Genomic DNA, 128,245 nt, shown 5'->3' with positions numbered 1-128,245 from the left:
TACAATTATTTAATGCTGATATTTTCACTTTTCAATAACTAGTTTTTACTGTACAAAATCAGTACAAGTAACAGTTGAAGATCATTCACTGCTGACAAATCTAACAAAACAGAGATTAAAAACTTCAGATTTAAAATAATTCTTACCAAGGCTGCATTCACTTGATCAAAAACACAGTATAACCTTTGGAAGTATTATTTGAAATATATTATAATCAGCATATTATCATCAAATGACACTGACGACTATAGTGATGATGCTGGAAATTCAGCTTTGCATCACAAGAATAAATTATATTTTACAAAAATATTCAAGTAGAAACAGTTATTTTAAACTGTAATAATATTTCACAATATTATTGTTTTTATGCATTTTTTAACAAAATAAATACAGCCTTGGTGAGCATAAGAGATTTCATTCAACTATTTTTACTTAATTATTCTAAACTTTTGACCATTAGTGTGTATTTTTTACATTTCCTTTAAGACTAAACCAAAGCCTCTAAACAAGGTCTTAAAAACATCAGCCTCAACTTAAAATAAAGAAATAAATAAAAGTGGTTGTTATTTTTTTTTAAATTGAATATTTCTACCAATCAGTATTTTATAGCTATTTTATTTTTTATTTAATATTATTGTATATTGAAAGAAGTGGGCACTATAAAATGTCCTTCATATGCAAAAGAGCTGTGTAAAGTTTAGTGAAAGGTTTGGAAAGACACGAGGGAGAGTAACTAATGACACACTCTCAGAAAAAAAAGGTAAAAAAGTTGTCACTGGGGCGGTATACCTTTTCAAAAAGCACACCTTTGTAACTAAAGAGTCCATACTGGTAACTTAAAAGAACATATCATTACCTAAAGTGTACATTTTATTACCTAAAAGGTACAAAAGTGTACCTTTTGAAAAGGTACCGCCCCAGTGACGGGGTTTGTACCTTTCTTTTCTGAAAGTGCAGATTTGTTATTTCCTTTAATCTCCATGTAAGCTCCACTACATATCATCCGTACTGTTGCAAACAGAGCCTGTCATTTTCCCAGCATTACTAACTGTGCCCTCACGCAGCTCCCCCGTGGAGCCCTCTCTGTCCCAGCGCTCACACAGCGAGGTTCCCTAATCAAGAGACCGAGGGGCCCCCCCGCCGCACTCCACACTGTCCTCTCCACTGGACAGGCCCTTTTCACCGACCCGAAGGAGAAAACTACATAGTTATGGAGGAGAGCAGGGTTATGAGAGGAGGAGGGGACTGTGGCGAATATGCCTTTCCCTCTTGCTTTTCCTCTCTCCTCTCCACCAGGCTGCCCGAGCCTCCTGCTTTTTTCCCCCTTCCTCATAAAAGAAACGTTCCCATTCACTCTGAATGAGCCAGCTAATAAGGCTGTTAAAGAAAGCGGTGAATGGGGCCTTCTATCACGGCTTTTCTTTCTTTAGCCCAGATTCTCTCGCTCACTCATACACAGTGAAGCCATCACACACTGCGATAAAAGCGGACAGTTTGGATTGCAATGAGAGGGAAGCTGGAAAAGGAGGGGACAGGCCACAGGTTTGGGGTGTGAAATAAAAGGTGAACTATACAGTCTTTCACCCGCTTCCCCATCGTCTGTCCCGGCCAGATTTCCATCGTTTTTATGGCTGTCTTACAGGCCTGCCACATTTAGCAAACACATTAGGGCAGCTAGCAAGAGTCAGAGAGAAATCCAGTTTGTTTAAATCACAAACAATATCTGATGAACTTAAATCTTTGTACTAACTCTGTAATATTTGTACTGATCATCTGCAAAATGAGAAAACATAGAAACAGTAAAGACAATTATAGAGTAAGACCACAGTTCAGTTCAGAATGGAATGCTATTTTAATGCATAATGCAACATGTTGTCACAAATCACCACATCATGCTGCATGCAAGTCCCTGTCATAAAATGTATATTTGCATACTATATACAGCATGACAGTTTGCCGCACATGCTTTTTCAGCTATTAGCCACAACCCTTGAACCAGGGTTATTGTAATTAACTGAAAGAAAAATGAAGACCATAAAAAAAGCATTTTAATTACTTTAATTAATTATTTAAAAAATACTTGATTTCAGCTAACATTTCTCATGTTTCTTTAGTTTAACTTGATGTGCTAAAATAAAAATAAAACTGAAATAGAAAAATAATAAAAAATAATAATAATAAAAATGACAAAAACACAAATATGTTCAATGTTTGAAACCTGTTCAGCTATTAACTTTCAGAAATGTTTGAGTATGGAGAGATTTTATAATATTTATACTTAAAACTGTAATATTTATACTAATAAAAAACATAATTGCACATTCTTGGCTCACAATTCTGACTTTTTTCCAGCAGTTCTGAATTAATATCTCACAATTAAATAAAAAAAAAAAAAAAATCTTCAGAATTTTCTTAATTGCAACATATTACCTCATAATTGTTTGAAGGTTATATCTAGCTATTTGGACTTTTTTTTTTTTTTTTTTTTTTTTTACAGAATTGTGCAGTTATATCTCATGCATTAATAATTCTGATTCTTCATGTGAGAAATAAAATCATAATTGTGAGAGAAAAAAAATGTGTGAGGGAAATGTTGCAATTACCTTTTAATATTATTATTATTATTCTGTGGCAGAAACAGGCTTCCATACAATTCTGACTACATGAGTAGAACGAATTTCAATATGAACCAGTCTTAAAACCCTATAATCTCAACTGTCCAACTGAAACAACTATTTACGCACAAAAAAAAATGTTTAACAAACAAATTACACAGATTAATTTGGACAACGGACAACATTTTCAAAAGTATGCAGCCTACTTCAATGCTAATGTGAAAGCATTTTAGCATTTAGCATAAGTATGTGATTTGGAAAGCAGCTCATGACATAGCAGTATAAATAAGAAAAACACACAATCACAAGCATGTCTTGAGAAAGACTTGTCATTTATTTATGTCTACAGAGTAACACAGTTAATGGACTTGAGCATGAGAACACCCATCTAATGGATGCGTAACGTTATGTTATGTTAATGTTGAGTGATTTCGGTGATGTTATTTTACCTTCAAAGGCAGTCACATGACCGGCCTGCTGTGTTCTACCCTTCTGTCTACTGACAGCAAGTTATGATTTATGCCAGACAATTGTTTGGTCAGCTTTTGGTTTCAAAACAATCTTACCAAATTGCAGAGTTTGTTTTACTCACAGAGGAGAGGAAAAGAAAAACTATTCACATGGAGAACAAACTTACTCCCCGCGTCACTATGAGGGCAAGAATTCTTAGAAAAACATGATGTCATGTATCACCTCCCTGGCAAACCTGCATGAGAATTAATATTCATTATGATCAATAATAAAAAATAAAAAAACACTTTAAACAGCATTTGGTGCACTTTGACTTCAGGTGTGCCAAATACTTCAACACCAAGATAATTGTAGGTTAATGTCTGTGTAGGTGTTCTTTGCCATGTATTAACATGTTTAGTGCAATAATCCACTAGTAATGGCACAAAGAAAAGTCAACCATGCACAAATCCTATAGTTAATCCTGATCCTACTTACCACAGAGAACCACAATAAAAACAAAACAGCTTCTTAAGGTAATGTGAGTGATTCATACCAATGCAGCCATAATGCTGTTTGCTATGGGGTTGTTTACTGGCCCAAATGTTGCCCTGCATCTAGGTCTTCACGTCTTTAATGTCTTGATAGCACCATTAGCTGAACGACTTGGTAACAAACCTACAAGTAATTTTTGGAACAATATCAAATATTGTATTATTAAGACAGGGTGAAAAAAATTATAAAATTATTTCAAATTATTATCATGGATTTTTTTTCTCAATAAAAGAAATAATAAAATAAATAAAAATTATTTCAATGAAATCAAAGCATTTGCAATGTATAGAAAACAACTGAATACCAAATTATTAAGACAATGATTGTTACAAAACAAAACATATAAAATAAAATAAAATAAAATAAAATAAAATAAAATAAAATTAAATTAAATTAAATTAAATTGCAGAGCTACAAGTCATTTTTGGAGCATGTAAATACAAAGAAAAGAAAAGAAAAGAAAAGAATACCAAACAGTTTATGAATAAGACTGTAAGAATGTAATGTAAAAATAATTTAAGATTAATACCTTCAGGAATCTTTCTCACAAAAAAAAAATAATAATAATAATAAAAAAAAAAACCGGTATTAAATTCTTACAAAACTCACAGCCATGCTGCTATCTGATGTGGCCCTTCATCCAAGCCTTTAATGTCTTGATAGCAGCATTAGCCGAATGACTTGGGATCAAACCTACAAGGAGAAACTATGTATTTAAAATGGTCCTGGTCCTGGTTCACCAGTGGCTCTTACTGTAAGTAAGTAAGTAACTGGTCTTTCTAATAGCACTCTTTTATATGCATATGAATGACAAAGCCAGTTAAGGAGCTTGTGGTGTTCCTGACTGTGAGATTGGCACTTCTGGACAGTAAGTGTTAGCAGTAAATGGCCCTGCTGTGCTGCTTTAGTGATGCCATTAGTGGTTGTGGTGACGATCTCAAACTGCAGTCCATTAAGCATTACATGCCACTTCCTTGTGGATTCAGCAGGAAGAACAAAACCTCTCTTAGGGTTTAACCACTGGTGAGGAACTAAAAAAACACAGACATTAAAGAAGTACAATAAACTTGAGCGTAAAGATTAAAAAGATCACACAGGTTCTCCACAGGTAAAAATAAATAAATAAATAGACAAACAAACAATGCTTTTGTTATTTTTATAAAAAAAAAAAGAAAGAAAAAGAGTAAGTATAAATTTGATCAGCTGTCATATCTTAAATATAAATATGAATGGAACCTAAAGGTTGCAAGAACTGCTTGCCTGAGAGCATTTGAAATGTGGAGAATAACTAAATCAGTATTATCATGTTTTAAAACTTCAAACATTATCTCTAGGGATGTTTTTCACATGATGTGTTTTATTATTATTATAAAATTAAATTAAATAATTATAAAAAATTAATAATTATAATATAATAAAATAAATAAATAAAAATATATAAAAAACATTGCTTTGTTCATAAATCTAAGAACTAAACTAGACTCATGTGATCTTTGCATTTCAGTTTTTTATTTTTCAATTATCAGCTTTTCACTAGTTAGTTTTAGAAACATATCGTTTTTGCCTAAGCTTGTTTCTTGAAGGTGCTTAAAATACATTAGCTCCTAATATTAAATGCAGAATTTACAGATTGATCAAGGACCAAGAGAGAAATCGAACACTCACACTCTCTGCAGAAGTCTGGTGACAGGCATGCAAGTTATTCCAGGCTCTCGCAGCAGCCCAGACATCTGAAGTATCTGGACCCTCCACCAGCACACACACACACACACACACACACACACACACACACACACACACACACACACACACACACACACACACAAAGACTGCAGGGAAGAGACACACTATAGGCAGAAGGACGGATGAGGGACTGTTAATGCACGGAGGTGACAGTAAAAGGCCAGAGGTTAAGAACCTTCATCGCTATAAATCACTAAAGACTGACATTTATGAGCCATTTAAGACAAAGACTTAATTAAGGAGACTCATTATCATGCTATTCATATTTCATGTGCACTGTACCACACTTTTCTAATTATAGGTGTATGCTACCACAAAAAGATTTCTTTAATCTGTGTGATGAAAGCATTAGCCATGTTTTATAAATGATTCTGCTCATTTATTGCACTCAAATCATGACATGGCTTCAGACAATCTCTTAATTATGGTTGCCGAAGCTGCAAAAAGGTTTCAAAGTTTGATCCAACAGGAGAACCACAAAAACCTAAAAGTGTTTGTTTACTCTCTGTCATGTCTGTCCAAACCCTTATGCTTTTGTTTTTATCGGTGGAACACAAAAAGACAAGTTATTTTCCATGTGACAAAACAAACAAAACACATCATAAAAGAAGGCCATATGACTATATTTCAAGTCTTCCGCAGTCTTAAATTAGCTTGTTTGAGAAACAGAAATTTGGGTCATCAATCTTGAATATCATCCTACCGAAGCTCTGAAATGTAATTTGCATCCTGTGGTGGACGAAGTACACAAATCAAGTACTTGAGTAAAAGTACAGATACGTATAATAAAATGATACTCCAGTAAAAATAAAAGTACTCCTTTTTCAATTTTACTCAAGTGAAAGTACAAAAGTACTAAATTTTTTATGTACTAAAGTAAAAAAGTACTGAAAGATAGATGTTTGCAATTTTATATAGGCTCATTTTATTTTATATTAGCACATTTTTTTTATTTTTTTTTATAATCCTGCTGCTCAAAATACCTGGGATTTTTTCCAAAATAACCACTATATGGAGTCAAGATATATTTTTGTTGTTGATATGGACTACGCTGACGAGAGTGATGTTAACTGTGAAGCTTACACTGTGATGTACCTGAGAGAAAACAGAGATGACCATCTGATTTTCACCAGTAAGAACAAAGTATTTTAAAGTTTGTTGTTTTACAGAACATCACAGTTATATAAGACATGATAATAAGGCCTGAAGATTTTAAGGAAAATATAATTATATTTTCATACTGATTTTTTCCTTCTCAAACCTTGTCTGGGGTGTAAAAACACCACTGGCCAAACGGGGTGCATCTCTTCCCCTCTTTGATAATTACTAGTTACCATGTTCTGAACATCACAACCTTTCTTTTCTCCCCAGATGTAATCTATATATATATATATATATATATATATATATATATATATATATATATATATATATATATATATATATATATATGTATAGGTGGTTGAATAAAAATATTTGGACATTATTTATAAAAATTACCTCAAGTTAGCACCAGCAAGTTTGTTAGCTAGACAGTTAGCATCAGCTAACAATATTTACTTATTTTCAGTATGGTTATGAATAACGTCCTTAATAGCAATGGATGAAAAGTTTAGAGCTCTACTGATGATTAAGTCTAGAGTGTGTCCACCTTTGTGTGTGGGTCCATGTACATGCTGAATCGACAAGTAAAAAAAAGCCTCAAGTCCAAATATTCATTTATCACCAATTAACTGTTTGACAAACACTTCCTGCTTCTATGTCCAGATCTGAATTTAAAAAAATCTCAAACATGCTCTGATGTCCCGATCTGAATCAACCGAGTCGCGAACAGTTTCCGAAGTGCCGATCTGAATCAACCAAGTCGCGAACAGGCTCCGAAGTGCCGATCTGAATCAACCGAGTCGCGAACAGGCTCCGAAGTGCCGATCTGAATCAACCGAGTCGCGAACAGGCTCCGAAGTGCCGATCTGAATCAACCGAGTCGCGAACAGGCTCCGAAGTGCTGATCTGAATCAACCGAGTCGCGAACAGGCTCCGAAGTGCCGATCTGAATCAACCGAGTCGCGAACAGGCTCCGAAGTGCCGATCTGAATCAACCGAGTCGCGAACAGGCTCCGAAGTGCCGATCTGAATCAACCGAGTCGCGAACAGTTTCCGAAGTGCCGATCTGAATCAACCAAGTCGCGAACAGGCTCCGAAGTGCCGATCTGAATCAACCGAGTCGCGAACAGGCTCCGAAGTGCCGATCTGAATCAACCGAGTCGCGAACAGGCTCCGAAGTGCCGATCTGAATCAACCGAGTCGCGAACAGGCTCCGAAGTGCCGATCTGAATCAACCGAGTCGCGAACAGGCTCCGAAGTGCCGATCTGAATCAACCGAGTCGCGAACAGGCTCCGAAGTGCCGATCTGAATCAACCGAGTCACGAACAGGCTCCGAAGTGTCGATCTGAATCAACCGAGTCGCGAACAGGCTCCGAAGTCCCGATCTGAATCAACCGAGTCGCGAACAGGCTGTGAAGTGCCATTCTGAATCAACCGAGTCGCGAACAGGCTCCGAAGTGCCGATCTGAATCAACGGAGTCGCGAACAGGCTCCGAAGTGCCGATCTGAATCAATCGAGTCGCGAACAGGCTCCGAAGTGTCGATCTGAATCAACCGAGTCGCGAACAGGCTCCGAAGTCCCGATCTGAATCAATAGAGTCGCGAACAGGCTGTGAAGTGCCATTCTGAATCAACCGAGTCGCGAACAGGCTCCGAAGTGCCGATCTGAATCAACGGAGTCGCGAACAGGCTCCGAAGTGCCGATCTGAATCAATAGAGTCGCGAACAGGCTCCGAATTGCCGATCTGAAAACTTCGACCAAAGAATGTAAAAAAAAATAACTCAATTTCTCTTACTCTATACTCTAATAACTCTACAAATCTATGAAAGACTCAGATCACGTGTCTAAAAATAAATCGCTATAGTAAAAGAGAAATAATAAGAGGAGTGAAGTTTCCTACCGTTCTGCTGTGTTTGGTCCTCACGCGCGTCTGACGCTCCGCGGCACGTCTCCGCCCCTCACACGCGCGTTTACAGCGCTAAATTAACCATCTTTGCTAATTATTATACATTTACTTCATTGTCAGCTCCAGGTACTTCATTTATTATTGTTCATTGAACTGTTTGAAACAAAAAAAGGTTGTATTTCAGTAATAATTCTAAATTTTCAAAATATATAAAATAATGGTTTGTATTTTAATATCCTTTAAAATATAATCTATTTCTGTAATGTGCAGCTGTATTTTCAGCATCATTCCTCCAGTCTTCAGTGTCACATGATCTTTAGAAATCATGAAAATATGATGATTTATTATTAGAACTATTAATAGTTGTGCTACCAAATATTATTTTGGAATCTGTGATCTGTGAAAGTGTTTTAAAGTTTGTGGTTTTACAGAACATCACAGTTATATATGACATGATAATAAGGCCTGAAGTTAGGAAGAACATTTTAAGGAAAATATAATTATATTTTCATAATGATTTTTTCCTTCTCAAACCTTGTCTGTGGTGTAAAAACACCCCTGGCCAAACGGGGTGCATCTCTTCCCCTCTTTGATAATTACTAGTTACCATGTTCTGAACATCACATCCTTTCTTTTGTCCCTAGATGTAATCTATATACATATATATATATATATATATATATATATATATATATATATATATATATATATATATATATATATATATAGGTGGTTGAATAAAAAAATTTGGACATTATTTATAAAAATTACCTCAAGTTAGCACCAGCAAGCTTGTTAGCTAGACATTTAGCATCAGCTACAATATTTACTTATTTTCAGTACTGTTATGAATAAACATTCATGTCTGTCTAACGTTACTCGTCTAGTTAATCCAAACAATATACATATGTATAACGTTACTGTTAATACACAATATAAAAACAGATGTCATGGTAGCATTTTAATAAAACTGTTAATATTACGGTAGCGGGGAATTTGGACATGCATGAGTTATTTTATTTAATCTGTGTTAGTTTAAGGTTATTTAATTTATTTTTTTAACCTAAAACACAGAGACGCTGATTGATGTGTCTGCGTTTGCACTGGAGCATTTCAGTGGGCTTAAACAGATCACTCTTTACAGCGGATTTAGTTCCCAAACAACTGACAATTTTGACCTAAATATGATTTTCAGTTACAATAATTAATCCTAAATTTCGACATTAATAACTTACTTTTAGCAACATCAGACGCACGCGCGCTCACAAGATCTGCCGGTTCTTACTTCTGTAGACTCGCACTTAACGGCATGGCCGCGGGAAGTGGGGGTGCTGGGGGTGCTGCAGCACCCCCTAGTGACGAGAGGGAGATAAAAAAAAAATGTAGGCCTATTAAAATATTTTGCACAATTTATAAATTCCTTATGAATATTTTAGAAAATGATTTTGACACACGCAGTCTATTACGTATATTTTGGATTTTAATTTCATATTTTGAGGCCTAATCAACACAGGTTCGGAAGTTACGTTGTCAACGTCAGGCAGGCAGGTTTGGTCGCCGAGTAACGAGGTTTCCCGCTCGTTCCATGCAGAATACATTCATCTTTATATAATACAGCGCACCTCGACATTTGGACACCTGTAACCAGGGCACCCTGCCTGCATGTAGCTCAGGTAAGAGCATTGTGCTACCGCGCTTGTAACATTTATTTTTTGGCAACAAGTGTGGGATCAGCTTTGACTAGCCAAGCAATTGTAAGTAGTATAGGCTACTATAGTATTTCTGGAAGGTGGTGGGGATGGAGAGTATTATTTCGTTCGTGTGTTCTTTGCGTAATGGTTGTGGAGAACTGTTAAATAACGTTTAAATAGTTGGAGATTATTTCCTTGTGGTTTGTGTAAAATGGTTGGAGATGGAGACAGAAAGCTTTATACTGTGCGTGTGTTTTTTGCGTAATGGATGTGGAGAACTGTTCAATAAACAAATTGCTTAAATAGTCAGAGATTATTTCCTTGTGGTGTGCGTAAAAAGATTTTGGAGTTAATAGAGTTGCGTGTGACATAAACGTGCAGTGACTTAAGCCAGCTGCCCAAATCGATTGCATTGTTTTAGCATTATTGTGAAGTTTGATTAATATTATATTTTGTTGTAATATTATTTGTTGTATCTAAATAAGTTGCATGTATGTATAGGCTATCTGAAATTGTAATGAAATTAATTATTTCGTTTTCTTTCGATTATTAAACTATTATTTCTGATTTTGCTTCTGCTTCAGATTAATAAGGCATTGCGCATATCTGAGAACTGATGTCTGTGCACTGAAGTGTATATGACAATAAAGTAGTAAATCTCAATGTATTTATTTTTTTTTATGTATTTTAAATAGGCCTATAGGCTCATAGGTTTTTTGTCAAAAAAAAAAAAAAAATTCACAGCACCCCCTGTTCAAAATTACTTCCCGCGGCCCTGCTTAACGGTTCATTTGAATCAGTGAGTGGTCGACTCCAGAACAGCTGCAATCGGATCATTCTAATTCGTAAACGAATCGTTTGGTGCGATTCGCGATCCGATTAAAGTTTATTTTGAAAAGACTTTGAAAAGTAAAAGTTACTAAAAATAAAACTACTCCAGTAAAGTACAGATACTTGAAAAATTTACTTAAGTACAGTAACGAAGTAAAGCTACTCCGTTACTGTCCACCACTGTTTGCATCTGAATTTGGGCTTGTGACTTAAGTCTCTTCTCCTCGCTGCATTCGTGTGATCAAAAGTAGAGTAAAAACAGTAATATTGTGAAATATTTTCAGAATTTTAAATAACTGTTTTCTATTTGAATATATTGTAAAATGTAATATAGTCCTGTGATGCGCAGCTGAATTTTCAGCATCATAATTCCAGTCATCAGTGTCACATGATGATTTGCTGCTCAAGAGACACTGTTGAAAACAGTTCATATTTTTGTGAAAACATTTTTAAAGTATTGTTTGATGAATAGAAAGTTAAAAAGAAAAGCATTTATTAACATTATAAATGTCTTTATTTTTTAATGCATCCTTGTTGAATAAAAGTATTACCTTCTTTCTGACTCCGAAACTATGAATGGTATTTTATATATATAACCAAAAACCAGAAACCAGAACACTAATCTAAAGAACCTAAAGAACTTCAGAAAGCTCTTGGTGAATCTCCAAAGAAGCATGAAGATTTTTTTTTAATCAGAGTTGTTTAAGAGTGACACCTGTGGAGAACATGATCCAACAAGATTCAGACTGAGAATGAATCTGGAAAAGATCACAGTGGCTGTTCCTCGAGTATATCACTGCATCCTCTCTTCATATAGACCTACATGTTTCCACAGTCACTTTATATGGTTCATATTAAGGCCTGGGGCGTATGTGCATGCACACACACATCTTTTCATGTTTGCTTCACATTCCAGTCAGGATATGAGTCATCTACCTCTGATCTTTTAATTATAACATGATAAAAATACATATCAAAAAACAAAAGAAAGAAAGAAAGAAAATCCCTCCGGACTTTTAGGAAGTCTGGGGCCTAGAAAGTGCTGAAATGATGACTATTAAACTCAGAGGCTGATAAAGCTGTACTATCAAGGTGTTGAAGTGCATTTTAACAATCTAGTCGTACCAAAATCTTCACATGTGGAAGAAGTAGTGCCCAAGACGAGCTTATTGCTAAAACAACAACAATGAAGAAAGTGACTGGACATTTGTAAAGCTGCTTTTATTCCAAATTAAGCTTTTGAAAGGAAGAGTTCACACAAACATGAAAGTTTTCTGACAATTTACTCATTCTCAGGCCATCCTAGATTTAGATGTGTTTGTTTCTTCATCAGATTTAGAGAAATGTAGCATTGCATCACTTGCTCATGCTCTGCAGTGAATGGGTGCCATCAGAATGAGAGTCCAAACAGTTGATAAAAACACCACAATAATCCACAAGTAATCCAGACTACCCCAGGCCTTCGACTGATGTCCTGTGAAGTGTCCGTTTTAAGTAAAAAATGTCACAGCTTTTCACTTCACAAGACATAAACTGGTACACTGAAGTGGTGTGGATTATTGTGATGTTTTTATTAATTGTTTGAGCTCTCATTCTAACGGCACCCATTCACTGCAGAGGATCCATTAATGAGTAAGTGATGCAATGCTACATTTCTCCAAATCTGATGAAGAAGCAAACTCATCTAAATCTTCGATGGCCTGAGAATGAGTTTTCAGTTAATTTACATTTTTAGATAAACTCTTCCTGAGATGTGACATCATAGTTTTTGTATAATCGACTACAGGTTAAGCATTTGTGCTGACCGAGCGAATCCATGAACTAATTCCGTCTGGACAAGCAGGAAACATGGTTAAACTTTAGCACTAAAACTGTCACAAACAGGCCCCATGAAGCCCAAACATTCCCCGTGTGTCATTAGCAGGATAATTACTCAACAGAGACACACAGACGCAAACTGTTTTATAGCATTCATCTAGTTACACTGTGACAATCCCAAACAAAGTCAAACACATTTACTGTTCCTCAGTGACAAAAAAACAACAATGAATCCTGACAGTGGAATATATCAAAGGGCTTTGTTCGTGTAAGCTAAACATGCAGTCCTCAATCTCAAATTAAGTCTCTTACAGTCCTGTTCAAAAGCTTGGTTTGGAAAAATTTTAACGTTTTGGAAAGACGTTGTCAATGCTCCACAAAAGGGTGGATTTTTTTTTATACAGTAAAATTGTGAAATATTATAATTATTTTAAGTAACTGTTTTCTATTTGATTATATTGTAAAATCAAATGTATTTATGTGATGTGCATCATTACTCCAGTCTTCAGTGTCACATGATCCTTCAGAAATCATTATAATATGCTGATTCTAATTTTCTGCTCAAGAAACATTCACTATTATTAACAAAACAAAAAACAAAACAAAAAGTGCTATTTCAAATGTTTTGTGGAAACTGTGATAGTTTAGTCACATTATTTTAAGGATCCAAACTACAAGTATTAAATACGACTTTTGCGTTAATAAAAACATGGTCATGCAGAATAAAACGTTAATATGTGTTTTACAAGTAATACTAATAAACTAATAAACAACCAGTATGCTAGAAATATGCAAACTAGTTAATAATGAGAATTGGTACTTCAAATAAAGTGTTACTGAAACTTTAAAAGAAAAGCATTTATTTAAAAAAATAACATTTTGTAACATTCTAAATGTCTTTACTGTTACTTTTGATCAATTAATGCATCCATGCTGCTTAAAAATCGAATCAGTTATGTTAGCACATTATTCCTATCATATACTCTTGTGTCTAAATGCAGCCCTCTTCAGTCGTCTTTCATCGGGAGATGCAAAAGGCTTTGAGAAGTCTCGGCGAGACTCTAGAGAATGTGAAGTAGTGAGGAGAGGTCGGAGGGAAGACTAAAGAAACAGGTTTATGATGAACCTCTCTTCAGTCGTGGATTGTATTGTGGCTTCACCTCGGTGAGGACGGACAAACGGCTAGACATGAGATACTGCTGCTGTGACCTCATTAAAACACAGGGAGAGATTCCCAGAACAGGGAACATGGATTGGTTCATGTACAGACACGATCCTTCAAAGGCTCACTTACACTGAACTGAGGATAAAAATGACATCCGTCAAGCAACAACAATATCATGCTCGTGATGTTTCTTCTGTTTAAGGGCGAGGAATTTCAGTCAGTGTTTGCTACTGTATCTGACAGTCTGTCTTCACCCTGTGAATAAAGCTCAGCTTGGGTTTGAGTCAGACATCAGGTCACGGCATGTAAGTCTGCAGGTGAACGAATGACAGATTTACATTGTCGTCTTCCCCTCTGCTCTACTTTTGGCCTAATGACTCACTTACGCAACACTGGCTTCACCTGCGGCGAGTGGAAGCGTGTTGAAACTTCTGCTCATAATGATCCCCCCTCAGGTTCTCACTGAATTTATGCCCACTTGTTTGAAAACACTGCAGGCAAAGTTATATTTAATGACTTTATCAGCAAGTAACAAAAGTTAATGGAGGATCTGCGTGTTAAATACTGAAGTCCCTCAGGAAAGAAACACTATAAATTGACATGAAAGTGCGGATGAGGAGGAAAGTGGCAAACACAAAGTACAAATGAATCCTACACACTCAGACAACAGCATACATTAACATGAACATTACTGATAACAGACCTTTATTTTGTGGAAATATAAAATATATCTACAGTACTGTTCAAAACTTTGGGGTCAGTAAGATTAAGATTATTATTATTATTATTATTATTGTTATATATATATATATATATATATATATATATATATATATATATATATAAATGCTTTTATTTATAGCAAGGTGCACTAAATTACTAAAAGTGACAGTAAAGACTTTTATAATGTTACAAAAGTATACATTTCTAATAAATGCTTTTATATTTAAAATCATAAAAAAATACATTATATTCATCAAAGAATCCTGAAAAATAAATTATCACAATTTTCACAAAAATATATTTTTTCAGCATTGATAATAATGAGAAATGTTTCTTTAGCAGTGAATCAGCATATCAGAATGATTTCTGAAGATCATGTGAAGACTGGAGTAATGATGCTGAAAATGCAGCTTTGACTCACAGGAATAAATGACTCTATAAATAAATGATAACCAAAATCAATTAAAGTTTAAAATATATTCATAGTGAAACAGGTCAATTAAGTTGTAATAACATTTCAGAATTTTACTGTTTTTACTGTACTGAACAAATAAATGCAGCTTTGACGAGTATAAGAGACTTCTTTAAAAAAACATTTAAAAATCTTACTGATCCCAAACTTTTGAATGGTAGTGTATATATTTATATATTTAAATAAATTCATGAAATAATGCCTAATTTTTAAATTAAAACTCACTTTAATTTATAAGAATACATCACATCAATTTATGATGGAAGAATCAAGATCTAATTGTGCTCGAGCTAAAGAAACAAACTCCTGCAGAGTCCAGATGGATTGCTGGAAATGGATGTCCTGTGAAGAAGGCCAGAATCAAACCCAATATTGTCACAACTCTCTCTCACACACACACACACACACACACACACCCTCTCCATTCATCCCACCCACTGAGAGCCATCACTCCTCCAGTGTGTCAGAGTAATTTACTGTGACAACACACAACTGGCCACAGCAGTGGGCCACCATGAGCACATTATACAGAGACGGTGAGGGCGAGAAGTGAAAACACACCGACAGAGAGATGGGGAACGCATTTAAGAGAGATTTTGTTAAATTCCTGTTGAATGGTTTATTTGTGGAATCAGGTAGGCCCTGTCGATATATACCATGGTCTATTAAAACACACAAGTTTCCTTCAGAATAAAGTTAATATGTGGGACATTATTTTAATACTGGTGTAAATGGCTTTTATAAATGTAAAACCTTTTCAAAAATTTTCAGCTTTATTATATCTGTTCGTACTTTCCTGCCTGCTGAGAGAAGTCTTGTAAATCAGTTAATTCCAGGTTTGACTTTATGTTTATGCCTATAAACAGCGAAGAGAAGATTCAATATTAGTGTCTATATCAAAGCCCCATGGTTCTGCTATCTGATCCCATCCCTGTACCATGGTATCACTGCTGTACTGTTTGTAAAGGTGTGAGGAAAAGATGGAGGTTAACAGCAGAATGACATAAACATGTGACTGAAACTCAGAATGTAAACAGCAATCAATCAAAGCCTCTGCTTCTACAAATGGAGATTGTAAACTAAAGACTCTGATATTCCAGAGCCGAATGATCAGTTGTTTGTTTTCCATTACTCCTCAGATTTAAAGTCATAAAAGCGTTAAGGTTTTCTCACCTCAGGAGCTGGAGGAGAGCTGAAACTTCACAGATGGATGCTTGGGAAAGTCACCCTGTTATTTTCTCAATCAACCCCCACAGCCTCAAAAAAAAAAAAAAAAGTTAAAACAGATTCTCACAGCAAAATGTCAGCTTAGCAAATATCAGGGAACTTTTTTCTTTTTTTCATATATTTATGACAAAACTTCAAGTAGAAACTGACATTTTAAATAAAATAATATAAAGATTTCAAATGTATTAACACACGTTTCACAATAAATGTGAAAAAACAAAAGTATAAACAAAGACTATATATATATTAATATATTAACTTTTTTTTTTTGCCTTTGGAGTAAACTAAGCTTAACCCAGTTTATCATTTTAATAGCACAGACAACTGGTAGAAAACAATGTATAGCTTTTTTTCTTTTTAACTGTTCACTCACCATTGAGTCTAAATCATGTTTACATCTAACTCCTTATTTCCCGAACATTCTGGCACCATCCAATCAGATCTGGAACTGCTCTCTAAAAATAAAAAAATACTGATTACAAAACCATCATAATCAGCCTAGCCGACATTGTAAATAAGAGAATAGATTAGGATGAACTCCATCAGCCTGCAGTCAGACTCACATTGCCTTTTACTCGTTGCTGTTGCTAAATCACAAGACTTTTATTGACTTATAAACTCTGTGTCCCTTTGAGAGTTGCAAAAACATTTGACCCCCAAATTTTCAGCAAAATTTCCCAACTCTGCACCTGGACAGAGTAGTGGGAATGTCTCAGCAAGTGTCTTTACGAGAAGAAAACTCAAAAGGCTTTATGTTGACAGAGACATATAATGCAGTTGTTAATTCCCAGAAAATGAATGTGTAATGGAACAATGTGGTCATACAATTTGGGATTGCACTTTATTTAATGACTCTATTCTTATCTTTGTTTTTTTCTGCTTTAGCACATCGATTTCACAATAGCACCGGGCATGACCCCATCACGATAATGTGGGATTGTGTTTTTGTGTGTATTTGGGTGAGCTGTCCATCTGTGTGCCAGCTTGTCTGGTCTGCGGGTGATGTGTTCCCGCAGTGACAGTTTCTGCTGGGATTGTCGGACCATGTGGTTTGGTGTAAAAAAAAAAAAGAGTCCAGGGTCTTGGTGGGACCACCAAGCCGTGAACATCAGGACTGTCACACCAGTCTATCCAAAGGACATCCATACAGACAACAAATACATAAAAGAATAGATTACTCCAGACATCAGTGTCACATGATCCTTAGAAATCATTCTAATATGCTGATTTGCTGCTCAATTATTAATAGTGGTTCTTATTATTATCATCAGTTTTGAAAACAGTTAATACAACTGCTTAATATTTTTGCTATTTCTTTTAGGATCCTTTGATGAATAGAATGTTCAAAATAACAGCATTTATTTGAAACAGAAATCACAACATTATCAATATTTTCAAGGGTATAGGTTTGATTTTGGCATTGGTGGGGACATAAAGGTAGACAACAGACATTACATTTTTTGATCAAAAAAGTACAATTTAGTAGTCACTGGATATTGATAGGGACATTTCATAGCATCCCTGCTAAATTCTGCACCCTTGAAAATCATATTAATCTTGTCTGACTTTGTAAACTATAATTTCTTTATACAAAAATTGATCTAGACAAGTGTATAGAAACTAGCCATATTTCTGTTAATCATAAAACTGTGAAAACCACGTTCTCATCTTATGTGTCCTCTTATGGTGAAAAAAAAAACATGGTTACTATAGTTAAATCACAAATTAGTTATGTTTGTATATTCTATCTTTCTTTCTTTCATTTTTATAACTGTAATTAATGGTTTGATGTTTTGTACTGTTTAATAAAAATAAAAATAAATCAGAAAAAAAGATTTGCAATACATGCTCTGACATACCGATCAGACCCAAATGATTCACAAACCTCCCCCGAAAATTGGGGAAAAAAATCTCTAGAGGAGACACCTGTGAAATTATTGTAGTCTCTCTCCCAGAAAAACACTTATGAAGCACAAAACTTTATTGAAAGTCTCATTTTGCTGTCCATTTAACCCCTCTAGGAGAAACAAATGAGACCATATTTGTGGCTTTTCCTTTATGTTAATTTTGCCACCATTGTGATTTGTATATAACAAAAACTCATATTTCATGCCAGGACACATGTAGCACCTCACTGTTTAAAAAGCCCATATGGATCTCAATAAGAAAGTGTTCACTTACTCTCAGGCTCACATCAGGCTCAGGGGAAATGAAATCCGGATCTCTCTGGCTGCTGTTTGAGGGTAGTTAAGCCGGGGCGGATTAGAGACCAAGGGGCATCTGAGGGGCAACAATGGGGCAAAGATTTGGGAGTCAGTGGGTAAACACACTAACAGCCTGCCTGATTCACAGCTTCAAAGACTGGGCCTCTTAATCAGAGACAGAGGAAAAAGAAAAAGACAGAGGAAGGGGGCTGAGACGATACAGTTTTTGGTCTGAACTAACCCCCCCCACCCCCCCCCCCCCAAAAGAAAAACCCTTTACTATGTCATTGTGATATATGAAAAGGGAAAAGAAATATGGACACAAAGATGAAAATAAGTCAATTTTCAGAATTTGTCACTCTTGTGTTGTCCTCTGTCTATACATTATATGCTTTCTAACTGAAGATTCATGAGATGAACCTATTTCAGAGAAATGGTTTATGATTGGTTTATCATCTACATTATCTTCATTAGTAAAGATTCACTTGCACAATTCATGCCAAATTGACAAAAAGTCTAATAATAATGTGCAAAAAAAAAATGTGCTTGGCATTTTATGACAGCAAGATGACTTATACGATGAACTAGAGACTAGATGTTTTGAGGGGTAAGACTATACACAGAAAACTATATAATACATTTTGAGCAACATGACATTAGCAACTGATAATGAAGGAAACCGCAGATAAATGTGCATAATCAATTGCATGAATGTACAAAAGCAATTTGTTCAAAAGAATGAGAAACTGGTTTTGTGATGTGTACAAATGACTAGATGATGTGGAGGTTGTACAAGTAGTTTTGAGAATTTCATTTCTGTTTTGAGAAATGCACCAAAGTGACTGAGAAAAACTGTAAGAACGAAGGCTTGAAATTATAATTTTATACTTATAATTTTTTTAAAATATAATAATCTTAAATCAAGTCCTATGATGGGCTCTGCAAATCAAAATAGCTTTTTTACTTTCTTAATGCATGTACCTGGTCTTACTGTGAATGATTTAACACATATATTGTTATAAATAGTGTTATAGTGTTAGTGTATGTGTTTAGTTTATAATGTATAGTGTTATATGTTCAAATATGCTTACAGCTTACAACAAATGGTAATTTTTCTCTGCCTCTAAATGCCTTTCCTTTTCAAATGACAAGGCCCTTTTTTATACCACTCCCCTCACTTTTCATTGTTCAATCAGTTCTCAATAGATAAAATCAAGCCCCATTTAGTTTCTAAGGTATAATTTCGCTTATTCATAAAATAAACAAAACTAAATCAGCTTAAAAAAATGAATTATATATATATATAAAATTAAGCTTTAGTTCATATTAATTATTAGTTGTATATATATATATATATATATATATATATATATATATATATATATATATATATATATATATATATATATATATATATACACAAACAATAAAATCACACCAAGCCTCCATCCAAACATGCCACATTTCCAGCTGGCAGCCAACTACACACTGCTCCCCTATTCCAAAGCTTCCACACATATTTGACCCGTAGGCCAGGGAATGTCGTGTAGAGACAGGGCAGACTAGCCAGTGGAGGTGAGGCGGGGGTCCTGTGCTAACTGTGGTGTGAATGTCAGCAGCTCTCTGTGTGCACTGTCTGCACGCCTAATCTGCTAATGTATTCCTGAGGTCAGGAGGTCCTCCGCCAAATCAATGGCAGGGACTTAAACAGCTTTCCCCTGGAATGTGCCTGATCTGCACTCCTCTCCACAGGGTGGGGGGAGGGGGAGGGTTAGCGGCATCCAATTTTCCGTGGAATTTAACCACTGAAAAGTGAACGGGGGAGGAGGAGGCCAATGACAGCCCCCGCTGACATAAAGCTTCTCACTGAATAATATTAATAGACATAAAGGGTGAAAACTTTTTTTCACACTGCTTCAAATGTGCCTGATGTGAGAGTCTGGGAGTGAAGTGCACTTTAAAGATGTCTGAAAAGAAGAATGTGGACTCAAACAAAAGTGCAACTCTTTTTAAAAATACCCATACTAGCTCTGAACCATTACTATTACCAATAAACTATTAGTTAGAAATTAGACAGACAGACAGACAGAAGTAAAACAGACAGACTGACAGAAAAACAGAATGAAAGAAAGACAGACAGACAGAAGGACCAGTGGTGGACGAAGTACACAAATCAAGTACTTGAGTAAAAGTACAGATACGTATAATAGAATATTACTCCAGTAAAAGTAAAAGTACTCCTTTTTCAATTTTACTCAAGTGAAAGTATAAAAGTACTAAATTTTTTATGTACTTAAGTAAAAAAGTACTGAAAGATAGATGTTTGCAATTTTATATAGGCTCATTTTATTTTATATTAGCACATTTTTTTTTTTTTTTTTTTTTTATAATTCTACTGTTCAAAATACCTGGGATTTTTTCCAAAATAACCACTATATGGAGTCAAGATATATTTTTGTTGTTGATATGGACTACACTGATGAGAGTAATGTTAACTGTGAAGCTTACACTGTGATGTACCTGAGAGAAAACAGAGATGACCATCTGATTTTCTCCAGTAAGAACAAAGTTTTAAAGTTTGTTGTTTTACAGAACATCACAGTTATATATGACATGATAATAAGGCCTGAAGATTTTAAGGAAAATATAATTATATTTTCATAATGATTTTTTCCTTCTCAAACCTTGTCTGGGGTGTAAAAACACCACTGGCCAAACGGGGTGCATCTCTTCCCCTCTTTGATAATTACTGTAGTTACCATGTTCTGAACATCACATCCTTTCTTTTCTCCCCAGATGTAATCTATATATATATATATATATATATATATATATATATATATATATATATATATACATATAAAACAATATTTACTTATTTTCAGTACGATTATGAATAACGTCCTTAATAACAATGGATGAAAAGTTTAGAGCTCTACTGATGATTAAGTCTAGAGTGTGTCCAAATATTATAAAAATATTAATTTATCACCAATTAACTGTTTGACAAACACTTCCTGCTTCGATGTCCAGATCTGAATTTAAAAAAATCTCAAACATGCCCCGATGTCCCGATCTGAATCAACCGAGTCGCGAACATGCTCCGAAGTGCCGATCTGAATCAACCGAGTCGCGAACAGACTCCGAAGTGCCGATCTGAATCAACCGAGTCGCGAACAGGCTCCGAAGTGCCGATCTGAATCAACCGAGTCGCGAACAGGTTCCGAAGTGCCGATCTGAATCAACCGAGTCGCGAACAGGCTCCGAAGTGCCGATCTGAATCACCCGAGTCGCGAACAGGCTCCGAAGTGCCGATCTGAATCAACCGAGTCGCGAAAAGGCTCCGAAGTCCCGGTCTGAATCAACCGAGTCGCGAACAGGCTCCGAAGTGCCGATCTGAATCAATAGAGTCGCGAACAGGCTCCGAATTGCCGATCTGAAAACTTCGACCAAAGAATGTAAAAAAAATAAATAACTCAATTTCTCTAACTCTATACTCTAATAACTCTACAAATCTATGAAAGACTCAGATCACGTGTCTAAAAATAAATCGCTATAGTAAAAGAGAAATAATAAGAGGAGTGAAGTTTCCTACCGTTCTGCTGTGTTTGGTCCTCACGCGCGTCTGACGCTCCGCGGCGCGTCTCCGCCCCTCACACGCGCGTTTACAGCGCTAAATTAACCATCTTTGCTAATTATTATACATTTACTTCATTGTCAGCTCCAGGTACTTCATTTATTATTGTTCACTGAACTGTTTGAAACAAAAAAAGGTTGTATTTCAGTAATAATTCTAAATTATCAAAATAAAATATATAAAATAATGGTTTCTATTTTAATATCCTTTAAAATATAATCTATTTCTGTGATGTGCAGCTGTATTTTCAGCATCATTCCTCCAGTCTTCAGTGTCACATGATCTTTAGAAATCATGAAAATATGATGATTTATTATTAGAACTATTAATAGTTGTGCTACCAAATATTATTTTGGAATCTGTGATCTGTGAAAATGTTTTAAAGTTTGTGGTTTTACAGAACATCACAGTTATATATGACATGATAATAAGGCCTGAAGTTAGGAAGAACATTTTAAGGAAAATATAATTATATTTTCATAATGATTTTTTCCTTCTCAAACCTTGTCTGTGGTGTAAAAACACCCCTGGCCAAACGGGGTGCATCTCTTCCCCTCTTTGATAATTACTAGTTACCATGTTCTGAACATCACATCCTTTCTTTTGTCCCTAGATGTAATCTATATACATATATATATATATAGGTGGTTGAATAAAAATATTTGGACATTATTTATAAAAATTACTTCAAGTTAGCACCAGCAAGCTTGTTAGCTAGACATTTAGCATCAGCTACAATATTTACTTATTTTCAGTACTGTTATGAATAAACATTCATGTCTGTCTAACGTTACTCTTCTAGTTAATCCAAACAATATACATATGTATAACGTTACTGTTAATACACAATATAAAAACAGATGTCATGGTAGAATTTTAATAAAACTGTTAATATTACGGGAGCGGGGAATTTGGACATGCATGAGTTATTTTATTTAATCTGTGTTAGTTTAAGGTTATTTAATTTAATTTTTTAACCTAAAACACAGAGACGCTGATTGATGTGTCTGGGTTTGCACTGGAGCATTTCAGTGGGCTTAAACAGATCACTCTTTACAGCGGATTTAGTTCCCAAACAACTGACAATTTTGACCTAAATATGATTTTCAGTTACAATAATTAATCCTAAATTTCGACATTAATAACTTACTTTTAGCAACATCAGACGCACGCGCGCTCACAAGATCTGCCGGTTCTTACTTCTGTAGACTCGCACTTAACGGTTCATTTGAATCAGTGAGTGGTCGACTCCAGAACAGCTGCAATCGGATCATTCTAATTCGTAAACGAATCGTTTGGTGCGATTCGCGATCCGATTAAAGTTTATTTTGAAAAGACTCAGTTCGTTCATGATGAATCAGACACCGCTTCTGCGTGTCGGAGCACGTGATATATTATAGGGAGTAACGATATGTTTTATGAAATGTAGTGAAGTTAAAAGTACGATCTTATGCTTTGGAATGTAGTCAAGTAAAAGTAAAAGTTACTAAAAATAAAACTACTCCAGTAAAGTACAGATATTTGAAAAATATACTTAAGTACAGTAACGAAGTAAAGCTCCCAGCAAGCAATAGCCGTCATTTCAACGTCTGGGTTAAATATAGACCCGATATAGTCCGGCTATGTGTAACCCACTTTTAGCCCAAATAACATTTAATCTGGATAAATGCATTTTTTTTTGCAAAATAACTTGTGAGATGTATGATATTCCATCATGTACGCAGAGTCTACCGTGATTATAAGTTGTTTGGTTTACTTTATTTTACATGTTATATGTGTAGGCTGTGCGTAGCCACGATTTAGCTCGTATTCAGACCTGGCTATTGTAGCCCACTTTTAGTCAAAACTGATTAATTGTATTCAGGCAGTGCATGAAATGGTTAATAATCAATCATGTTCGCATTGGTATGATATCAAGGTTCAATATGTCATTTCACGGCATGGTCGATCTGTAGTCACGATTCAGCTCCGAATTGGACGGGCTATGTCTGCTTTAGCCCACCTGGTGAAATCAAGGCAATCTGGTCTACGTACGGCTTGGCTATAGCCCAGATTCAGACCAGCGACCTAGAATATTAGTCTTTGAAATGTTTTCGCTTACACAGCTTAATATATATTTTCTGTCAAACATTCATACACAATCTACGATAAAAAAAATAAATAAAAAATCAAATCAAATGCAATTGCATTTCCTCCCCGCCAGATGGCACAATCGAAACACTACTGAAGACATGTCTACTGGGATTAATGCCATTGCGTGACTAGATCACTTTAGACAAATCTCGCGATAAACATTTCCGCCATTTTATTTTACACGAGGCAGCTGTCGGAGAGCAACGGGTGAGCGAAAACCTTCACATTTCTACTTCGATCTTGTAAGTATGCGTGTTATTTTTTATATGTTCATTGTTTAAATTAGTTAGCTGTTATAATGTGTAGAAACCGTGACATTTTAACATTAACATTGCAGAGTAATACTTTTCTCCAAAAAAAGTTAACGTTACCTGCACGTGTTATTGCAAATGTAACTAAATTCAATGAATGTGGTAAGCATGAAACTATGAAACTTATCATTACTATTTTTTTATTATTATAAAGATACCAGTATATATTTGTATTTAAATTAGAGTTGATTTAAAGCAAATTTTGTAAGTACTTTACATAAAATTTAACAGCAGCATAGTGCAACATGAAAAGAAATAATAAAAAAAAAAATTCTCCATTTAATAAAAGGTAGTGGCAAACATAAAGTCTTTAAACTTGTTTGTAAATAGTTAAAATATGCAGCATACATTCAGTTTTCAGTGAATTTGTTTAAGATATAAATTTGAATGCTGCTTCTCCATGTTTTGTTTTGACTTTGGAGATCTAAAAGTAACTGGGTACTGTCCCAGATGTCCTGAGAGGTCTGCTCTGGATGGTTCATAGTGCATCAGAAGATTAGAAATTTAATTTTTGCCTTAAAATGTTAATTTAATAACCAACTGTATTTTTTGGATATGAATTTTTTGACAGACAGATAGCCACTGTAAAAACCTCAAAACTGGAGAGATGTAATCCACTATATTTGATTTAAAGACACTGTTTATTGCAAATTATCCTGCAATCAGTCAAAAAAGAACAGCAATTGAATATACAGAACACTTGTCAGTGACTACCATTAAATGTCTTGTTACCAACATTCATCAAAATATATTTTTTTTTGTGTGTGTTAAACAGAAGAAAGCCATACAGGTTTGGAACCAAGTGAAAGTGAGTAAATTATTAATTTTTTTTTTTTTTTTTTTTTTTTTTTTTAAGTGAACTACGCCTATAAGTATCTTTTTATGTTTATTAGAGTTATATGAGTAAGTGATAAAGAATGATTTATAATGATAGTTAAATTTTGATATGTTTTAGCTTACCTTATGGGCATCCAAGATGTAGGTGTCTTTGTTTCCGCAGTAGTTTCAATTTTTATATTTTTAGGTCAAACTGTTCTTGTCTGTCAGTCATATAATGCAGGTCTATATGGTCACCACCTGAAAGAGCATGCACAGAGAAGTCCAAATTAAACAATTTCCCACCATACACACTGATAGCCTAAGACACGAAACGAGCGGTTTGTGTGAGAAAAAAAAAAGTATTTATATCGTTTTACCTCTTATAACACAGCCACGTCGAAGTGATCTGAGGGCGCGCGTGCTTCGGTGTGTGCGCATTCTGGGCTGGCTTAGTCTAAGTGCGGCGCTTGCGCAAATTAAGCCAGAACGCGGACGCATCACACACCTGGAAGCATGCGAGCCCTCATATCACTTGGACGTGGCTGTGTACAAGAGGTAAAAACGATATAAGTAATGTTCATTTTCTCACACAGACTGCTCATTTCGTGTCTTAGGCCATCAATGTGTACTTACGATGGGGAATTGTTTAATTTGGACTTCTCTGTGCATGGCCTTTTTAGGTGGTGACCATATACACCTGCATTATATGACTGACAGACAAGTATAGTTTGACCTAAAAAATCAAAGTTGAAACTACTGCGGAAACAAAGACACCTACATCTTGAACGTCCTTTAAGGTAAGCTAAAACAAACCAAAATTTAATTTCAAAGTGAACTATCCCTTTAAACTTGAGGGAAGAACTAAAGTAGAAATGAAAATAAAATCTGTTTTCACCTTCATTAGAATGATAATTTAAAAAATACTGTATTTCAGTTTAAAAACACATTATTATAGTAGTCAGACATGTCTTTGGATAACAGTGTTACATAATCAATTATAATGTCAATTTTATTTCCATATTCAGCAGTTAATGGATCCCAAATATCTAAAAGAATGGCGTCGCATGAGAGATCGAGTTAATGCTCTCGCTGCATCAAGTAGCAGCTTGGATGAATATCTAGATTTGGATGTTCAAGGACATTTGTCTGTGGAGGGTACATCAGTGTTAGATGTGTCTGGGGAGGGTACATCAGTGCTAGGAGATGTGTCTGGAGAGGGTACATCCACACAAGGACATTTGTTTGAGGGGGGTCCTTCTTTGATTGTAGATGCTGAAGAGGATCCATCAAATTTGGATTATGGATACAAGGAAACTGCTGATTCCAGTGACTGTAGTACAGAGTTTGATTATTCTGATTGCGATGACACACCATCATTACACAATGATTTGGCTGAATGGGCAACAACAACAAGTCAGACACATGCTGCGTTAAATAAGCTGCTAGGAATTTTGAGAACACATGGACATACACTTCCAAAAGATAGCAGAACACTGCTACAAACCCCTTCTGGATTTGAAATTAAAAACATATGTGGTGGCCAGTACACATACCATGGCTTAGAGCCGGGTATTCTCCAGCTCCTTTCACAAAACACATGGTTTACAGGTCCTGTAGACCTTACTATCAATATAGATGGTCTGCCAATATTCAAGTCCAGTAAAACTCATTTTTGGCCTATTCTAGCTAAATTTGCTACTTTTGATCCATTTCTGGTTGCTCTTTATTATGGCAACAGCAAGCCCGACCCTGTTCATGACTATCTTCGTGATTTAATAGCAGAATTGCAGGTGCTTATGGAAAATGGTGTCCCACACAAAACCACAGTGCACAAAGTAACTCTGCGAGCATTCATATGTGATGCTCCAGCAAGAGCATTTCTGAAGTGCATCAAAGGGCATAATGCTTTGCATGGATGTGAGCGTTGTTTGTCAGTGGCCACATCAGTTGAGGGAAGGGTTGTCCACTTGAATAAAGTGTCTTGTGAGAAACTCACTGATGATAAATTTCAGGCAGTTGCAGTATCCAAACCATCAGAAGGAACCTACACCTCTAGCCCAACTTGGAATTAAATGTGTCTCACAATTTCCTCTAGACCACATGCACCTAATTTTTCTAGGAGCTGTGAAAAGATTACTTACGTTTTTGTTGCGCGGCCCAGTTATTTGCAGGTTGAAAAAAGAACAGAGTGAAAAAATCAACAATCAGTTGGTACAACTGAAAGGTGCAATGCCTGCAGAGTTTGCCAGGCAGCCAAGATCTCTGACCGAACTAGATCGCTGGAAAGCAACTGAACTACGGCAATTTCTGCTGTACACAGGACCACTTGTGTTGCAGGATGTTTTGTCTCAGGACCATTATCATCACTTCCTGTCATTAACAATTGGTATGTCTATTCTCTTGGATGATGATGATGCCAGAAGAGAACATTACCTAGGATATGCCCAAAACCTGCTGGAACACTTTGTGGATAACTGTTCTGAACTGTATGGGGAAACTTTCCCAACATACAACATACATTCCATCAAACACATTGCTGATGACGTTTTGAACTTCAAATGCTCCTTGAATGAGTTGTCCTGCTTTCCATTTGAGAACCACCTGCAGTCCATTAAAAAAATGGTCAGAAATAGCAAAAATCCAGTCGCCCAGGTCACTAAAAGATTGGCCGAAAAAGCAAATACAAAGCAACACATGAAGCAATGGAGGTGCAAACCGTACTCTATATCAAACCAAGGCACCAAATCACTGCTTCCTGTTGGAGACTGAACAAATTGTGTTTGTGAGGGAAAAGCGTCAAGATGGGATGTTGGTTGTGGATGTTATCGACCCAAAGGTAACAAAGCAGCTGTTTGATCTTCCTTGTGAGTCAAAGCTGATTAACATCATATATGTGATGGACAATGACCTTAGCAGAGCAAAGAGGAAGCTTTTAAAGGCAAAGTATCTGCAAAGGAAGGCTGTGTGTTTAACACATGCACAGGGATTTGCCATATTCCCTCTTCTTCATGTCTCTAAGATTAACTGAAACTTGGTCCGGTCTCGTCAGTTAACTTTTATGGGTGAGAATATTGCCGACGTCAGTTAAAATACTGACTCGTATGCCAGATGAATCTAAAAAAAATCATGACTCATCATTCTTGTATTTGATTACCGTTATTAATAAGTCTTTACATTTGTCCAATCCACAGGCCATTATGTCTCAAGGACTGAGGCGTGCACCAAAAAAGAAAAATTATGCAGACTACATCCAAGGTAAGTGCCATTTTCACCTTTCAGTTTCTTTTACAACTTTGTTGATGCAGGTCAAAATCGCAGAATAAATTTTATACCATGGCCATATTACAATTGTTTTTAGATATCAGCTCATCAGACTACTTGATCCCATCACCACCACCACCACAGAACTACCGAGGTAGTTGTGCTGTTTTTTTTTTTTCTTTAAATACATTAATGCTGATTGCATATTATATAATATAACAAATCAGTATACATTTAAATTTGTAAATAGGCCATTTTAATCACCTTATTTGTTATATTAAAGATCATCAGGTGGCATGTGAATATTTCACGAGCAATAACAGTCCTTTTTCTGTGCTGTCAGTCAGAATTCTGTGGCTGTTCCATTAAATGCTTTTGCATAATATATAATTGTTTTAAGAAATAATATAAAAAAAAAACATAAGTGTTTACATCTCATTTACATTATTGTAATATATTCCTTTCATGTTATAGTTTGTACTTTCCCTGAGCCACCCAAAAAATATGATACGGCCTCCAAACCTAGCACTGCCTCAGGTACACAAAACACATTATAGTATATTTATTATTTTGGCAACGTGCACAGAAGTTTAATTTCAATTCACTTGTTTTGCTTATATATATATATATATATATATATATATATATATATAATATAAAAAAATACTTATTTTATTTTTTAATTAATTATTGATGCTTATACTATTCTTTTTAGTACCAAAAAATAAGAAGGGAAATAAGCCGATGAAGAGGGTCCATTCAAAAATGGGTAAGGTCATTAATCGTACTTGTAAAATAAGTGGTTATGGTATGGATATTGGCCATTTCATTCAAATGTGTTTGCCCTAAGAAATGCTCATGGATCATTGCTGCTTCAATCATTTGCCTTATAATAGTGAATAGTGTATGTACTAGAGCAAAAAAAAAAAAAAAAGCTTAAATGCTCTTATTTTGAATGGGTGAATTTTAGGCATTCTGTGTAAAGCATTTTACTATAAAAAACAATATTATATTTCTTATTTATTTTGCTAGATCCAGCAGAAATCTTTTCTGAGGACCTTTTTTCAACTCCACCTACTACAAATCCTTGTAAGTAGACTTTTTGAAAATATAAATTATTAATTTTTTCACATTTTCTTGTCAAGAAAATTGTTTTAAAGTTTATACTTGCTTGCATAATATTCAAAGTGTAACCATAGTGTAGTATTGAGAACAATTATTTATTGAAATCTTTCACTAGGTGCTATGAGTCCATTGGATGACCACGAAATGTCTACACAATCAAGTAGGATATATAATGTAGACAGACCTAACTGTAAACTCAGTTTATTTTTTAATGTTGTGCAGTATTAACAGGGTGCAGTTAGCTTTATATGCTACACTCAGCTACCTTCTACTCATTTCTCAATTTATCAAATATGGAGTATGATTTAAATTTCAATAGAAGCATTGACCACTTACAAATGACTTCTGACTGTGTTTCTTGCAATAAACACAAGAAATACATGTACTGAAAATTATTAGCAATATTGTTTTTAAATTAACCGTGGATGGATATATTTAACACTCGATTGGATGAATGGAGAAATTAATGAAAGGTGACAGAGCACTGTATATAGAGTTAAATGTTCACTGTTAGGAGTTCAACAAAGCTCTCAGGCCATATAATTGTTTTTTTTTTTTTTAGGTTGTCAACAAACTCCACAACGCCTCTCTCCAATTATTGAACTAAGTAAAGAAAAATATTCAAATTAAATAATGAGTAGCCCTAAGTAGCATACTGGTATTTCATCCATAGCTGTTTTAAAATAATACATTATGCTTTCTGTGACTATAAAGGCACTCCACACTCCATGGACTCAACTAGAATTGATACGCCAAAAAGTAAGATGTGCTTTGATTATTGTTGTTTGTTGACTATAAAAGTCCTGTCGAGATAAATTGCATTCACTTGAGAAATTAACAAACTCATTATTTCAGAAAAATAGAGCTCTGTATTTCGAAATCAATGACTTCTCTTTAATTCACAAAAACAGAGCAGCTTTATTTTTTATTAGATGAATGCAAGACAATCTTGATGTGTACTGTATCTCTAATTCCAATGTTTTTTTTCAGGGACTAAGCAGGCATTCAGGGGTCGTTTTTCGGATTTACCAATATGCACCTCAACCCCAGGTTAATGGAAAAAACAAAACTGATATGTCAGGACAAAGCATAACATATTTTTTATTTATTTTTTTGGGTGGTGAAATAGTACACTAGCAAATTTTTTAAATGTCATTACTCATTACAGCTTTCAGGACAGAGCGCCAATCCAGGACTCCTCAAAGCAGAATTTCCCATGGTTAGTATGGACATGTTTTGCCAGAGTAGTCAGATTCTGATCTGAATAGTCCAAATAATCATATATTGGTACTTAATTGCAGCTTCCAGGACTGAGCGCCAATCCAGAAGTCCTCAAGTCAGAAACCCACAAGGTTAGTATGGACATGTTTTGCTAGAGTAGTCAGATTCTGATCTGAATAGTCCAAATAATCATATATTGGTACTTAATTGCAGCTTCCAGGACTGAGCGCCAATCCAGGACTCCTCAAAGCAGAATTTCCCAAGGTTAGTATGGACATGTTTTGCTAGAGTAGTCAGATTCTGATCTGAAAAGTCCAAATAATAGTATATTGGTACTTAATTGCAGCTTCCAGGACTGAGCGCCAATCCAGAAGTCCTCAAGTCAGAAACCCACAAGGTTAGTATGGACATGTTTTGCCAGAGTAGTCAGATTCTGATCTGAATAGTCCAAATAATAGTATATTGGTACTTAATTGCAGCTTCCAGGACTGAGCGCCAATCCAGAAGTCCTCAAGTCAGAAACCCACAAGGTTAGTATGGACATGTTTTGCTAGAGTAGTCAGATTCTGATCTGAATAGTCCAAATAATCATATATTGGTACTTAATTGCAGCTTCCAGGACTGAGCGCCAATCCATGACTCCTCAAAGCAGAATTTCCCAAGGTTAGTATGGACATGTTTTGCTAGAGTAGTCAGATACTGATCTGAATAGTCCAAATAATAGTATATTGGTACTTAATTGCAGCTTCCAGGACTGAGCGCCAATCCAGAAGTCCTCAAGTCAGAAACCCACAAGGTTAGTATGGACATGTTTTGCCAGAGTAGTCAGATTCTGATCTGAATAGTCCAAATAATAGTATATTGGTACTTAATTGCAGCTTCCAGGACTGAGCGCCAATCCAGGACTCCTCAAAGCAGAATTTCCCAAGGTTAGTATGGACATGTTTTGCCAGAGTAGTCAGATTCTGATCTGAATAGTCCAAATAATCATATATTGGTACTTAATTGCAGCTTCCAGGACTGAGCGCCAATCCAGGACTCCTCAAAGCAGAATTTCCCAAGGTTAGTATGGACATGTTTTGCCAGAGTAGTCAGATTCTGATCTGAATAGTCCAAATAATAGTATATTGGTACTTAATTGCAGCTTCCAGGACTGAGCGCCAATCCAGAAGTCCTCAAGTCATAAACCCACAAGGTTAGTATGGACATGTTTTGCTAGAGTAGTCAGATTCTGATCTGAATAGTCCAAATAATCATATATTGGTACTTAATTGCAGCTTCCAGGACTGAGCGCCAATCCATGACTCCTCAAAGCAGAATTTCCCAAGGTTAGTATGGACATGTTTTGCTAGAGTAGTCAGATACTGATCTGAATAGTCCAAATAATAGTATATTGGTACTTAATTGCAGCTTCCAGGACTGAGCGCCAATCCAGAAGTCCTCAAGTCAGAAACCCACAAGGTTAGTATGGACATGTTTTGCCAGAGTAGTCAGATTCTGATCTGAATAGTCCAAATAATAGTATATTGGTACTTAATTGCAGCTTCCAGGACTGAGCGCCAATCCAGAAGTCCTCAAGTCAGAAACCCACAAGGTTAGTATGGACATGTTTTGCTAGAGTAGTCAGATTCTGATCTGAATAGTCCAAATAATCATATATTGGTACTTAATTGCAGCTTCCAGGACTGAGCGCCAATCCAGAAGTCCTCAAGTCAGAAACCCACAAGGTTAGTATGGACATGTTTTGCCAGAGTAGTCAGATTCTGATCTGAATAGTCCAAATAATAGTATATTGGTACTTAATTGCAGCTTCCAGGACTGAGCGCCAATCCAGAAGTCCTCAAGTCAGAAACCCACAAGGTTAGTATGGACATGTTTTGCCAGAGTAGTCAGATTCTGATCTGAATAGTCCAAATAATCATATATTGGTACTTAATTGCAGCTTCCAGGACTGAGCGCCAATCCAGGACTCCTCAAAGCAGAATTTCCCAAGGTTAGTATGGACATGTTTTGCCAGAGTAGTCAGATTCTGATCTGAATAGTCCAAATAATCATATATTGGTACTTAATTGCAGCTTCCAGGACTGAGCGCCAATCCAGGACTCCTCAAAGCAGAATTTCCCAAGGTTAGTATGGACATGTTTTGCTAGAGTAGTCAGATTCTGATCTGAAAAGTCCAAATAATAGTATATTGGTACTTAATTGCAGCTTCCAGGACTGAGCGCCAATCCAGAAGTCCTCAAGTCAGAAACCCACAAGGTTAGTATGGACATGTTTTGCCAGAGTAGTCAGATTCTGATCTGAATAGTCCAAATAATAGTATATTGGTACTTAAATGCAGCTTCCAGGACTGAGCGCCAATCCAGGACTCCTCAAAGCAGAATTTCCCAAGGTTAGTATGGACATGTTTTGCTAGAGTAGTCAGATACTGATCTGAATAGTCCAAATAATAGTATATTGGTACTTAATTGCAGCTTCCAGGACTGAGCGCCAATCCAGAAGTCCTCAAGTCAGAAACCCACAAGGTTAGTATGGACATGTTTTGCCAGAGTAGTCAGATTCTGATCTGAATAGTCCAAATAATAGTATATTGGTACTTAATTGCAGCTTCCAGGACTGAGCGCCAATCCAGAAGTCCTCAAGTCAGAAACCCACAAGGTTAGTATGGACATGTTTTGCCAGAGTAGTCAGATTCTGATCTGAATAGTCCAAATAATAGTATATTGGTACTTAAATGCAGCTTCCAGGACTGAGCGCCAATCCAGGACTCCTCAAAGCAAAATTTCCCAAGGTTAGTATGGACATGTTTTGCCAGAGTAGTCAGATACTGATCTGAATAGTCCAAATAATAGTATATTGGTCCTTAATTGCAGCTTCCAGGACTGAGCGCCAATCCAGAAGTCCTCAAGTCAGAAACCCACAAGGTTAGTATGGACATGTTTTGCCAGAGTAGTCAGATACTGATCTGAATAGTCCAAATAATAGTATATTGGTACTTAATTGCAGCTTCCAGGACTGAGCGCCAATCCAGAAGTCCTCAAGTCAGAAACCCACAAGGTTAGTATGGACATGTTTTGCCAGAGTAGTCAGATTCTGATCTGAATAGTCCAAATAATCATATATTGGTACTTAATTGCAGCTTCCAGGACTGAGCGCCAATCAAGGACTCCTCAAAGCAGAATTTCCCAAGGTTAGTATGGACATGTTTTGCTAGAGTAGTCAGATACTGATCTGAATAGTCCAAATAATAGTATATTGGTACTTAATTGCAGCTTCCAGGACTGAGCGCCAATCTGGAAGTCCTCAAGTCAGAAACCCACAAGGTTAGTATGGACATACTTATGAGATTAGCTTTTTGCCATGTCTGTTACATGTTTTTGCTTCCTTTTTCTTTCTTTTTTTTTACAGAAAAGAAAGACAGGTTTCCAATGACAGACAAAAGTAAGTATCAATACATTGTTACTATAATATTTTTTGAAATTTTCCTGAATCATGACCGTGGGAGTAATTAAAGATTATTCACTTTATCTTTTATCTTCTGGTTGATAGCTGGCCACAGTTCTTTTCCTTGATGTCCAATATAGATGAGAAGGCAGTGATTTGTTAAAATTCTCATTCAAAATTTTTGTTATTGATGTTTAGGAGTTGTCATACCTCAGTATTGTGATGCATTATTGTACTTTAAATTAACACAATGCCTTTGTTGCATTTAGGATTTCAAAAAAAGGTTTTGACACAACTTTTAGAAATAAAAGATGAACTGCGAAGAATAGGGAAAATTGTGGAACCAGAAACTGGGTTCCACATGTCAACCTTGGGCACTGAAGATGAGTTCGAGTACTTAGAGAGGCAGCTTGAAAGTGGGAATACACGGGCAGCAATGGTAAAAAACTAACAAACTAAAAAACACTCCAAAGCAACTTTTCCACACTAAAATGCTCATCTTTGACAGTCTAAAATTAATTTGAAATATAATATGCAATGTATGACTGAACCATGGCTTGTTGCATACTATCAGACTATTGAGACAAAAAAAAAAACACAATATCATTGTACATTAAGATTGAGTTGAAACAATTCGTTTTAAATGGGCAATAATTATAAAATAATAATTGATTTAAATTGAAAAATCATAAAAAGTATCCAGCAGTATAAAAATTTTGATCTGCTGAAATAAGAGTTTTATAGGGTCAGTGATGGAAAACTTGCAGGTCAATGGGCATCAACCTTTAAGGTTGGTAAATACTTTGAAAATGAAGCATATACTGTAATACTAACTGCCAATTACTGACATTGGCTTGTGTTGTTCAGGTGACACAGTTGTGTAAAATTGGAGGAAAAAACTTCAAAGACAGTACAAGAAGAATGCTGGACAGGTAAAGCCTACAAATTATGCAACATTTATCAAACAATCTGGTGTCGATACTGAATAAGATTTTTATGTGGTCAATACGCAAATTAGAGATTTAAAAAAGACTTCCTTTAACGTTACTTTTGAAATGTCAGTTTTTAGCCGCAATAGTTAACCACTTTATTTTGTATTATACTGTAGTGTTTTCAAAAATTCCCTGATGTCTACATTCAACATGAAAGGAGGAGGTCCACTACAGAAGAAGTCCTTTCAATCAACTGCCTTATTCTCAGTCATCAGAGGTATGCATGTCTGTTTAGGCTAATTAACAGTGAAATTCTCTCTCTGTCTCTCTCACTGTGTGTGTGTGTGTGTGTGTGTGTGTGTGTGTGTGTGTGTGTGTGTGTGTGTGTGTGTGTGTACAGTGTTGGTCAAGTTACTTAAAAAAAAGTGATTAGTTATAGTTACTAGTTACTTCTCACAAAAAGTAACTGTATATGTGTGTGTATGTATGTGTATATATATGTATGTGTGTATATCTTGTACAGAATTGTTCAATACGCGTATCGTTACACGCCGTATTGCATCACCATTACACGAGCAAAAATGTTCAATTATTGATATTAATTATAATATTGATAAAAATTATTGTCTATATTGATATAAATTATATAGTCTCAATCTATATTCTGTTAACTCTATCAAATCATCCTAGCAAAAGTGATTGACTAATTAGTTAAAAAGGATTGTCAACAATGTTTTTCTTGAGCAATAATTCTTTCCTTTTTCTCATTTGGCAGACGCAGTGATGACTAGCTTTCCATCAGCTACGGAATTGGAAATAAAAACTGCAATTTCAAATCATTTCAAACAAGCACCAGGGAGGGCAGGGGGTGGGGGTTATGGGTCTAAAGTCAACAGTTAATTCTTAAAAATGAATTGTTTTACATATTTTTCCAGTGTTTTATTTGTTCATTTTTATGTTTGAATGTTGTCCAAGTTGTTGTTGTCTATATAATTGTTCAAAATAAATCCCTTTATATTCAATTAGTTTGGATGGATTTTCATTTTTGAGAACCTGTTATATTTGAGTGAAAAGAATCCTTATACCTCATTTTGTTGTCTATTACATGTATATGTAGTGTAATGGATGACTAGTCTATTCTTGGGCTATGTTTAGACGTCTATTGGACGTATAAATATAGTCGTTCAATAGCTGTCTGGTTGTCTATTCTTGGGCTATGGTTAGACGTCTATTAGACGTATATATGTAGTCATTCAATAGCTGTCTATTCTTGGGCTATGTTTAGACGTCTATTGGACGTATAAATATAGTCGTTCAATAGCTGTCTGGTTGTCTATTCTTGGGCTATGGTTAGACGTCTATTAGACGTATATATGTAGTCATTCAATAGCTGTCTATTCTTGGGGTATGTTTAGACGTCTATTAGATTTTCACTGACAGCCCAAAATTAGCCTCGATTTAGCCTAGACGTCTGGGCTGTGTTTAGACGGCTATTAGACGTCTATTAGACGCAAAATTGCTTGCTGGGCTACTCCGTTACTGTCCACCACTGATACAGACAGACAGAAGTATAGACAGACAGACAGACAGAAAGACACACATACAGATAAAAGTATAGACAGACATACAGACAGACAGAAAGACACACAGACATACAGAAGTATAGACAGAGAGACAGACAGACATAAAAACAGAAAGAAAGACAGACATACAGAAGGACAGACACACAGAAAGATAGACAGACAAACAGACAGAAAAACAGAAAGACAGACAGACATACAGAAAAACAGACAGACAGACAGACAGAAAAACAAACAGAAAGACAGACAGACAGAAGGACAGACAGACAGACATACAGAAAAACAGACAGAAAGACTGCAAGACAAAGGGTTTCCATTTAGGAATTTCCCTACAGAAATTGAAGTAACACTGCAAGTGACTACAAAATACTGCCAACACAAACACAACACGTTAAATAGATCACTGGCATTTATAATCACCGTAAAGCCACCTGGGGAAAGCTGATGACCTAAGTGAATTTCTTATCTCTTCGTAATGCAGGTTCTAATTTCCACCACATCATAAAACCAGGTGAGAGAAAGAAAGACAACCATCAAACCTGTCAAACACTTGGTCAAACCTCAGGTGACCTTCTCCATCAGTGGATGCTGCTGTCTCCAACAGGCTGCTTGACTTCACTGCTCAGCCAGTCCTGGTTGGAGAGATCCATCAGTTTTGTTGCTAATTAGTGATGCTCTTTTAAGAAGGGACTTCAGAAAAAATCTGACATGAGAGCACAATGTGAGCTATAACTGAGATACACAAGAGAGACAAAATTATTATTGAAGTCTTTTTCTAAAGAGAAACATCGAAGAAGCGGAGGACAAAAGTCTACGAGAAACAATTGAGATATTAACAGCATCTCATTTGTGATTTTTCTACCCTATTGGAGAAGCACAGACAAATCTGTCAGAAGGATGGAAAAGGAATTGCATAGATTAGATTTCATCACACTAACCAGCCCCTCCTCTTTTTCCTCTTAGCATCTATTGCCATGATCTCTCCATTCATCTGTCAATGTGCTTCCTGTCCGGGACGCCACAGGGTCAGTGGAGTGACAAACATATAAATCTAGCCCATTTCACTATATGCCCCATCCCATCCTGGGACTGTCAAACTAAATGGCCCCCTGCCCTGTGGTTCCCACAGAATGGGTGTCTGTCAGTCATGTAGAGTGACAGGCCTATTATACATCCCTGCAGTCCCTTGTTTCCAAACTGCCATGAGATGATGAGCTGTCTGTCAGTCATACAGCACTAAAGCCAAGCACTAATGGGTCAGAAGGCCAACAAATAATGAACCCAATATATCGCATGTAGGCTCATATGCATAACATGTGAAGCTATAGCCTCCATATCACCCATATTATTTATAAAGAAATTAAAGAAAATAAAAAATCTGAAATCTTGCATCACTGTCACTACTGCACATGATTAGTGTTAGTGATTGGAAAAAAAAACAGTACAGGAAATATGAAACTTGTTCAACGAGTTCACGCTTACATATAATTAGCTGAGGTATGGTATGCGTATTTATTGGCGTGCTGTCTGGGGAAGCGCTCCGAACTCTCGAACTGACTCAAATGATTCGCGAACCCGCTACGAATTCCCGAAATGACTCAAATGATTCGCGAACCCTCTCCGAACTCTCGAACTGACTCAAATGATTCGCGAACCCGCTCCGAACTCTCGAACTGATTCAAATGATCCGCGAAGCCACACCGAACTCCCGAACTGACTCAAATGATTCGCGAACCCGCTCCGAACTCTCGAACTGATTCAAATGATCCGCGAAGCCACACCGAACTCCCGAACTGACTCAAATGATTCGCGAACCCGCTACGAACTCCCGAACTGACTCAAATGATTCGCGAACCCGCTACGAACTCCCGAACTGACTCAAATGATTTGCGATCCTGCACCGAGCTCCCAAATTGACTCAAATGATTTGCGATCCCCAGACTGACTCAAATGATTCGCGAACCACAAACTGACCCGCATGATTCTCAAACCTTCTCCAAACTTCCAAACTAACTCAAATGATTCGCGAACCCGCTCCGAACTCTCAAGCTGACTCAAATGATTCGCCAACCTGCTCCAAACTTCCGCGAACCAGCTACGAACTCCTGAACTGACTCAAATGATTCACGCTCCGAACTCCCAAACTGATTCAAATGATTCGCGATCCCCAAACTGACTCAAATGATTCGCGAACCCGCTCCGAACTCCCGAACTGATTCAAATGATTCGCGATCCCCAAACTGACTCAAATGATTCGCGATCCCGCTCCGAACACACGAGAACTCTTTGACCACAGCTGCTGTGCTTCAAAAGCTCTTGCAGCAGCTCAACACTGGTTTTCTCTGAGGTGGTTGGATCACATCAGATTGCTGTTAATATTGCAGATCATGACTTATATCTACTCTTCCTCTCACTGCAGTTTGGTAATATAAGGATTTCCTCCTTTGAACTCCCACCTCTTCTGTGGGTTTTATTGTTCTGGGTCTGAATTTGGGCTCCTGGTGTCTGAAAAAAGAAACATTTTCAATCAAACGTTATGACAACACCAGTGTTGTGCTAGTTACTAAGAAATATGCATTACTGTTAAAAGTAACTTTTTAGTTACTTTTTTAAAGAACTTTCTTTAATGTTCCCATTAATGCGCTTTTATGCGTTATGGTCTATACAAACACAAAGTAAAACAGAAAGTATTTCTGTTTCAGTCAGACCAACACAAACTGAATATTGTATATCACAAGGATTTCTGAAATAAATAACAAAACACCTGAATAATATATTCAGAATTAAAAACTAAAGTGGCTTCTGGATCATAAAAGCTGTTGTGTTGAGCCCTTAAAAATGTTCCTTTCACAGCTTAAGTATGAAAACTATCAACAATGGACAACATAACACAAAACATTTTGAAATAAACAACTGAAAATTATTCAGAATCAATTTCGAGAAACATACATATATATTATATACGGATTGCGAAAGTGTGCGCGCAGATTATGAATTTGCGGGTACAGATTAAAAAACCGAGGGTACGTTTACAAAATCTGAGCGCACGGATTGGACATTTGTGTGCTAGGATAGGACATTCGAACCAGAAAGACACAGCTTACATTACATAAAACATAAAAGGTTTTTGTCTTTATGCTCAACTAAAGTGAAATAATGAGTATATTTCCACTTTGAGAAACTCGTGTTGCTCTCGCCATGACTGCCGCACATACTAAAATAAATGTAAACATGCCCACAGTGCGTGTTCATGTTTACAGTGGTTGGCATCCACCAATCCTACCAAGCGTCACTGCTGCAAACAGGTTAGGCTGTACTTCAGTCAAAATTAATTATAAAAAAAAAAAAGTAACGGACATTGCACAATATGGAGAGTTAATTTATTTTAAAAAAGTAATGCGTTACAGTATTAGTTACTGTCAAATGGAACTGCGTTGTAATAACCCAAAAGAACCTAGCAACCTAATAGCAATATACTTCGAAAAAAAGCCCAGAGCAATCTAGTAACACTTAAGCAAAATACTGAATAATACTTTAAAAATAGCCCAAAACTAACAACCTACTAACCTCTTAGTGACATACTTACAAAATAGCAACCCTGGCCCTTGAAGTCTACTTTCCTGCAGAGTTTAACTCCAACTCTTATCAAACACACCTGAACAAGCCAAACAAGATAACAAAAAAATAGCACAGGACACCCTAGCAACCACAAATGAACATATTAACATTAAAAAACAACAACCCTGCAAGCCCATATTAATGCACTGAGAACAACTTAGCAATGGCATAGCAAGGCCCTGACAACCACCCACAACTGAAACAGAAAGAAATCTAGTCTATGTATGTAACCCCTCTCAGCGTTCAGTTCAGAATGATGAAAGCATGTTTGTTTTACAGCAGCAGATGTGAAAGTGCAGAGTTAAATAATCATACTCATTTAAACTCCTGCTCTACCCACTATAACTCATCCCAGTCAGAGCGCCTGTTCTCCTAACCTCCTGTGTGCCAGAGCCTGAACAAAACCAGAAGCACATCACACTGTCTGCCTGAATAGAAGGAATGTAGCTTGAGAAATGCTCTTTCTCCAGCAGACGGACAGCTGAATGGAGCCGAGCTGGTGCTGCAGTCTCTTGGCACACGGAGGCAGATGTCCCTAGATCAGTCCAGTGTTAGAAAGTGATTCATCCTGGGAGCATGAACAACAGTTACTGTCCTTACATTCTTATGCAGAAAGGTATTTGATGGGGTAAGAGTTGGCATGACTCTAACCTTAAACAAACCCACAATCCATCCTGCTGTGATTAATACTGTCTCTTCACTGTCTGATGTAGAATGTCACAATATATTAAGGTTTTGTGGCCTGCACTCTGTGAGAAAGATTTAGCCACTATGTAAACTATAAGCGCTCAAATTTTTAGGTGAGTGCATCTTATCACGATCTGAAGACTTAATGTGGTCAGACAAAGGAGGAAGATGTGGGTGTTGTCCAGATGCTCTTGATCATCTCGTCTGTGGATAGTCCTGGGCTCACCTTCTTTCCAAATGAATTGAACTGTCACACCACACATCCTCACTAAGTGATCGCCTGGCGCACGAGAGGCTGAGAGAAGATGAGCTAATCTCATCTAACTCACACAGAAAACTTCAAGAGGGGTTAGTATGACTCCTCACTCAGTTATTATGGATAACGTTCATTTGGATTCGGTTCGAAGAAAGGTTCAGAGTTCTTAAGAGTGTGAGTTTCAACATTGGGCAACAGATGAGAACAAACGTTCCATACATAATAAAGACTGAATGATCAATTTACTATAAATAAACCATCAGTTCTGAACTACCACAAACCAAACTTCAAGCTTTCATTTTGAAGAGAATGACAACAACAGTTGAGGAAATGTTCAGTGATTATCATTCTGCAAAGCTTATTATTCTATGTTATATTCAAGACATTTCTGAAATTATTTGCTTGAGGTCCCCGGGAAAGAAAATACGGAATATGTAAATTAGATTTAATAAAATATTCATATGCACTAAATATCAAATGCAAAGCCTTTTAATCCTTAGTCGAACCCAACAGAACCGTCATATGACCACTTTAACATTTTACCAAATTATCTGCTTCTAAGATGTTTCTCCTGAGATAAAGGCCCCAAATAATCACACACATCTCTTCTAAAGTTTCAAAAGAGATCTCATGTCTCATTTTATCATTTGATCTTTGAAAGATCACCCACTTTCAATGTATAACTCTTTACTTTAACTCTACTCTATGATAGAGAACCATACCATAGAAGTGAGTCAAAAGTTTCATTGGAGAATATCAATATTTTGCAAACAAATGCAACAGTTCTAAGTGGAACGCTAAAGTTTTTCCAATCAATACAAAGTTTCTGAGAGGAACACAAAAGTTCTGCAAATGAATGCAATGTTTCTTTGAGGAGAACAAAGGTTTGTTTGCAAAACTTTTGTGTTCCCCAAACAAAACTTGTTTACCTAAGTAACTTAGCATTCACTTGCATAATTGTGCATTCTCATGAGAAACTTTGCATTTGTTTGCAAAACTTTTACATTCCACCAAGACGCATTGCATTTGTTTGCACAAAGTTTGCGTTCCCCAAGAAATGTTTCATTCATTTGCAAACTTTCATTCTACCATGAAATTTTGTATTCACTTGCAAAACTTTTGCATTCCATAAAAAAGCTTGGCATTTGCAAAACATTTGCCCAATAAACTTTTCATTCAGTTGCATTTTTTTTTTCTGATAAACTTTGCATTAATTAGCAAAAATGTTGCATTTACCCACAAGAAGCACAAAAGTGGTGATGAAAATAAACTATATTTCAATGCTTTAACAGCAACAAAACACACACACACACACATAGTGGGGGAGGGGGTTTCTCAGTGGAATGACAAAAGCAAATTGCAAGAACGAAAAAAATAAAAATAAATACTTTTCCATTAGAATGTGCCTTTATGGGCTCCGTAGTATATCAGCTACTGAATAATTAGTTTTGGCAAAGTTAATATGAGACATGACTAACAGTTCCAGTTACTGTACGTTGATGTAACGGAGGCCAGCTAGTTAGAGCTCTGCAGGTAAAACCTCAGTCCCTTTGCCTTAAGAGGCATGATTTCATCTTTAGCATCCTTGTTATCATGCTGGTCTGAATCCCACTCAAAGAGGTGCGACTAGAAAGGGAAGGGTTACATTAACAAAGAAAGTACGAAAAAGCGCCATGGTAAGAGGCCTGATTTATTTCATACCCTCTAACATCTCTGGCCCTTCATCAATACAGTTCTATGCATTTTGATTGTATCACTGGTGTTTTTCTGCTCAACTGATCTTTTCTTCTTGTTTACCAGTGAGTACCACAAAGAGGAAGTCAGGCCTTCATCACCCTTCAGCTCCAGGCGTTCCCATAAACCAGCCTGGAATATACACTGTACAAACACGATCATCATAGTTACACAACCACAACTAAACACTTCCTCTCCTCCTTTCTAGAGTATCAAATTCTTGATATCATTCATCTTCAGGCTTGATTTTGGTTTCCATTATTTAACCCCAAATTTTTTCTTGGTTTCTTGTGGTCTGAACATGGTTGGTGCCACAGATCCCCTGAAATGGTCCCCCTGGCCGCACATCACAATTCTTTGGGGTTTTGTAAGTAAATTCTAATTCTCTTTTAGCTTCGGATATGAAGGAGGCAAAGGAGAAAGAGAGGCGTCAAGGATTTCAGTCTCCTCAGCTCAGAATTCCTGGATAATAACTGGGCTGTAACGTTACAGCGCCGCTCACAGCCAAGTGAAACAATGATTTCTGCCAGTTTCTCTCTATTTATTTCTCTTCATTTTTCAGCCTTCTATTTTTTTGTCTTATTACACACATACTCAAAAAAAAAATGCAGCCCACCGTTCAGTTTTTTCATATTATTTATTTGTTTATTTATTTTTGGTATTTGGATTTGTGGCTTCTCGTTCCACAGTCAGAGTGGGGAATATTTTCTGAGAAAATGCTTTCTGTGCTGTGATATAAACACAGACCTTCTTAAATTAGTTTGAAGTTTACAGACAATAAGAATTAATTTCAATTTCAATTGTTTTAACGTTATTAAAGAAACAACATATTTTAATTAATTGTTCTTTTTTAAAATTATATAATTGATTTATTTGCTTTTCTGTAATAAGAATTAATTGGGTAATTTGATTATTTTCAAACAATTTTGATAATTCGATTTTTGCGTGAAATGTGCTTAATTGTCAAGATTATAATGTCAAACAAATAATACTAAAAAAAATGGATTTTTAGGTGAAATATAAACCAGACAGGTTTTGTCCGATGCCCTTGTTTTTATCTACCCTACACTACATCCACAACATCCATCATTAAAAATCTTACAAATTAAACCATATTTGTATTATTATTATGATATGTATAAACATAGACCAGTAGTATCCAGCTTCATATTAGCGTAGTACCTGTGTGAGCATAAAATCAGTCATGTTACACTCTGAGAGTGTTTGTACAGTGCCTGAACAACAAAACAGACTACATAGGTTTTATTTTTCTAAAGTGGCTGTCAAAATTGGCTTTAATTTATGCGGATTCAAAAATTATTATTTTTTTATTTATTGCATTGAGAATATTATGAAAATCACATTTAAGAAAAAAACATCAACAGTAAAATATTCAAATGTATTGATTGTGAAATGTATAGAAATGTTGTGTTTAATTGTCATTAAAATTATAACAGAATAATAATATAAAAAAAAGGTTTTAAGTTTGATCTGGACATTGCAGTAGAAATGCAAGAATACATGTAAAGCAGCCAAAATTAATGTATATCACTGAGAGAAAACAGCTCTGTGAAACACAATGGAGGGAGGGCGAGCGTCCAGACGTGACGTCTGTTGTGTTTGGCAAGGCAGGTGTGAGGCTTTGCTCTGGAACACAGTGTGTGAGCAACTGATCTGCTGCAAGACTCCTTAAGACGACTCACTCACGCACCCAGACGGGAGGCAGAGAAACGTCTCCGGATAATCTGCCTCTCAAAGCCACTGGATTGGTCTTGTCCAAAAGACACAGCAGCTAAGAGTATTTGTGCCCTGCAGACAAATCCACAGCATTATCTGCAGCTCACCTTGGCCAGTGGACTCCATATATGCTTGGATTTAAGGTTCATCACAGCTCTCAGATTCGGTTCTGTATCACAGAAGCTTGGAGAAGTCCGGCAGCGTTGAAACTCAATTCTCAACTCAACAATTTTTCCATCAGACTCCGGGCCCTTTACATGGAAAAAACAGAGCATTTCTTTCAACAAATGTTAGAAAACAATAACTTGACATTACATAAATCAGCATTAAAGGAACAAACCAGCCAAACCCGGATAATTCTGTCATTTGTCCACCCTTGTATCATTCCAAACCTGCATGCAAGGCTTTCTTTCTCAGCAAGAGATTTTTTGCAGTATATATGGACTCCTCTTTTACATAAAATGAAATTTGATTATTATGCGCACTATCAAGCTGCAAAAAAGGACAAATATGCACCCTAAAATGCACTGAAATTAGCAGTTAGGATATTCTGTGTTGTGGTTCACATACTGTCAATATTAGTATGTAATAGGTGCTAAATGTTGATAACTTCACTTCTATATTTGAGAAATACATACATTTGAGTCCATCACAATAAACTCCATTGCACCTCAGAATAACAATGTGTTTTACAAGCAGAAAATTCTTCAGAAAGCTGTATGAGAACTTTAAGAGATCATGAAGCAACTGACGACTGCTCTTGGCATGTGATAAGAAACTAAAGAGTCCAGTATGCTTCAAGCCAAGGCTGCACAAAAAAATAAATAAAAATAAAAAAGAACACAATTGAATCTTAATCTCATTGATGTAGTTGTGTTCTCAAAGCAGACTTGTTTATTAAAATGATAAAGTGACTGAACTGTATGCCATCATCTGTGATACAGCGATGCCCGAGTCGTTCTGGACTCTCACAGTAGCAGAGTGATTGGAAAAGTAGTTTATAATTTTATGACGCAGCTGAAACCACATGAACGTGCGGAAGCAGGTTTAGGACGGGTCTGATCTGCTGGCTTCCCTCGGGCCTGAGGTGGTGGGATTTAATGTTTAACGAAGCGTGTCTCCTCTCTGCATTAATTAAGACCACTATAATCCCCATTCCAGCTCAGTTAGACCACCTCAGCCAAGATACTAAGTGAGAAATAGTGTCTCAAACATTAGACCCGAGCCAGGTTACAAATGATTTTTATCTTATATATACAAACCTCAGACCTGTGACTGAGATATCTGCAGACTTAGATAGAGGTCATCTGACTTACATGTAACTGGACCAACCACAGATTTCTAAGTAGAATTTACATACAACAGCTGATATCTAAAAAAAAAATAACAAGGTATAGAAAAAATTTATTTCATAACATTTCGTTCAGAGTAAGAACCAACCAACATATATATATATATATAGGAGTAGCAGAAGTAACAGAACTAAAACGTGTTTTTGTATTTAATATTTTATTGATGATGAAAAATTAAATAGTAAGCTTGAGATGTTTCAGAAAACAAAATAACTGGCTCTTATTTGGCACTTAAAGATTATTGAAATTACTGCAAATAATAATTATTAAACCAAACATTATCTGGAAAGGGAACAGAACACTTTTTTTTAAAATAAAATAATACATGCAGATTTGATTTTTACTGTTTATTATTATTATTATTATTATGCATTGTATTACCATATTGCATTGGTCATGGCTGTATATGAATCTCATCTTAAAAGTGTCTATCATGGATTGCTTACATCAGTCGGATTTGATTGTTTTGGAGGGAAACCCAGTAATACTTCTGCACGTTTCTGCAAATCAGCAGTTCTCCCATCCAAGGGTGCTGATGAGTCTGTGGTCAAGCAGTCCGGTTACAGCCAGAGTTTTGGACAAGAAAATGGAAAAAGGCAAAAAGTTACTCCACCCATCCTCTGGAAGATACAACCGAACAGAGTTACAGACAGTCTAGACTTCAGAACGGTCCTGAAATCTGTGCCACATCACAACCAGTCACCGTTTCATCAAGTGTTTAGTAAATCAGCACATCTGATTGTTTCATGTGTCAAATAAATGCAGCACAAATTTACAGTAGGAGGATGTATTTCTGACATTACTGAACTGTGTGTTAAATCAGGAAGGGCAGTAAATGTCTCAGTCTTTATATGATTTACACACAATGAGGACACAGCAAACACGCTGTCGGCCGACCACAAGCATTCATGATCTGAATACTGCAGAGAGATGTTATGTCACCGCTCCACCTCCCGCCATCGTGTTAATATTAAATGGCAAACATGTTTTGCTGTTGCTGATGATTGATGGACAGCTCTTCACCCAAAAATGAAAATGCTGTCATCACTTATTCACTCTTATGTCCAAAAACCTGTTTCAGACATGTATGGCTTCTTTCTTCAGTGGAGTTTTAATTGTTTCCATCCATATAATGAAAGTCAACGGGGTCCAAAACAACACTGGATCCCACTGGCTGTCATTGTATTTTTATTCTTTTATTTATTTGTTTATGTTTTTATTTTGTTTGTGTGTGTGTTGTATGGAAGCCAGTTTCTGCCACTGAATAATAATAATAATAAATAATAACATAATATTTCTCATAATAACATAATAATAACGTCCATTTCTGATAGGGAATTTAGAAGTTATAAAGTCAGAAATACAAGATAAAAACTGTTATCTCTATTTTTTTCTCACAATTGCAAGTTTATGTCACACAATTCTGAGAAAAAAAATCTGAATTGTGAAATGTTGCAATTCCCTTATGTTCATGTCCTTTACAACACTGTATCAATATTTTTAAAGGCCACACTTTTCTGCCAGTCTATCCCATATATACTGTACATCAAATTGATTGCAATTCCTTATCACGCATCATTATACTTCTCAACAAAAAAAAAAAAGCAACTGGACCCAAATAAACTAACACGAGTCTCATAATAAGATCTACTGGGAATATAAACTTAAATAAATAAATATCGTAAAGAAGGTTGGAAAATAAACCCACAGAACAATAGCAGTTCCTGGAATAACAGATTATTACAGACTTTTCATGAGCAGAAGCAGCGTTTACTGGGCGAAGAGCCGAGCCAAGAACATTTACAGCATCAAATGAGGTGTGAAGAGGCGAGAAAAAGACAAGGAGGGAGAAGGAGTCACATCTTCAGCTGAAAAAATCACTTATGAGAGTGAACAGTAGTACGCTTGTTGCTTTTACAGACAGAACAATTGCACTGATCCATGACAGAAACCAGGAGAGTCACCATTACAACACTACCAAAGCAAAACAAGCGTATATTAACCCAATCTCCAGTTCATCAGGTTTTGTGAGCTAAAAAATAAAAAAACACAACGTGTCGCACTGGACCATAAACATCTGAGATTTTATAATCTGCAATCGACAGAGGTTTCTGTGTGGAGCGCAGGCCAGCTCTCCCTGAGACTCGGCAGGGCTTCAGTACAGACGCCAGGCATCAGAGAACAACAGCAGCATTCACAACGATGCGAGATTTACAGCGTTTCAAATATAAAGCCCATTCCACTTCACCTGAGGTTTTGAGGACAGTGAGAGAAAATATTTATTTTCCACAATTCTGTTCCAAACGCCAGTGAGCGGCCTACCCAGACATCATCGACACACTCCTGACAGCATTTATGAGGGTATCTTTAAACCACAACAACTGGTGAAGTTTCAGATAACATTGATCGCAAAACACTCCCCGTTCGCACAAACACACAACAACTTCGAAACCAGTTATCAACATTTTGCTTTTTCAAGCCCGCCAAAACACAGCTGTTGTGTAAATGAATGATCTCAAATTTAAGCATGTTCAATTCAATTCAATTCAAGTTTATTTGTATAGCGCTTTTTACAATACAAATCGTTACAAAGCAACTTTACAGAAAATTATGTTTCTACAATATTTAGTAGTAGCTTATGGTGGTGACTGTCAGCTTGGGCACGTTTGACAGGATTTTAGAAAAAAAAATAATACAAGACGTAGTCAGCTAGACGATGAACTATCAATATTATTAATTAATAGTTATTATATGATGCAGTCACACATTTAGGAATAATTGTTGAGCATGTCTATCATTTACTCATTATCATATTGTTCCAAACCTGCATTATTGTGTTTTGTGGAACACAAAAGAATATATTAGAAATAATCTTGGGGTCTAATGTTGACTTTCACTACATGTACAAAAATATCTTCTTTTTTTCCACAAAATAAAGTCATACAGGTTTGGAACAACATGTAGGTGAGTAAATGTTGACAGAATTTTCTTTTTTGGGTGAATTATCTCTTTAACCTGGTCATTTTGACCTAGAGAGGATTTTTTTTTTTTTTTAGTTTGTCTAAAACTGTCAGAGTTCCAAAAGAATAAAAAATAAAAATAAATAAATAAAAATAATAATCATAATTGGAAAATGATTGCACTATTTTAGGACCCCCCCCCCCCCCCCCAACTTGTTACATATGTGGTGTTCCTGTTCTAAAGGGACCACTCTACAAAAAATGGCTCTACCTCTAAACTGGATTCAATCTTTTGAACAACTTGTTTTCTTTCAGTTAGCACAGGTTTTTTGTTTTCTTTTGGAAGTGGCTAATCGTAGGCTTCACTGATCTGAGTTTATGCACCTTTTCTCTCAAAAACCGACGTGCAAGAGCTCAGATCATGAGAAACAAATGTTTTTGAACTTTAAAACATGTAAAAGTATTATAGCAGAGTCCAAAAAATAACCCCTGAACTTTTAAATAAGCATAATATGGGCACTTTAAGGCTTTGAGGAGATTGTGTGGTGTCCCATACACTCACACAAGCATCACGCTTCAGAGCAGATGAATTTTATTGACAGAGGCAAAGGAAAGGACCCCAGGCCTAATCCCTCAGAGAAAAGCCCTGCATTTAGGCCTTGGCACACTTAATCCAGGGCCACGGTTCACAATACACTTCAGATCTTCTGGCCACTGCGCTTCCGCTTGGGGCCCATCCGGTGCCATGAAAAACACAAAGAGAGAGAGAGAGAGAGAGAGGTTAGGAAACTGCAACACATGGATGGTTTCAACAAATCAAACTTGAGCAGTGATTTACATAAAGCTTCCACACGATCATCACCATGTTGACGGAGTGATATAAACACACAGTGTTTACGATATCAGATAGCTCTACGCAGCTTGTCTGGCTGCCAAACCAAACCGCATGCATCCAAAAGAACACTGTGTTTTATTTACAAGTCAAAGGCACATTAAACAACATTTAGACAATAATAAAACCACAAAATTAGAACACTAACCCCTCATGCCAGGACACAAGAAACACTCACCCTCCTTCTGTCTTCATCCTTCTTGTTTCTGTGCCAGAACAAACATGTATAAAGAGCACGTATGTATCACAAACACACACTGGTGGGTATTGTGAGTGTTTAGACGGAGCTCCCGTGTCGAGATGGAAAAACAATCATCTCTGAATGGACAGATAAAGGAGGCCAGAGGAGAGATCATGTTTACAGGAGACGTGCCTGTTTGCCACGTGTTTATTCTGATGCTGGAATATTTCAAGATCTGAGATTTGATTAGATTTGACCCTTACGAAAATATACTGTGGTGGCATCATAAGACTTAAAAAATTACACCACTGTTCAAAAGATTGAGGTCGGCAAGATTTTAAAAATGTTTTTGAAGGAAATCACTTATGCCCTCTATTTTTATTTGCATTTCTTTGATTATTACAGTTAATAAATGAATATTGTTGTGAAACATTATTACAATTGAATCTATATTAAAATGTTATTTATTCCTGTGATGCGAAGCTGAATTTTCTGTATCTTTACTCTAGTCTTCAGTGTCACATGATCAGTGTTGTGGGTAACGCGTTACAAAGTAACGCGTTAGAGTACTCTGATTACTTTTTTCCTGAAATGTGTAACTTAACGCGTTAGTTTCGTGCGTAAGTAATCAGTAACTTCGTTATTTTTTTAAAAAAGTAATCCGTTATTTTAAGGAAAGGAAAATCCCGACTGCAGCCTGCTTTTTGTCAGACAGTAGTCCTAGGTCTACTGTGCCACCTGCGGATGTATCAGCGGAGCCGAAGCTCTGGGATCGTAAAGTCAATGGCTGTGATGCGTCTGTGCCCTGCGCCTGACCCTGTGTGTGTGTGGGTTTTTTTCGGACTCCCGGCAAGATAGCAGAGAGGACCGCGTTTGGTTTATGGAAGTACGCACATTATTTTCAATTTGTCAACGAAAAAGAAAAGAACATAACGGTAAAATGCACACTCTGCTTTGGTGAAAAGCTTCTGTCGACCGCCAAAAATTCTACCTCAAATTTAACGCTACGTTTTAATCACTACTTTGAAGAGTAAATGTAAGAGGACTGTGTTAAAGCGAATTTAGGCTTGTGACTGTGAGTGACACTTTAATAATAATTAGTTCGGCTATTAAGCGATTTGTCATTTGCCTGTGTGGCAGTGAAGGATTTAATTCGGTTTGTTATCATTTTTGTTTGACAGGCAGCTGTTAATTTCTGTTAGATCGTTGGCTGGCTGGTTGTTCATCATTTCTAAATGGATTTAAATCTGCAAGCCTGTTTAAGGTTGTGTTTACAAGTAAGCATACTTGTACTTTGATAACTGCATTATTTAAAGTTAAAGAAAAATCAGGAGTTATCTTGTGGTGCTCATAATATACAGTAGCTACCCAGGCTGGGTAGGTGCGAATTTTGATTAATAATATGTTCTGTGATAATAAATAAATAAAACGCCATGTGGAATAGCCGATTGCTGACTGTCTTTCCTGTTATTGTTATCCTGCAGTGTTAATTTAGTCGGATGACTGACGTTATTCTTTGTCGGGAGTCACGACTTCTAGGTGCATTTAAAGGGGCCGGGGGCTGTGTCTGTCATGTGTAAGCCGCTGCAAACGGCTTTTAATTTTTGGTAACGCATGAGTACTCTAACGCGTTACTTTTATGAATAGGTAACGCTGTATCATAACTGATTACTTTTAATTGATGGTAACGTTGTAACCTAACTAACTACTTTCCAAAGTAACTATACCCAACACTGCACATGATCCTTCAGAAATCAATAATTTTTTTCTTCTGCTGTTTGATGTTATTAAAGAAACATTTCTTAGCATCAATGTTGAAAACAGTTGTACTGCGTAATATTTTTGTGCAAATGGTGAAACAATGGTGATTTTTTTTGTTTGTTTGTTTCAGAAAGTAAAAAAATATATAGTATACTGTTTAAATACATTCATATTATAATCAAGTGAAAGGTTGGGGGTTTGATTCCCCGGGAACACATGATAGGTAAAAATTGATAGCCTGAATGCACTATACGTAACTTTGGATAAAAGCGTCTACTAAATGCATAAATGTATATATTTAATTTGTATATCATCAATTATATCATATTATAGAAATGCGAAGAATATCATGGATTTTAGCATCATAATAGAGTCCATAAAACTATGACATTACAGTACATTCCTAAACAGCTCCTTAAACTGTTCAGCTTACTGTTCAAGTACAAAACACACAATGCTGCTTATTTAAAAAAATAATAAAAATTCAAGAAGGTCCTGTTCAATAACAGAAAGCTAACTTCGCCGCACTCCAGTCTTCTAAACAAACTGAATCATTGTAGTCAATGCCAGTATTTGAGTGGGATGACGGCAGAATCATTACCAGAGGTTACTTTAGATCCTCACATCTCACTCCATGTTTACCTCGCTTCCCATCGGTTCATGTGGCCTATCCATGTGGAAACTCGCCACTCAATGCTACTAAATCCAAGTACATTTCTTCAAATCGAACTGCACGCTATCAGAGTAATAGAGGGAATTTACCATTATTTTGTGTTGCTTTAAACAACATTAGAGCGTTTACTTCTACTGAAATAGGATGGTAAAACGGATTTTGAAGAATGCAGCCTCGGTATGGGGCACAGTTGTTGGAGATGATCTTGGATGCAATCCGAAACTTGCAAATTGATACCTTTGATACCGACATTTCTCCAAATCTGTTCCCATGAAGAAACAACCTCATCTACATCTTGGATGGCCTGAAAATTAGTAAATTATTTTTAGGTGAACTGTTCCTTTAAGCACTTCAGCTATATTTATGAATTTAAAACCGTTAAATGGTGATCAGTTAATGAGACGATAACACTAATGTGACTGAGGAGAATATCACAGTGCTGATGGGGACACTAAATCAGGACAAACTAAATCATTTGATCGGTTTACACAAATAGCTTGCGGCTCACAGCCCTCTAAACACACCATGGCCAATTTTTTTTTAAATAGTAAAATGATGCCTGGTGTTTTTACAGTGCTGGCTCCAGAGCTCCGTTGGCACAGCACAGAGACACTAACACCATGTGGCAGCGCCAACAGAGGCCTGAGAGACTAAGAGAGAAAGAGAAATGTTACAAAAGAAGAATACAAGAGACGTGCAGTCTCAGACAAAACGATCCCAAACATCCAGTGTATACCGCGTGCAAAAATGACATTTGCTTCCTCTAAGCAGCTTTAATGTGATTTAAATGTTTTCAACTTGTGTGACTTCCAGAAGCCAGAATGCACAGGATAGTCATGGCCAGACACAAACACATTTGAAGAACTAATCACTGGATTCACCAAAGTTCACAAGAGTGAATCAGACAAAGATAAAATTAACAAAAACATTAATAATAATAATAATAATTCCTTTCATTTATATTGCACTTTTCTAGGCTCTCTAAGCGCTTTACATAGAAGAGGGTAATCTCCTCAACCACCACCAAAAACATTGACCTGTAGTACTACCTTTTTTTTAAAAAAAAGAAAGAAATTAATGCTTTTATTCAGCAAAGTAATTCTTTCAAACCTTCAAATGATCCAAAAAATATATCAAGGCAAGTCAAGTCTGCTTTATTGTCAATTCTTCCACATGTACAGTACATACATACAGAGAATCGAAATTGCGTTACTCTCAGATCCCCGGTGCACACAGATAACATTAACAGTAGAGACTAAAAATGTAGATCAAATATAAAATATAAGAAACAACTACACAATAAGGACGTAATAAAATTAAAAATAAGGTTAAATAAAGCAGCGCAAGGCACATGGCAGATAGAGTGCAAATCAGTGAAGTGAACAACAGCGCAGATAAAAGATTTTTAGCGCAAAAAAGAAGCTTATTCAGTCTGATAAATTGACAAAGAGCTCAAGAGCAGTTATTTTATTTAACTGACTGATGAGGTAGTAGAATGATGTTAGTTCCGTTGTGAATGAGGTAGTGAGCAGACCAATGCTGCACAAAGTGACTGGTGCATGTAATCGTATATTAGTGTGTGTTTGTGTGTGTGTGTGTGTGTGGGGTGGGGGGGGGGGTGGGGGGGGTCTGGGGATGTGGGATGTGGGGAGTCAATAATTCAGTGGTGCCTGGGGCAGAAGAGGGACGGGGGGCAAGTTCGGGAGTGTGTAAAGCTTCCTGACAGCCTGGTGGATGAAGCTGTGCTTCAGTCTGCTGGTTCTGGCCTTGGAGACTTCGCAGTCTCCTCCCTGATGGCATCAGGCTGAAGAAGCTGTGTGATGGGTGGGTAGTATCAACTGTGATGCAGAGGGCTTTTCGGGTGAGACGGGTTGCATAAATGTCCTGGAGCGAGGGTGCTCTCAGCTGCTCTCACTATGCGTTGCAGAGTCTTTCGGCAGGACGCGTTGCAGGCGCCATACCACACAATGATACATGTACATGGTGAACAAGATGGGGGGTGGGGCTCTGGCTCTTCTCAGTTTGCGTAGGAAGTAGAGACGCAGTTGTGATTTCTTGGCCAGTGCTGCGGTGTTTTCAGTCCAGGAGAGGTCCTCTGTGATGTGCACACCCAGGAACTTGGTGCTGCTCACTCTCTCCACAGTCGCACCGTTGATGGTCAGAGGAACGTGCTGAGTGTGTGCTCTCCTGAAGTCTCCAACAATCTCCTTTGTCTTCTCCACGTGCAGAGAGAGATTGTTGTCACTGCACCACCCGGCCAGGCGGCTCACCTCGCTCCTGTAGTTTGTCTCATCTCTGTTGCTAATGAGACCCACCACAGTCGTGTCATCTGCAAACTTAATAAAGAGGTTGGAGTTGTGGGATGGTGTGCAATTGGTTTGCAGTTAATATTGCAGTTTCCACAAAAATACCAAGCAGCTCACCTGTTTTAACAATGATAATAAGAAAATCAGCATATCAGCATTATTTCTGAAGAATCATGTGATACTGAAGACTGAAGTAATGATGCTGAAAATACAGCTTTGATCACAGGAATAAATTACATTTTAAAAAGAAAACAGTTGTTTTAGACTCAATTAAACTCAATACTTTTGAATTGATGTCAACTGTTTTTTTCAATTAACCCACCTTTAAAAACAAAACTGTGGCTAAATGTCAGTCAAACAAACTATTCCTGTTTAAATGGGGCATCAAAAGCTGAGACTGAGCATTATTCATGTGACTATCCAAAGACATAATCAATTGCATCAGATGTCAGGTGACACTCATTTTGCACGTTCTCTGGATCGACAGCTGGCTCTCGCTTCTTGGTTCAACACCAAGGCCACCCAGCCCTTCTCACCAGAGCCAGTTCTTCTGACAAAACACGCCGTCCCCGGCCAGACACGAGTGAGTCAGCGGTCTGCATCAGCATTCACACGTTACTCTTTAGATCTGACCGAAGCACAGGAACGAGGACTGGAGTTTGTCCCAGAGAATGCTCAAACACAAAAAACCTGCTGTTTCCAGTCCCACCTACAGCTATAAATTGAGACCACACCAGCAGATGACTTATATTTTTTTATTTTGTTTGAAAGAAAACAATAGTATTAAAATAAAAGCACTCAAGCTATTACTTATTATAACTGAAAGACAAAGTGAGAAAATAAAAATCTGTTCCACAGGAATATGGATTGATTCAACCCTCCAGCAAAGTCTCTCAACATCATAGCTTTGGATAAAATTAGTCACTTTAGAAGAACAAGAATATCGGGAACATTTAAGACTTTGGGAAAGCGGTAATCCATGTCACCAGAGGCCAAATGTTTCAGGGTCACGACAGTCTAGAAATACCCAACCCAACAGATTCAGAATGAGAATCTGCCCTATCGCACATCCTTTCTTGTTATATAGCTAGTTAAAATGTGATTGGTGACTTGTAAATGGGTAATATTTTGGGATACACTATGAGATAACATGTGCGTGGCTGCGTGTTGCATGTGTGCGAGTGTGATTATTACAAAGCGCTGCCGGCCAGAAAATCTAAAAGTAGAGTTCAAAGAGATTACGACACCGCACAGCATAACAAAACTGTACACACAGATGGGGAGAAGACATAAAAAAGACAAATAAACAATCAGGAAGACAATAAACAGACAAGTGTACAAGAGGACAAACACTTTCATGTTTTGAAAGACAGACAGAGGGTTGCAAGGTATGAAGGGGCTCTAGGCTCTGTAGAGCAGGATTCTCTCTGCACACGTCTGGCCCACCAGACTAGCGTACTGCTCCACTTCCTTCTCGTCGTTCGAACCCTTCCGCTTACGGGCGTAGGCCACATAGGGCATCACTGTCCTCCTGTGGAGCACTAACACCCTGCCCAGTTCCTTAAGTGCACAAGCATCACCTACAGAAGGACAGAAAGAAGAGTTAGACAAACCCTAAAAAACTACAATTCTGAAATTCTAAGAATGTGTCAATTATTAGAAATCTTCCTAAAAATCTAAATCAAATTGCAAGTCTGCATCTTGTGTGCAACTTCAATTTGAATTTAAATCCAGGAACTGAATTGGACCTTAAAATGCAATTCTCAATTCGATTCTGAAAAGTAAGACAAATGCTGAAAAACTAAAGTGCTGCAGGATCACTGAAAGTTAAACACCATTCGTTCACATGATTGACCAATAAATGAAGAGGAGAAACGAACAAACCTCAAACCGTTGAACAGTAGTGTCGATGAAATGCTTCAAAATGAAAACCTTATAAAGGCAGAATAAACACCCAGGTAAGCAACCACAATGCCTTAGCTTTGACCCTCCATCTAACAGGGCTACTTCAACTTGAAATCCTTGACTGAAACAACATGAAGTCACTGGGTGGAGGATAAACATCAGTGCACGTGATCTGAGCTCAAAGGTTCAAATGAGGGTCAGGTGCAGATTCTGACTCACAATTAGCCAGGTATGATGATGAAAAAGGTCAGTCAGGGTTGCTACAGTTTGACCTCAATTGTTCCAAAACCAGCATCTCAGAGCAGAACAGCCAGAGATGTGAAACAATGACTCTTTCAGTGAAGGAACAGCTTGGTTACTTCTCATTTGTTTTTAGGGCATTACTACAGCAAGCCAAAATTCAGACACACATTGCGTATTCAGTCAAGAAGCCAACACCTTCCCCCAAGAGCTAAAACAGGAATTGTTGTTAAAGAAAAAGAAGAAAAAAGCAGTCATTTGTGGAAGCTTGAACATGGTGCTCCAAGGCAGCAGGAGGTTAAACAGGGGAGAATAAACCACTAGCCCTGGCTGACTAACCCAAATGAAGAATTACAACGTCAAATCAACTCACATAGTAGCACTGAGCAACGGCACTACGAAACAAGGCTTTGTCAAGTTAACATTCACACTTTTTTATGTTTTTGAAAAGTTGAAATCATTTTGACATTCAAAATGTGGAATTGCAAATGGAGGAAGCTGGATTCCAACATGAAGTTCAAATGTAAAAAAAATTGGACAATTTAGAATGTTGCAATTAATTGGAATTCTACTTTCCTTAAATTCAAATTGCAATTCAGCATCTTGTTTGCCACCTCAATTCAAATTTTGATTTAAAAGGCATTGTTAATTCAATCTTGAATGGTGCACAGCCCTGTGCATGAAACACTGTTAATAAAGCTAAAGAACATACTAAAATACTTAGAAATGCAACAAAGTAGGCACAATTATTTTGGCATAAAGCACTGGGAAAATAATGTAACAATGCACAAACTGACAGAAATACACAAACTAAAGGCCACCAGCCTTAAATAAAGCTGGAAGAACATAAGGGAAAATAAACACTGCAAAACTCCAGGCTAAGAGTGACCGATGAGGAACAATATATTGCTAAGAATCTTTTTTTTTGTGAAAGTTATGATTGTTATGAACAGATCTGACACCAGCTCATGGCTCTATGAAGTGCCTCATCTGGAAGCCAGCTGACAGAGATTTCATGGGGATGCTGGGTAATGTAAATTAGCCCTCATCATTTCACACACACAGGGGGTATGGTTTAATTTTCACCGTTTCCCTGTAATATAACCAGTAAAACTCATCCACCACACAGACACTGTTTAAACTTGGCTTCGGGTTTTGTGGGAGATTCAGGGAATGAGGAAAGGGGAGACTGGGGGGTGGAAAAGAGAAATGAAATGTAAAACTTGATCTCAACTATAGTACCCACACTGTTCTCTCATTTTAATACAAAAAAACCCCTCTGTTTTCTCAACACTGTTGAGAAGACCAGCATACAGTATGTTGTGTTATTCCAGATCATGCCATTTGAGCAGCATCACAGTATTTCAGCAGCAAAAACCAGCCTGAACTAGTCTGGAACTCCATCCTGGTCTTAAGATGTTCCTTTAAGCAGAGAAGTTAGGGAAAATAAAATAAAATGGAAACAAGGTGGATTAGATTCACTGTGAACACTTGTGCAATGCCTAAATAAATGTCTGAACTTCATTGCATTATATGCAATATATAAAATCAATTGACACCTGGAAACATATTTTTGATATTTCATCTTCATTTCGAATAGTACATCTATTGTTTGTCTTCAAACTTAATCTGTGAAACATTTGGCTTTCTTTCATTTAAATGTCATAGGAATGTGCGTTAATTCAAAAATGTCCTTATACTAGTTGGGTCACAAGAATTAAAGATGCCTTCATAAATGTTCAGATCTGTATGTTCTGTATTTGATTAGATCTGATCCTTGTCTGTAATGGAGAAAGGTGCTAGCTACTCCAGACTGTAATATGATAGCAGCGCGCAGACAGATAGAGCTGAATAAATAGAGTGCGAGGAAGACAGACAGCAAAAGAGTGCGCGCGAGAGGGGAAATAAATGGAGAAAGGAAAAAGAGAGGTAGCTGGCAGTCCATCACATTACATCCAATAAATTATGATAAATGAAGAGCAGACGAGACCCGTGAACAGCAAGGTCTGGATGTTCTCTCATAACCGTATGAAGCCCCTGCCTACACCCCCAAACTAAACACTGAGAGCTTTATTATTTCCACTCAAAAAGATGAAAAACATTCCCTGGAAAACCCCTTCAGGCGCTCAATACTCAGTTTCTGTCCCAGTAAGGTTCTTTACTCACCCTGTTAGAGGAGAACAAACGCTTACTTTATATTTTTATACTGCAAATACTTCATTTATTCGTCCACTGGCACTTTATTTTTAATTTTTTTTGCTTGCAAACAGTAGTTCCTGGAATTAAATCTCCAAGCTAGGAGTTTAAAATTCAAGTCCAGCCCAAATTCTAAATCAGCACAAATGGTCCTCTAGGGTAAACAATAATCTGCTTCTGTACACTTGTGTACATCATATTCAGCAAATGCAAAAGATATTTACTCATTTAATGAGAAAGAGAAAAAACTAAAAGAACGGTGTTGAGATAACAAACAGCAATAAACAGTTCATAATAAAAGCTTTTAGCTGCTCAATTAAGCACGACAAAACACTGTACAGAAGCAGTCACAACAGATGAGCTCTTTTCATTCAGACAATCCAAACATCCGCTCTGTACCGTCTATAAACACTGACACACCTTCCACCAACCTGTTCTTACTCCATTAATCCATCCTCTAACTCGATTAACACTTCCATCAAGCGGCATCAGGCTTTCTCAAATCTCAATCAGGTGTGCCTAAGGTTCACCAGCAAGCTTCGGAGCAAGATCTGTTCCGGGGTCAAAGGTTATTAATCAGACTTTCTCTGACCAAAGAGGTTTCTGACACCCCGGCACGCTCCTCAAAGACATAAAAAATAATTATTGGAACTTTTCTGTGCTTATGTACACTACTGGTCAAGAGTATATAAAGAAGTCTCTTTTGCGCACCATTTTTAAAATAAAATTTGCTGCTCAAGAAACATTTCTGATTATGATCACTCATCACTGTTGAAAACAGTCCAACTACTGTACATGCAGTCATGGTGACCTCTTTCAAATTCACTGAAAAATCTTGAATATTCCAAAAATTTTGGCCAGCATTGTAACCCTAACTACACATTATGATATAAATATCCATTCACCAAGCGAGTAACATTAATTCAGCAACCGCTCTGACAGGCACAGCAAGTCATTTGTTAAGACCGATTCAAAAACGTTTATTTTTCTCCAAAAACTCAGATGAATTATAGTTTATTTTTCTGTGGTGCTGTAGGTTCACCCTAGACTGTCAATCCTGAAGATTAAATTTGAAAAACAAATCAGAGCAGTGTAAACGAAGCCAAATAAGTCAAATAAAATCAATAGTTTTACTCATTACTCATCACACAAATATAATTATTGACATGACATGACCTATTCCTGATGGTCAGGAGAAGCTCATAAGGTCAGTATGATACTCTTGTCTCTCCACATAAGCTCTTGATAGACAGATCCAAACCTTATCACGCATTAACCCCACGAATGAAGAGTTCAAACAGTATGTGAATAAACATACTCTGCAGATACCTTCATCCTCTGCCCTGACTCCCTACTGTTCTCCTCCAATCACAGAGGCCCCTGACAGAATGGTTTTCTTTCAACTCTGAACTCACACAAAATTGAGTCAATCAGGTGTTGCTTGAGGACTGCAGAGGATGAAAGATTTGTTAGATCAGGACAAAGACATTATGTCAGATAAACCACCAGTACTATATCACATATCAGCTAAAACAAGAAAAACTAATATGATCCACAAACTGTGTGTTTTTGGGTTAGATTCACACTGCTTTGTGTAGATGATAATAAAAAAATTAAAGGAACACTCCACTATTTAAGGTAATAGGCTCATTTTCCAACTCTCCTAGAGTTAAACAGTTGAGTTTTACCGTTTTTTAATCCGTTCTCAGCCGATCTCTGGGTCTGGTGGTAGCACTTTTAGCTTAGCTTAGCATAGATCATTGAATCTGATTAGACCGTTAGCATCTTTTTTCAAAAATGACCAAAGAATTTCTATATTTTTCCTATCTAAAACTTGACTCTTCTTTAGTTACATCGTGTCCTAAGACTGACGGAAAATGAAAAGTTGTGATTCTCTAGGCTGATATGGCTAGGAACTATACTCTCATTCTGGCGTAATAATCAAATAACTTTTTGAGTAAGATGCTTACGTGTTTAAGTGATACAGGTTTGAGTGAGCACAATTTTATTTTTGGGTCAATTATCTCTTTGAGAGCTATGAGCAACCTTATCCTTATCCTTGAAATGACCTCAGTGATTAATTAAACATTCTTCACAGTTTTAGAAAGAGTGCACAGAGTTTATAACAGCCATTTCTACATTAGATTACTAATGTGGCTCCGATGTGGCTTCTACAGAATCCAAACATCGACCTTGTGGCCAACCATCAGACCGCTGGCCTTGAGCTCTGCTGAGAAACAGGCCTGAAATAGTTGGTCTGTCTGGCCAAGAACAACAGGTCATGTAGGACTGGAGGCACCACAAGAACGATTTCAAAACACTGGGGAAATGAAGGCCCGCGTCTGGGTGCCAGTCAGCACAGAGGTAGGTCAAACAAGACCAAGGGCCTCCCAAGCTCTGCAATCAAACCAGCATGAAATGTGTGGGAAGCCATGAAGATTACAATGAGGTTATTCTTATTGGCATCATTCAAAAACAATTATAGACTGTAGAATATTTCCTATACATACCCTATGCAGTTTTGACTTAAAAAGAGAGAGAGATGTCTCTTTATCTCTCTGTCTGACTCAATTCTATGTTCATCTTGGTTTTGTCCAAACCAGCCACACTACAACAAGTGAAAAGCACTATTTGATTGGTTGCTCGATTTAAGAGCCCTTCCTACAATGAATCTCAATGGTCCCAAATTCTGCCTTGTGTTTCTTGGTCATGTTAGACGCCAAATAAAATAAAATATAAAATAAAATAAAATATCAAATAAAATATGGTGTCTTCTTCTTTTAAGGCCTGATTGGCTGCAGTTTTGATGCTTCATGCAACATCTGACTTTAAATAAGGACATATTACTTGGACACTTGTTGTACTGTGACTGCTTAGTAAACTCTGTAACACCGTATTTAGCTGACAAATTAGATTTCTACCATACATGACACTTCCATGAGGATCATCGCTTTGTCACCTTCTTCATCAACAGCTTCAGATACGAGTTCAAAAGTCTCTGTGAGGATCTGCTGACCGTGAGCTTAATCTTTCTTGACCCTTACCTCAACCCCGTTCCAGAGCGCTCCATTTAACGTCCAAACGATCAGCTCTAACTTAAATATTTACACACAAGAGAAGTACAGGCACAATCACGCTTGCCCCAGTGTGTTTACAGGGCTGACAGGGTCAAATGTGAAGACAGATGAACCTGATGACAAGGAAAGTGTACTAAACGCCATGATAAGATGGGTGAGATTTTATAATTCTTTTTATAAATATTTCTATTTCAAACAAATGCTGTTCTTTTAAATTTATATTTTGAAACCCAAATTTTCTTTATCACGGTTTCAACAAAAATATAGTAATAATATTTCACAATATTTTATAGTTTTTACTGTATTTTGATAAAATAACTGCAGCTTAGCAGAGCATAAAATACTTTTTTTTGAAAACATTTACCACAAACCTTTGAATGGTAATGAAGGAAAAATAACAGCATACAAGTTTGGAGCAACATCAGGGTGAGTAAATGATGCCAGATTGTTCATTTTTAGGTCAGCTACTCTTTTAACATTATGTTCAGAGGGGACGTCTGACATAAAACAGACATGAGGGTATAGATGGATAAAGATCACAATGAGAAGGAAAAATAACTGCATTGTGGTGTGTCCAGGATGGCGTCCCAAAAGCAATGCTCCCTTCAGCCTCCGCCTGTATCATCCAGTATAAATATGAATTCACAATGTTGAAAGAATAACAGAAATGTCTCTAGAAACCCCCTAGAAAACAGATCTTTGTGTCAGGAGAGCACACACACCCCTACACCTCTGCTGTGGCACGTCCTGATTACACTGGGTAACACACACAACTCTCAGATTACATAAGAACGGCACAGAAGCACTCCAGCAAAGACTTTCTGTGCTTCAAGTCAGACACGCATTTAAATTCAATAACACTGTCTGTCATAAGCAGACCTAGATGGCATTTTTACACAAATTTCATTTGGGGGAAATCTGAGGAATTTTGTGTAACTGATTTAAACATATAATCAAATATTTCACAAACAAATCTGTCACATGAACACAGAATGTCCAGAGCTTTGAATGGCCGCTGTTTCTGAGATTCTGAGAAAATAATTTCTGAGTTTTATAGACTTGATCATGAGGCACTTAACATAGTATATACGTTAGTTCTTACTTAATCTATTTACTATAAAAGTAAAAAAAATACCTTTGTAATCTTTCATGAAATGCATTAAACTGCTCATTTTTCAATCTCTCTGACGGCAACTTCTCGTGACCAAAACATTTTGATTAAACACTATAAAAGAGTAAACTCTAGACAGATATATCTACAGTACACAAACTACCAAACAAAAAATCTGGACACACTTAACTGTGTCTTGTGATGTTGGAGACAATGGAATAATATGAGCGAAGAACTGCAAACGACTTTGAGTATTTGCAGTGTGAAATTAAACAGAAAAAAATATACTTTTCACTTACAGAACATAAATCCAATTTTAGAATAGATTATATAAATAAAAAAAAGAATAGAAATAAAATTAATAAGAACAACAATACTTTTAATTAATTATTATTATTTCTATTAATTACAAACAGTCAAGGTGAAATGTATGCTAATTTTAGTCTAAAAAACAGAACATTAATAATGATAATAATAATAATACATAATTAAATGAAGCACAATTAGTATTATTGTAATATATACATATTTGTATCTGTTGTAATATATACATATTTGTATTTGTAATATGTTTGTATTTGTTGGCCTGTGTGCTTTAATTGAATGATATTAAAACAAATGATCACCTTTACAGATCATTCTTAAACATATATAAACCTATATTTTAAATGGATGTTGGAGTTGGAGCAGATCATTGAAAAAAAAAAAAAACACCATCAACAAATGTCCAGCATGCATAGTACTCTTTCAGGATGCATTTTCATGAAGTTGTAGTTCAAATATGAAGTATTCTTTTGGTCGCTGCATCATTTCATACTTCCATTTGTGTTATTACATTGTTTGCATGACTTTACTATTATTCAAAAAAGTGAAAAACAGTAATAATAAACACTAAGAAGGTGTGTCTGAACTTTTGACTCCTATAGTGTACAAAAAAAAAAGCGCATAAGCGCTCTCCCTCCCTCTTTGGTTCAGCCATGGCGTCTGCTTGTCAGTACTAACATTATTATATTTATTATTATTATCATTGTCATCAAAGCCACAGTTCTGGGCCGTGACCACAACACTGACCCCGCTTGACCTTCCACAGCAGAATCCTGGATGCTCTCCATGCCTGGATCCAGTCCTGTTATTTCCACACATGCTTCAAAGGACCAATGCAGAACGGAGAACTATAAACACAGTTGACGGTTTACAAATTGAGCTCCAACCAAATAGCATCCAAGGAGCGAGTTTGCCAAATGGCTACCGATATTAAGCTGATATTGCGTAATTACAGTCATGGGAAATGTTGTTACATATTGATTTTCCTACCAACTCCATCACTGTGTCAAACTGATTAGTAAGTCTGATATTAAAGGTTCATGATGTGGTCAAATGGAGTGGTTCCCGAAACTCACTTGCGGTGATTGATTTCAAAAAATAAAAAATAGAAATCATGATCTGGATTCAAACATAAAAGACGGTCTGATTTCTAAATGATGGTGATTCACGTGCATGCAACTGAGCATGCGCATTTACCTGCATCTGTGGACGGAATGATGCATTGAATCTGTGGATGGAATCAGTGCAAGATCTATATGAAGTGAAATAACTAACCAATAAGAAAGACCTTTATCCACACCCACTATATTTCACCACGCCCACTGCTCCAGCCGGTAGTTACCACTACTTGACCTAATGGGTTACAATTTTGTTCATTTTAAGAATCGTGTGAGAGAATCGTGATGTCAGTTCCCATGGAGAATAATCATGATTTACATTTCAGCGAGAATCATGCAGCCCTACCCGGGGTCCAGTAACCTGCTGTAATTTTGACACTAAACAGACTGCATTTGATAAGCCCAGTGAGCTGTGTTAGGCGAAGGTTGGCTGAACTTTCTCGGGAGGTCCTGTCAGAGTGGCTCTGGAGAAGACAAGAGCCGCCAATGTCTCTGAGTATTTACAGGATCTTTTTGAACATGCACAGTAGAAAAGGTGAGCTAGTGGATGAATCTCACAGTATTTCAATATGTAAATTATTCATTATTATTAAAAATAAAATAATAATTATTATAATTGTTATTTATAATTATTTTTATAATAATAAAGTTAATAATAATACATGTTATTACTTAAAAATCTTATCTTAAAAAAAAATACATTTACATAAATACAAATAAACAATATATGTTGGTATTTATTGGATTACCTATATGCAGTTTTTAATGAAATAGTTTTTAATAAAAATTTTTTAAAACAAATGAGTGAAGAGACCTTCAAAAGTAAAGCAATGGATGAATCACAGTTCTGACAGTTAGCTGAGAAAATGTGCTTAGCTGTCATTAAAAGTGCAAAACCTTAAAAAAAAAAAAAGTTACATATTTTTAACAAAAAACAAAAAAAGTTTAATTTATGCAAAATATTCTGGGTGCGAAGAGTGACTTGAACCTTTTCATTTAATGCACCATGTCAGTGTATTTGCTAGGTCATGGGTTTTAAAATGATTGAAGGCTCACCTTCATGGGCGTTCTCATTGAGACGAGAGTAGGCAGAGATCTCGAGCCGGGGGATGCATCTCTCGATGGACACCCAAGTGTAGGTTTCAGGGCACAGGAGGTCTGAAGGCCGGTACTGACCCTATAAATGCAAAAACAAGTGAAAGTGCTTGGTCAGGGTCCTGGTGTGTCAAATACTGTATATTTTCTGTAAAACCAGGAAAGAGAAAAGGAGTAAAGCACATGGCTTCCTGGGCCTTGAGTTGCGTGTGTCTTAGGAGGCTGCAGATAGTCATACAGAGCCAAACACACACACACACACACACACACACCATTGTGACCGCAGTGTAAACAAGCAAATGCCTCAGCGCAGATATCTGCATCGCTTCAAACGCTAAAGTTCAGTGACACGCTGCACATACGGACACGCACGCTAAAGCCCACACAGATTATGTGGGTTTAGTTCAGCATTTGGTCAAACGAGAAGCAGCCTTGTTAAAGTCCCACCATTACTGACAGGATTCGTCTGTCATTATCCTGCAGTGGAAACTATGTGTCCTGTTTTTACAAGACGGACGACACGGTAACGAGGGACCCCGAGGAACGTGTAAATAAAAGGCATTTTGTGGGATGGCTAATGTTGGGTGAGTACTCATGAGGGAAAGGTTTTCACACTCGTGTTCATCACTCTGTCATCAGCGGACTATATGAAGAGCCCTAAAGAGTGAGGTGACTTATTCAGAGCAGACCGATGACAAGCAAGCGAGGGTCACTGGATTTAAAGGCCTCGCTGAGCAATGCAAGAGAATCTGAATTTTTGAGCCTACTGACTGATGTGTGCACATGTATAAAAGAAAAGAGAAACGCAAGCTCCACTAATGCATAAAAAAAGCATGGAATTACAACATGCACAAACACAAAAGTAAAGTAATTCTACATGAGTACAAAACAAAAAACTTTCTGTTTTGATTGTAAAAAAAAGAGCTGTGAAGGTAAGCAGAGGTTAGTCAAGCATAATGGTCTTTTACAGAAATTTCTTAAAGGTACAGTAGCAAAAACAGTCTAATGCTAGATCACAACTTTTCTGGTGCAAGAAACTTCACAATGGTCTTCAGGGGAAAGGAATAAAATGCTACAAAAGTGCAGAATATGACCCCTTTAGACTAAAGGATGTGCTACTGATATTGGGATATGCTTAAGTTAAACGTCACACTCCACAGCCTTTAAATGTGCAGCTTGCGATCATGCTCTGGAAAGGAATCTTGGCTGCTGGTACATGCAAGAGCCTGTAAAGAGATTTTGCAAAGATGCAACTTCCATTATTGGGGAATCCAGGAAGTAACCAGAACAAACAGATGATACATTCAATAAGCCAAACTTAAAATAAGAGAAACAGTTCAAAAAGTGAGAGAAAGAAGGAAAGAAAGATTAAAAAACATCTTACAGGATAAAACATATAAATAGTATTTTTTATGACACACACACACACACACACACACACACAAAGTAAGTCATAAAAAAACTTTGTTATTGATCATCAGCCAATTAAATAAAATTAATAAAAGAAAAAAAAAATATTTTATTTATTTATTAATAAACCACATTGAAGGACAAAATTATATATATATATATATATATATATATATATATATATATATATATATATATATATATATATATATATATATATATATATCAAATAAAAATAATTTAAACAAAATTAATTAAAAGCTTTATCTCCATAACAGACAATTGCACATAATGGAACTAAGGAATTATTCATTTATTTAATATGTAATAAAAGAGAAGAGTAGTAGCACATAAAGATCACTTTTTGTTATCATACGGATGCTGGTATGACTGAGTGCTTCCAGTTCCTTAATTTAGGAAACAACAGAAACATTTCAACATTTCCTTGAACTCTGTTCTAAATGTGTGTGTGTTAATTCTGAATTTCTTTTAACTAATTCACTACTAGAATTACCTGATGAGATTCACTGCAGTCTGAAACACTCTACACTGCTCACATCATATGTTAGTTTTCGAGTGCAGCTAGTAAAGACAATAGAGACAGTAACATGCAACAGAAAGTCACGTCATGGCTTTGTTTCACGATACATGCGATACCTCATCATAACTCCAGCTCACATTTCTGGAAAAGAAATAACTCCATAACTCCAGCTCGCATTTCTTTTACCGTAGTGCAGGAAACACTGTAGTTAGCACATACTTACAGAAGCCTGTGATCTCGGGGGAGTCCGAACGGTTCATGCAGAAGACACTTGGATAAAGACTGTCAAAGAGTTAAGACGAGAGAGAGATGGAGTCTGGCTGGTCATTATCTCTGCGTCTGCTCCACTTCCCTGACGGCTCTGTTGGCCACACATCTCAAGGCTGAGCTCACCGCCGCACCAAAGGCCTTCTCTCCTCATCTCTCTAAGATTTGCTGTTTGCACGCTTAGTGCTTGCTCTAAAGATAACCAAAGTTTAACCAGCTCCTCGCTTTTAACATTTTTCAGAAATTAAATAATTATGTGTCAGATTTCAAGTTCTGCAAGTTTGAATTTAATGTGTCTAGCAACTCTGTGATGTCTCTTAAGCACTCAGTCACTGCTGTGTTAACACTGCACGATGGATTGGCAACAGGTTTCACACTGCATGGCTTTACAATATTAAGAATCGAAGACAACTCTGTCTGGCATGCAAACTACATTTCACAACCAAACAGACACGAGATGTGACAAGGAAACAACGAGATATCACACGTGCAAGACCGGAGTTTTCATGTGAGACTGGGATAGCTCAGATGAAACCTCAAACAGACACAGGTACCCCTGCCAAATTTCTACTAATTTTTCTTCCATTTCTTGGGTCCAAATAGACCGAGAAGAAAGCCTTTTTCTGAAATGAAGCCATGCTTGCTGATATTATGGTCCATAACCCGCTGCTCTGTATCGCCGATGTAGTTCTCAGTCAGAACACTTTTCACAAAGCATGATTTTGAATCACTGACAAGTCCAGATATTTAACATGCCTAATATATCACGGTCATTGGCAATTCTCTCAGATCGCGTCTTTGCTCATTCACACTATGTGATTGTCACTTGCGTGGACGAGCACCAATTTGCCTGTGATTTCGGGCATTTGTTGACGATTTCTCAAAACCTGTCGCCGAGCCAAAAACTGGGCTAAAATCGTGGAGTCTGAACTTTGCTTTAAAGGAATAGTTCATAAATGTTGAGATTTTGTGATTCTTGAGATTCTGTCAAACCTTTCCATACAATAAAAATGAATGAGAACTGGAGCAATAAAATTTCAGTACTGCAAAAACAGTTGACAGTTCACGTGCCAGTGGGAACAAGGGTGGATGTCAGTGCAAAATTCAAAGGATGTTTATAATGCTTATTATTGCTTAGTTACACAGAATATATGCTACTGTTCAAAGGTTTGGAGTTTGTAAGAGTTTTGAATCCTTTTAAAAGAAGTCTCTTCTGCTCACCAAGGCTGCATTAATTTGATCAAAAATACAGTAAAAAAACAATAATATTGCAAAATATTATTACAATGTAAAATAGCTGTTTACTATTTGAATATATTGTAAAATGTAATTTATTCCTGTGACAGAAAGCTGTATTTTCAGCATCATTACTCCAGTCTTCAGTGTCACATGATCTTCAGAAATCATTCTAACAAGCAGACTTGCTGAAAAAAAAAAACGTTTTGTTTTTTTAGGATTCTTTGATGAGTAGAAAGCAGTGTTCGTTTGAAACAGAAATCTTTTCTAACATTATACTGTAAACGTCTTTACTGTCACTTTTGGTTATTTTAATGAATTCTTGCTGAATAAAAGTGTTACTTTTTTAAACCTCAAACTTTTGAATGAGAAGAAGAAAGAAGAAAGAAAAAAAATCACACAGGTTTGGACTGACATGGAGGTGAGAAATGGTTTTCACTTCGAGGTGAACTATTTGGATTCAGTTTTTCTGTGAGGTGTGTCATGAGCACATGATCTGTACTCCTGTATACATTTACACAGACGGGAAATATTGAATCACGCTTTGAGTGCTGATTCTCATGTACAGCTGAGAGAGAATGACAACACCTCTCATGTTTTTATTGCATATTTTATTACAGTATTCTGTCCGCATCTGTGGAACAATGCAGATGATCCATAAACCACTAACAGAACTGAATTTCAGGAATATCATAGCGTTTCCAAATCTTTTGTGAATCCATTCTTGCTATCTCCTGGTAACTTGATCTAGCCGACGCCTGTATCTAAAATGATAGCAGAGGGTATGCATGGGATGCTGAAAACTAAAAAACAACTAAAAACAGCCAAACGAGCAAAAACTAACCACGTGGAGCAGATTTTTCCCCCTTTGCATCCATAAATCCATCAGTTTTGCTAGCTCAGCACACTGCTATCAGAAGAGGATGTGATAGCACAGACTGAAGGCCAGGTGAGGGGGAAAAGCAGCAAGAAACGACATGCTCACTGTCCCACTCCTTCCAGCTGATCTAAAGCCACTCTTGTCTTAAGTGAGCCATGACGGCTGAAAGGACCAATTGAAATCAGTTTAATCCGTGTGTTTCTGTCTGCATTTCTCACTCCCCGACGTTTGTTTAAAAGAATGGCACGATGAACACCGCGCCATCCGTCTTCAAGTCCTCCTGCCAACCTGCTTTCACACCACAATGAAGGTAATGTTGACAGACGGCCCGCACTCGCTAAGGCTCACTGATATCACCATAGTGAGGAAAACAGAGGACAAAGAAAAGAAAAGAAGAACTGTTTGAGAAGCACCTTTCGTCACATTGCATGAATAGCTGTTTTAAAATAATACACAATAATAAATCAGAGATCAAATCAGAAAGCTCCAACAACACACACAAGGATGAGGCTAGGACACAAATCCATTCAAGCTGAAGAAGAAACATGGATATGCAGGTATGTTTCGGTTTAAATTAACAATCCAATTTCATATTTTTTAGAATTATCTGCTATAGTCAAATAAGGGTTTAAATTACAAACAGATAACTGTTTTCCAACATTAAAAAGTCATTTTTTTATTAATTATTTTACTGTATATTATAATGTTTTGGTGAGACTATCTGTAATCACTGTATTTTTGCTAATTATATCTGTGCATCCTTTGCTTATTTTACTGTGATGGTCTAGTTGCTCAAGAGATGCTATTATATATTTCAAATTAATTCCTAAATTAGTTACACTTTTTGAGCATGCATACTACTAGCATATTGGCTGTTTATTAGTACTTATAAAAGCACATATTAATGCTTTATTCCATGAGCATATTCTAGATCCCTTAATCCGACCCAAACCTAAACTTAGCTGCTACCTCACTAATTATTAATAAGCAGTAAAGTAGAGGTTTATTGAGGCAAAAGTTATAGTTAATAATTAATTAATAGTGAAAATTGGTCTTCTAAAGTCTGACTAAATTTGAATTGAGGAAGCAAAAAGGAAGTGGAAATGATCATTTGGAAAAAAAATATATAATTAAAACCTAAAATGCATGTATCTGCAAAAAAGCTTAAACTAACAGAAATGATAACTTTAAAACACGTAAAAAATAAATAAAAATAAAGACACTAAAACTAACCTAAAACCAAAAAGGATGGATTTTAAATATGGCCAGAAAACAGAGTATGTGTGCATTTTTTACCCTAAGGTTAATCCACTGTACAGGTTAAATGCTCAAAAGATATTACATAAACTGAAAACACTAATTTTAACAATGTTGGTCTTGTGTTTTATATGAGAGGGAGGTAAAGTCCTGACAAATGCATATATATATATATATATATATATATATATATATATATATATATATATATATATACACACATTTGCTTCATTTTCATTTGCTGTAAAAACCTCCACCCCTCTGACTGGGGTACGCTGCAGGGTCCATACCTGAGATTTATTAGAAAAGCAGTTAATCGGGGGCATAAATCCTCGACTTCACTGCTGGCTAGGAATCTCTGTGAAAGACAACACCTCGACTCTCGCTCTGGGGAGTGAAGATGTCTGCACAAGCTGATCTGGGAGAGCAATCTTTACCTTAATGTCAACTATGACCTACAAAAAAATGCTTTAAGTTCATCTACTCTTTTATACATCTGATCTGTAATCAAATAACTATGTAACAAAAAAAAATAAGTTAATGTTATTAATCTCAAAGTTTAAATTCTAGTCAAACCAAAAATTTAAGGATTCATTATTGAGGCTATGGATTTACTTGCGAATTTTATAATTGTAGATCAATTAGCTGTTCTTTTAAAAAAATCTGTGAAATTTGCCATGGTCACTTATAAGATCCAGATCATAACCACAAACTGGGTCCTATAGGCCATTGTAGGCCACGAAGGGAACCCAAACCCTCCCATTGAGAGCCAATGGGGTCTAAATAGAAGCAGGATGTCGACTTTTCACCATTCGCTATGATTTCATGCACATCTGGGGCCTATTTCCTCTGTAGAGGTCCATTTCATTTTTTAGAAGCATTCATAGGCACCTTCAGGCTGAGAAGACTCAATGAGAGGAACTAGATATTTAGACTTTCTGATGAAAATGTGAGTGGTGCTAGACCATGCAAAAGTCAAAGTCACACATGCTAGGGTGTCTGAACAAACCTCTAACCCTGAGTATGAGGAATAGTAACAGTGGCCCACACAGTAAAAGATAGAATTGTGTGCACTGCAGTCATGAATTCTAACTGCAACCTGTCTAAACATTTACCATGCTGTCTGCATTCCCTCCTGCTCCATACAGTCCCGAACAATGCCTGGCCTATCCCTTCTGACATAACAAGGACAGGCCTGTGCCTTGACAGACACAAGTGCACACTTGCTTTCACCCACCACTATCTTATCTTGGCTTTGAGACACACAAAAACAGCAAACACGGTTGCCATGTTGTGCCTATTGTTTAAATTGCAGGTTACACATACAAATGATGAGTACAGATGAAATACAGGCACAAAGTGCTAAAGAGGCGGCATTCAGATCAGGAATATGCTCTACGCAAGTATGCAAACACAGACCTGTGGTTTTGCATGACAGCCAAAGGGGGCGATAGAGTTTATAGAGTTAGAGTTCATTTATCCATGCAATAAAACCATGCCTTATTATTTAGGTATAAGTTACAAACATGTCAATGGTTTAATGCCTCGTGCATTGAGAAAGAAATATGCAGTTGCACGTTTTGGACACTTCATAGCATAATGCAAGAAAATTTAGCAAACTAGAAGTGTTTGTGTAGGGAATGTTTCAGTAATAGAGCACTTATATTTACCACTAGAGAGTATAGTGCTGCAAAAACAAGTCCCAAAACCCAGAAATGTGTCTTTTGTGGTTCAATGTCTGAAACAAGGTCTGTGGTAAACAAGCTCAAGATATGTTCACATTTTATTGTATGACATATTATACATCAGTAACACCCTACTCGTGATTTTTAAGCTTTTATGTGTCTTGAAAAAGTGTACTAAATGGGACTACAGAAGTTGTCGGGGACATTGAACATCACAACAAACTGGAAACTTATTTTCTGCAATTATCCAAAAACTAATGGAAAAATCCTACTTTCTTTTTGTCAGGGTGATGCTAAACTTTCAGGCTGGACTAGAAGAAAAAAAATCATCCCTGCAGCACTATTGATTTAGGCTGGAAGATCTGTCTAGCACTAAAAAAAGGGAGGGCTGACCTGGACTGAGACCCGATGCTGTCCTATAGGTCAGTTAAACAGCGAGTGCATGTCTATACAAAGAAAACCCTTTTAGTTTTCCTCTAGTCATTTACTCTGGCATTCAGGAACGCTGCACAGATGGCGAGACCGCCCTGTTAGAGCTGACATCAGGACAGACTTCACTGAATGACACGTGTAAACACACTTTCACACAAACAGCGGTCGGACAGGGCTTTGTAAATGAGCGGAGGAGAGGTGTGTGTGTAAATAAAGATCCCTCCCTCTCCTTACATACTACACTATGGCATGCATACAGAGTACCACACAGCGGTCCTCAGGAGAGCATCAAACCGCATTCAGATATTTACACAAACCTGGAGTTGGGTGCGTCGTTTCGCCTCACTCGACACATTACCAGGGGACAGAATTCAAATAAACACAGTGTCCCGACTGCTAACTAATGCCTCCTCAGACATACACACACAAATACACTCTCACTTGTAGTGCCTGGCCGGGCTGTGTATCAGGGGTTGGTGGATGACAGCTTAATGATGGGAAAATATTTTTACAGGATCACGTTTCAGCAGGGCAGCGATTTACAGGCACAGCCTCCCGAGCCTCGTTTTATCTCTCTATCTCTCCTGCCGTTTATAGACGAGCTGCTTAAGTGCTGCAGTCTTACAACCTTAACACTCACCTTCCCTAAGTGCTTTTCACTCCAGACATCTCTAATCTGGTTTATTAGATGAACACCCAAAAATAAAGGTTGTATGGAAATAAGCACCACATTTGTGCCATGTTGTGTATATATATATATATATATATATATATATATATATATATATATATATATATATATATATATATATATATTAGGGGTGTAACGGTTCACAAAATTCACGGTTCGGTTCGATACGATACACTGATGTCACGGTTCGGTTCGGTTCGGTTCGGTTCGATACGTTTTAGATACAGCAAAATGTAAAAACATCTCAACTTTTCAGAATGCCGCAAGCGCACCGCGGGTCATGTGACAAGAACCAACCAATCAGCTTCATCCTTTCCCGTAACAACATTGAGAGCTCAGCCAAGATGAAGGAACAGCTGATCATAGTTGTATATGGATTGCAATTTTGAAAAAAATTCAGTAGCAGAGCTACTGCAAGCGATTTTTAGAGCTGCAAATCCATTTATCCTTCGCTGAAATTTCCGCGTCTCATGGAGAGAGCACGTCATTGTTGCTTAGCAAAGACAGACGCCTCATGAGCGCTTCTGCCCGAGCGCTTTGGAAAGGAGGAGAAAGACGCGCTTAGCGTTTTCCATGCGTTTTTAGGCACGATATGTGAACGGCCCCTAAGGCGCTCGCTCACTCAGCACACGCTGAAGGCTCGTTGCAAAATGTCTAATGCATTTAACAGACCAGAAATATAAGATCCTAAAATAACCAACAGGTCTGGTGTTTGGGTTGGATTCCCTGTAAGCTATAGTGTCTAAATGCTGCAGGGATAGTTTGCTGCGTGCATGTTTCTCCTTTTTTTCGTCTTTTCCCAGATAGTACTGACGCATATATCCCAAATATTCCCGCTGGTTTTTTTTTTTTTTTTTTTTAATCCCGCTGGTGTACCCTGTCATGTTGCAGATGCGACATACCGTTGTTTTTTTATCCACCACTCTCTTGCCATCACCATTATAGCTTAAAGGGAATCCAAAATGCACCCAAACACCAGACCTGTTGGTTATTGGAGGATCTTCTCATTTCTAGTCTGTTAAACGCATTGGCTATTTTGCAACGAGCCTTCAGCACGTACTGAGTGAGCGAGCGCCTGCTGAGTAGCCTAACATAAACATATAAGATGGTGTTTTTTTTCTTCTTCGGGAGTGTCAGGGGCGTTGCCTGTTACGTTGTTTGGGTTATTGGGCTACCTTGTTGAACGCATATCATTATATTTCTTTCTCTCTCTTTTTTTTTTTTTCAAATATAATTAATTACTCCAACGAACCGTTCGGTATACATAATGCGTACCGCGTACCGAACCGAAAGCGTCGTACCGAACGGTTCAATACGAATAGGCGTATCGTTACACCCCTAATATATATATATATATAAAATATTTAGTATTTTGTTTGTATGGGGTGGAGTATCCCTTTAAAGGATCCTGAATTCATTTCTTAAAAAAAAATATATATATATCTTACTGACCCCCAACTTAAAAACAAAACAAAACAAAAACACAGCAAACACATCAGATGTGAAAACAATATTAACATGCTTTATACAAATTACGTTAAGTACAAAATAAGACTTGCATGTTTCATTTCAATGCTCCTACAGGGGAAAAAAACTGAAAATAGTCTAAGTTTTGTTGGCTTGGTTTCATGCTCTATAATCAAAGTGTGCTATACGTTATAGGGTCTGGAGGCCTTGTCAAAGTGGCTGAATCCAAGGCTCTGAAAATAAACTGAGGGCGAGTTAATGGCAAGGCAAACACACTGCGCTGGCAGCTGGGCCACTCTGGCTATTTCACCCTGACATCAGATCTAAACTCTCATTTTCCAGCCCTTTGACCTTCACACCCCCCTCACCGAACCCCCTTCCCCCCCATATATATCTGCACTCTTTCACTGCAGAGACTAAATCGCCTAACCCGACCTCTCAACTCTGACCCCGGGGGTCTGTCGTCATGTCAGCGCTGCTGATGGGGGGCAGAGGAAAGGGCCTCAATGTAAACACATAAAACACACCACCTCTATTAACACACGGTGTCAACACACTAAACGAATATCCTGAATGTGGGTTATTTATTATTTAGGGATGCACAATATATCTGCAATTAGGCTTGTTGCAATCATTGGAGAAAATGCAATCACTCTGCATTCAAACTGCCATCCAAGTAAGTCAATTTTAGCAAATGCAACATGCATTTTAATGTCTTATGTGAACTCTCAAATGTCTCATCGACCCACATCACAGACCAACAAACCACACAAAGAGCAGCTACTGATGAATTCATGTCTCACACACTCCTAAACAAAGCTTATTGTGCACTGCAACTCAAAGCACCCTGGTGTTACATTACTATAAAATAATATTCATTTGGCTGGAGTCTATAAGAAAACACTATCAAAGAGAGCAAAAAAGGGAAATATATTAAAAACTTAACTAAAATAATATTATTCCTGTCATTCTACCCTTGTGCAGTATTTCTTTACAAAGCCTTAAGGGAAATCAAACATGCTCCACGTTCACTATGAGTTTCTTTAGACTTTCTGAGGTGCAAGATTGAACTAGTTCACCATCCCTAGTCTGGAAAGGCCAATCTTAGGAGTGTAAAATATCAAAACATGAACCTTATTAAGAATTCTTCTGCTCACCAATCCTTTTTTTTATCAAAATTACAGATAAAACATTTTATTTAGAATAAATATTTTCGATTTTCAATTTATTCCTGTGATTTTCAGCATCATTAATCCAGTCTTCAGTGTCACATGATCCTTCAGAAATCATTCTAATATGATGATTTGAGCTCAAGAAACATTTCAAATTATTATAAATAGTGAAAAGAGTTTTCAGAAAAACATGACATGGATTCTTTCAGGATTCTTTGATGAACAGCAAGCTCTAAAGAACACTGTTTATTTGAAACAGAAATCTTTTGTAACATTATGAATGACAGGTTAATGGATCCTTGCTGAACCAAAGTGTACATTTCTTTCAAAGATTTTTAACAGTAGTGTATGCTACACACACATGCTAAACATCTAAAAACAGATCAACTAGTGAGTAAAATACACCGTCACAAAGATCAACACATTTTTTTTTGTAATTGGAACAAGACCCTTGTACTGGCTTCAACCCATGTCAAAACTTACACCGTACAGAAGGGAGAAAGAAAAGAGAAGAATCAAACCCCAATTCAAACAAACTGTTCCCCTCATACGCCTCGCTGTTGGTGGTCTCAGTTGAACCAAATCAAAAAGCAACTTCTGTCAACTTGGCCGCCAATGAAGGACTCTGGGAAGAGTGAAAAACAGGCAAATAGAGAGGACGCTGGACTCGTAAGTGTTACTGAAGAAGTGAGAGGTATAAAACAGTATACTCAAGGTGATGCGGTGAGCAGGGCACGACTGGAACAGAGCAAAGAGGGGAACCGAGTTCATGAACAGCTATTTTAAAGACACATTCAAGCATTTTCAGAAACGCTTCATCTAAAATTGAAAATGCTCATCAGCCTCACACTCTAAACTTGCTTTTTGGATCGCTTTAAGCAAAAATAACAACATATTTGGGGTGAACTGTCCAAGCTGGCCAAGCTAGGTGTGCAATAAAAGGAGCTAAAACATTGGTGGTTTAGCATGTAGATCACGTATTTTGATATTTCAGTTCTGTGCTAACATGTTCACACTTGCACATGCCTGTGGGAGAGATTTCGGACCGGCAGTGAGACCCCAATGCTGGAAGCTTTCTTTTTTTTCCCGTCCTGACATGCACCACAATCACAAAACCAATCTCAACAGCACGTAACGAAAGTGCAGACCGCATTTCAACGGCTAACTGACAGTTCCACCGGGCCGTAGCTTATTAATGAAAGAAAAACAAGTGAAAGAGATTACCCTGCAGAACAGAGAACGCTTCAAAGGCACTTTGATGGGGGGAAAAAGGAGAAAGGGCAGAGCATGCCAAACTAAATGTGTGGTAATTGTTTATCTTTCTCTCAGACAACTTTCTTTCATTTCAACCCTCATTTCCTATCGTTTCATTCAGCGCTTCAAGCTGCCGTGATGCTGTGGTTTACAGGACGAGCAATGGTTTGAAGTCAAGTCCGTTTACATGATGAGGTTGAATGAGAAGGGCCGGGTTCTGCAAGCATACAGAATAAAAAGACCTCTGCTAGGACTGCGTCTCAAAACCTAGCAAGGGGCCTACCTAGACAGCATTGTTGGGCATTCAAACTCAAATTCAAAAATGCTGCCAGAAGCTCACTGGATTTATTTTTTTTGTAGGTCCCGAGTTTAATCAAAAGTTAAACACAAACTAAAGTGTGACCATGTGTGCAAGCACAAGCAATCATGTACAACACTAGAGGCGACAAGAGCGAGAGCAAGAAATGAGCATGTGTTCCCACCTGCCTCTGCATTCCTGAGGATTTATACAAGAGCAGACAGAGCGAGATTCAGAAACACGTACAGCAAACAGGTCGAGGACTCCTTTATAGAAATCTAGAGATTAGATTAGAAGGAGACTCTAAACACAACGTGTACAATCTCCAGGAGTCCCACTCCTTTTGATCACTGAATTTCCATGACTTCTGGATAGATTTCAAGAAAGATGGACAGAATAATGGTTGTACTCACAAAGTCGGTGAAATATTTTTAGTGCGGAGCTGTACAAAATTTTTCATAATTTAAGATTTTTTTATTACATTAATTTACAAGACCTAGAAATTGCAGCGTTTTCAATTCTTCATAAAAGTGGGAACCCCGATTCCTAAAAGCAGTGCTAAAAACACTACCATTCAAAAGTTTAGGATCAGTGAGATGTTTCATGTTTTTGAAAGAAGTCTCTTCCTCTCATCATAGGAAGATTTTTTATTGGATAAAAAAAAAAAGACAAAAGAAATTTGAACCGGTACTATTGTGAGATACAATTCAAAAGAACCATTTACTATTTGAATATACTGTGAAATGTAATTTATTTCAGTGAAGTAAAGCTGAATTTTCAGCAACATAACTTCAGTCTTTAGCATCACATGATCCTTCAGAAATCATTCTAAGCAGATTCACTGCTCAAGGAACATTTCTGATTATTAATGCTGAAAACAGATGTGCTTCTTAATATTTGTGTGCAAACCAGAATACTTCTTCAATGATTCTTTGATGAACGGAAAGTTCAAAACACCCCAAACATTTGAACTTTAGTATATACCAGCATTTTCACTTTCTCTGGCCAAAACAATGTTCTCATAAACTACATCACCAAACTTTGTTTGAGATCAAAGAATTAAACCTTAAAATAAACAATAACTACATAGTTCACCTAAATGATTCTTTAATGTCACTGTAACACACTTTAACTCAAAGGAAAACTAAAACCGAGATTTAGGAACATGCTTGGTCTTAAAATGCGAAGAAAACAACGATGAATAAAATGTTGTGCAACATCGCAAGGCCCCATGCAAACTATGGGAAGTGGAAAACAGGGAAGCACTGACAAAAGTCAATAAATGTTAAAAACAAAAATGGTTCTAAGAATCACACATATAACAATGGGAAACATGAACGGATGTTGTCGTCTCTTTTGGTTTAGCATGCAACAAATACAGATTCTGCAATCTATGCATCAAGCTAATGCATGAGAATGAACTCATGTTCTTTCAGCCCAATACAATTCAATACATTTGTCCCAGATTAGCAGATGAGAGGTTACAGTCAACCAAAGAAACATGTTACAGCAGGAAAACATGAGTGCAATGCCTCTGGACTACACTAGAGGGACTTTCACTGAAGTAGCAACTCTATACATAGCTATTAAAACATACATGCCAAAAAAGGGTCCTTTCATAGGGGTCTTCCAGTAGCAAAATATAATTGAATGAAACACTCATGCTTTAAAAGACATATTAAACTCGCTGTACATTAGTATTATTAAACATCCTTAACGTGGCTCATTTGCATCAAGGTTAGACTAAGTACAGTGCAAACATTATCCATTAACCCACTGAAAATCTTCAGGTTTCCGACATTAACTTAGCAGCAAGCGGCTCTTAAGACTAATGAAAAGCCTCTCCAGCTGACCAGCAGCCCAAACACAAACATACAAAGACGACCCCAGTGCAGTTCTCAGACGCTTGTTTCCTTTGGCCTGGATGTGGAATTCACAGGAAGCTTTGGGAAACACCTGGTGGATGGAGTGGGAGGCAGGTGGAGGGATGGTGGAGGGGGGATGCATCTCCCGCCAGAACCCCACAGACCTGCTCATTTCACCCCATTAGACACATTCAGACGCTTGAAAGCTTGGGCAAAGTCGAGGGCCAAACAGCCATCAGCGGCTCGGGCACAGAATGGAGACGGCAGGGCCAGGAAGTCACGTCTCGGACTGGACGGCTGGTCTGGCTCGACTGCAGTGAGAGGAAAAGAGCTTGCTGGCACTGGATAAAACCTCCCGAAAAGACTCCAACCACTGCCTTTGTGACCAGTCAAGTTTAAACGGAAGCCAGTTAGAGTTCTTGGCATGTTGGTCTGCCCCAGTCATTCTTCCACAACAACTAAATAATATATTCTGTATAAGTATCTTTATCTAAAAAATAAATAAATAACTAACATGAAAAGTACATTCCCATTCAAAAGTTTGGGGTGACCCAAGTTTCATTAAAAATAAGTACAAAAGTACAAAATAATACTTTTATTCTGCAAGGATGCATTCGATTTATCAAAAGGGACAGTAAAGAAATGTATATTACAAAATATTTCTAATTTAAATAAATATTTTTTATTCAAATACATGCTTTATTATATTTACTGAATACTAACTTCACATTCAAAAAATCCTGAAAAAAAAATCATGGTTTCCACAAAAATATTTGGCAGCACAACTGTTTTCAGCATTGATAATAATCAGAAATGTTTCTTGAGCAGCAAATCATCATATTATAATGATTTCTGAAGATCATGTGACACTGAAGACTGGAGTAAGGATGCTGAAAATTCAGCTTTGATCACAGGAATAAATTACATCTTAAAAAATAATTTAAAAGAAACAGTTATTTTACCATTTAAAAAAAATATTGACAGTATCACTGTTTAATAATTCACTATAATAACTATAATACACTTCTGGTATCATGGGGATCACCATTGAAAATGGAGGCAGAGAATAGGCTGATTTTCCCAGCCAGCATTTAAAGAAAAGTTGTTGGCCATCTCTTAATCTTAGCAGCCGATGTGGAAAAGAATCCCAGATTTAAGAGAACTTGTTGAGAAATGTGTGGGGAGACAGTTGAGAAACTTGAGAATGAAAACGCTGAACTTCGGGAAAGGCATGAGCGCATGGAAAATCAGAACACATGGCATTACCTTGTCTTTTATGGCATCCTTGGAGTCGGATTGAGAAACATTGTAAGAGTGAGAAAAAGTTGCAGGATTACGTTACTGAATATTTTGATTTGGAACGATGTGGAACTCCCAACTGAGCGCACTCACCATGTTGTTGGTTCATTTCGAAAGGTGGAAGGACAAGGAAGAGATTCTACAGAACTGCACAACAGAAATCATGGGAATGGTGTTGAAAAAGTTAAAATGAAGATGATGGAATAAATGGGCGAATTCGGGTGTCAGAGTAGATATGCAGAAAATGCTATTTTACTTTAATTGCAAGAAATGTTCAAGGGTTAAAGTCTTTGTTAGTAGAAGAGACCTACAACGCTTCTGTATATAACATGCAACTGGTGCGATCATTGTACCTTTTTAGATGATCAAGTCATCAGTTAATTATAGAGAGAGATTAGTTAAAGAGAGTTAAAAGATTTTTCTGTGCTCTTTTGCAGTTACAATTAATTACGACTGGGGCTTTTAAGATTCAGAAAGATGCAAAAACATCATAAAACCAGTTTATTCAACTCTTCTGTAGTCATACAATCACTTTGTGTGAGAGACAGATCAATAATGTAGACATCAGTCACTGAAAATCTGCCCTAGATTTTTTTGGCAAATCACTCTTTTGTATTTTATAAATAAATCAGTTCATTGTTCATTCAATGATTCATATCTGATTGTTTATCATTTAACTCAATGATCCACGCGCAACTCATTAGCTACATTTCCATGTAAATAATCGGTTTCATTATCATTCATTTCATTGTCATTATCACTCAAAAGCCTTCATGTAAGCATCTCGACTGATGCAATTGAGCTCAGTCTGAATGAACATTTGAATCGGATTAAAAAGTGGTCTAGACCTAAAATAATCTGATCAACAGGAAGAAAAATTAAGCATGTAAGCGCTTGAATTAGACTATTTTCTCAGTTGGATTCAAAAATACCTTGCACAGTGCTGTGATGCCAATTTAGACAAGTTTCATATCTTACAAACTTTGAGCTTTAATTAACTCGTGATTTCTGCCTAAAATTAATGAATCTATTTTCTGGTCATCTATGAACTCTTCATTTCTGAATTGGACATTACTTGGACAGTCACCTCTGATAGCAGATCACTCTAAATTGAAAAAAATACAACTGGACTGCACATAAGCTGAGGTTTTATTCAGAGAAGAAAAAAATAATATTAAATATATAAAAAATATATTTAAATATATGAATTGGATTGCAGTGTTCAGGATTCATAAGTACAGAATGTTCAGGCAATAATGAGTGTTTTTTGGTCTGTTTCTCGCATAAATATATTGTATGGGTTCAGATGATACTTTAAAGGGGGGGTGAAATGCTATTTCATGCATACTGAGTTTTTTTACACTGTTAAAGAGTTGGATTCCCATGCTAAACATGGACAAAGTTTCAAAAATTAAGTTGTACGTTTGAAGGAGTATTTCTGTTCCAAAAATACTCCTTCCGGTTTGTCACAAGTTTCGGAAAGTTTTTTTCGAGTATGGCTCTGTGTGACGTTAGATGGAGCGGAATTTCCTTATATGGGTCCTGAGGCACTTCTGCCGGAAGAGCGCGCACTCCCGTATAGCAGAGCACTGAGAGCAGAGACATTCACTGATCAGAGCGAGAGCATCGCGAAATGTCACAAAAGGAGTGTGTTTTTGGTTGCCAGGGCAAGACAACCCTGCACAGATTACCAAAGAAAAAACAGCATTAAGGGACCAGTGGATGGAGTTTATTTTTACAGAGCATCAACGGAGTTGTGCAAGTGTTTGTGTTTGTTCCCTGCATTTCGAAGATGCTTGTTTTACAAACAAGGCCCAGTTTGACGCCGGATTTGCACATTGTTTATTTCTTAAGGATGATGCAATCCCAACGAAAAAGGGTCACAATTGTGTTTTGGAACCACAGGCGGTGAGTAAAACTGCTTCAAATATCTCTGCCTCCTTGTTAGTGCGTCCGCCTCCCATCGAAGACCCGGGTTCGAGCCCTGCTCGGAGCGAGTCGTTGCTGCTGCTGCTCTCGTTCAGTTTCAGCCTTCACAGCTGTCACAGCTTCCAAACGCTCTCAACGCAACTGGCGCTCGTGATTCTTTAGCTCCGCCCACACGTCACGCCTCCAGGCGCTCGTGTTTTTCCGGGAAATCTTTCTCTTATGAATATAATAAAACTAAATACTTTTTGGAGTTATGAAGGATGCAGTACTACTCTATAGGTACTCAAGATTAACAGGATATAGAGTGAAAACGAGCATTTCACCCCCCCTTTAATGATGCTTTTGTGCCCTTTTTGAAGCTTGAAAGCTTCAGATCTCATTTATTGCAAATTGCATTGAAAAGTGCAATAAGTTGCATTTGGATTTGGAAAGACACGAGTTGATTTGAAAAGATAGTTTCTGGATGTAGGTGAGAAACAAACAACCTTCTAACCCCAGACTAATCTCTCAGTGCAGAATGAGAGGGATGAGTGGCACTCATCCTCTGCTGTGAGAGATTGCCCATACAGAAGAGCGAGAGCTGGGCTCCAACCGAGCTCTATTCTCTATTCCACACACACAGCTCTGCACAAAGACAGACATACAAACAACTTCCAGGACTGCAGATCCAGCCTGAGGTTGAAAGTTTCAGTAGACTGCAGTGCAGAGAATCAGTGAATTAAGATCTCCAGTGACTTTACACTCACTGCCGCATTGCAGAGATGCTCGAAGCTTTGAGATGGGGAAATTATGTCATGGTTTCTAATAGAGTGCAGCACTGATAAACCTGACTTGGATATGAAAACAATCAAGACCAAAGCTGTGATAAAAGACAATGGACCGTTCTACCAAACATGTGCCATTTGTGTAGCTCCTAAATAAATATACATTTATATATCACAATGAAATCTTATTTTTTGAAAGAATACTTTAAGGAAATGAACTATTGCATAAATAAAAAATAAAAAGCTTAAATGAAATTACCAGCCTCTCTCTCTCTCTCTCCATATATATATATATATACACATACATTTTTACATATCTGACACACACATTTGAGGTCTTAACATTTGAGGTGCATTTTAGGTGCACTATTCCTTTAAAGAGAGGAAAGTTTACATAAAGAGGAGAGCCTTCTACCTCTCTGATAACACGATCAGGTGACACCATGGACTACAGTAGCTCTGACCTCCTCCTCAACTGCTAATAGCTTCAACAGATGCATATGTTCCCTCTTCCTCACCTTCAGCTCTGAGCCGGACAGTCACTTTTATTGACTTTCTCCATCCATTGTATATGAATCAGCTGTTCAGTTGCCCAGCATCTCCCTCGTGTCAGTCAAATGACGGCCAACACACTTCACACTCGGCCACACCTGTGCAAGCACTTACATAAAGTTCCCACTGGACTGCTTTACCATCATCCTCTGTACTCCTGCAGCCCAGCTTGAACACGGCTCCAAGTCCCTTGTTCGCAAAAGAGGTTGAAAACCATCTACAAGCCAAGTGTGAGGCTACAGAACAGCTAACGGTGTCAGAAACTCAATAAACCAAATCTGGAAGCATACCATGACATTTTCCGTGGTTTATCCGCACCAAGAGGCTTAAGGGCTGAAAAGCATGGAATGCGATATTGAGATTGCGCTGATGATGAATTCTGCAGGTCAGTCTGATGCTGAGTTTACTGTAAGCTAAATATATTAGCATGTATGTACTGGACTTATGTATAAAATGTGTTTTATAATAATAATAATACAAATGAAAAAACGAATTAGTTATAAAGAATGAAAAAAACAAATAAAATAAATAATTACCACTGATTAACACAGAAGAATTATATACTTTTGTACACCAATGCAAGTCCTCAAACATGAAGACTTGAAGGTGTGCAACTATAATGGTATTTCCTCACTCATCTGCAGTGTTGTTATTGTCAACTAAAACAATTTAATTTTTTCAAATTAATTGAATTAAATAAAATAAAGTATAAATTGATGATAGAACAAATTGATTAATTGTGATTAATCTAGGGCCGGGACTTTAACGCGTTAATTGAGATTAATTAATTACACAAAAAATAACGCGTTAACTAAGATTAATTAATTACAGAAAAAAAAATTCCGCATATTTAATAACTCATTTTTGCACCGCGGAACGTTTCTCACTGGATGAGTGTCGCCGGACCGATTATACTGAAGCACCAACTAGCGTTCGCATATCACCGCAGCACATGATCGAACCTCAAGTATCACCTCAATGCAAAACATATAGCAGCTAGCGTGGACTTTACACTTTATGTTGAACTATGTATTATTTTGTTGGTGCAACAGTTTATGTTGAACTCTTTATCGTTTTGGCCAAGGTTATTGAGAGTTGGACTTAGTATGTTATGGCCTCTGAAGCAACAGAGAGATGTTTTCTAATAGTCAGTGTTTCCAATGTTCTGAATGTAATTGACAGTATTGTGTTTTACTTAAAAAACACTTTACAGAAGGTTCCAGCACCTATAAGCTTCCTGAATTTCTGAAATGTACTATTTCTAAATTGTTTCTAAATATGCTATTGCTACACTTAATGGCAAAAATTGCACTGGTTTGATAGACTTGGTTGAACAAAAATAAACAATATTTTGTTGCTTAAGCTTATGTATTCAGTCATTATTCAATGGTATACTATAAATCCATGTGAAAAAAAATTACTTCTCACTGTTCTCAGGTCAAATATTTATATGCGATTAAAATGCGATTAATTTCGATTAATTAATTACAAAGCCTCTAATTAATTAGATTAATTTTTTTAATCGAGTCCCGGCCCTAGATTAATCACATCCAAAATAAAAGATTTTGTTTGTGTTACATAATTATATGTGTGTACAGTGTATATTATATATATATATATATATATATATATATATATATATATACAGTCTTGTTCAAAATAATAGCAGTACAATGTGACTAACCAGAATAATCAAGGTTTTTAGTATATTTTTTATTGCAACGTGGCAAACAAGTTACCAGTAGGTTCAGTAGATTGTCAGAAAACAAACAAGACCCAGCATTCATGATATGCACGCTCTTAAGGCTGTGCAATTGGGCAATTAGTTGAAAGGGGTGTGTTCAAAAAAATAGCAGTGTCTACCTTTGACTGTACAAACTCAAAACTATTTTGTACAAACATTTTTTTTTCTGGGATTTAGCAATCCTGTGAATCACTAAACTAATATTTAGTTGTATGACCACAGTTTTTTTAAAACTGCTTGACATCTGTGTGGCATGGAGTCAACCAACTTGTGGCACCTCTCAGCTGTTATTCCACTCCATGATTCTTTAACAACATTCCACAATTCATTCACATTTCTTGGTTTTGCTTCAGAAACAGCATTTTTGATATCACCCCACACGTTCTCAATTGGATTAAGGTCTGGAGATTGGGCTGGCCACTCCATAACATTAATTTTGTTGGTTTGGAACCAAGACTTTGCCCGTTTACTAGTGTGTTTTGGGTCATTGTCTTGTTGAAACAACCATTTCAAGGGCATGTCCTCTTCAGCATAGGGCAACATGACCTCTTCAAGTATTTTAACATATGCAAACTGATCCATGATCCCTGGTATGCGATAAATAGGCCCAACACCATAGTAGGAGAAACATGCCCATATCATGATGCTTGCACCTCCATGCTTCACTGTCTTCACTGTGTACTGTGGCTTGAATTCAGAGTTTGGGGGTCGTCTCACAAACTGCCTGTGGCCCTTGGACCCAAAAAGAACAATTTTACTCTCATCAGTCCACAAAATGTTCCTCCATTTCTCTTTAGGCCAGTTGATGTGTTCTTTGGCAAATTGTAACCTCTTCTGCACATGCCTTTTTTTAACAGAGGGACTTTGCGGGGGATTCTTGAAAATAGATTAGCTTCACACAGACGTCTTCTAACTGTCACAGTACTTACAGGTAACTCCAGACTGTCTTTGATCATCCTGGAGGTGATCATTGGCTGAGCCTTTGCCATTCTGGTTATTCTTCTATCCATTTTGATGGTTGTCTTCCGTTTTCTTCCACGTCTCTCTGGTTTTGCTCTCCATTTTAAGGCATTGGAGATCATTTTAGCTGAACAGCCTATCATTTTTCGCACCTCTTTATAGGTTTTCCCCTCTCTAATCAACTTTTTAATCAAAGTACGCTGTTCTTCTGAACAATGTCTTGAACGACCCATTTTCCTCAGCTTTCAAATGCATGTTCAACAAGTGTTGGCTTCATCCTTAAATAGGGGCCACCTGATTCACACCTGTTTCTTCACAAAATTGATGACCTCAGTGACTGAATGCCACACTGCTATTTTTTTGAACACACCCCTTTCAACTAATTCAACTAATTGCCCAATTGCACAGCCTTAAGAGCGTGCATATCATGAATGCTGGGTCTCATTTGTTTTCTGAGAATCTACTGAACCTACTGGTAACTTGTTTGCCACGTAGCAATAAAAAAATATACTAAAAACCTTGATTATTCTGGTTAGTCACATTGTACTGCTATTATTTTGAACAAGACTGTATATATATATATATATATATATATATATATATATATATATATATATATATCAAACATATACATGAATATATTTATTTATTTATACATTTATTTATATATCATATATAGATAGGACATATATTGAAATATATATATATGATTAATCGATTTGACAGCCCTAGTTAATATTAGATAAAAAATAATGAAATGAAATAAAAATATATTTTTAAAAAATTGCTGAATAGAAGTATTTTGAAATCATAATAAATACTACAATAGTCAATAAATAAATGGAACAGTGCTCCTCTGATACTGTATCTACCATCTCACAGGTCAAATAAAGGAAGGAGGCAGAGATATCTCCTGTGCTGCTGGAGGCAGGTTTCTAGAAGTGTGGCACTGCGGTTGCTCCCGGGTGAGTCATTGGGAAAAATTAACGAGAGAAACAGATCACAGCAGCAACAGAGCGGAGAGGTGTGATGCTGGCGGACGACAGACCATTAACACCTTTAACAGGTGTCTACTTCAGCTCCAAAACAGAAAGCCCCCCTGTTGACTACGCAACCACTGCCCAAAAGAGTGAAAGAGAGGATACATGCATATTAACTATTTATGAAAGTGGATGCTTGCAACCCTTATAAAGACTTATTTCAACGGATATTTCTGTACTATTCAGCAAAGTGTGCTCTAGGGAAAAAAAATTGAAAGTGAGAGACCACTGGAAACCATTTGAGGTAGATGCACAAGATAAAGGTGCATTTTGCTGGATGCTACTACAATAGTCATGTTCTCTATACTGCCACCTCTATCAATATGGCATTGCAGTATCAGTGTTCGGTTAGGTGACACTGACCAGTGCAAACAGAAGATGAACGTACCTTATAGCGCATCTTGGGACACGAATGGACGTAGAAACCCAGATAGTAGTAGGCAAGTTTGGGGGACTGCTTCTGCAACTGCCTGGTGAAGGCAATCTCCCTGCAGAGAAGATGAGAGCAGAAACAGGCGAGTGTATGCGGTTATGCACGGTTTGTGCTCAAGGTTATAAAACTGCTCATAACAAAGACAAGTTAATGCTGATTTAATGCTACAAATATCCACTGTTTAATCATCAGATGTTTCCCTGATCAAATCATGGTAACATTCACTTATTAGTTTGACAGATTTCTGTCCATTTAGGTTACATTTTATGTGACTTTTTTACTTCTATGGAACACAAAATGAGATATTTAGCAAAATGTCCGTAAAGCCCTTTTTCCTAATGGGGCTAAGATATATATATATAAAAAAAAAAGAGAAGCATAAAAGTGATCCATATGACTTTTTTCGCTATATTCTGAAGACATACAATAGAGCTTTGTGCAAGAAAAGACAAAAAAAAGAGATAGGGTAAACCTAGGGAAAAAGAAGCAATTGACAATAAAACTGATTTATTCAGGGTTTTCTTTAAATAACTATAAAAAAGATCAGAGCTTGATTAATAACTTTATTATTAACAGTTTTTAATTTGACTATAATCAGGATATGATGCTTAAATTAGAAGAAACATCACTAGAGTTGCTGCATATGGCCCAGATCAGTTTTCCTCATAAACAGCCATTTAAATGTGTATCTAGAAGAGCAGAACAAGAGGAAGGGGAGGAGGAAAAACAAAAGGGAACTGAGAAAATAGAGGAGATTTATACTTCCTCCTGCGAGCAATCAATGCGCTCTCTTTCACTTCTTGCTTTATTCCCTGCACAAACATGTTTCTCTTTTCCATAAATAAATCCTGCTCTTTCTTCTCTCTTCTTCTGCATTTTGTACACTTCATACTCTCTGTGTTCCTAAAAATTAGGGGGAGAAATCTTTTTTTTTTCTTGCGGGGAAAAAGAGAGGAAGATAGAGGGAAGCCAAAGCAAAATAAAAGCGCTGGAAAATGAAAGAGAAAAATAGTGTAAGGAAAAGGACGACAAACAGCGAGGTGCTGGAAGGTCATGCGGTCGCTGCCAGGTTCCCGGGTTCCCATCCCCTGGTGACAAAGCCTGGCACTCCATGAATGAGAGAGGGATAAGAAGAGGCTGTGGAACCCATTCACAAAAAAAGAAAGAAAGGGCAGCCCCCTCCCTCCTGGATTTGAACCCCAGTCTCCACCCGCTCCGCGCTGGCAGCAGCTTGAAGCCTCCATTATCTCCTCTTCAGCGCTCTGACAGCCCTACACAAGCCAATTATACTACAGCGCTCACCACAGACAAGACGCCTGCTTAATATTAATGTCACACACACACACACATTCAGAGCAGGAGATGAGAGGACCAGATTTCTCTAACTATTAAAGGAGATGTAAAAAAAAAAATAGCACTCGATGAAACAACACAACATTCACATGGGTAAAGTTTTTTTAAATAGTATATATTTTTTTTAAATAAATGTATTTTCTTTGACTGAATAAGAAAAATATACGGTTTAAAATTATTATTAATTTTAATTATTAATTACAATTATATATATATTATAAAATAAAATTATATACAGTATATCACACCAAAATAAAAAAAAGAATACATTTAACAAATAAAAAAATAAATAGAAAATGAATCAAAGGTAAGCTATTTTATATATGTTTCCATTATTACTATAATGGGAATTAAAAGTTTTTTAATTTTTTTATTTTTTATAAAATATGGTACAATGTCCAGACACAATGTTCTAAATAAATTTTTTTAAATAATCCTACATTGATCCTAAAACAAATCTAAATCAACCTCTATTTTATTCATGATAAATATTCTTTTTTTATTATTATTGTTATGACTTAGGGGTTAAATAGGACAAAATTTGACCAAAACTCTCTAAATGAATCTTCAGCACGTTTAGGTCTTGGAGGAACCTCACTGTGTTTGTCTTTGCTGGCCATTCATCATTATTTGTACCGTCCAGCGCAGCACGCTCAGACAGTCTCACTCAATCACACTGACACACAACAGCACAAAGACACTGACCCGCGGCTGCTCTGGACACAACACAGCCCCACGCACAATCTCCACTTCTCACTCGCACCTTCTTTTTATTCTCCTGTCTGTGAGAAATGAGGCTCCCGAGGCCTCCAGACACCCAAAACTGAGAACACCACACACACACACACACACACATCTGGCATCTCCTGTAAAGTGTAACCTAATCAGATGAGCAGCCCATGTGAAATATGTACACACATATGTGAAACACAAAAAAATATAGGCATTTGGGTGTGTATGGTTGTGTTTTGAAAATAATATACAGTCAAACTCAGGATGGATTCCTGTGCTGTTCATCTGCAGCATTGATGCTGCTAAACTTTTTTTGGGGAGGTAGTGTAGCCTAGTGGCTAAAGGTTTGGGCTGGTGACAAAAAGGCTCAAACTAGTTTATGTTTTTGCCTAAAAAGCTCAGAGATTAGAGTGAATGTATGATTGGCTGACCAACCTGAGAGCAGAGTAGGTGCCCAGTGAGAGCGAGGAGAAGTCGGGGTGATAGTAGAAGTACACAGAAGACACACAGGAGGGCAGGATGTCCAGAACTCCTACAGCTACTATTCTGCCATCCAACCAATACTGCTGATGAAACGAGCCGTAGCCCACATCAGGACCATCAGGAGCCGTCTCAGCCTGGAGAAGATGAGCACGAGTCAGAGAGAGAACATCAGTTATTATTATAAACATTTAATTATTATTATTTGTAGCCTTTCGCCTCTTTTTTTTGGATGTTGAAAACTCTGCTGGTCAGACTCAAGCATACATTACTCACATTATATATGGAAGTGGAAAAAAAGAAGAAAAAAATTATATTCATTAAAAAATGTTATATATATTTTTTAAATGTAATTTATTCCTGTGATGCAAATCTGAAATTTTCAGCATCATTTCCAGTCTTCAGTGAAACATGATTCTTCAGAAATCATTCTGATATACTGATTTGCTGCTCAAGAAACATAGTATAGGGCAAATAAAGAGCATACTAAAAAGGGAGCAGCTTTTTAGTCATCACCAAACATCCCAATTTTATCCATAATGATGAAAAGGATATTCAATTAGAAAAAAACATAAAGGGTGAGACTTTTTATTTTATTTTTATTTAAAAATGTTATTGACATTTATTTTTTGTGTATACTGATGAACTGTACAGAATAAGACCTGGAACAGTCAGTTTAGATATACTTTAAACTTTAAATTGAATTTCCAGATTTCTGATTTTCAGAATTTCCAATATTATATCATGCAAATCAATTTAATAAATGAAAACTTCATGAAATATGTTCCTGTGTGTGATCCTGTGTCAATCAATGGTCAAACAATCTGAAAGTTTGAGCTTGCAAAGGAACAGTGTGTACAGTAGCTTGCTAATAGTTCCCACATGTGGGCCGAGAGCAGAGGTGTGTGTGTGTGTGTGGTAAACGTCCATGCCAGGCGCACACACAAACTACAAGAGGCCATTTAATAAAAATCCTTGCATGAACAGAATCGATCTCCACTCTGAAAGCCTGGGCAGGAGGGACAGAGGGGCTGTTTTTACCCTGTGTGTGAAGGTGTGTGTAAATCAGTCGAACCACAAAAAAAAAACAACTACCACTACGGTTATGTCTGAAGATAAAAGCCCACATTCCTTCACGGGACATGAATGCATTCGTGTATGAATATATGTCTGCTGTTTTGGACGGCTGTAAAACCCCAAACCGTTACCTGCTCGAGATCATATTTCCCACTTAAACCTTTAAACTGGCTTTTTTCAGTCAAGTGGCTTATTGAGGAGGGTGTTTTATTCAGCCTGGTCCAGCTACGAGACTTCAAACGTCTCGGCGGGAGGGGGCCTACGCACCCATAGCCGTAACGGGATCCTTCGGCCCATCTGGGTCCAGTTAGCCCTGCAGGAAGCCGGCTCGTTATCACAACACCAGGGGAGCGACTCGGCCAATCCCATCAGTATGAGAGGCTTTAGACACTGCTGTGCCACGGTCACTCACCTCCAAATTAAAACCAACACACAAACTCCAAAAACGCCACTCACAATGTTTTTAATGGTAAAGCCTGTAAAACCCTGTTACGGCAAGGTTCCTTACTCTATACGGTGAAAAAGTCCTGAAACAGATTTTAGTCCTTTAGGAGCATGTTAAATGAACAGTATATCGGTTCTATAAATAAACCTGTTTTAATTTAAATTCAGTCCTGTAAAACCTAGCATCTTCCAAAGTCCAAACTTTACTCTGTTCACAACATCCCTAGAGAGGTGTTACAGTAAACCCCTCATTTCCCCGGCGAGGACCACATTCCACATATGTATAGGTTAGTTACTGTTATTCAAAGTGCTTGTCCAGCAGGTTGGCGCTTTAAACTAGCTGTCAGTATTAAGCAAACACAGATCTCAAGATGAAGGTGCTTTCATAGAGCGGCTAGTGGTGATGATTAAGGGCTTGCGGTGAAACGGAGAGCCCCTTCTCAATCTGCCTTCTGGCACCACATGTGCCGGGCCCCGTTTCTGTCAGAACCAGACCGGACTCAAATCCAACGCCTGTCATGCTAACTTACCCTCCGGCAGCGGAGAGCCACTAAAAGAACGTTAAGCTCTCAGCACCACCTGACAGCTGCCCATCTTTCATCCATAATGATCTGACGGAATGTTCTAGATGGTGTTTTCACTCCGTTTTAATGAAACGCAGCACCCGCAGAAGTATTTCACGGTGAAAGTATCAGACATGTTTACACAGCCATGACCTAAGTGCGGAAAATGGCATCACCTTGACCCTGGGATCACCTCGCCGGACAGCCTAATGACTGCGTCTGTGCACACAGATGAGGCCAACAATAAAGGCAGGGGCCCAAATCACAAGCATATGGTGCTCTGTGTCGCTCTTTGTTCGGCTGGCTTTCTCTAGTGTGCAGTGGCGTGCTAAGCGTCCGTTTGCAGTCTGCAGAGGGGACGCCAGCAGGCTGTTTGTCAGGCGGATGGGTAGCAAAACAGTGACTACTCTATGTCATAGAAACAATAAGAGAGGTTAATGCATGCAGGAAACCATCCAACCAGATTCCATCATACAGGAGGCTGCACTCATACACTGATGCATGTACAGTATCAGAATAGCATTGTAGAATAAGAGAAGAGATCCTTTGATAATACAAATGTATAAATTATACTATTTAAATAATGTGTGTTTTGTTTGTAAAATTTACAATAATAAAAATAACTTACATATAAATACAATACATTTATTCATAATTTATTATTATAGTATTTTAGGGGGGAAATGTATAAAAGATTTGTCAGAATATAATTATGTGTGTGTTTGTGTGTGCATTAACTTTATAATAACAATAATTTACACAAATCTAATTATTTTATTTGTGTTTATGTATATGGAAAATATAAAAAGATTTAATAAAACAAAAAATATAATACTATAAAATAGTTTATGTACTAAAAAAAAATCCCATAATATATTTTACATGTATGCAATGATTTGTATCGTAAAAAGTGCTATACAAATAAACTTGAATTTAACTGAATTATTTTATGATGACAAGTCATGCCTGAAATCTGATGCCTGAAATCACCCTATAGCATATAACAGATAACCCCGATGTACACTGTGAGAGGCACATACAAATAAAACTAACTTGAATGTAGTACAATAGAAAATAAAAACCCCCATTATATTATATTACAGAACACAGAAATTATTCCCACAGAGCATTAAATGTCATAGAATTATTCCTCAAACGTGGCCCTGGAGAGTCACTGGGAATGTAGCAGGACTCAAATGTTATTCGAGTCACACAGAGGCACTCTAAACTCAGCACTCATTAGACGCAGCTCTCAGCGACGGCTCATTTAACCCCAACGTGGAAACAGCAACGCTCGATTACGGCTGCCATTTTTCTCCGAGCCTCCACTCACGGCATGCTCCCTCTGTGGCACAGATGCAATGCCTGTCCTGGATACATGCAGGCGTGTGGAGCTCTGATTATGGGAATGTGTTTATTAATGCCCTAACGATTTCATTGTGCATCCTTCAGATGAGAATATGTGTCATGCTGACAGAGGCACAGACAGTTGAAGCCCAAGTGCTATCGCTTGTCAAAACCAGTCACTGGAATTAAAAAATAAAGGAAAATTATGACATAAATAGTGTCCGACGAATATGTGTGTACACGCATGTGGAAAAACAGGGGAATGGGGCAAAGGCAGGGTTTGAGGTCTATAAAACCTTGACGACTAATTACACAACACCACTGTTAATGAGCATTTCCCCTTAGGACAGACATTTCAGGTCAATAAAAAGACATTTAAAAAAAGCCAAAGTAGAAACAGAACTACAAATGCAACACATGCGTGCATAAGGAGAAGGGCATCTCAGTAAACGCCATGTGATACACACGTGAACAAACACACACACACACACCTAGATAAACACAAGCAGGTGAAGGAGTCTAATGCATGCTAATGGCATATCCACAATTACGTTCCTTAACTTTTGACTTTCCAGGCGAAGTTCAAATAGTGTTATTGTTCACGCATCTTTAAGTGAGCGGATACACCACAAGCGCACTCGGTTCTCCACCTGATGACAACTGCCCCTTTAAGATTTCTGCACGAAGAATCTTACTTTATCTGTGCATGAAATAAAAGAGTCTATATTAGCATTGTCTTTCTATAATGTAGTACTAATCAAATCATCTAATTAAAGCATCATTTCTTGAGCTAAACAAGTGAAACTAGTTTTGGTCAGTAAGATTTTAGAAATTAATACTTTTATTCAACAAACCATTTAATCAGATCAGAAGTGACAGTAAAGTCATTTACAATGTTACAAAAGATTCTTTTTTTTTTTTAAAGCTGGTCTTTTGATTTTTCTATTTATCAAAATTTTATAATAAATTCTAAAATAATTTTAATTAATGTTTCTATTTATGTGTCACAGTTTAAACATAAATATTAAGCAGTACAGCTTAAGAGTAATGATGCTGAAAATACAACTTTGATCACAGGAATAAATGACATTTTACAATATATTACAACAGAAATCAGTAATTTTACATTACTGGCACTGAATTATAATAATGAAATTGTGCAATAGTGACACCAGCAGTAAAGTTACGGTAGGAGTGTGTGTCTCTCCTGCCTCCCCTGACCCCACTGAGTTTTTAGAGACACCATATACAGAGCGGTGGGTTTGGGAATTAATGAGGGGAAGTCACATGAGAGAAGGGAATACCTCCATCGCGAAATGACTGGAAATGATTGGTTATGATTGGCTATGGTTGGTTCATGTGATAAATCCCACCTCTTGTGTTTGTGCGAGTTCCACTTTCACAAATGAGTCTGAATGAACAATATAATGCCATTAACAACTCACACACTTATATAGCACCACTTTGCCAAATCCAACTTCAAATGTCCTGAAAACATGATCTGAGGGGGTTTTAGTGAGCAATCAGCTTGTTGAAATTAAAGGTGCATCTCCGCATCTGTGACCAGTGTTAACCGAGCTCTGATGAACTGAAAATTAGTTTATTATTAAAAAGAACAGTCTTAAGTGTCAATTTTTCGAAATTGAGATTTACAAATCATCTGAAAGCTGAATAAATAAGCTTTCCATTGATGTATGGTTTGTTAGGATCAGAATATTTGCAGAATATTTGGCAAAGATTCAACTATTTGAAAATCTGGAATCTGAGGGAGCAAAAGAATCAAAATACTGAGAAAATCATCTTTAAAGTTGTCCAAATGAATTCTTAGCTATGCATATTACTAATAAAAAATTAAGTTTCAATATATTTATGGTAGGAAATGTGCAAAATTTCTTCATGGAACATGATCTCTACTTTATATCCTTGTATAATTTTGACCCATAAAATGTACTTTTGGCTATTGCTACAAATATACCCCAGTGACTTAAGACTGGTTTTAGAATTAAAGATATAGAGAATTTACATATATTTGTACCATGCCATAGTACTTTTCTGTAATTCAAAAAGCTCTTTTTTTATGGAAAAGCAACGTCAATAAGATGTCCAACCTCCTCCATTCAACCACATGTTAACATCCCAAACATCACCAAACATTTGCCTAGTCACATTTGCTCTTTAATGACCTCTTCTGCTCCTCAATAATAAAGTAACACAACAAGAGGATTCTTAACACTGTCAGCTGGACATGACAGAGACACGGTCATCTGTCAGGCACAATTTCACATCACAGTCAACTCTTTGTTTGTGTCCCGTGTGTGTGGTCATGCCATGCTGCACAGAAATGTGGTTGGTTTGGACAACACTTGAAACTTTTTCCATTGATTCATGAGAACAATTACACTGCTACCCAGAGAGCCGTTTCCACATGTTGTTTGTCTCACTGCGGCTCTCCTATAGACTGCACAAAATTAACATTGTTCCTTACCCTAAGGTTTTATACAAATATATATGAAAGTATCTCACAAAGAGTCATATTCTCCTTTAAAATCAAAAGAAAACAAATATAGGTTCTGTGCAAAATCATTTTTAAGTAATTATAATGACCACCAATGGAAACTATATGCGTACTTTGAGTTCTTCAGCAGAACCAGTATTTGACTAGAAACCATAAGAAATGTTAAGATTATGATCCATATGGAACTACTGATGAAAGTGATTAAATCATCTGCTTTAAGACTAAACTGGACCTGTGCAGTTTCAAAGGGAAATCCTCTGAATTGGACAAGACTTCAGAAAGAGAGGCAATTCTAAAAAAGACTTACCTCTAAAGGAGAGTCACAGAGGAACCTCTTGAACTGTGAGGGGAAAGAGTTAAGAAAAATGTGTTACTTTACATTCATGTACATATGACAAAATACAAAAGATCTAGTTGGTAGGCAGTCTGATGAATACAGCTGAGCACATTTGATATGGCCTTTTGCATGATTTTATCAAACATCTCTCCTGTAACCTTTGCTAACTCAAATCCCTTATTAAACTGCTAATGCCTGACAAGGCTTCATTCGATCTATAATACCTACACACAATCATGCACATAGAAAACGGAGTAAAGATTAATGACAACATGTCTGCAAACAACATTTTGCAGTGCTGGGCTGGGTGCGATGCTCGAACAAACAGATCAATGCTTTAAATCTTCAATTGGACTTTCAAATGTTTTAATTCTCCTTTATCGAAGAGAGTTGAAATAAACTTGGCTCAACAACAAAACACACAATTGTGACTTTTGTAATCACACTGATGTAAGACATTTAATATTGTTGACTTAATTTCCCAATGAGTAGCTGTTCAGTCATTAGTTTGTTTTGGCCCGAAGCGAGGCGGCAGTAGCTGGATAGCATTGTGAAGAAGGAGAAAGAGCGAGACGTTTATTCAAGGAGGTTTTTAATAACTTGATCTTTGCTAAAGCATTTTCTTCAGTGCCATGGTGGAATTTAGTTGTTATTGATGACTGACAGATGATTTGGGTAGTGTGTTCCTCTGTTTAAATCACAAATAAGGCCTAGAAATGACAAAAAAGACAAAAGAACACACACTCATACAGCATGTTAGGACACAAAACACATTTGACAACCACGCACAAGGCAGACAAGAGTGCTTATTTGGCAAAATACTACTGAAAATGAATGACGTCAAGTTGCTTTAAATCGCGGCACTCTATTAAATATAATAAAAAATATATATCTTGTCAGCTACAAGTGACTAATTCCAAAAAATAAAATAAAATGAATAAAACCTTTAAATGGCACATTCAGTAGCATGTGAGCTGGTTGTCAATGCTTATCTACAGACCTGTGAAAGAGATATAATTCATCTACATTCATTCCATTAGATTTGAAGAAACCTTTGAATGAAGCCACTGATTCCACATCTTCATCAGAATAAATTAGATGGAATTACATTTGGTTCCATGTATCCCCCTCCATACAGACACACACAACGAGGGTCTGGTAGTAATTGGGCAAAACCAGGCTCCTGTGGTTTAAAATGCTACAAAACGAGCGTGAGCAGCTTTGCTCATTGGACGGCGAGAGGGTTGGAGAGAATTAGTCAGCAGTTACAAACTCCATATGGTGATTTCTGCATCTGTGTTGTTTAGAGGATAACAGCGTATGAGGGTTGGGAATCAAGAATAGTCCTAAATATACTACAACCACACAATTTATGATATTCGGTTTCGTTAAAAGTCCTTGAAAGATATACACTTTTCAGAGAACTGTTATACTGCATGGCTTATATCAACAACTTATTGCAATAAGGCTCAGTTTGTTTACATCTCCAGGTGGTTGTGAAAGAGAGACGTATTGTTGGGAAAGTGGAACTGAGAACTGAGAAGGGATATGGGAGAGGGGTGCAGGGAGTCGCTCGAGGGGTAAAAGCTGCCAAAGACTCTCTCCTGTGCTGCCAGGCACTCAACAGGGGGGTTTGTGGGTAACGGCTCTATGAGAGAGGACAACGCAGCCTTGCATATTTCCATTAGTCTTCATGCTGATCTCCTGGAGCCTGGCAGCCGTGACCCAGCCTGGTTACTAACTTGGACTGGACAACATTAAGATTTACATTAACATGCATAGAAGAAGAGAAAAGAAGTTAAAAAGAGAAAGAGACAGAGAAAAGAAAAAAAAGAGCAGAAATAAAAAGGAAAATAAAGAGGTGAAAAAGGAAAGACAAAAATAAAGTAAAAGAAAAAAGTAAGAAAAGAGAAAAAAGGGAAAGAAAAAAAATGGAAAAGGAAAATACTAAAAGGACTAAAAAAGAAATAAAATGGAAAAATAAATTAAAAATCAAAAGAATAAAGAAAAGGGAAAAGAAGAAAAAAGAAAAGAAAAAATGAAGAAAACTTGAAAGGAATAGCAAAAAATACAATTGGAACTATTAAAATGAGAAGAAAAAAAAGAAAATGAAGAAATTAATAAAATATTGGAAAAGGAAATAAAATAAGAAAAAAAAAAAAGAAGTAATGACTTGCTCTCTCCAAACCAAGTTTCTGACATGACCAAGCCCTTTAATTTCTCAACCTCTCCAATCCAACTTTTTATTACTCAGTCAATACCTGGTGAAAAAGTTTTTTTTCTCTAATTAAATCCTGATGTTGAAAGAGAAATCTGTTATTAAACACAAGCATTCATGCTTTTTTCATCAGTGTCATTCTCTCTGTAGCCCTTCTTCAAATCTTGTTCTGAAATGTTCCAAAAAGGCCTTTTGTGAAAGCAAAAAGGTGAACTCGAACCAAAAGTAGGAAGTGAAATGGCTCAGCAAGGATTTAAATCTCTGCTCATCTGAAATTAGGCAGAACGTAGTGAACCTCCTTAACAGACCATGAAATCAACCTACATCTGTCCAAAAGGAAATACGGCAACACCATACTTCATTTAACTAGTTAATATTTTTTAACACACATTATATATATATATTATATATAGAAAAGGAGTTTTAAGAAAAAAAAGAGCTAAAAATGCCATGCATCATTTAACAGCAAATGCATGTACTAACACTTAAAAGTCTGAGACCCTAGTCTTTGTAAACCAATCCTTCTGGTAAGAATAAATGCACATTAATCAATTTATGTTCCTCCTCTCCTCCCCATTCCTACTCTGTATAATTAGTTAATGTGTCATTAGGTGGAGTAAATACAGTTTTAACAGGATTTGTTGTGCTGAAAATTAGTGCCACGTGTGTAGGAAGTCAGTCACGCCCCACTAAATCAGAATACAACAGCAGAACTGATTTCTTTCACACTGATTTCAAGCAATACAATGACCAGAAGTCATTCGTTTCCACTGGGATTCTGAGAGAAATGGGTTATTGCACGACCAACCCACAAACTCCATCATTTACTTTAATCACAGTTTCCAAAAGGAGAATTGATGATAACAGCAAATCAGCATATTAGGATGATGTCTGAAAGACACTAAAGACTGCAGTAATGGCTGCTAACAAGTCAGCTTTGCATCACAGGAATAAATAGCATTTAGAAATACATTACAATAGAAAACTGTTCTTTTAAATTGTAATAATATTTCAGAATATTTCAGTTTTTACTGTATTTTTTTAATCAACTAAATGCAGACTTGGAGAGCCGGAAAGACTTCTGTCAAAAACATTTTAAAATCTTTCCATCCCAAAACTTTAATTTCTTAATTAATTTCACGATTCAAATTCCCACATTTTACGAGCATGAGGATGTATTCATTTGCTGCTGGCAGAGCCGGTTTCCAGGCCTAAGGGTGACAAAGGCCTCTCAAAGACAAAGAATATTTGCAAAATATCCGTTTTTTTTATTTTATTTTATCTATCATAAATGCAGCCTTGATGAGCATAAGTGACTACTTTGAAAATATTTAAAAACTGCCCCCAAACTTTTAAACAATAGTGTACATGTGTAGAGAATGTTTCAGGTCTTAATGTAGAGTTGCACTTCATTACAACAACATGAGATGAGAGTGTCAATACTTCAAAGATAAAAACTATATTTACAGTGCATTCACAAACAACAGATCCATAAGCTATTAACCTGCTGACGGACTTCAGCAAGCCTCACTGAATGCAATAAGATCAATCTAGATTTGTCGCTAGCGCTTGCTCAATACTCTTGCTGTTAGGTCACACAAAAAAAAAGACAATTTGGTGTCTTTAGACTCCAAAAAAACATCTGGTCTATTATCAACACCACAAACTACTATCATTTTATACTCAAAAACCTTCCAAAATCAGTCACATTTCAAATGAAACCGCAATTTCACTATATTCATGACCTGTTTGTCATTCAGTTCAGTGTTGCTTTTTTATCATTCTTTATAGAAAATTTGATTTTTCTCAGCCTCCCCTTGTTCTCCTGACAGTGTTTTAATAATGTAAAGATTCCCCACAAGCTCCCAGACTGCAAATGTTGCTTCTTTTATGACACGCAATTGAGTTATGGCCATGTTTTACAAAGCAGGGTATGTGTTCGACCCAGTCAAAGAAATAACACACGGTAAAAGAGTTTTACCCGCTTACATCTCAACAGATCCATCCAGTCCTGATTCACTCTCTACCAAAACACTGTGAATTACTGACCAATCCAGACAATTGTTCATGTAGTTCTGCATGTACTAGAGAATTATTATAGCAGCTTTTCATTCAGCAACAGACATCTGTAATGAAAAGTTATGGAGTCTTTCAGCTCTGACTCAAAATTCTACAGTCATACATTTCTACTACTGCACGACTGTTACTAAAATCATCAAGGGGGGCATTAATAGAAGATGCAATAAAAATAAAAAAACGTTGGGTTCATGAATTATACAGTATATGGACCAAAATCTGCTCAGTCAAAAAAACATTAGAAATCTTCATTTCACATTTAGCATCAACCCCTCAACAAAACAAACGTATAATAAAGTACCTTCTGTGACGTGCAATGTTCTTTGAGGAATCTACGTATATAAACATTTAGCCTCCGATTTAGCTCTTTTTATGGCAGTCATTACAAAATCAATGCATTCAGGCAGAAGCACTGTACAAAATACATAAAACCACACTGAATCTGTGAAATCTTTTTGCATATTTTACGCACATAATGCACTGAACATTTCTTTTTTCATTTGAAACAATTTTAACTCAGAAGTTGCTAGCAAACTTACACAAATAATTACAAAGAAATGGCAAGCAACACATTGAACTAAATGATAAAGTATAATGAATGAAGTAGTATTTTTGTTTTATATTCTTTTATATTATAATACAATTTATACTACTATTACAATTTATATCATGGTACTATTATATATATATATATATATATATATATATATTACTATTTCATTAACATAATATTTTATAAAAATAATTTTTACAGTGTGGGTGGGAAAGTCTACTGATTAGATTCAAATACAAATCCAGAAATCTCTACTTTTATTTAGTAAAAAAAAATGCAGTGTCAGTAACATCCATTTAAAACTTGATCAAAATGTCACTATAATTGGAAAACATGATGCACGCCCATGCAAAAATTCTCTGCCACTGCTATGTGTGTGCCAGGGCATTGCTAGGGTATTCTGGGTGGTTACTAGAAGTTTCATACTTAGAGTTAGGAGTTTGTTCCTAAACTTATGTAAGAACAATAGCACAAAGAGCCAAAAAAAAAAAAGTAGATTTTTGAGTTAGTGAGCAGAGCTTTAGGTCAACCGGTTGAGTGTTTCATGTAGTTGTGAATGTGACATGTTTCTGTCTGTACCTCGCTCTCCCCGCACTCGTACGGAGCGTCACCATGAACGGTCATCTGGTAGCGGGCGTACACTGCTGCTGACTGCTCGTACGACGCCAGGAAGTCCGGGTCCTCAAAGCTGACCGGCACTAGCCTCACCTTCAGAGTGATGAAGGGACGATTAGAGGGAGGAAGAACAACAAAACGCCACGGGAGGAGAACACGATTGAATAAGAAAGATGGAAGGATAATAAGAAATCAAAAAAGAATAATGAGAAATAAAAAAAGGGAAATGGAAGATAGGGAGAATAAAGGGAAAAGGTCATGAATGTGTGGATAAGGGGAGTGGTTAATACAAAAATAATAATGAATTAATTTCAACAACACTGTATATATCTCATTTGCAGTGTTCTGTTCACATGACCTTTTAAATGTGACCCATATCAGAGCCTGGTCTGAACAGGCAATGCTTTAACTCATCACAATTTAACTGAATAAATGAGTCAATGTCGTAATTTGTTATAGGAAGCCCTGGTCTCCTCTGTATTTTTGTGCAATTCAGTTTAAAACTTAAGTAAGCAACTAACAAATTCACATCATCGCTTTTGCACAATATGGCTGTCACCATACAAATAATGATTAATATTAGTGACCTTATAAACTAGTCTTATTAGGCTGACAATGGAAGTCATCAAGGAATATGATATAGTTTGGAAAATTCAAAGAGTGTAAAAGAAGCGCACAGTTACACGATTTATATTACAATATTCTGATGAATCAAAAGAAAAAATAAAGCACATAAGATATAAAGACAATTATGACAGAGTAACTTGTTTCCATGTTGAGTTAGACAGGGAAGGGAATGTGTTTCATGGATTCAAACTAAATGTAGGGAAACAGGAGGCTGAAGGTGAGGCTGGTGCACTGCGGCTGTGAAGATCTACTCAAGGCTAAAATCACATGCCTTGGACTCATACAGACTCAATGAATGTCATCTGGGCAGTGGGATAAGCACTGGTCCCTTAACAGATTTTAAAAATAAATAAATACATTAAAAAAAACACCCATTCCAAACTTGATCTTTTTCAATGTACCAACTCAAGCCAAACAAAACCAGCATGTTTGAGACCAATATATGCAGCAGGGCATCAATAACATGGCACCTTTCAATGTGTACACACACACACACACACACACACATACACAAAGCATTCATAAACACTTCAATAACTTGGAACGGTCATAAAGTGAGGGCAGAAAGAACAGAAATTTATAAAAAGCCAAAGATTGAAGTGCAACGCCAATTCAGCCCAATTAACAACAAAAAAGTCCCATACAAAGCTTCCCATTTATTCTCTAATCCATTTAAACAACTTAAACATATGACAATGTTTTTATTATGTAAGCTAATGTGCTGACCTACTCATTACTCAAAAGAGCCATCTGGTCGGGTCAGACATCAACAGAACCACATCACAGCATATGTTTGTTACCACATGCAACAAGCAACATGCATATATTAGCAGTGGCAGAGAATTGAACAAATAAGCTTAAATATGTTATGTCACTGGGTTGATGATTTAGCTTTGGCGCTATAACAGGAAACACTGATGATGACGCAAATTAATGCTAATGAACTGTAATTTCTCACATTAGTCAAAGAATTACTAAAACTTAGAAAACATTTGCAAAACTGTAGTAAAAAACAAAAGGTGCACTACCTACAAGATGATGTTTGACTAAAGTTGCTGCTTTCAGTTTGACTATTTGGAATATGAAAGTGGAAGGAAAACACCAGTATAAGAACCTAAAAATCTCAACAGCATAAAAAACTCCTCATTTTACATGGACACCTGTAGAATCGTGGAGTTTCCGTGGCTTACCTCCATTTTTTTCACTTATAACTGCTTCAGCCTTTCCTCATTTCCTGTCTGCTTGCTATGGGTTTCCTCCTCCTCACTGCTGTTTTAAAACACTGCTCATTAAAGTCCCTGCACTGTGATTTCTCGCTTCCAGTTGAACATTCTTTTATTTCTACCTCATGCTCTTTACCATTTCCACCCATCTTGGACTCTGTTTCATGCATCACAAGTCAAAACCCTCAAAATATTTTTTGGTTTTAACACGAAAGTAGAAGCATGGCCATGTCAAATGTGCTCAACAGCTAAGAGAAAGCCCTTCAGTGGTGGATCCCCTGACCTGGCTCTCGGTAGGTTTGTCAGGCGGGTCCTTGTGAATGACCATCTGGTAGAGTTTGTACACTTGGTACGAGGCGTCAAACGAAGCTTTGAACTGTGGACTGGGAGGGTTGGAGCGCACTAGCCTCACCTTCAACATGGGGATGAGCATCACAGGGTTAAACAGAAAAATGATAGATTGTTTTTCAAGAAACACGCCAAGATAAAGTTAAAAGTGCAAACACAGCAGGAGAACATCTTATGATTTGGAATGGAAACAGAATAAAAATAAATATGCAGTCCTCTTTTACAGCACATGGGTGAATCTCATGAAACAGGTCAAGAACATGAACAGGTCCAATCCAAAGGATATTAAAGGTGTAACAATACGCAACTGTTTGTTTCTTAACTGTTTGGTTCGGTTTGCTGTTGGGGTAGAGTTCATGGTATGGCACCAGCAATGTTATTGAACACTAGATTCACTTTTAATGCAATAATGATGATGATAATAATAATAATAATAATAATAATAATAATAATAACAACAACAACAATTGCGCTTTATTAGTTCACATAATTAATGCATTAACATAAGACTTTAAAAAATAGTTTTTAGATTTACAGAGAAATCTATTGCCTTAAAAAAGTAAATAAAATAAATTAATGCCGAAATAATGCAAACAAGTCATTGGACATTACATATAGGCTATATATAAAAATGCATGTGCCATGGATAAATAAAATGGAACAATAAGGAAATAATTTTAATCAAAACATAGTACCGTATTTTTTCGGACTATAAGTCGCACCTGAGTATAAGTCGCATCAGTCCAAAAATACGTCATAACGAGGAAAAAAAACATATATAAGTCGCACTGGACTATAAGTCGCATTTATTTAGAACCAAGAAAAAACATTATTGTCTAAAGCCGCGAGAGGGTGCTCTATGTTTTCTTTGGTAGATTACAGGAGCACTGAGAAGCATAGAGCGCCCTCTCGTGGCTGGAGATGGTAATGTTTTCTCTTGGTTCATTTCTCTCGGTTCATGTCAAATTAATTTTGATAAATAAGTCGCACCTGACTATAAGTCGCAGGACCAGCCAAACTATGAAAAAAAGTGTGACTTATACTCCGGAAAATACGGTAACTGAATTTGAACTTGAGAGTCGCAAGCAGTTTGAGAGGTGGCTGTGCGAGCTGTGGCTGAGAGCGCACTGAAGACCGTCATTCAGAGAGTGGACAAGTACTTTATGGGTTAAAATAGCTTTAATGTTTAAATTGGCATTACTTAAATGGATTAATGACGTGCAAGTGACAATTCTGTCAACTGTCCAAAACGCACATTAGAATTGCAGAGCAAACTTAATGTTGATATTATGGATTATTTTGAAAGAGTAGGAGAAAATGTAGCATCACCCAATCCCAATCATTCACACTGTTTGTAAAAGTTTTTAAATGACTGATCTGCTCTGATAATATTATAGCTACATTCTATAGTGCAGAAATATTTGTGGGAATTCCCCGCTTTATAATTGAAAATCCTGTAGGAATCTGTCGGATTACGCACAGGGAAATTCAATTATATTGCACAAAATCACAGAAAAATGGCAACTCTATAAATTCACAGCATTTTATTATAATGGAGTTGTTAAATTGTTATGTATATGATGACTGTTGTTTGTGCTGCTTGCGCTGAATGCTAGGGATGCATCTGGTCGAGTTACGCTGCAGTAAAGTGCTTCATTGTAGGCTTACTATGGTGATTATCTCTTCAGCGTGCAGTAGGGATGCAACGAGACCATTTTATCCGATCCGATATAGATATATATAGTGGCTGCATAAGTGATGAAGACATAACTCTCTGCATGCATTCCTTTCATAGCAATGCGCTGAAACAAGGCATATTCTTTAACAGTCATGTTTTCATTATAAATTTATGTATCCTATATGACAGATTTGTTCTGCACATAGTGTCCTTAAATGGTACCTTCCTTTCCAAAGTGATTCAATCAATTCAAAACCATAATGGTGTATGTGTTTGAAATGTCTCAGCAGGGGGTTATAGCGGTACGCCATGAGAATACTGTGGTACGTACCATGGGATGTGCTTTGCTGTTTTTATTCTGGATCCGTTTGAATATCGTTACACCTCTAATATATTTATAATATACAAACACACACAGACTCCAAATATTTTCATGAGATTCACTCATACATCTGCAAATAAGTGGTCAATGAAAAATCAAAGAAAACATGCTAGAATTAAAAATATATATAAAACAGTGACCCATACTCATCACATCACAACATTTGTTTGTTTGGGTAAGATTCAGCATGGGTTCAGCAACTATTTATGTATTATTATTATATATGTAAAATGATTATGTATCTATAAAAGGGTGACTCTCTTGAGAACATGTCCATGTCATATTTCACCTTGAAACTAAAAAGAAAAACATTTATTTGCATTAACAAAATAGCAATTTTATATCCCAATTATGAATCACTTAATTATTGTGACCCAAATTACTAAATATGACCTGGGCATGTTCTTAACAGGCTTCATGAGACTCTCTAATAATTTTATTTAGATCATCAGCTGTGTAATGCAATTAGTTGTGCATTTTCTCAACAGATTTTAAAAGAAGGTTACTGTGTCTCCAGAAATGGGTTCATTTGTACACGCCATTCATTGCTAAAGAACCACTTCCTGATCCTCAATGTAATGCAAACTGTAGAGAAGACGATTACACATGACTTCCTGCACTAATGATTAAACACAGACCTGCAGTGAATCCATCTCAAAGTGTCTTCTTACTCTATACTGTTACAAAGAAAACTTCCTGAACTTCTAGCAGCAGTTGAACTGGCTTTCATTATATTGCATTAGCAACCACAGTCAACCACAGGAAATGATGTAAAGCTAAAATAATATATATATATATATATATATAAGAATGGGTGATTTGAAGAAGTAGTCCAAGACATGTTGAAGTTTGGCCGGTCAAGATGCATTACAAATTAATAATTAATAGAAAACTTAATTGATTCTTATTAAAATAAGCATATACATTTACAAAATGCAGGTCACAACTATTAATATACATGACAGTCAAGTCATTCTGTGACACTCTGAAGACCAAGTGAGACTAAGCCTCTTTTAACTTGCTGTGTAACGTGTAAAACTGTGTGGGATCAGATGTTGTGTTTGATTAGTAAAACTGAGCTTGACATCTCACACGATCATCTGTGTTTGCACAAGGAAAAACTGGCCTCAGAAGTGAGGAGACAAAGCAAAATGCAATCCTCCAAGAAACATTTAATTGACTGGCAAAGCTGTTCCTAATTAAAGGACCTCTCACTGAGACACTTTCATTGGACGAGGGGCTTATAGTTCACAAGTACCCCAAAAGAGCATGATGGGAGATTTAGCTCCAGTTTTATTTTATTTGGCCCTCACTGGACATCTCTTATTATTGCTTGGCCAAGTAAATGAAGATATTTGCGACTTTAGTTTCAGATAAACATAAGTAAAGTCTTTTAATCTGTAGGGCGATTCTCTTGAGATCTAGACATTTGATTAAGTGTGTGAGGAGTAACCAAGACAAAGAGAGAGAAGCGCTGTCAAAACAGGGGTGAAAGAGGGTAGAAGAAATCTATACAAATCACAACTTGTCAAGATTTTCAATGTGGAGAGTTAGAATGTGCCTCTACTGCCCTCCGCAGGTGTATTTGGGTGATATTGATAACTGCATTCTATCATAAATCTTGAGAAGACATAGACACATACACACTTTAAAAAGTACTTTAAAGTAATGTTCTGGGTTCAATACAATTAAGATTGAGCAAAAAGCTTTTGTGACATAATGAGGATTACAACAGAACCTCTTCATTTTTTTTTAGCAAAAAACAAAAACAAAAAATCATTCTAATATAAATGTATAAAGTTTCAAACTAAAATTTGCATTCAAATTTTGATGTCTAAAAGAAGTATCTTACGCTCACCAAGGCTGCATTTATTAAAAAATAAATAAATAAATACAGCAAAACCTGTATTGTGTATATTGTGAAACTGTTTTGTATGTGAATATATTGTGAAATCTAATTAATTCTTGTGATTTTTTTTGTTGTTGTCATTGTTGCATTCAATACTACAATCTTCATAGTGACATGATCCTTCAGAAATCATTCTAAAAATAAAACAATACATTTAAATAATGTAAAATATATAACAAAAAAAACAACTTTTGAATGTATTACAAGAAATATTTTGTGTGTATATATTTTTGTAAAGTTACATCCAATCTTTCAACAAGCAAACCTGTTGAAGTTTTGCATACGATGAAAGTAAAGGCAGAGAGAGAAAGGATATCAGACAATAATGCCTTCAGAATACCTGCAATACAGCATTTCAGTTTCATTGTTACACGTCGTTTAATTATATGACAGATTCATTGCATGGAAAAGCCCTGCTCAGATCTCCTTTTCTATGTCATGAAAAGGGTAAACTATTCTTTCAATATGTACTGAACCCAGAACAGTCATATATTAAACTTAAAGTAATATCTTCCCTGTCAAACAAAGAATGTTTCACTTACAGTGTGCTGTGGATTATAAAACACACTCCACACGTGTCTGATTAGCTGTATGTAAACATCTCATTAGGCCGGGTGTCTCTGACGTTCCTCTCCGAGGGCTTAATGACCCCACAACTGAGATTTACTGAAATTAGCCCTAACACCCCCATTTCCCAAGTGATAAAATGAGGTCTGGAAAGGAAAGATATGATACTCCACACACTGTATTAAACACATCTGTTTTCATTAATATGCACCAGATAGATAGTGGCAACAAACTACATCAAACTACACTCAACAAGAGTCTGTCACACAAATTAAACTCTTGAATAAACAAATGCACAAATTGTTTGTTTGCATGAGAAAGTTTGTGGTTTTGTACACAAGAGCTGCTTCTAGTCCTGGCCGTGAAGACTCAGATTATCTCATGTGTTGTTTCTAAGCTGAACCACTAACCTTGTTCAGACGGCAGTGACATTGACTGCTATCCACTTAAGATAATTGAATGACATGTTGGAAGTCAATCAAATTAGTCCAGTGGACGAGCTAATCGAGGGATGAATCAGCCCAGTGCTGTCTCCAAGGACAATCACATTTGTGGTATAAGCTGGTCTTTCATACAGACTTGCTTAGAAAGCAGAAACATTGGCTGTTTACCCATGCTGACTTCACCCAAGCAATCACAGCAAAAACAGGAGAGGACAGCTTGGAATATTTAAACAGGATACTCAAATACTGTGATAGTTACAGCGTTGAGATTGGTGCATCCTCTCTTGCTTTGGCCTGCTTCAGTTACTTGATTACATACAAGCAAAGTTGATGTGCTACCTCTAGACGGTGCAGAGGGTCATTGGGTAAGGACTCCGTAATGAACTCCTCCAAAGACTTGGGCTGATTAGATGAAGATTTTGATGGGGAGGGATCCACAGAGGAAGACTTTGCTTCTGGCTGCTTCTGCTGCTCCTTTTGAAGTCGTCTCTCTTTCCTGATGTCCTTAGCTTTCCGACCCAGAGGCCTGCTGGGATCGGCTCCCTTACCTAGATTTAAGAAAACAACAATGATAGAAGATGTGAGCTGACTAAAGCACAAATTGACAGTACAAGCATTACTGCATTGTCCTATCATCAAGCAGTTACACTACTGTTCAAAAGTTTGAGGTCGCTACGGTTTATTTTTTCATGTTTTTAAAAGAAGTTTCTTTATCTGTCCAAGGCTGCATTTATTTGACCAAAACGACAGTAAAAACACTAATATTGTGAAATATTTTTGTACAATTTTAAATAACAATTTTCTATTTGAATATATAGTTAAATGTAATGTATTCCTGTGATCTAAAGCTGAATTTTCAGCATCATTACTTCAGTTTTCAGCGTCCCATGAACTTCAGAAATCATTCTAATATGCTGATTTATTTGCTTTGATGCATTTTGTTTTCTTTTTCATAAGTATTTAATATACAAAAAGTTCATAAAAACTGGAGGAATTTGAAACATCCTTTTGTAACATTGTAAATGTTTTTTTGTGCTTGATTTAATGCGTTCATGCTGAATAAAAATATTACTTCCTTTAAAAAAAGGTGGAGAACGATTTCATCCATGATGAATTTATACAATGCTGTCAAATGGGTGTTTTTACAGGTTTTTCAGCTTGCAAACATATTCATTTCTTAGCATTTCGAATAATGTGCACTGTAAATCACACACATTAAGACCAAGAAAGTAATGGGGTCAATGTTGATTTCATAGCTATATGTGGCATGTGTAATGTTTAAGAACGCACGCCCAATGGGCAGAGGAACACCCTGTGTCTAAAACATGTCAAATAAATAGTTCAGCACAGTGGAAAACTTGACATCTCCAAAAAGAGCAGAGGAAAACCAGCAGGACGAGTCTGAAAAACCTGCGTCCATTTACAGACTACCACATAAACTGTAAGAGGCAGAGCAGTGAAGACTACAGGAGAGGTATAATCAGTAACAGGGCTAGAGCACATCCCACATTTGGAGCTGTTTTGCTGGGTGTGAGAGCATGTTTCTGTAAGCGGCTCGCAGGCACGTTTGTGAACGGTAGGAGAGTGTGATCCTTCGAGCGGGTTACGAGCACGATGTGTGCGCTCCAACGAGTCCTCTAGTTTGCATTAGTAAGCACAGGGCCGGGTCCTCCTGTTTAGATGGAAGTCATCTGCGCTCCTCTGAAATCATGACATCATCACAGCTGTAAAACAACACAGCCTCTGTTTGTTGACTCCCGCTGTTTTTGCGAGGATTGTTCAGGCCAATTGCAGGTTTAAATGAAAGTGTCAGGGTGGTTGTTCATTTGCCCTGAAGGAAACCGAAGGAGGTGGTATTCCCAGATCGAGAACGACAGGCAGGGCTGGTCAGGAAAAGGGGGGACGGAGAGGGTCATTGCATCAGTTACTGTTTCAGAGTGTGTGGCGGTGGCAGCCGGCCATCCATTTCCTACTGAGAAGAGATTAGACTGTGGTCTATACGGTGAACAGTAATGGTGTAATGCTGAGCTAACGCTTGGACACACACTCCAGTCATGACCTTCATCTCTGACAACGGTCAAGCACTCCATCACCTTATTTTACCTCAAAATACACATATCCTGGAGCATAATCACATTTCTAGCTACAATTAAACTTCTTAGAATAATCTGAGTGGAGCATATTATTTAAAGCACTTTCTGCTCTAATTTTAAGTATTGCAATGCATTTGCTAGTTTCTGTGATATTCTGGTCTCTAGATTTGGCTCAGCTTCTTCGTGTAGGCAATTTTGAACTGATTAGCTGGCACTTACGAAAACAGACACGCATATTTGACACCAGAAGTGCAAAATGAAATGCTTCACATGCTGTTCTAGCAGTCAAGAAAATTTGCTGGACTGTGCAAGCTAAACAGTTTATGTGTGATAATGTGTTTTGAACTTTGGCAGTATATATCTGGGTTAGAGTACAATAACCTGCTCCCTCCCTCCATCTCTCTCTCTCAATCTCACTGGACCAACGCCAGGCCCTCGGAGTGCTCCCGGCATCCCATGTCAACAGTTTACACACCGACATCCTGTGTGGAGCAATAAGGAAAGCAGGGTCATTTCCTGCATGTCCCTGTGCCAGCCCGCCTGCCATCAACCCATCAGAGATCAAGGAGTGCATCTCATTAAACCTGTCAGAAGCATATCAATTAAATAAAACATTATTAAAATAAGGAACTATATATTTATATAAAGAAAAGGAAAACTATTCCTAAAACATTTATTGCACATGTTATGATCATCACTACTGTAATTTTTTTTACAAGTAAAGAAAAATAAATAAATAAATAAATAAAAAGTCAGTACAACAAATACTTCCATGATAAACACTTCAGAATTGTAAGTTTAGAGTAGGTTGAATTTTTTTAAAATTCTATTTCAAATAAATGCTGTTCTTTTAAACTTTCTATTGATCAAAAAATTATACCAGTTTTCACAAACAAAACTAAGCAGCAGCACAACGGTTTTCATCACTGGTAATAATAAGAAATGTCTCTTCTGCAGAGAATAAGCACATTAAAATGATTTCTGAAGATCATGTGACACTGAAGACTGGAGTAATGATGCTGAAAATTCAGCTTTGGTCACAGGAATACATTACATTTTAAAATATATACAAATAAAAAACATTTATCTTTCCATTTTCTTTTAAACTGTGATATTATTTCACAATATTACAGTTTTTTGTAAAATAAGAGATTTCTTTCAAAAACACACATACATAAAAAATTATAAATAACGATCCAAACATTTAAACTGTAGTGTGTAGCCTTTTCATTACAAGATTGAAACATAAATGTGTTTTTCATTTCACTTTTAAAAGGAAATGAGCTTAACTGTCATTAAAATAAAGTCACGATGCAATATATATATTATATATTAAGTCTTAAAGAAACTGACCCCAAAAGGTTCTGGACTATTTTGGACAAATTTCAAGAAATTCACCCACAAGCCACACAAGAACAAATATTTACTTACTTTGTTAGTTTAATTGAATACTACAATAAACTCTAGACACCTTAGTTATGTTTAGAAGTGCAGCATTAACCGGATACAACTTGTTAGTTTCACTTGCAACACAACGCACAGATTTGGACCAGCTTTAAAAAGCACATCCGTAACAGACTATTTACACTTTCCCCAAATAAATCTGGCCTTTACACGCTTCACATGAGATGTGGGACCTCCTACAGGACCTCCGAGTGCTGCTCTGTGACTTCCTCCGACAAAGAGCCGGAGTCACTGACACAATTAGTTCTTTCTTAACATTCATTCTTCCCTCTTTTCCTGTTAATACCTCCAGTTGACTTAAAGGAGGGAATGTTTCCGGCCAAGATTGTGAATACAGCAAAGAAATGATAGCGACGTTGAATGGCTTTCCTCCAAATCAGAGTAAACACGAGCGAGAGCCAGGACAAAGACAGCCTGCGTCCTGTAACTCGCACTGTTTAACTGAACTCAGAGTGGATGGGTGCTGGTGAAGTGCTGCCTGGTTATAATACAGAAGAGTATCATATGAATGCATCTGCATAGTCCTCAACTCAGCACACATTAAGAAACCCCTTGACACAGAGGTGAGGGGTTTGAGGTCCAGGTTTTTAACCACTTTCTGCCCAGTTACAACAGTGTTATGTTATTGACACAATTGCAATTCAACTGACTTAAAAATATTAGTATAGCACTTTTCAAAATACATCTGAAAAGAAAAAAAAACCTTTACGAACTCCATCAAGCAAGGCAACTTAAGCACAGAAAATCTTTTTAAAGGGACAGTTCAATACGTATGACTTCCTTTCTTTTGCAAGACACAAAAATTAAGATCTTTTGAAAACTATTTGGGATTCAAACAACACTGGACCCCATTAACTTTCATTGTATGCACAAAAAACACTGATACACTTCTCAAAATATCTTGTTTTGTACTCCATCGAAGAAAGAAATGATAAAGATTAAGATGAGAATCCTTAGACAAGAATAAACTAAACTAAAATAATAGTAACTAAATAGTAAAAAACAAATATATATAATTTATAATACATAATAATTTATAATACTTTTAATGGTTTTTAATGATTACACTATAATAATAATAATTGTACAAATATGAACACTACTGAACACAGCTCAGAGTGTATGAAGACTAATTAAATGAGTCCTGGTCAAATGCTGAATATTATCATATTTGACTAGGAACACGGAGCGGAGTGTACTGAGGTCACACAGATCTTTAGCAGTATACACGAGCTGTTTCGAGTGGGCGCTTGTGTGCAAGCGAGAGATCAACTCTGACAGATCTGTTCCTGTAGAAGACACATTCTCCCTCTCCAGCAGTTAACAGTTCGTAAAAAATCCAGAACTGCCTTTCCTTGCGGACTCATGGACACACATATACAGCAACACATGCTAATGTATATGCAGCAGAAACTGAAAAGACACATTCCTTCAGATGCATGTACACCTGCCGACACACACACACACACACACTCCCTGAGGGGACAGTGGAAGGTATATTTACTGTGTGGGGATGAGTCCAGGCCGGGTGAATTAGAGCTGGCACACTCCTTTATGAGAGGAAAACATATGGAAAGAGGAATAGTGGGGCGTGGAGAAGAGAAACACTTTTACTATCGGATCAACACACAAACACACATGCACTGGCAACAAAAAATTTAACCTAAAAGATACTTTGTTATACACATTCCTGGTCTTTTAAAGCAAGAATTATCAATATGATACCCTTTTAAAAAACAAATTGATTATTAAATGTCATGTTTCGCTGTTTGAGTGTAGAAGGGATTTGCGTTCATAAACAGATTTCATGAATGTGTGAAAACTAATCAAATGAACAAACGATTGGCCTTTTCACACAGCAATTGTTACAATCAACTTACATCAGACAGTCAAATGATTCATTAATGTTTTTGTTTCAGCATAATTAATGCTGCTCACTTAAACAAACATTATTTTCATTCAAAAAGACAACGTATATAGCTTGTGCTGCAGTTATGCTACCGTTCAAATGTTTGAGGTCAGTTTTTTTTTAAAGAAAATAATATTTCAGGATGGATTAAGTTAGAGTAAAGACATTTATATAATGTTGCAAAAAATCTATTTGAAATAAATGTGATTATTTTGAAATTTCTAATCATCGAAAATAAAATAGTATTGATGCTGAATATACAGCTTTGTTCACAAGAAATATATTACATTTTAAAATAGATTCAAACAGAAAACCGTTTTTTAACTAATTCCTAAAATTATTGATTTTGCTGTATTTTTGAACAAATAAATGCAGCCTTGACGAACTTAAGACACTTTCAAAAACATATTCAAAATCTTAAGACCTCAAACTTCTGTACAATAGTGTATAAAAATGCTTCCTCCAATGATGTGACATGCACTTTTACTTTTCACACTTAACTAACCTCCGGTGTGGAATCAGTCATTAAGCTCAGTATGTGTCAATGCTAACAACAGACATTAATGGTCATTAAGCGAGCTGCGATACATTTGACAGAGAGAGATTTCTCTTTCTTTTATGAGCCTCTATAAATCCTTCCCATTTCCGGACCGTTCTGTGGGGTGCTCATTCCAGGAGCCAGTAGATGTATGGGACTTTTAATTTGTCTATAATTCATATTCAGAGATGCATGTTCCTTGTGCTACTGGGAATTTATTATATGTTTGGGCTCAAGCACTATAAAGGAAAGCAAGGTGTTGACTCACATTAGATACTTCTGATAAAGCTTCAAACTTCATTTAGCTAAAGAGTGAAATTCAGTTTGATGTGGGAAGTGATGTTTTACAGGAACGACTGTCTTGCACAGATGTAAAAAAAAATAACAAAATCAGATGCCACATTTATTTCTGAGCACATGCTGCCCTCTAGTGTTTCTCAGAGGAGCATCTTCCAGTTACCAGTCCGGTTAGGAATTGACAACTGGTTCTTATTCAGAACTGGTTCAGTTTTAAGACCCAGATGATTTTAATAACATTAGGTTGTATTAAATGCACTGGATCCTTAGAAAACTTCTAAGAAGCCTCAAAATGTCTTAAATCAGCGGTTCTCAATTCCAGCACATTTTGTATGTATCTCTTATTACTGCAGACATTTGTTCTATTTAACCAGAAGAGCCCTGTGAAGTGGACATTAGAGGATATTCCACCATGATGCCAGTTTGAAGGGAGCGTATATGTTCCATTCAAAGGGCATTAAAGTACACAACACGTGAATGTAAATAATATTTATTTACAGAGGTATATTATGTCACACAAAAGAGTCATGCAAAATATGCAAAGCGCTTGTATGGACTGGATTTGAGAACCACTTACTCAATAAAACAAGCAATAAAATAACCACAACAATTTCTTATTTTAATTCAACCTCTCACCAGCTGTTTTTCCTTTGAGGAATCAGAGTTCCACCCATCTAGAAAAGGCTGGCTAAATTATAAAGTCTAATTTTCAGTGTGATTTCTAGACCCTGTAATAATCTTATGTCTCCAAGGGCATTGTACCATGAATATACAAAACAAGACCAAGCTCTATAATATTTAATCAGGTAGATGTTGTAAGAAAAACATTTAAAGATACTTAGAGTAAAATAACACAACTGGAGGTCTTTGGGTCTTCACATACTGTTGTGGATGGTGGGGGCCAAAATGATTTAAGAGATGATGGTAACCTTGATGATGGTTCTTTAGCCTCTTAATCAATGTACAGAAAAATGTGCTAAACTTTTCTGACAATGTTTCCATTGCTGCAACTGATTCTACAACACCAAGGCCAAAAACCTTAAGCATGCTGGAATCTTTGAGTTTGCAGTCTGAACTGGATGTGACGAGAAAGACATAATGCACTCTAAAAAATTCTGGGTATATTCTTAAATCTTAATTCTTGGGTTATTACGGGGATTATTTTTTATATTTTTACCCAGGCGCTGGATAGTTTTTCTGTAACTCAGCTGCATTTTCAGTGACTGTCAATACAAATGATGAACCCCCTACCACACTTACCCAGCGCTGTAACCCAATGTTGGGTAACCCTGTGACAAACCAGTAAATTCTGTGTTCTGCTCTGAGAGAAAACTTGAGTGACAGGAAAGTAAGGTTTGGAACACATTGTATTCCTGTCAAATGTTTACTGTATACATAGGAACATAAATAAATAGTAACCTACTGTAACATTTTGTTACAGCTAGTGTCTGCTTGGAATACTAGCCTACACCGGATCTACACTAAAAGCAAGCACCACTCCGGTGCCACCATGGAAGTTTCACCTCCCGCCAAATGAATGCATGACTCAAAGACTTTAGATATACCAAAGATGGTGCACTCCTATTACATATGAATGGGAAAAAGTGCAATGCTTAATATGGCGGAATAGTCCTGCCTTGTCAATAAAAAAAGCCAAATGAGACCCACGCTAAGACTGCACATGCGTATTGGCCGGTCAAGCCTGAAAAATTAGGGGGTTTTTTTAACACTATTGGAGCAGGAAAAACAACATTCATGAGGTAGTTGTTTTAAGATTTCATTGGTGAACAGTTTTGGAGAATTTGATGTTTCCCCATTCAGAAAGATAGGAGCTGCACGCCGAGAGGCATTTCAAAGACGGCCACCAAGTGAAATGACTTGTCTTAAAGGGACTTTGGGTGTATCTCAATCAGCCCTCAAGCTTGTGAATCTCCCTTAATATTTCTGACTCCTTTATCAGTGCCCTGGCTACTGAACTAGTGAGCTGATTGAGACACAGCCTTTAATTTACTCCAAAGTAGTTATTTTAAACCAGCATTTTTAGAGAACTAACAACACAACCCATCTTTCTGTTGTGATGTCCTAATTGGTTGCACACAACAGTAATGCATTCCTATTGTGGTCCACAACTAATTTTCTTTGTGATGAACCAATTATTTTTGTCAAAAATACTCAAAAATCTGTCTCAAACATATCAGTTATTGGTGAATCAATCAAATAACTGTAACTGTGGTATATGTACTTAAAGCTGACATGTTTAAGAAGCCCATTCTATGAGACTGACCTGGTTTGGGTGTAACATTAGGAGTTTTCTCTTCTGGGGCGGGCGCTGCATCTTCTCTGGCCGGTGTTGGTGCAGACGAGTTAGTGGTGTCTGTGTCTGGGCTGGTGCTGATGTCCTGTACATCACTATGGTCTGCTTCCAGAGGGTCTTGAGGAGGTGGGTGAACACCCTCTTCATGCGCAGAGACCATGGGCTCTCCTAAAGAATCAACACATGCACATTTAAGATATCCATCATCACAGGGACTCTCATGTGGTCTACCACAGGAATTCATTCAACTCGCACCGCTACTGGAACCATCAAATTATGCAAATCATTTGAAAAGAAAACCACAATTGGTTGCATTCTAGAACACAGTCAGACAGGTTTTAAACTTGCATGTCTACATAGAATGAAATGGGTCTCGATCGGGAAGGGACTGTAGTCGCAAGCACAACTTCACATTATAAACCCTAACAAAACCTGTCCTACACAACACTGCACAAACAAATCATGCACAGAAAACACTAAATATGGAGAATAAGACAAAAAGGGAAGAAAACTGTGAAATATGGGTGAGATAACACGTGATGCCTGGATGACAGGAAGGGATCAACATCTGATCAATGTCTGGTCTACAGCACAGAAAGCGCACCTGACAAAAACGACTGGGTTTTTCCTGCAGCTATAGCCACTGTCCTCTGAAGTATGGAAGAGAAGGGCTTTAGACGACCTTTGATATCTTCTAACAAACCTGGGATTGCAAACCGAATCAGACCAGACCACAAGACATAAGAAACAGACAGAGGCTATACCTGTAGAAAACATTGGCTTGGGGATGCAATCTTTATACACTGGCTCAAATTAGGCAGCTGGGCAATATACAGAATCATATGTAACCAGATATGATTTGCTGCCAGTGTAAAATTAAGTGACACTGTGAAAACATGAGCCATTTCAAAGGAGAAAAAAAGTTTGATTCCTCCAGTCATTTTCTCTGAACGGTTTCCAAACTGGTTCAATTATTTGTTTGTGTCATTTTAATATATTAAAATGTTTCAGTAAACATACATTATACGGCTCAGTGAATGAAAATGATTCAATATTCTTATGTTCTCATTTTGAACTGCTTTAAATGCTGAAATTATGAATCCTCTATTGGAAAAATAAATCAATTTCAACATCAGATCTAATTCATAACTTAAGATAAACACTGAATATCAGTAAAAGCTATTATTTATTAGTCAACTCTTCAGTTGAAGGGATGCAAATCACACGTTTTATACTATTTTCTGTAAATCAAGAGCTTTTTTAAATTAGTCCATAAAACAGACAATATGACAGCAGGTTTATGATACTTAGTGAATGTTGGGCATAAATTGCCACTAGTTGTTGATATCCAGTAAATGGCGCTCACCTTCACGTCCCTCATCATGCCTCTCTACTGGCATCTCTCCTTTGGAGAGGAACCGGTTCACCTTCTTCAAGGTCTTTTTGTGAGTCTTCGACGGATGGAAGTTCAAAGCATGGCACCTTCAGAAAACAAGTACAACAGAATATTAATATATGAAGAAAGTGAAAAGGACACAACATATTTGACGTTGCATTGTTTTTTAGCGTTTCTGAGCTGTGATATATACAGTTAAAATGATCACTCAATAGTCACTTAACTCATTTGACTATAAAATATTAATTTTAATATACCACAGAGTATCCTGTATATAGTAAAATAAAAACATTTGGATCCTTTACCTGATGGTGTACTGTGGGCAGCATGTCTTATCCATAACAGGCTTGTAAACATATTTGCCACTTCTAAAAATAAAAATAATAATAATTGTAAAAATTGTAAATTTAAATAGAATAAGATTAAAATGTAGGCATACACAAACCAATAATTAATGATTAATAAAAGCAGTTCATTAATGCTGGGCTCACTACTAACTCTTCATTAAAATTCACAGTTCTTCTTGTAATAAATAATAATTTATTAAAACTTTACATATATAAATGATAATGTTTCAATTAACCCTGGCATTGTACACTATAAAAATGTTGGCCCTATGACAAACTTATTGTTTCTCTTGATGAATATATATATATTCACTCAAGTTGATCTTGAAAAATGGTCTTAAATGTGGATTTGTGTTGACTTGAATCACATTTCTTGAGAAAAGCCATTTGTCTTGTTGTAAGGGGAGTATGTCTGATTCGGTCATTACACTGACTAGACTACTGCATCCTGTTCATGTGTAAAAGTGATTCCTGCGAAGATATTATGCAAGAAAACCTATTTATGTGGCACATGATTTAGAGTCAGAAGACTATACTATTAAACACGCAGTTCAGAGGTCAGACAATAATAATAACATCAGCACCTCCTCCAGCCTCTGTCGATGAGATCTTGGTAGTCCTGCACTGTCATATTATGGGACCACATGCCTAGAGAGAGAGAGAAACACATCACTTAGAACATACAACACAAACTTACCAGGATAAACCTCTTAAATAAAGACACTTAAGAAGCTGTGTGTGCATACATGTATAATATAGGGCATCTTAAGCCGGTGTTATATCCATGTGTACTGTAGATATGAGACACAAATGGACCCCTGACAGCAAAGCTCTCTGACACACTGTTCAGAAAGGAAAACATTTCCTTTGACGTCACAGAGAAGTACATTCCCACACAAGGACACGTACAGGACATCGGCCCTCAAAGCTTTGAGAATCCTCTACATTTTTTGGCTGTGGTGTTAAAGGGATATTCCACCCCAAAATGAACTTTTATCATTAATAACTTAACGTACCAAAGTAAAAGCTTTGTTCATCTTCGGAACACAGTTTAAGATATTTTGGATAAAACCAGGAGGCTTGTCACTGTCCATCGTACTGAGGCGCCAGTACGATCACTTGCATTGCATGTGAACTGGAGGACGCTGAAACTCAGCTTGTGCCTCACAGATTTGAGATATATAGGCTATATATTACAGAAACCTTGAAATGTGGTACTGGTAAAAACTGGTAGAGCACTGCGCTAGCAAGCAAGCAAGCGCAAGGTTGGGGGTTCGATTCCCCGGGAACACATGATATGTAAAAATTGATAGCCTGAATGCACTGTAAGTCGGTTTGTATAAAAGCGTCTGCTAAATGCATAAATTTAAATTTAAATTTAAAAGAAAATATTCAAACCAAAATAAATGGGCTACTCTCTGATTATGTAATCCATATGAAATGTGCATTTCTCTCTGGTGTTTGTGGCGAGTCCGCATCGTCAACTTCATATTTGCGGCGACACAGAAAACAAAAGTTTATTACTAAACAATTAAATGTCTCTTTGCTAATTTAGACACATTCATAATCATAACTTTAACCGGTTCTTTGTGGCAAGCTTATTGTGTGCGGTCATAATGCTTATTATCCTGTAGGCTATAGCCTATTTAAGTAAATAAATTTATATAAAGGGGCGATTTGTCCATGAATGGCTTAAATGAACAACTACTAGTCAACTAGAAAAAAAGAAAATTGTCGGAGGCAGCCCTTATTCCACATATCTTCGAACCAGCAAGCCATTCTGGGTTGAGCGAGTGACCCCACGGAATGTGTTAGCGCTGCGGAATATTAAGAACGCTCTCCGCTCCCCCCAACATGTGACTCCCCCTTGTCACATGACCCGCGGTGCGCTTGCGGCATTCTGAAAAGTTTAGATGTTTTTAACTCGATGCGGTGCGGACGCTCCTGGAAAAAATGAGCGCGTCGCAAGCACGTCGCTTCCATTATGACCGTTCAATCCACGCGCCTACATTGGAAATAACGAACTTGAGCAAGCAAAAGACTCGATATGTGAACAGCCCCTTATGCTGCTCATTGTAGGCTACAGGAGCAGTGAGCAGCATAGAGCGCCCTCTCACAGCTGTAGACGGTAATGTTTTCTCTTAGTTCATTTCTCTTGGTTCATGTCAAATTCATTTTTATAAATAAGTCCCACCTGACTATAAGTCGCAGGACCAGCCAAACTATGAAAAAAAGTGCAACTTATAGTCCGGAAAGTAAGGTAACAAAAAAAATATTTGCTTTTTGGCAGATTTTAGAAAGAACACAAGGGGGTGCTGTCAAGCAGGAATGGTCAGTGAACAATCATTTAAGATTTATTACTATTTAAAATTCTGTTTGTAATTTACATATATGAATTCGATTTTGAGCATAACACCATTTTAATAGCAAAGTACGATAACGGTGCATAAAATTTACATAAATAATGCTCTTAAAAAGTTAAAGGGAAAGTGCTAGATTACAGAAAACAATGTAAACACACACACATAACTTAAACAACAAAAAAGGGTAAATAACAATAGGAGTAAATATTGTTTGATGTACTGATATCATGCATTGCTACTGAAACGCTCAGACTGTTATTTTATATACGGAGATTCTGAACTGGATTTTTAAGTGGGATTTTTAGGTGGGAAACTGAATAAATAGTCTTTATATTTTGCACCTTGTTTTATCTATTTTCTGTGATCCATTTTAGAGGTGGCTTAATGTATAGAATGCTTCATTAAAGAATTTTGTAAAAAAAAATTAGGAAGAGAATTGCTTTTGAAAAAAGAATCTGCTAAATGTACAAAAAGTAAATGTACAATTATCAAGAAAAATGAAATGACAATTAAAACACTTCCAGAATCTGAGCCAGGAAAAAGCAGGTGCTCACTTTCAAGCTCTACAGGCAAGAACAATAGTTCTCAAAGCAAAAACAAACAGACGATTCAATAGAACACGACACAATCCAGAAAGACCCATGAAGTGACATCAGTCTGATCAGCACAACAAAAGAGGTTTGTTTTTACCTGACTTATCGTACATTAATCTGGCTGACAAAAGGCACCTGTTTTCCACAACACAATAGCCCCTGATTCCATTTGAAGCAGAAAACAAGCCAGCAACAAGCCCTTAAAAGATTACAAATGTGAGTAATCATTTCAAACACACTACATGATTTCCTCATGAAAAATTAAAATCTTCACTGACAAACAGTTCAGTTCAGTCCCAAACCGCACCATGCAACAACAGTTAGTCAGGGCCCTGAAAAGACAGAGCCGGACCACAACCTGTGCTAGCTAACCTGCAGTCTGATTTATTACTGCACTGCTTGAATACTCTACTCGTATAATAAAGAATAATAACTCAAAAAAAACATGAGCTCTCTATTTAAACACTCATAAACAGGGATTGACAGTGCAAGCATTTCACTAAAAATAGAAGTGTATGAAGCCTAAAATGCATACAAATTTTGAAAAAATTATTGCGGGACCCTAAAATGTAACAATAAAAAGAATAAACATTCAATTATATGAAATTTAAGGTCATAAGGTGTCTTCATTATCATTTCAAGAGGTCTTAACGTGGGGATGTAAAACAAGGAACCGCGACACAGCCTAACGTGAATATTAAACTTCAAAAGATGATGATGATGATGATGATTTCATTAAATACATAAATGTGCTGCCTGTTTAAAAGGGAAGGCTCACGCTTTCAGAGATTAAATTTTTTCTCTGCCTCATCTTTTTTGGATGAAAAGCCAGCAACACTAAAGCATAGACATTTCAAAATTATAGTCCTGGTGTACTTCAAGGTTGTGAATTATTAAAAGTTGCACATAATTCATTGAGGATTTTTCTAATAAATTAAATATTTCCTTGTATTCATTGCACTAAAAAGATTTTAAATACACTCATAATTTTGCAATTTAGAAGCATGTGTCTGACAAAGGATTGAGGCTGTGGGTAATCTCTGGGTTAAGCATTAGCCCAGTATAATGCAATCTCATTACATAAATTTGATCAGAGAGTGTTAAAGTTGAAAGTTTAAGACAAGTCATTCACTTCTATATAGTTATGCCAGTCCTTAAGTCACCCAGCAGCAGCTTTTCCTGCATTTCCACTAGACTGCTGATATTTATAGGAACTGGTCAGTATACTTTACAAAGAAAAATTATGCACAGCTTTACCACAACTGTAGTTCAGCCCAAATAAAAGAGAAATCTGTACTGTTCAAAAAGTCAAGGTGAAACCAAAACTGACCCATTTACCATCTCAGACTTATTATTCATGATACACTAGTGCACATTACTCAAAAAAAGATTAAGAAGAAGAACGTGCATCTACTACTGCAAAGTCCAAAATAATGCATTGACTTAGACTGATTGTGAATGATGCACTGCTCATATTACTAAAAACAAAAAAAAACATCATCAGGCCCTCTTATATTTCAACAGCCCAGCTTTATTCTGGTATATAACACCCAGTTTTGACAAATACATTCGCAATTAATAACCTAAATTAAAGTCCTGTCCAGCATTTCTTCGCATTGAATTTCCAGTTTCAATTGGAAATGCATGCAATTTTCATGCTGACTTTAAAAGGTTCAAGTACTTGCTTTAACTTTCTGATGCTTTGGCAATCAATTTAACTATTCTCCTACATGGCAAGATTGAAATGGTGGTCATGGCTGCCAATCGGTTAAAAACAGAGCCCCATAAGATATGAAGAGTTACTGAGACAATCACCATAATGCTGGTCACTAGAATAATCAAAGCAAGTTATTTAGGACTCCTGCCAAACTAAAGTAATCAAACGTCTCTGAACGGTCCTCGTGATGGCTTCCAGCCACATCAGGATTAGCATCAGAGGCACGCTTCCTTCTTCCGGTCTTCCACATAATATGGCATGGAGCAGATTAGCAGGATCAGATTATCTCCAGCACGTTCATTCACAGACAAGCTTCATTTCAGTCTGAATTATCTGGTGGCTGCAGCAAAAAAACAAACCGAGAGTACATAAAACCACTTATTTCCATGACCATCCTAGAGCATCAAACTTACAATTCCCTGGAGCATTTTTAACTATTAATGGATTGGGAAATACGAAAACTGGTACATCTGGCACGTTCTAAAAAGATTTATGTTTAAGCTGTAACATAGAAGCTCAATAGTACAGGGGTTTTCAAACTGCAATGAGGAGGTCGCAAGGGCGAACTAGGGAGTCTGTATAAAATGTAAAGACAAATAAAAAATAAGTAATACTTTCATGAATTAAAAAAAAAATACTGTATTAATAATAAAAAATTAAAAATAATAATAATAATAATAATAATAATAATAATAATACATATATATATATACACACACACACACACACACACACACACACATATATATATATATATATATATATATATATATAAAATACTCCTTTAAAATTGCAAACTGACACATTTCATTGAGAGGAAAGGTTTTGCTGACAGCTGACAAGGTCTACTTTCCACTATAAGACCATCATGCTGTTAATAATGGATTGCACGATGAAGTACTATAAGCAACCCATTTGGAACTATATAAGCAATACTTTATATCACTAAGCGTCTCAATATTTGATAAATCATGCTCACGAAAGCTAGTCAAAACAGAGTGGTCAGACCCGGCTTCCCTGAACAGTTCCGTCAAGTCATTGAAACTTACCACCAGCCATTGGTAACAGATTAATATCCACTCACCGTGTGAGAAATTGCCGGTTTCATGCTTACAGTAACCGCAGCGATAGCCGCCATCTCCCCCAAAATACTCCACTATACTGTACGATCCACCCGCTGCCATTTCCACGCTCTCAGCTGCGCAAAGAACCCTACTTCATGAATATTAATTACGCTGCGTAACGTTCGCCCAGTGCGCTCCTCTGATTGGTCTGACTTGCTGAATCCCCGCCCCAAGTAGGTGGGCGCCAGCGTGATTGAAACATTCCCATAGGCTTTCAGTATGAACTAAGGAATGCGGAAGTAAAGCGTGTGACGCGTGTATCACAGTAGGAAGTAAAGTTTCCAAATATTAATTTTATTATTTGGATTTAAATAATAATAACTGCATTAATCCGTTGATTAGATCTCTTTTTGTTAATACATCTTCTCCTCCATATAAATGATGTTTCCTTCATTTGAGTGGGGACATTTTTGGGGAGTTCTTTGTCATTATTGTGTTACTAATAAAAGCAAAACAATGTCCTTTAAAATTGCTCACAGATTGTATTGTAATTTTAAAACGTAGTCAGCGTAGTTATCCACGCACAATCAATGTAGGTTATGTGTTACTAAAAACTGCTGTAAATGCCTGGACGCACTGATTTACTTCACATTTCCTGTTGTGGTAAAAGCCCTTTAAAAAAAAAAAAAAAAAGCAACAAAACATTATGATTCATAACTATACAGAATGCAACTTACCTTGTTAATATGCACAAAACGAAATGTGTTGTTATTTACTTGTTACTTGAGGTTTTGTGTTTACTTCATACTATGCAGCTTCACTGTACCCTTCTTCGTTTACACAGTAGCCACAGCAATATCCGCACTTTACACCTTTGAACGCCACTATAAAGTACATGGAGTACGTCTATTAATATAGATAGTTCATGCCATGCAAAACTATGTCTATGTAGTAATTAAAAGGTACACAGTAAAATGTCCGTCTCCGACAACGTTGGCAGTTTGTTTATAAGAATACAGTGACGCATTTGTGCGTGATATACGTTAAAATAAATACTAAGTTAAACTAAATATTCATAAAGGACCGAAAACGCCGAGATACGACAGCTCTACAAAATAAGAACACGTTCAAAGGATGGAGATATTTTCACAGCCACTAGAGGACAGCACATGCCCTGTTGTGGAAACCACTGATCTATATGATATGTATTCTCTGTGGTTAAAACCAATTTAACAAAAATAGTGTAAGTTATATGTTTATATTTTTTTAAATACTTGGATTCTTATATTAATCAT

The 128,245-nt window shown here is 36.8% G+C and overlaps 2 protein-coding genes and 1 long non-coding RNA gene across 51 annotated transcripts; 1 reads left to right on the top strand and 2 right to left on the bottom strand.

Moving 5' to 3' along the window:
• Nucleotides 1–16,256: 16,256 nt before the first annotated feature.
• LOC113112379 (uncharacterized) lies at nucleotides 16,257–37,605 on the bottom strand. Its single transcript, XR_003293426.1, has 4 exons — nucleotides 37,509–37,605; nucleotides 18,484–18,582; nucleotides 16,676–16,757; nucleotides 16,257–16,332 (listed from the first exon to the last, which is right to left on the bottom strand). It is a non-coding gene; the product is annotated as an uncharacterized LOC113112379 (long non-coding RNA).
• Nucleotides 23,710–36,393, top strand: LOC113112369 (serine/arginine repetitive matrix protein 2-like). Of its 46 annotated transcripts, none has more exons than XM_026277874.1 (42): nucleotides 23,710–24,518; nucleotides 25,363–25,395; nucleotides 28,598–28,661; nucleotides 28,765–28,824; nucleotides 29,142–29,204; nucleotides 29,383–29,436; nucleotides 29,700–29,756; nucleotides 29,908–29,952; nucleotides 30,355–30,399; nucleotides 30,507–30,551; nucleotides 30,783–30,842; nucleotides 30,961–31,011; nucleotides 31,094–31,144; nucleotides 31,227–31,277; nucleotides 31,360–31,410; nucleotides 31,493–31,543; nucleotides 31,626–31,676; nucleotides 31,759–31,809; nucleotides 31,892–31,942; nucleotides 32,025–32,075; nucleotides 32,158–32,208; nucleotides 32,291–32,341; nucleotides 32,424–32,474; nucleotides 32,557–32,607; nucleotides 32,690–32,740; nucleotides 32,823–32,873; nucleotides 32,956–33,006; nucleotides 33,089–33,139; nucleotides 33,222–33,272; nucleotides 33,355–33,405; nucleotides 33,488–33,538; nucleotides 33,621–33,671; nucleotides 33,754–33,804; nucleotides 33,887–33,937; nucleotides 34,020–34,070; nucleotides 34,153–34,203; nucleotides 34,286–34,336; nucleotides 34,422–34,454; nucleotides 34,727–34,896; nucleotides 35,325–35,389; nucleotides 35,566–35,666; nucleotides 36,165–36,393. In XM_026277874.1, exons 3-42 carry the CDS (start codon nucleotides 28,604–28,606, stop codon nucleotides 36,287–36,289), a joined length of 2,307 nt encoding a protein of 768 aa, XP_026133659.1. In that variant the 5' UTR covers nucleotides 23,710–24,518; nucleotides 25,363–25,395; nucleotides 28,598–28,603; the 3' UTR covers nucleotides 36,290–36,393. The 46 variants fall into 46 exon arrangements, with proteins under 46 accessions (XP_026133659.1, XP_026133642.1, XP_026133660.1 ...); XM_026277857.1 differs by having other exon boundaries at nucleotides 26,432–28,661; XM_026277875.1 differs by adding an exon at nucleotides 26,432–28,468 and having other exon boundaries at nucleotides 23,710–25,395; nucleotides 28,765–28,821.
• An 18,264-nt stretch (nucleotides 37,606–55,869) lies between the features above and the next one.
• Nucleotides 55,870–127,117, bottom strand: LOC113112375 (arginyl-tRNA--protein transferase 1-like). 4 transcript variants are annotated; one of them, XM_026277916.1, is made up of 13 exons: nucleotides 126,971–127,117; nucleotides 121,798–121,861; nucleotides 121,172–121,234; nucleotides 120,837–120,952; nucleotides 120,075–120,173; nucleotides 119,441–119,638; nucleotides 111,195–111,403; nucleotides 105,812–105,940; nucleotides 98,187–98,219; nucleotides 91,889–92,070; nucleotides 89,324–89,423; nucleotides 66,154–66,274; nucleotides 55,870–56,706 (listed from the first exon to the last, which is right to left on the bottom strand). In XM_026277916.1, the coding sequence occupies exons 1-13, from the start codon at nucleotides 127,068–127,070 to the stop codon at nucleotides 56,528–56,530; spliced, it is 1,593 nt and encodes a 530-aa protein (XP_026133701.1). In that variant the 5' UTR covers nucleotides 127,071–127,117; the 3' UTR covers nucleotides 55,870–56,527. The 4 variants fall into 4 exon arrangements, with proteins under 4 accessions (XP_026133701.1, XP_026133702.1, XP_026133703.1 ...); XM_026277917.1 differs by lacking the exon at nucleotides 105,812–105,940 and adding an exon at nucleotides 103,643–103,771; XM_026277918.1 differs by lacking the exon at nucleotides 120,075–120,173 and having other exon boundaries at nucleotides 126,971–127,116.
• Between the last annotated feature and the right edge of the window lie 1,128 nt (nucleotides 127,118–128,245).

This window comes from Carassius auratus, chromosome 13 (genome assembly GCF_003368295.1).
Source record: "Carassius auratus strain Wakin chromosome 13, ASM336829v1, whole genome shotgun sequence".
NCBI lineage: Eukaryota > Metazoa > Chordata > Actinopteri > Cypriniformes > Cyprinidae > Carassius > Carassius auratus.
Note: the sequence above shows the minus strand (reverse complement) of the source record. Positions and strands in the feature narration are given on the sequence as shown.

Bases quoted from the DNA above. Each gene is read 5' to 3' on its own strand.
- LOC113112369 (XM_026277857.1), top strand. From the start codon at position 28,508: ATGCCAGATGAATCTAAAAAAAATCATGACTCATCATTCTTGTATTTG. The intron at 33,007-33,088 runs GTTAGTATGGAC...ACTTAATTGCAG, and splicing joins TCAAAGCAGAATTTCCCAAG to CTTCCAGGACTGAGCGCCAA. The intron at 33,406-33,487 runs GTTAGTATGGAC...ACTTAATTGCAG, and splicing joins TCAAAGCAGAATTTCCCAAG to CTTCCAGGACTGAGCGCCAA.
- LOC113112375 (XM_026277916.1), bottom strand. From the start codon at position 127,070: ATGGCAGCGGGTGGATCGTACAGTATAGTGGAGTATTTTGGGGGAGAT. The intron at 121,862-126,970 runs GTGAGTGGATAT...CTCTCTCTCTAG, and splicing joins AACCGGCAATTTCTCACACG to GCATGTGGTCCCATAATATG. The intron at 89,424-91,888 runs GTTGGTCAGCCA...TCTTCTCTGCAG, and splicing joins GGCACCTACTCTGCTCTCAG to GGAGATTGCCTTCACCAGGC.